General features: G+C 45.2%; 1 protein-coding gene across 2 annotated transcripts; it reads left to right on the top strand.

Annotated features, from left to right (window-relative positions):
- The first annotated feature begins 15,606 nt into the window (after positions 1–15,606).
- LOC115472626 (carboxypeptidase inhibitor SmCI-like) lies at positions 15,607–91,799 on the top strand. Of its 2 annotated transcripts, XM_030206944.1 has the most exons (6): positions 15,607–15,750; positions 18,980–19,007; positions 45,655–45,822; positions 50,938–51,105; positions 73,348–73,520; positions 91,590–91,799. In XM_030206944.1, the coding sequence occupies exons 1-5, from the start codon at positions 15,688–15,690 to the stop codon at positions 73,512–73,514; spliced, it is 594 nt and encodes a 197-aa protein (XP_030062804.1). In that variant the 5' UTR covers positions 15,607–15,687; the 3' UTR covers positions 73,515–73,520; positions 91,590–91,799. The 2 variants fall into 2 exon arrangements, with proteins under 2 accessions (XP_030062804.1, XP_030062805.1); XM_030206945.1 differs by lacking the exon at positions 73,348–73,520.
- The last annotated feature ends 52,380 nt before the right edge of the window (positions 91,800–144,179 follow it).

The following is a 144,179-nucleotide window of genomic DNA, read 5'->3' on the forward strand; positions in this document are numbered from 1 at the left end:
TACTCTAACCTCCATGCATGTGTATGTGTTAATTCTGCTATGTCTTCCACTATATAATTTACTAGAGGTACCAGACAGGGTTGCCCCCTGTCTCCCTTATTGTTTATACTTGCTCTGGAACCCCTCTTAATCTCTATCAGACAATCACAGAAAATTGAAGATATGGAGATTGCAGGTCAATCTGTTAGCTTTTAGTTTACACAGATGACGTGCTTCTGTATATTACGTCACCTGAATCTTCTGTCCCCAAACTCTTTCAGTTAATAGAAATTTTTTTTTATCCTATTAGGATACGCTATTAACTGGATGAAAACCGAAGTTTTACCTTTGAATGTGTTCTGTCCAAACTGATTTTCCGTCCCTACCTTTACGCTGGTGTAGAACAGATCTTAAATATTTGGATTTAATATTTACTGCTTCTGTGTCTGAAACTATGGATATTAATATTTCTAATATTACTGAGACATGACAAACCTCTTGTTCTAACTGGACCCGCTCCAGTTATCTTGGTGGGGTCACCTGGAAAGTATTAAAATGGTACTTGCTCCACAAAGTATTGTATATTCTCTCTATGCTTCCATATCAATTCCCAGCTGGCCTCTTTTGTAAACTTGATAAAATTTGACTAATTTTTATGGCGCAGACAGTATGGTGGGGTTAATTTTCCTATTTTTTTTTAAATTTTACAATTATGCTTTTCTTGCATGGGATGTAGCATGGTGGGCGATTGGATCCTCCTTTGACTCCCCTCCTATGTGGATTCCTATAGAAATTGCATTATCTGACCCAATAACTCTGAAAATGAGATTTAGCTCTATGATAGTGTCACAGCCTAATTCTGGCTATGACATCTGTCATAGTGTTCTACTTACTGTGAAGAAATTGGACAGTATAATGAAGGTTCAAATTAATAATTCTTTTGATATTCCCTTATAGAATAACCCTTTATACCATATAAATAATCAACCTATGGTCTGAATTGATAAACAGAATTATTTTTGTTTTGCATGATGTAATTAAGGGTTGTAAACTTGCTTCATTTCAGCATTTACAAAGTAAGTTTAATTTAGAATCATCCCAATTTTTTAAAAATATTTGCAGCTCCATTCCTGTATAATGTGAGCTAAACTGTCATTTCCATACTTGTATGATGTCCCTGACATTTTTCAGAAGCTGGCTGAGATGCTGATATTGGAAGGAAAATTTTTACCATGGCGCTAACCCGTCAGTAATTGGGCAGTGGGTGGCAGTAGGTGCTTCCCGCTGCATGGCCACGTGATAAGAGTAATCTTACTGCCTGGCCATTTTTTAGGAGCTTTTTACCCACTGCGGGAAAAAGGGCCCCCACTACTACCGCAGAGCCCTTTTTACCACAGCTTGGTAAAAGGACTCCACAGTGAACACACTCCAGGGAATTACATGGCATGCATAAATAAATATATATAAAAATAATGCACCAACAATTTTTGCAGCATTCAGCATGCCAGCACTTTAACACTTGTCTCCCAGTCACACCGACTCCCCAATCCAGCATCTTCCTCTTGGCCACGTGAATAATGATGTTCAGAAAGGTGGCCATGTGAATAGTGATGTAACAGAAATCCTGTGGTTACTGGCAATTTTCCCATCAGTGTTTTGGTAGGTTACCAAATGGCCACCAGGTTTTTGATCTGCTGCTCTTTGATTTATTGCTGAGTTACCACACTTGTTTGGATTATGTATTAACAGAATTGCACACAGTATTCAAGGTGTCTTCACACCATGGAGCACTACAAAGGCATTATAACGTCCACATTTTCAGTTTGTTTCCTAATAATACTTAACATTCTAATTGCTTTCTTAGCCGCCGCCGCCGCATACTGAGCAAAGGGTTTCAACGTATCATCAATGATGACACCTAGATCCCTTTCCTGGTCAGCAGCTTCTAATGTGGAACCTTGCATCACGCAGCTATAGTTTGAGTTAATCTTTCCCATATGCATCACTTTGCACTTGCTCACATTAAACGTCATCTGCCATTTGGATGCCCAGTCTTGTAAGGTCCTCTTGTAATTTTCGAAGTCCTCTTGCAATTTAACAATTTTGAATAACTTTGTGTCGTCATCTAATTTAATTACTCACTAGTCACTTCCATCTGTAGATCATTTATAAATATGTTAACAAACATCAGTCCCAGCACAGACCCCCTGTGGAACCCCATTATCTACCCTTCTATGGGCGCCTTTCTCCCGTGGGCGCCCAAATTAGTATAATCGAAAGCCGATTTTGAGTGTCTCCAACTGCAATCTGTCGCGGGAATGGACAAAGTTGATGGGGGTGTGTCGCAGGTGTGGTGAAGGCGGGACTGGTGCGTGTTTATCGGCCGAGGAGAGATGAGTGCCCTCGGTTGATAATCGAAAAAAGAAGGGCGCCAGAAGCGAGAATTTGGGTCACTTTTTCTGGACCCTTTTTTCTCACGAACAAGTCCCCAAAATACAAAATCCCTTTTAAACCCATATGATTGCAATAACATCTGTCTCAAACTGTTCAGAAGGAAATTTTCTTGACAAGTTTGTAGTGCTCCTTCCTTTTCTGAAACGTGCACAGATTGCAGCCCATTCTAGTAAGCAGAGACTGAGCACAGCTTTTTATTTTCCCAGAGCAGGAAGGGAAATGCACTGACAGGGAGTCACCCTCCAGACTTGACTACTGTTTTTCATCAGTCACTCCAGCACAGAAACGAAGGCACACCACTGAGAGCTTGTAGCAGAAGTGCAGGACAGCATGCTCTGCTATCCTTTCCCTAAGTATCATGCACTCACATATACACAGTTTCGAGTCACTTCATGGTAACACCCCTATTGTCTCTGCATCAGCGCACATGACTACACGGAATCAAGCTCATGAATATTAATGGTAACTCATGACAGAAATTGTTAGCTGGGAGGAGTATGGGAGCTGCTGTTGATGACAGATAAATATTCACTAATTAAGAAGCAAACACAGTGTCAATACCACTGGCTGAAGGGGGGCACCTAGATGTGGGTACAGTGGGTTTTGGGGGTGGTTTGGAGGGCTCCCATTTACCACCACAAGTGTAACAGGGGGGGATGGACCTGGGTCCACCTGGCTGAAGTCCACTGCACCCACTAACAACTGCTCCAGGGACCTACATACTGCTGTGATGGAACTGGGTATGACATTTGAGGCTGGCATACAGGCTAGCAAAAAAAGTTTTTAAAGTTCTTTTTTTTGGTGGGAGGGGGTTAGTGACCACTGGGGGAGTCAGGGGAGGTCATCCCTGATTCCCTCCGGTGGTCATCTGGGCAGTTGGGGCACTTTTGGGGGACTTGTTAGTGAGAAAAAAGGGTCCAGAAAAAGTGACCCAAATTCTCGCTTCTGGCTCCCTTCTTTTTTCCATTATCGGCCGAGCGCGCCCATCTCTCGTCGATAAACACGCCCAATTCCCTCCTTCACCCCGCCCCCGTCAACTTTGTCTGTTCCCGCGACAGACTGCAGTTGGAGGCGCCCAAAATCGGCTTTCGATTATACTGATTTGGGCGCCCATGAAAGGCGCCCATCTCCCGATTTGGGTCGAAATATGAGCATCTTTCTCTTTCGAAAATAAGCCTGTTAGTCTTCTAGAATGTATTTATTTATTTGCTGCATTTGTATCCCACATTTTCCCACCTCTTTGTAGGCTCAATGTGGCTTACATTATGCCGCCATGACAATCGTCATAAGCGGAATAAGAAGAAGCTCCTCCTCCTTACCTACAAATGCACTCAGTCTGCGGCTCCTCACTACCTCTCCACCCTCATCTCCCCCTATGTTCCCGCCCGTAACCTCCGCTCACAGGACAAAGCCCTTCTCTCAGTACCCTTCTCCACCACTGCCAACTCCAGGCTCCGCTCATTCTGCCTTGCCTCACCCTATGCCTGGAACAATCTTCCTTTACCCATATGCCATGCCCCCTCCCTACCCATCTTCAAATCTCTGCTTAAAACTCACCTCTTCAATGCTGCCTTCGGCGCCTAACCGCTTGAGAAATATAAAATGCCCCAATCTATCCACCCTATCAGATTAACTGTTCACTCGTCCTTTAGATTGTACACTTGTCTTTAGATTGTTCTCTTGTCTTTTAGATTGTAAGCTCTTTGAGCAGGGACTGTCCTTCTATGTTTAAATTGTACAACGCTGCGTAACCCTAGTAGCGCTTTAGAAATGTTAGTTAGTAGTAGTAGTAAAAGTATTATTTCAATTAAGGTACATAAGGTTTCATGAAAGTTAGAAATAAAGAGATACTTAATACATTACAGATATACAAAGAGAAAAATAACAATATGATTAAAGTAACCAATTTAAGGAATTCAGTGTTGATTGGTTCTAATACAGATGTGAGCTGAGTCTTTTATGAAGAATTCTTATTATAGGTCTTGTTGAATAAGTTTGTTTTCAGGGATCTCCGGAAAGTTGTTAGATCGTGTGTTGTTTTCAAGGTATTTGGCAGTGCATTCCAACGTTGCACGCAGATGTATGAGAAGCTGGATGCATATAATGATTTGTATTTGAGTCCCTTACAGTTTGGGTAATGGAGGTTTAAGAAAGTACGTGAGGAACTTTTAGTATTTCTTGCTGGTAGGTCTATAAGGTCTGACATATAAGTCGAGGCCTCTCCATGGATGATTTTATGAGCTAAGGTGCAAATTTTGAATGTAATACGATCTGTTAATGGAAGCCAATGTAATTTTTTCCTAAAGGGTCTAGCACTTTCGTATTTCCCCTTACCAAATATAAGTCTGGCTGTGGTATTTTGGGCTGTTTGAAGTCTCTTAATAATTTGGACTTTACATCCGGCATAGATGGAGTTACAATAGTCCAAATGACTGAGTAATTGCACTAAGTTGCGGAATACCTCCCTTGGGAAGAAAGGCTTCACTCTTTTTAATTTCCACATTGCATGGAACATGTTCTTTGTTACATTTTTTGCATGACTATCTTATGCTATAATCACCTTTCCTCCCCTTTACCTCTCTAGAACCTTTCCATCCTCTTTACATCATTATCTGGGTTGTTTCACATTCTTCCGTTCTCCCCCTTTTCTCTGGCCTCATCTTCACTCTCCACCACCAACCATAATTCCACCTGCTGCTGCTGCCTTTTCCTCCTTCTGTGATATCAGAACTGCAGGGGGCCCCACAGCTGCATGATATCCGTTAGTCCTGTACTTTCTGATTTCATATGGAAACCAGCAGAGGAGGCAAGCACTGATCGCTGAGACCTCCAGCTGGCCAGAAATTGTAGAAGGACTGGGAAGATGATTTACAGAGGGGCCCTTTTACATAGCAGCGGTAAGCCGGAACTACTGCCCGCCCAACGCAGGCGCCGGTGGTAGTTGCACCCCAGCGCGCAGCATTTCCAGTGCTAGGGGGTTACCCGGCGGTAATCGGGCAGCGCTGTGTGCTGCCTGGTTTCCACTGGGTTAGCACAGGAGCCCTTACCGCACTTCTATGGGTGGCAGTATGTGCTCCCACTGCATGGTCACGTGGTAAGTGCAATATTACCACATGGCTAATTTTTTCAGCCTTTTTACCCGCTGTGGCAAAAATGGCCACCGCCACTAGCACAGGACCCCTTTAACCATACTGTGTAGCACAGAGAACTCTGGGGCCCTTTTACTAAGCTGTGGTAAGTCTTTTTGGTTGTTGGTAATTGATGAAACTATTAGTAATTCTGCTGGAGTCCGGTGACTCTGTTGATGGATTAATGAGGCAAAGCCAACATGGATTAAGTCAGGGGAAATGTTTCCTCACCAAGCTACTACATTTCTTTGAATAGGTGACTAAACATGTGGATAAAGGTGAGCCAGTTGGTACTATGTATCTGGATTTTCAAAAGGCATTTGACAAAGTACCTCATGAAAGACTCCTGATGAAATTAGAAAGTCATGGGATGGGAGGTAATGTCCTATTGTGGATTAAAAACTGGTTAAAAGATATAAATCAGAAAGTAGGGTTAAATGGTCAGTATTCTCAATGGAGAAGGGTAGATAGTGGGGTTCTCTAGGTGTCTGATGATATGTTGAAACCCACTGCTCAGTATAAAGCAGCAGCTAAGAAAGCAAATAGAATGTGAGGCATTATTAGGGAATTAATGGAAAACAAAAATGAGAATGTTATTGTATCACTCTATGATGCGACCGCACCTCAAGTACTATGTGCAATTCTAGTCACCGCATCTCAAAAATAGTGATATTAGAAAAGATACAGAGAAGGGCGAGGAAAATGATAAAGGGAATAGAAAGACTTCCCTGTGAGGAAAGGCTAAAGCAACTAGGGCTGTTCAGCTTGGAGAAGAGATAGCTAATGGGAGATATGATAGAGATTTATAAAATACTGAGTGGAGTGGGATGGATAGATGTGAATCACTTGTTTACTCTTTCCAAAAATACTAGGACTAGGGGCACACATTGAAGCTACTAAGTAGTAAATTTAAAACAAATCTGAGAAAATATTTATTCACTCTACTGGAATTAACTGCCAGAAAATGTGATAAACGCAGTTAGCTTAGCAGCGTTTTAAAGAGGTTAGGATAATTTCCTAAAAGAAAAGTCCATAAGCCATTTTTAAGATGGACTTGGGAAAATCCACTGCTTATTTCTAGGATAAGTAGCATAAAATCTGTTTTATTTTTCTGGAATCTTGCAAGGTATTTGTGACCTGAACTGGCCACTGTTGGAAACAGGATACTGGACTTGATGGACCTTCGGTCTTTCCTAGTATATCAACATTTATGTTCATATAAGGTGTGGGAAAAATATGAGATCAAGAACATTGATGAACTTTGCAAACCAATGGGCCAGCAAACCAGCTAGAGATTTAATAGAGTTCTTTTTTTTTTTTTGTATAATATGCTTTTCTTGCCATTGCAGAAAATCGGCTCTACCACCGGGTTCACCTAGAAGCCTAGCGGTAGTTCCGGTTTTCTCACATGCCATTTCTGGCACTAGAAAATACCTTTGTATTTTCTAGCACTGGGGGTGTGCCTGGCGGTAATCAGGCAGTGCTGCACCAGGCACACCCCTAAATAGGATTTGGTAAGGCTCCGGCAGTAAATGGCTGTGCAGCAATTTTTTAATTACCACATGGCCATTTACTGGCTCTTAAAAAAAGACCTCTTTAACCAGTGGCAGTAAAAGGTGACCTCAGCGTGTGGCAATCCTATGCGCTGACGTCTTCACAGGCCACTTTTTACCGTTGTGCCAGCATTAATGTATTTGCAACAAAACTACATTTCAGCAAAATTGTGTGCTTCATTTGAAGGTCACTCAGGTCCCTGAATCATTTGAGTTCTGTTTGCAGTATTAAAAATATTTCTTATTGTTTTCAGAGAGAGAGAGGGATATACACATACTTGTATCTATATATATTGTTTAATAAGATTGACCAGTATGGCTTGTGGGGACGGGGACAGACTTTGTCCCTGCGTCATTCTCTACATGGCACCTTTTGTTACTATGCCAAATGAGCTGTTTCTTTCCTGAATTGCAAGATTTACTATAGACTTTTCTGTAAGTTACAGAATTAATGAATGGATTAAGTAGGAGGTGACTGAAGTAATGAGTGACCCATATTATATAATATATTTTCGTCACTTCAATTACACATTGAGGAACAATATAGCACTCATTACCGCTATAAGGAAATGAAACATGCTTTTATAGGCACCCTCCCATTATGAAATAGTACTCCTAAAAAACATTGCTTATATTTTTAAAACAAATATTTAATTGCATCTATTTAGCAACCACTGTTCTAATTAAAATAATATATCTTTATCCCTAGCTGAATAGATCGTTATATCTTTTGGTTGCCCTGCCCATAAGCCACTGGGTGACTGTTAACAATAATATTAGCTGGGGTACAGGGAGGGATCTTCTCCTGTTCCTGCTCAAGCTAAGGGCACTGACCTGGGTCTTTACTGCTCTGTGTTTGAAAGCTTCAGTCTGGTCTAGTTTATATAATATATATGAGGATTATCTACATTTCATCCACAAGCAAGCTTTAAACCCGTATGTTTTGGTTACACTGAAACTAAATCAGTTGTTGTCCTCAAGGATGGGAGGAGAAAATTGTACATCATCAATTGCTTAAGGGTTTCAAATTATGGATTGAGATACAAACCCAGTGTTGATCACAGTAAAGATGGATATCACAGAAATCCTATCTCACAACTTCAAGCACTCTGGTTACTGTAAATCATAAGACTCATCCACTTTCACCTATTCTTCCTATCTGTTGTACAAGCACCAACCCTTATGAACTTCAACTTGACTATTGTGGCCTTGAAAACTCAAATCTGTCAACATATTTATATAATTCTTATTAGTCCACTAACAGATGGCATTATTTCCAAAGAGTCAAGCTAATAAAAATCTAACTCCAAAACAACAAATTACAAATAAATGACATGTGATAGAAAACTGCTGTGACAGATGGAAACAGCGCTGTCTCTCTGTCACGTTCCTCACCTGTTCGGCGCTCCCCCCGACTGGGACCAGCCACGGGCTCCTCAGAAAGGGAGGAGGATCAGGCTTAGGAAGGTTTGGTTCGGTTTCCTAAGCCTGGCAGCCATCATCTAGCTTGGAGCAAGACCACGGCCATCTTGGTTAACTCAGAGGAATTGTAGGGGGGGAATCAGCCATGTTTCGGTTTTCCTAGTCCAGCAGCCTTCATCCGACTTGGAGCAAGGGCAGCAGCCATCTTGGCTAGCTCAGGAGAGGGCAGCCATCTTGTAGTAACGAGAACAGGAAGCAACTCCATATTTGGTCTTGGGAGGATCTCCTATGGGGGCAGCCATGTTGGATACAGCTGAGTATGGCTGACTCAGATCACTTCCCTATTTAAAGCCCTGCCTTCAGTCCTTCTGTGCTTCGGCTACTACTCTGTTCCAGGGTAGTTGCAGTGCGCGTGGATCTGTTGTCTGTATTCCTGGTTCTGGACTTTACTGCTTGTTCCTGATTATCCTTGTTTGCTGCCAGTCCTGACTACTGCTTGTTCCTGATTTTCCTTGTTTGCTGCCAGCCCTGACTACTGCTTGTTCCTGACTATCCTAGTTTGCTGCCAGCCTTGACTACTGCTTGTTTCTGATCATCTCTGCTTGCTCCTGCCTCTCTCGTCAGGCCAGTCCGCCGACCCCTGTGGTTCCTGAAGTCCCGTTGGCTGCCTGCAGCTGGGGGTTCAACTCCCAGTGGTCGCCGCGGGTGAAGTTAGGGGTTGTCCGGCTGTCCTTTGGAGGCCAGTGGTTTTTCCACCTCCAGCAGGACCCAAGGGCTCACAGTATTCGAAATGAGACACTCTCTCTTATTCTCTGTCTAAAACAGCAAAGTTGCATTAACATATGCCTCCAAAGGCTTGCACATAATGCCTCCAAAGGCTTGCACATAAAGGACTAAGGGGCCCTTTCAGTGGCGTTCCTAGGGTGGCTGACACGCAGGGCGGATCGCCGATGCGCCCCCCCCCCCCCGGCGAAAGGGTGCAGCGCGACCCCCCACCCCAGACAAAAGGACACCTCCCCCCCCCCCCGGCGAACGGACACCCACCCCCGGGGGCATTTTTACCTGCTGGGGGGGGTGCCGCGCACCTGTCTGCTTTGCTCGTTCCATGTTCCCTCTGCCCCGGAACAGGAAGTAACCTGTTCCGGGGCAGAGGGAGCACGGAATGAGGGGAGCAAACAGGCGTGTGGCACCCCCCCCCCAGCGGCGTGCACCTGGGGCGGACCGTCCCCACCGCCTCCCCCCTTGGTACGCCACTGGGCCCTTTTACTAAAGGGTTGGCACGGGCAATAGGCTTGCTGTGCACCAATCTGGAACTACTGCCGGGTTACTGCAGGAGCCCAGTGGTAGTTCCCACTCCCACTCCCACTCCCAGCACGTGCCATTTCTGGCACTACAAAAATATTAGCACTACAAAAATATTAGGGGAGGGAGGGAAGGAGAGCTGGAACTGGGGACGGGAGAAAGAAAGAAAGATATTGGGCCTTTAATCAGTGGCATAGCTGGGGGTGGGGGTGGCCTTGAGGACCTCAGCCCCCCCTTTGGGCTCAGGTCCCCTCCAAAGCTGCAGTGCCTGTTCAATGGCTGGTGGGGTAGCCGAAGCCTCGCCAGCCGAAAAAATCCACTGCCTGGGTTGCCATTTTCCCTTTCATACTGCCTCAGGAATGAGGAAGTCAGTGATGTGCCTCCAGCCACTGACTCTTGCACTCCCCGAGCATGTAATATTAATGAGTGACTTCAATTATCCGGATATAGACTGGGTGAATGAAACATCGGTACACGCAAGGGAGGTGAAATTTCTTGATGAAATCAAGGACGGCTTCATGAAACAGCTGGTTCAGGAGCCGACGAGAGAAGGGAAAATACTAGACTTAATCATTAGTGGGGCTCATGATCTGGTTTGGGGGATAACGGTGCGAGGGCTGCTTGATAACAGTGATCATAATATGATCGGTTTTGATATTGGCTACAAAGTAAGTGAACTCAGGAAATCAAATACACTAGCGTTTAACTTTAAAAAAGGAGACTACGATAAAATGAGGAGAACGGTGAAAGAAAGACTGAGGGGAGCGGCTGAAAGGGTAAAAAACTTGAATCAGGCGTGGATGCTGTTCAAAAACACCATACTTAGAAGTACAGGACAAATATATTCCACGTATTAGAAAAAGAGGAAAAAAGACCAAACGTCAGCCGGCGTGGCTAAACAGTAAGGTAAAGGAAGCTATTAGAGCCAAAAAACAATCCTTCAGAAAATGGAGATGGGAACCGATTGAAGACAATAAGATAAAGCATAAGGAATGTCAAGCCAAATGCAAAATGGAGATAAGGAGGGCTAAGGAGGACTTTGAAAAAAAGTTAGCAATTGAAAAAAAGTTAGCGATAGAAGCGAAAACACATAGCAAAATTTTTTTTAGGTATATTAAAAGCGGAACTTTCCTTGCAAGTGTGTTTTAAAACTTAATGCTGTTAAATATGTTTTCTATGAATCAAACCAATTAAATTCTTTTCTGGAAGCTAAACTGGCTGCTTTGCCAGTGACACAGCCAAGTACGGTAATAACATCGACTCCGCAATAGTATGTAAAATCCGGTCACTCTCCTCAGATGTCTTTTCATTTTTTCTTTAAGTGATAGATGTTGTTAATCTACCTTAAATATTTGATTTCCTGAGAATTGTGAAATGCCTCCAATTGTTGGACTAAAGATGAGTAATAGATCATTCCTTAAGAGAAAACAAAGTTTAACTATTATTTTGATGTATCTATTTTTGACTTAAAATCATCTTTTCGACTTTCAAATGATATGTTGAAATATATTTGAAAAATTCAATAAACAAATTTAAAAATAAATAAAAGCGGAAAGCTGGCTAAAGAATCGGTAGGGCTGCTGGACGACGGTGGTGTTAAAGGGGCAATCAGGGAAGACAAAGCTGTAGCGGAGAAATTAAATGAATTCTTTGCTTCGGTCTTCACCGACGAGGATTTGGGAGGGATACCGGTGCCGGAAAAGGTATTTGAAGCGGAAGAGTCGGAAAGACTAAATGATTTCTCTGTAAACTTGGAGGATGTAATGTGGCAGTTCTGCAAACTAAAAAGTAGTAAATCGCCGGGTCCGGATGGTATTCATCCCAGAGTATTAATAGAGCTGAAAAATGAACTTGTGGAGCTGCTGTTAGTAATATGCAATTTATCCCTAAAATCAGGTGTGGTACCGGAAGATTGGAGGGTGGCCAATGTAACGCCAATTTTTAAAAAGGGTTCCAGAGGAGATCCGGGAGATTATAGACCGGTGAGTCTGACGTCGATGCCGGGAAAAATGGTGGAGGCTATTATTAAGAATAAAATTACGGAGCACGTACAAAAGCATGGGCTGCTGAGACAAAGTCAGCACGGATTTAGTGAAGGGAAGTCTTGCCTCACAAATCTACTGCATTTTTTCGAGGGGGTTGAACAAGCATGTGGGAGGGAATCCAAGATGGCGCTGTGAATGGAAGCACCTGTGCTAGCTCCTGGAAGTTGCTCTGTTTGTAGGTCCTCTTCGGTGCCTCCGTCGCCTCATCAAACATGGGGAAATGGAGGGGAAAAGTGAAGGAACATCCCTCAGCTCCTGTAATTTCTTCGGCAACGAGGCAGACAACTTTGCAATTTTTCAGACAGCAACCGGGTCCTCAGGGTTTTTCGACCCCCTCTGCAACTCTCGGTGCTTCGGCATCGATTGAGAATGGAAACGGGGCTTCCCTGAGCCCTGTGGAACGAGTTGCTCCACCCCAGCCTGGAGGGGAGTTGCTGGCAGCTCTAACAGAGAAGGAAGCCGAAGGGGCTCAGCTCGACCTGTTTGAGGGAGTGTCTGCAGTAACGGAGGCTGAATCTCAACGCCGAGAACTACTGTTACAATCAGCTTCAAAGGTATTGCCCCAGGACATAGTTTCTAAACTTGCTCGAGTTGAGGATCAACCTCATTCTTCTCCAGTTATTAGTGGTGTGAATAGACCAGCAACTGTGATATTAGAGTCACTATGGGACATGGGTTTACAGCATTCACACTTCTATGCAAACTACTTTAAAAATGAATACTTCTGATATAAAGACTCTTTCTGAGGCTGCCCTGCTTCAGGCGCAAAAGACTGCACAGTAAACCTTAGATTTGGAGACTGTGAATACTAAAATTCAAGAAATGGGATCTGTAGAAACGGCTTTGGTTAAGGATAATAATTTCCTACACAAAAGATTGGAGTACCTGGAAAACCAGGCTAGAAGACTTAACCTCAGGTTTCTTAATTTTCCCAAATCGCCTTTAATTTCCCCTTTGGATATGGTTAAAAATTATATGATTGATATTCTTGGAATGGATAAGGATTCACTGCCTCCCCTTACTCGGGCTTATTACATCAGGAGTGGTGGAAGAAAATCCCCCGAGAGCAGGGGAAGGAATGGATCTTACTTCTTTCCTTGAAAGTTCATTGGAGATAATTACTCAGAGGTTGACTCTGCTTGTTACTTTTGTGCTGGAGCCTGATAGGAATGCCGTATTAAGGCTTTCCTTGAGACACTTAGAAAATCTGTTTTTGGGCTCAAAAATTCGTATTTTTCCTGATCTCTCAAGGCCTACACAGATGAGACGGAGGGCCTTTTTGGAACTCCGCCCTAGGGTGGTGGCACTGGGAGGAACTTTTATATTACGTTTTCCTTGTTATTGTAATGTAATGCTTGAGGGTAAACAGTTTCAATTTGTAGACCCAAAACAGTTAAAAGAATTCCTAGATGCTAGAGTGGAATTGAATGTTGTGTGCCCTCCCTAAATGCAAGCGGGGTCTGAACCAGAGGTTGCAACCATTAGTTCGTAATTGTTGCTGTATGTTTTATTTTTAAATTCTAAATTCTTGGATTCCAAATTTCCTAAACTTGTGGACAGAGAAAGGCTGTTAATGATATTTCCTTTTATTTCTTTTTTTGCCTCTTGTATAAATGCCGATTGTATACTCACGTATTGTGATGATATATTGAAATATATGAATAAAGAAATAATTAAAAAAAAAACAAGCATGTGGACAAAGGGGAGCCGGTGGATATTGTATATCTAGATTTTCAGAAGGCGTTTGACAAAGTGCCTCATGAAAGACTCCAAAGGAAACTGAAGAGTCATGGGATCGCAGGCAGTGTATTATTATGGATTAAGAGCTGGTTAAACGACAGGAAGCAGAGAGTAGGGTTGAATGGTCAGTATTCTCGATGGAGAAGGGTAGTTAGTGGGGTCCCTCAGGGGTCTGTGCTGGGACTGCTGCTTTTTAACATATTTATAAATGACCTTGAGATGGGAGTAACTAGTGAGGTAATTAAATTCGCAGATGGCACAAAGTTATCCAGGGTCATCTCGTCACGGGAGGAGTGTGAAAGATTACAAGAGGACCTCGTGAGACTGGGGGATTGGGCGTCCAAATGGCAGATGAAGTTCAACGTTGACAAGTGCAAAGTGATGCACGTGGGAAGGAGGAACCCGAATTACGGCTATGTCATGCAAGGTTCCGCTTTAGGAGTTACGGACCGAGAAAGGGATCTGGGAGTCATCGTGGCTAGAACGTTGAAATCTTCCGCTCAATGTGCTGCGGCGGCTAAGAAGGCGAACAGAATGTTGGGTATTATTAGAAAAGGGATGGAAAACAAGCATAAGGATGTTATAATGCCGTTATATCGTTCCATGGTGCGACCGCACCTGGAGTATTGTGTTCAGTTCTGGTTGCCTCATCTCAAAAAAAGATATAAAGGAATTGGAGAAGGTGCAGAGAAGGGCGACGAAAATGATAAAAGGGATGGGACGACTACCTTATGAAGAGAAATTAAGACGGCTAGGACTCTTTAGCCTGGAGAAAAGGCGACTGAGGGGTGATATGATAGAGGTCTACAAAATAATGAGTGGGGTAGAGCGGACAGATGTGAAGCGTTTGTTTACGCTTTCTAACAATAATAGAACTAGGGGACACAAGATGAAATTAGAATGTGGTAGGTTTAAAACAAATTGGAGAAAGTTTTTCTTTACTCAGCGTGTGGTTAGACTCTGGAACTCATTTCCGGAGAAGGTAGTGACGGCAGCTGGCCTTGCTGAGTTTACAGGGGGTCTGGACAGATTCCTGAAGGAAAAGTCCATTGATCGTTATTAAATTTTGGGTTTTTGCCAGGTTCTTGGGGCCTGGATTGGCCGCTGTCGGAGACAGAGTGCTGGGCTTGATGGACCTTTGATCTTTTCCCAGCGCGGCAGTGCTTATGTACATGCTAAATTCGTGCATGAACTGAGAATGTTCAGGGAGTGCCACACCACTGACTTTGTCGCACCTGAGGCAATATGAGGAGGAAGGAGGTGGCTTTGTCAGCTGATTTCTTTGGCGGGGCTTTGGCATCCCCAACAGCAAAAGTATGATACCTAATGTGGGGGGTGAGGGGAGGGGGAGGAAATTTGTGGCCCTCCCCCAGTCCACCCCTGTGCCCCCTGCCAAAGGACTGCTGGCTACACCCCTGCCTATAATTACATGATTAATCATGGTTAAAAATTGTAATCAAAATGCAGTTCTATTTCCTTCTTGTTACTACTCTTCCATCTAGCTGTGCAACTCTAGAGCCTCTGGAAGTCTGCAAAGACCTCCCTCTATGCTAGGGATGATTTCCAGTACTCTGGTACATCTCACAGAGAAAGAAGGTTGGGATGAACAGAAGATTTAAAAATTATTTTCTGTAGCTGGTATGGAAATTAGTTCCATTCTTCTCTTTACCCCTCCTGAGCTTCCTTCCTTACTTTTTGAGCTGTGTTCTATTATTTGTCTTTGGATTATTATTACTACTTAACCTGCTCTACTCTGATATCTTCTCATTCTCTAGCAATGTTAACTTTTGTGCCAGTCTTCAAAAGGAATCTTTTTTTTTTTGTTGTTGTTACAGAGTAGAGAATGGGGAACTGAGTGATGAAATGTTAACCAATATTTATTCTTGGTAAGAGTAATTATCTCTTCCATTATGCAATTTATAAATGGTTGGGTGTGAGCACTTCCCTTTTCCCTCCCTACAGTCAATGGTATAAATACAGAGCTCCATGTGGGGACAAGGCTACTCTCATTGAGCAGTCAGCATCTCAGTTGGTGTGGAACAGTGAGAGGGGAGATCTGGGACCATGAAACTAATGTTGGTGCTAAGTGTCGGGCTTCTCTTGACATTGCTTCAGGCTCATGCACTGGTAGGTAACTTCCTGTTGTACCTTCCATCTACACATACCATTCTCCACTTCTCACTAAAGATAGCTTAGAAGGGTGAAGGTTAGGTGAATGCAGGATGACACATTCTCCATTTCTTCACTTTTCTAGTATCGATGGTGACAGCTGTACTGTGTGCAAACAAGACAGCCCTCCTCCCATAGGGCAGAATTGAGAAACCAGTATTACCATAAGCCAAACTGGATTTCCAGGTTTTCAGAGCTGCTTTTGTCAGCACAAAATGCAAGACTGTAATTTCCAAATATGTAAAGTCTTGGATTGCTTACTGAAGTTTTGTCAGACTGTTCCTGGTAAATCATGATTCATTTGTTATCTGGGACAAAGTAGTGTGTTTGCCATGTTAGTCCACTTTAAATGTTAATAATCTATATATATAAAAGGCACCACTGAAGCCTCCAGCCGGAAGTGTGAAGCGCCAGAGATATCCGGTTTCCCCATGAGTGAAGGAAAACACAGAGGGGGAGGGGAGAGAGATGCCCTCACTCTCTCTGTAACACAAACACAGAACAGCAGGAAACAACACTGAAGGACTGGACTCGGAGGGGGGAGGGGGAGGCAGAGAGGGCAGAGGGCAGGGACACACACACTCCCACATGCACACTCTGAAGAAAACCTTGCTAGCCCTCCGTTTCATTTGCATCAGAAACGGGTTTTTTTTACTAGTTAGAAATAAAACAAAACAGAAAGGAGAAAAAGATGATGGACTAACAATAAATTTTATGACTAGATTTCAAGGGCCAGAACTTTCTTCCTCAGTTCAGAACAGTATGAGCAAAAGGACAATATCTGAATTTAAATATAAAATAATTCAATGATAGTCTGAAGGGGAAAGGTAGAGTAAACACAGGGAGAGATAGAGGGTGATCAGAAAGTGAAAAACAGTATAACTTTATGGTTTAAATCCAGATCTTTGTTAAATCCTTTCTTGTAGGTGTCTAAGTATTTTAACTTCAAAAACATTCCTGGATTGTTTCAAAATTTCCTTTCAGTGTTCTGACCATTCCTTCATTATCTGGAAACATGGCTTGATGGAGTTCTACACTGTGCTTTTCTGTTTTCTTTGGATAATTACATGCAAAGTTTCAGGGTTTGTGACAATATGAGACCCAAACAGAAATGTGGGAAAGGGCTCCCAAGGTCAACCTGCAGGTTGTGCCTCCTTCAGTTTCAGATAAGCGTGGGGCTCCCCATGGGCTTGAGGGCTGAAGGTAGTTGTCCTGCTTCTCTCTGGTCCTACAAAGGTTGGTTTGGAATAGGGAATGAAGTGAGCTCAGTGGACAGCTGTGGGATTTAGTTACATTTTTTTCAAAGCTAAACTGGAGAAAAGTTACAAATTCAGTCACAGGAGGTAGTTTCCTGTCCCTAGAGAACCTACGATCCACGAGCTTGATTTACTAACCTGCACTATTGCATTTCTGTACACTACTATGTATTATCATTATTTACTGTGGATCTCATTTGATTCAATAGGACCTATTTACTAAATAACACATATTCAAGGTATTAGTAGATGCTAATATGATGAGTGAGTCACCCAAGATCAAAGTCCCTGGTGCTCAGCAGACCACTCTGTCTCCTTCAAGCAAACCAATTACAACACCCTTAGGGCCTGAAGAAACAAGCCAGTAATTATGTAGTGCTATAATAAATCCCAAAAAAATAAATAATTGGGAGTGGGCAAGAGGGACAGCTGTCTAGGGCTGAAGATCTTTTGGCAAATAAAAAGCCAGAAAGAATACAGCTTTCTAACTGCCATCCAATTTGGGGGAGAGGGATGAGATGACAGATCAAATAAGGATTGTGGGACAGATAGGAGTGTTAGGGGACTGGGCTCTAAAAAGCCTAACAGCAGCTCAGTAGACCATCTGGTAGAGACAGAGGCAGGAGAGGGAGACATAAAAGAGGAACAAAGAACTTTTAAAGAGTGTCCCATACTGGGAGAGTGGTAAGATGGCGACCTGAAGTTCGTATGCCCAACGGCCCAGCTGCCCTCTGAAGTTATGTCTTCTTCACGTTACCTTAACTGAGAGGAAGGGGACAATCGGCGGTCAGCTGCCGATGGCCAGTGTTTTGTCCCCTGAGCAACAAGTGCGGGATCGCTGTGTGATGAATTGTCCACAGATGAAAGGGTTGGCGAGTCCTTTGATTAGCGCCGGCGAAGGAGCGTCGATGCTCTTGGACCTGGAAAAAAACAACTCCATCGCTCCCGAATTATTCAACCACCATGTCCAAAGGAGTCGAGGAGTGAGTTAGAGGCATATGCTGAAACGGAGGACGTTTACAGCAGAACCCGAATCGGCGGAACCACTCCTAAACACGTAAGAGAAATCAACTTGGAGTTTTTGGCTCCCGTGGAGGTTACATTGAATACCATCTGGAAGGCGCTTCGGGACCTAACGGTGTCAGTAAATAATTTTGTTTCAGATATAATTTTATTAGAGAGTTACATGGACAATTTAACTGAACCCTTTGAGAGTGAAAATTTGGTATAAGAAATGATTCTACATGAGCAAGAAGTGGTTACGATTTTGAAAATGATAATAGACCAGAAACTTTGAATAACAAAATGAATATTATTATAGATGATTAATATTGAGGTTATTGTTTTTCCCAGAATTCCGAGTATGACTCCTAAAGTTTTCCTCAGAAATATTTCCTCAATTATTACTTTAAAAGGAGTGAAGCCTGTGAAAACTGGGATTACTTTAATCAGTGGGGGATTTGAATTAGAGACTTAAGTTATATGTATTGTTAAATAACTTCTGGTTTTTACAAGAGAGAGAATGTAATCAGATGTATTATTTCTAATTAATATTGGACAATAAGTATGTTTTCAATGAAATGATTTGACTATGCACCGTATTGGCCTTGAAGAAGCCAACCAGATGATCAATGTGGAATAATGAATTAGACGAGTAATATCTGGGGATAATCAGGTTAATACCATGTTTTGTTTTGTTTTTTTACTGTTTAATTGATCTTGTCTTGTTTCGCTCTCCCTATTTAGTGGTCTAATGAACAGAATAGAATTACCTGACTGAAATAATTCCTATATATTACTTTCTCTGTATTTCCAGCAAGTTGTTTTATCACTTGTAAAAATGTAAATGGTTATAAATAAAAAAAAATTTAAAAAAAAGAGGAACAAAGAAAACTACCAAAAATCAGGTAATACCTTTGTTTCTATTGTAGGAGGAGTCTCTGCCAGAAGGACATAGAGGTATGTAGTAAATACACACTGCTGTATTGTACTTTTTTTTTAGTTAACAGAGCTCTGAAAGAACATTCTGCATCTTTCCTGTGATTTGTGTTTATATTCCAGTGCATAGTGGGCATTGTATTTCTTCCATTTCAATTACATACTTGCTTTTTAATTTCATTTATTTTATATATAATTCACCCATCACAAAACTATTGAGCAGCTTACAACACAATTTAAATAATATAAATAAATTGAAATACATTAATTAAAACACACAAGACATCACAGCATATAAATCTAATATAATAATTCGCACCGCCAGCGTTCTGAAGCTGACTCTGTGGCATTGTGGCAGTGAAGCTGTGTAATGTTCGTAGGGTTCGTAATCGCCCCATCCTCGAGGGAACTCTGTATAGCTGCCAGGGAAAGAAATGCGACGTCAGAAGGAGAAGGGACCAACCACAGGCCTCGCACTCGCTCTCAGTGCCCTGTCCTCGGAGGGAAGGGAAGGCTGCATATAATATTCACCCACTGGAAGTTTGTTCCCTTCGAGTTCCAGGGTCGTCATCCGTCCCCCCTCCCTCCCAGTTCCAGCGTCCCCCCTTTGTCCCAATTCCAGGGTCCCCCCTCCCTCCCTCCCAGTTCCAGGGTCGTCATCCCTCCCTCCCTCTCTCCCTTTCTTCCAGGCCCCCTCCCTCCAAATTTTAAAAGTCATCCTGACTTACCTCGCGCGGTAAAAAGCGTGCAGGCTCGGCACTTCAGTTTTCCCTTCTCTGTCTCTCAGCTCTGGTCCTGCCCTTGCAGAAACAGGAAATGAGGGCAGGACCAGAGCTGAGAGACAGAGAAGGGAAAACTGAAGTAAGTGCCGAGCCTGCATGCTTTTTACCGCTGCTGCCGGCCGCCATAACCCCGACGAGGTAAGTCAGGATAACTTTTAAAATTCAGAGGGAGGAGGCCTGGAACTGGAAGGGAGGGACGACGACCCTGGAACTGGGAAGAAGGGAGAGGGGACCCTGGAACTGGGAGGGAAGGAGAGAGGGAGGGGAACGCTGGAACTTCCTTTAAAAACATTAATGGCAGAAGGTGATTACCTTGCTAGCGCCCGTTTCATTTCAATGAGAAACGGGCTTTTTTTTTTACTAGTATTAAATAGTCAATTATAATTAGATTCTAGAAAGCAGAACTAAATAAGTTGGCATTTAAACCTTTATGAAATGTTAAAAACTTGTATTTAATACATATATGAATAGGTAGATTGTTCCACAACAAAGGCCCCCTCAAGAAAAAAAAAAAGACTTGGAGCCTGTGCATTCTTTATAGGCTATAGCAGTGGTCGGCAAACCGCGGCTCACGAGCCACATGCGGCTCTTTGGCCCCTTGAGTGTGGCTCTTCCCGCGAGTCCGCTTCCCGCCACTGTCCGGTGCTCACAGTCAGTCCATAGGCGCCTGCCCTCAGCTCCCCGACAGCCCTCCGTCCTTTTTCCATTCATGCTGGTGGCCGCCCAGCGTTTAAACTTCTTTATTTTAAGTTGCAGCGACGGGACGACGGCTCACCTCCTCCAGCCTTTCACTTCCCGCTCAATGCCCCGCCTTCCTGATGAGGTATTTCCTGTTTCTGCAAGGGCGGGCGGGAGTTACTGAGCGGGAAAGGAAAAGCTGAAGCCTGGAAGTGAGCCGTCGGTCGCTGCAACTTAAAATAAAAAGGTAAGGTTTAAACCCTGGGTGGCCACGGCTGGCAGGAATGGAGAGAGGAGGGCTGTTGGGGAGCTGAGGGTGGTGGGCAGGTGGGGGCGGGGCTGGGTAGCAGTGCACCTCAAACTCATGCTGCGTGGGGTGGGGGTGGAGTTATACAGTTTCCTTGAATGGTTGGTTTTAATGCTGTAATTCTATTAAAAGTAGTGAATAGTAGATACTGTTTGCACAAGTTCCTTTCACTTTGAAATAGCCAAGACAACTGAGTGAGTTCAGTCCTACTGCACAATGCTGGCCAGGACTGAGTTTTTAGCAAAGGCCAGCTTAGGAGTACCCTAATTAAGTTAATAACAATGTACCTACCTATATAGTTTAAGTTTAAAAAATTTGGCTCTCAAAAGAAATTTCAATCGTTGTACTGTTGATATTTGGCTCTGTTGACTAATGAGTTTGCCGACCACTGGGCTATAGAAACAGTGGACAAAAGTAATAGTGCCAGAGAACTAGAACACAAGAATCAGTCAGGATTATAATTATGCAACGTCAAAGCAAATTCATTTGTTATTACAGAATGAATAGGCTTAAAAAACAAACATAAGTACTTAAAGCAAGCTCCCAATCTAACAGGTAACCAATCCAACTCTTTTGGAGCTGGAGTAATAAGTTAATTTTGTGTCAGACCAGTGATTTTTCATATAATGGTTCATGAACTCCCTTCTGTTTCTCCTTTATTCAGTATTTCACTCCTCCTGCTTCCTTTTCCTTCCCTCTTTTATTAACATTTTTTAAATGTTTTTATTAAGTAGAAAAACACCTCATACAAAGTACAGAAAATGAAGAATAGAGTACAAAAAAATCACCAATGCTATGCAACACAATTACAGTTCATAGTGCCAGTACACCCCACTTTGAGACACCAGGAGTCCTGTGCCTTATTCATTGCAACACTATATTGCATATGTCTCATCTCCTTTGCTCCTTTTGAGTTCCCCTAGACCAAAGCTGTACAAAAACAGGTGTTTCTCATTTTTCCTTTATGTGACCCCTAACCCTGATAGTATTTCCCCTCCCTACCCATCCCCCCCTCCCCAACCCTAACCCTTCTTACTGGTACCTATTCCTCTTTGTGCTATACCTTAGTGGTGTGAGTCCCCTATAGTTTGTGATAGTGTGTTATGTGTGTCCCACCTATTTGGTCATTGTCTTCCATCGCTTCCAAATGCCTGAGTAAAGTCGGCTCCCCCACCCTCCCATTCTGCCATCTGTGCCATGCTGGCTTGCCATTTAACCAGGGGAGGTGGGGAGTTATCTATTCAATGTTGCAGTATAACTCTTTTTGCGAGCACCAGTGCCAAGAGGACAAATTTACATTGATGGGCAAGTAGCCCCTGTTTCATTAGATCAGCATCAGATCCTACTACTACTACTACTATTAAACATTTCTATAGCGCTACTAGACTTACGCAGCGCTGTACAAATTAACATGAAAAGACAGTCCCTGCTCAACAGAGCTTACAATCTAAATTGGACAGACGAACAGACAGCTAGGGGTGGGGAAATTGCAGTGGTAGGGGTGATAAGTGAGGGTGTTGAGTAAGAGAGTCATGGTTAGGAGTCGAAAGCAGTAGCAAAGAGGTGGGCTTTAAGCCTAGACTTGAAGACAGCCAGAGACTGAGCCTGACGTACTGGCTGAGGGAGTCTATTCCAGGCATAGGGAGCAGTGAGATAGAAGGAACAGAGCCGGGAGTTAGCAGTGGGGGAGAAGGGGGACGACAGGAGACATTTACCCAGTGAACGGAGTTCATGGGGAGGAGTGTAGGGAGAGATGAGAGCGGAAAGGTACTGAGAAGCTGCGGAGTGGATGCACTTGTAGGTCAAAAGGAGAAGTTTGAACCGTATGCGGAAGCGGATAGGGAGCCAGTGAAGCGACTTGAGGAGAGGGCTAATGTGAGTATAGCGACTCTGGTGGAATATAAGACGCGTAGCGGAGTTTTGGACAGATTGAAGAGGAGATAGATGGCTGAGCGGGAGACCAGCGAGAAACAAATTGCAGTAGTCTAGGCGAGAGGTGATAAGGGTGTGGGTAAGGGTTTTGGTAGCGTCCTCGGAGAGGAAAGGCGAATTTTGTTAATATTATAGAGAAACAAATGACAGGTTTTGGCAATCTGCTGAATATGAGCAGAGAAGGAGAGAGCGGAGTCGAAGATGACTCCAAGGTTGCGCGCAGACGGGACAGGGAGGATGAGAGTGTTATCTACCAAATTAGAGAACAGGGGAAAGAGGAGAAGCTCGGTTTTGGTCATGTTTAGTTTCAGGTGGCGGCGAGACATCCAGGCAGCGATGTCAGACAGGCAGGCCGATACTTTGGTCTGGATTTCAGCTGAGATATCCGGTGCGGATATCAGCGTAAAGGTCGTATTGAAAGCCATGGGATGAGATCAGAGCACCAAGGGAAGAGGTATAGATGGAGAAGAGGAGAGGTCCTAGGACAGATCCTTGGGGTACACTGACTGTTAGCGGGATAGATGTGGAGGAGGAAACACCAGAGTATTCGCTAAGAGTATGTCGGGAGAGATAGGAAGAGAACCAGGAAAGAACAGGGCCCCGGAATCCAAGAGAGGATAATGTATCAAGGAGTAAGGTGTGATCAACAGTATCAAAAGCAGCAGATAGGTCGAGGAGGATGAGAATAGAGTACAGACCTTTAGATTTGGCCAGTAACAGGTCATTGGAGACTTTGGCAAGTGCCGTTTCAGTCGAGTGAAGAGAGCGAAAGCCAGATTGGAGCGGGTCAAGAATAGCTCGAGATGAAAGGAAGTCGAGGCAGCGGCAGTGAACAGCACGTTCAAGTATTTTGGATAAGAAAGGGAGGAGGGAGATGGGCCGATAGGTAGAGGGGCAGGTAGGGTCCAGTGAAGGTTTTTTAAGGAGCGGTGTGACTACAGCATGTTTGAAGGCATCAGGAACAATCGCAGTGGAAAGCGAAAGATTGAGGATATGACTGATAAAAGGGATGACAGTGGGGGAGATAGTGTTAAGTAGGTGAGTGGGAATGGGATCAGAGGGGCAGGTGGTACGTTTGGACGAGGAAAGAAGATGTGCAGTTTCCTCATCAGTGACATCAGAGAAGGTGGAAAAGGAGGGAAGGGTTGGAGGGTTGGGGGAATGGACTAAGGGAGGGGAGAGCGGAGGTGGTTTGATCGAGAATTCAAGGTTAATCTTTTGAACCTTGTCATGAAAGTACTCTGCTAGAGTCTGAGGAGAAAGCGAAGGGGGAGTAGGGGGCGAAGGCACTTTAAGGAGGGATTTCAGCGTGGCAAAGAGAAGGCGAGGGTTAGAGCCAAGAGAGTTGGTCAACTGGATGTAGTAGTCCTGTTTGGCAAGTGAAAGGGCAGATCGGAAGGAGGTCAGCATGAATTTGAAATGAACGAAGTCGGCAAGGGTACGGGATTTCAGCCAGAGGCGTTTGGCAGCACGGGTACAGGAACATAAATAGCGGATGTCAGCAATATAGCAGATCCCAGCAATAGTATACTGTATGACCATTCCATCTGAATTTGAATTTGGAGGGCCCCTTCCAATTTACCAAGAACTATATTCAAGTAATCCCGGAGTGTCCAACACTCTAAGAAATGATGCATTATAGTGCCTTTACCCCAGTGACATTTGTCACATTCATCTGAGTCCCATAAGCCCAACATCTTGCCCTTGCATCTAGTGACATATGCCACATGTAATATCTTAAATTGAATTTCATGGAGCCCCACATTAGGCGTGATCTTAAAAGCCGAGAAGAAACATCTGGAAATATCCTTCTCTGAAATTTCCGCCCCTATTAGTGAACTCCACTGCTTTGCTAGCTGAGCAAAAAATGGGAGCGGTCGCCAAGCTAGTCCCAGCTTGTACCAATGAGATAGCCGGTTGTTCACCGGTGGCACCTGCATGAATGTATTGTCTAATTTGGTAAAGGTTGGGTAAGTTGTACCTAGTCATCTCAGTGACTGTATGTAATGCCCAATCTGTAAATGGGAAAAAAACAATTTCTTCGGCAGTTGCCACTTAATTTGACATGCTGAAAAAGAAGGAAGGTTACCGCATCCTACCTCAATCAGCTGTCCTATATATCGGTACCCCCTTTGAGCCCACATTTGAAAAATTGACCTCCCGTGCCCCGCTGAAAACCTAAGATTATTCCACAATTCCAAAAATGGGGACAGTCCTCCCGCTCCCCCCACCCTACCCCACCACCATTGCCACACTAGTCTGAGCGGGCGCAGTAACGGAGACATCTTGACCGGTGGTCCAGTGTTATGTAGAACCGAGAAGAATGAAAACGGTGCAGCCTCATTTTCCCAGACTCCCACAGGGGAAAACACCCATTCCTCCGTATGAATTTCATGGATCCATCTTAATGCAGCTGCTACATTATATAGCCTGAGGTCTGGTAACCTGACTCCCCCCTCATTCCTGTCCCTTACCAGTTTATTGTACCCAATATGTGCCGTCCGATTGCCCCATATAAAGGAAGAAATCACTCCCCGAAATGCTCTCTCGTCTTTGCCTTTTATTCATAAGGGCATTATTTGAAGGGGGTATAAGACCTTAGGGAAGATCACCATCTTCACCAGAGCCACTCTGCCCAAAAAAGAGATGGGGTAATCCCTCCATTTACCACATAATCCCCGAATTACTTCCAGTTTATCACTAACATTCTTTTTATGCATTATAACAAAGTCCAAATGCAAGTATACCCCCAAGTATTTTAATGGTCCTATCGACCATGCCAGGGGAAAGTTTGGGAGTTGCCTACAGGCACAGTTAGACGACAATGCCATCGCCTCAGACTTGTCAAAATTGATCTTAAGGCCTGAAAAAGACCCACACTTCTGAATTAAGTCAATAAGTAGGGGAAGTCCCTGAGACGCATGCCCCAGATAGATCAACCTGTCGTCTGCAAAAAGGTTAATTCTATATTCTTGCTCTCCCACCTGGATCCCCTAGAAATCTGTCAGTTGTCAGAGTTTGCAAGCCAGTGGTTCGCGGGCTAGAACAAAGAGCATAGGAGACAGCGGGAATCCCTGCCTTGTTCCCCTTTCTAATGTGAATGGCTTGGACAATTCTCCATTTACCAGTATCTGGGCTGTAGGTTTACTGTATAGTGCTCTCACCCCCGCCAAGAATTCCCCAAATATGCCAAATTGTGGTAGTATCCAACACAAATGATCCCAGAGTATTTTGTCAAAAAGGCTTTTTCCGCGTCCAGGCTAGCGATTATTGCATCTCCAGATTTCCCCCCCCCCCCCCCCCTTAGCCTATAACGCACTCAAAGCCCTCAGAATATTTGTAGTGGCATATCTACCTGGTACAAAACCCATCTGATCTCCGTGGATCAAGGAGGGAAGGACCCGCCCCAATCTAGAAACCAGAATGCTAGCAAACATTTTAATGTCCTGGTTTAGTAGGGAGATCGGCCTGTACGAGCCCAGCTGTTCCTTATCTCTTCCTGGTTTTGGCAACACTACTATGGTCGCATGAGTCAAATCGCCCACATTTCGACCCGGGGCCAGTAAGTCCTGTCCCATAGCACCAAAAGGGCCCATCATATGTATCCCTAGAAGTTTATAAAACTCAGGACCCAGCCCATCTGGCCCAGGTGACTTCGCCAGTTTAAGCCTCTTGAGAGTAGCCTGTATTTCCTCCCCCTGTATGGGTGCATTTAAAGCATCTGGGGCTAATATTGGAATGTTAAGTCCCCTGAAGAAATCTGTACGCTTCACTGAGTCGCAGTAGCCCGAGTCATACAATGTCTGATGATATTCCACAAATGCTGCCTGTATTTCAGATTCCTTTTCACACATCGACCCTGACTGTGATTTAATACAAGAAATTATCTGCTTCGCAGATCTGTTGCAGACTAAACTCGCTAGCAACCTCCCCACGTTATTTCCCCATCTATGGAGCTTATATTTGTATAGTTGGATATCTCTCAGGGCCCTTTGATTCAGAAGTTCATTAATGCTAGTTTTCAGAGCCTTATATCTATCCATCGCCGCCTGGACCACCCTTAAGGCCACAGCGCGGATGTCCTGCAATTGTTTTAACATAGAAAGGAGGCCCCCATCTCTCTTTTTCCTCATACGCGTTGTATATTCTATGATTTTACCCCTCATTACCGCAGTCCCTGCTTCCCAGAACACCACTGAGTCAGTATCATGCGGATTGTTATCCACCAGATAGTGTTGGCATTCCTCAATTAAGAAAGGCTTAAACTCTGGATCCAAGTATAATGTGGGATTCATGCGCCAACCTGTCACCCTCATACCCTTCAGGCTTCCTACCTCTGCCCAAACCATGCTGTGATCTGATACTGCGCTCACTGCAATGTCTGCCCTACGTGTCTGTGAGAAAAGAGAAGGGGATATCAATATATAATCCAATCTAGCCTGGACTTTGTGCACATGCGAATAAAAAGTGTAATCTTTGTCGTCTGGGTGCAAGGCTCGCCAGACGTCCACTAACCACAACTCATGTTGTAAGAACCCTACCCCCTTATCTTCCAATCTCTGAGGCCTCTTCTTCGAGGGGGGGGGGGGGTTGCAGTCAACAAGAGGGTCAGCTGTAATATTGAAATCCCTCCACCACCACTAATTGATATTCACTAACAGTGACCAAGGTTGCCAGCAGGGAGGAAAAGAATTTGTGTGAATAAACATTGGGCGCGTATATTGGGCACATACACTGAGCACAAGGCTACTTTGCTTCCCTGTAGGGCACCTACCCAGACAACATACCGCCCCTCAGGTTCTTGTATAAGTTTATGGCGAATAGCATCCAGGCCCTTATTGATCATTATAGCCACACCCCCCCCCCCCCCCCCCCCCGTTTTCTATTGTTGAAAGAGGCAACGGCCAATTCCTCAACCCATCTCTGCTTCAGTTTGGAGTGCTCCAGAAGCGAGAGATGGGTTTCCTGGATGAACAAGACATCCACCTTCATTTGTTTGCTGTATTGGAGAATTTTAGATCTCTTAATAGGTGAGTGAATGCCATCCACATTCAAAGTGGCCACTCGTAAACTAGTCATTCATCCTCTCCATTTTGCCTCTGACAGAATGCATCTCCCGCTATTCCCCAAGGCGGTCCCCAGCCTGACCTCATCCTTGGGATAAGAAACATAAGCCTTTGTCTGAAAGATGGCTCCCCCACAAATCTCACACCTAGTTGTTCAACACGGTTTCCATCCCGTACAAGTACCCCCCTTCTTCTTCTTTACCCCCCCTTCCCCCGTCCCCCTCCTCCCCTCTCCCCTCGCGATTCTCCTCTTCTCCTTATCCCCCTTCCATCCACGCTCTCAGCCTCCGCTTCTTGCACATCCACTCAGACTTACACCCCTCCACTCACACTCTCCCGATATCCCCTCACCCCACCTAAGTATACCCAGAACATAGTGCTCCTGCTCCCCTTCCCCCTCTCTATGCCACATTTTCCACATCTTCTTCCACCATCCACCATTCCTTCTAAGCAAGTTACTAATACAATAAATTAACATATTAACATGCACATCAGGAGCAATAGAACCTCAGCTTGCCCGGTTGCCCTTCATGATAAACACCCAACACTCAGATCGCTTCCTTATGTCCACTAGAACGATGTCTCTCTGGAACCGATCTGGCCCGTCATCTCCATGTAGCTTGGGCGCTTGTCTTGACTATGGAAAAGTCTTAGAAGGGCGTTCTACCAATATGTCGCGCTCCTCTGCCGAAGTGCCTCGCCAACTTTCTTTGCTTCTCCGTGTGCCCCCAAATTTCTCAATCTGTAACTTAAACTGAAAACTGTAGCATCTCCACTGCGCAGCCAGCATCACTGCATTATTCTTGTAACACGTTCAGAACTCGCCAACTGTGTTACCCAGATGCTTGTGCTATCCTCCTCAAACCCCATTACTCAGCTGGAAGCTTGTCCAGAAACGCCTTGAGCTCTTCTGCTTTGGTATAAGTGACCGTGCGATTATCATGCGTAATCCAAACCCGAGCTGGGTATTGAAAGGCAAATTTAATACCCTTTGTATACAGCTGGGAGCAAAATGGCACCAAAATCTTCCTCTGCTCCGTTACCCGTATCGAAAAGTCATGGAAGAGTAACAACCGGGCGCCTTTATACTCCAACACACGTTGTTTTTTAAATAGCTCTAAAATCTTGGCTTTTATCGCATAGTTAAGATATCTGGCTATAGCCGGTCTCACCCTTCCAGAATCCTCCCTGCGCACTCCGATTATGTGCACCCTCTCCACATGCACACGACCTGCCTCCGGAGGTAACCTCAAGGCTTTCGGTATCCAGTTCTCCGTCACCTCTCGGAGCTCATTGTCGGGTACATTTTCAGGGACCTCTATGATACGTAAGTTGTTTCTTCGGCCCCTGTTATCCTGATCCTCCACTCTTTCGAGTAGTGTTTGAACCTGGGTTTCCAGAGTTCCAATTCGGGCTTCAGCTGCTGTGAACAAGTCTTCTTGCACCGAGATGCAATCCTCCACTTGTTCGATCCGCACCGCATGCCCCGCAACGCTGTCCTTAATTTCGTCCACTCCCGCATGTAGTTTAGCCAATTTGTCATCCAGTAGCTGAGATAGGTTTCGCATTGATACGTGCACTGTATCTTCCTGCATCCCCCTCGGTGCCATAGAGATCTGCGGCGAAAGAGCTGGTGAGGAAGAGGAGGCCGGTGACGCCATCTTTTTTACAGCAGCGTTCGTTTTGTCTCGACCTTGTCTCAACGATTTCACCGGCATCCCCTCGCCTCCACTGTCCCAATCGTTGCTTCCCAACCTCACCGCTCTCTTCACACACCACTTGGACACTTTTCAGCGTAGAAGATCATCAAAAAGACTGATTTTTGAGAAGAGGGGAGAGGAGCCGAGCCAACAGACGTCCGCTCAGGCTATTACCATCACATGACCCCCAAATGTTTTCTTCTATTTTATGACCTCCATATTCCTAGTCCAGCGACTGCAATGACAGTCCTGGAGGTGAGGCTACAGAGCTTCTCCTAGAACCCTGCAATAATGAGCCTAAAATCCATTCCCCATAGTAACTGGACAAGGTGTTTAATTTTTTTTCCACAAAACAGTAACAAATGTCATGCTTGGGGGCACCCTGACATCTGTTCCCAGGTTCACTCCACTCCCTGGGCAACGATTTCCTGTATTGGATCCAGTATTAGGTAGGCATTGTCCTGAAGAGGGAGCTTTATATACATTTGTCCTCTCTCCCCCCACGCCACATCCCTCTAGAGGCAGGATTTTCCTCTTTTCATCCTAGGCTGCTATCCCTCTAGAAGCTTCCTTTGCACTCAATAAAAGACCATGCTCTTAAATTCAAAGTGAAAGCGAGGAGCAGCCACAGGAGGTGGAGGAACCCTCAATTCCTACGTCAAAGTAGTGCAGCAAAAAAAAAAAAAAGGAGTAGGATGATCTGGCCTTTACAATAACCCAGGGAGACGTATAAAGGTTAAGTCTTTATTAAGGAGCATCAAATGACTCGACATAGCAGCTGTGTTTCGGCGCCAATGCGCCTGCCTCAGGAGTCTAAAAAACACATACACAAATGATATACAAAACTGTATAAAAAGATGAATCACAACAAACATATATACATGAGTGAAAAACATAACTTTAAATTAAAGTAAAAATTCACATAATATCTTAAACCAATTGTGGAACAAAACTCCTAAAACATCGAAACAATTAAATTTTATAGCGAGGAAGTCCTTTAGGTATAACTAAAGGACTTCCTCGCTATAAAATTTAATTGTTTCGATGTGGCACTTTTTTTGGTTTTTGTGTCTAGATTTGTCATCTTTTTATTGAGAAATATTACCGTTAAGTTTGCTTTTACTTTCTATACGTTTTAAAGTTTTTCTTTTCTTATTTTTATATTAGCACTACGGCTCTTTATATGTGATTATAATACCACTCCGGTTTTATATTGGCACTTCAGTTTCATATTAGCACTCTGTTTTATACTGACACTCCCTTTTATAATAGTATTCCTTATTTTACATCATTTTTATCTTTAATTACTACTACTACTACTATTTAGCATTTCTATAACGCTACAAGGCGTACGCAGCGCTGCACAAACATAGAAGAAAGACAGTCCCTGCTCAAAGAGCTTACAATCTAATAGACAAAAAAATAAATAAAGTAAGCAAATCAAATCAATTAATGCGAACAGGAAGGAAGAGAGGAGGGTAGGTGGAGGCGAGTGGTTACAAGGGTTACGAGTCAAAAGCAATGTTAAAGAGGTGGGCTTTCAGTCTAGATTTAAAGGTGGCCAAGGATGGGGCAAGACGTAGGGGCTCAGGAAGTTTATTCCAGGCGTAGGGTGCAGCGAGACAGAAGGCGCGAAGTCTGGAGTTGGCAGTAGTGGAGAAGGGAACAGATAAGAAGGATTTATCCATGGAGCGGAGTGCATGGGAAGGGGTGTAGGGAAGGACGAGTGTGGAGAGATACTGGGGAGCAGCAGAGTGAGTACATTTATAGGTTAGTAGAAGAAGTTTGAACAAGATGCGAAAACGGATAGGGAGCCAGTGAAGGGTCTTGAGGAGAGGGGTAGTATGAGTAAAGCGACCCTGGCGGAAGACGAGACGGGCAGCAGAGTTTTGAACCGACTGGAGAGGGGAGAGGTGACTAAGTGGGAGGCCAGCAAGAAGCAGATTGCAGTAGTCTAAACAAGAGGTGATAAGGGTGTGGATGAGGGTTTTGGTAGAGTGCTCGGAAAGAAAGGGGCGGATTTTACGGATGTTGTAAAGAAAGAAACGACAGGTCTTGGCAATCTGCTGGATATGAGCAGAGAAGGAGAGAGGAGTCAAAGATGACCCCAAGGTTTCGAGCTGAGGAGACAGGGAGAATGAGAGAGCCATCAACAGAAATAGAAAACGGGGGGAATATTTGACTTTTTAGACCTTTTATCTCATTTGCAATATTGGATATTTTACATATGCAAGATTTTTGCGTAACCTTCATGGTATCATACTCTCTCCCGCTTTTTATTATTTTTTTTATTATATTTACATAATTTTTTATATTTTTCATAGGATTGTGACATCCAATAACCTGATCACATAAGAAAATTTGTTTTCATTTTTTAAACCTTTGGAACATCCTAAGGTCAGTTGCCTAAAGCACTCACATATACAATCTTAAATGTTATGGCACATGGAATAAGTGTATGACCATATGTAATGGGTTATTTCCAATGTTTTAGAAGTTTTGCTCCACAATTGGTTTAAAATATTATGTGCATTTTTACTTTAATTTTAAGTTATGTTTTTCACTCATGTATATATGTTTGTTGTGATTCATATTTTTATACAGTTTTGTATATCCTTGGACTCCAGAGGCAGGCGCATAGGCGCCGAAACATAGCTGCTGTGTCGAGTCAAGAGATGCTCCTTAATAAAGACTTAACCTTTATGTCTCCCTGGGTTATTGTAATGGCCAGTTCATCCTACTCCTTTTTTTTTTTTTTTTTTTTGCTTAAATTCAAAGTGTCACTTCTTCATTCAGCTTAATTCAAAAGTATAAACTTCCCTCTTTTCACTCAAAAGGATAAACAAAATTCCTCTTAGAAAATCTCTTGGTTCCTCCTAAACAATTAAGAGCATTTAAACAACATAGCCAAATATTTCTTAGGTGAGCTTCCGACACTGGATGGTTAATCTTAGAACTCTCTATATTCGTTAGTTTGAACACATGTACACAATAAGCACCAAACATTAGCTTACTTCTTCAATATGAATGTGCTAACCAAGGTGGCTCAATCTGTCCTCATTTTTCTGGAGCCATATGGTAACCCTAGATTCAAGACCCCTCTCCCCAGTAACCTTCCCTCTGGGTTTACACTTGTAACAGAGGTTAAACTCTTCTTTTCCAGAACCTCATTTCAAAATCACATCGTCTTTCCCTGCTCAGGTACTTCCCTAGTCCATGGTTTCTTGATGATTCTCTGGTCCTTTCCAGGGCTAAACCCCACCCTTCAGGGACTACGTGTAAGCCAGTGATGTAGCCAAACAGCCAATTTTGAGTGGGCACAACATTTTCTCTGCCCTTACCCTACTTCGGCATCACACAACTCAATATAAATACAGACATGCCAAATTGCACACATTCAGTGTGTGAGACACGCATTCAGGCCCCTTCTCCAGCTCATACACTTAAAGGGCTCAAACTCATGCATTGACTCCCTCCAGGGCCGGCATAAGCCTTGCTTATCTGTTGTGCCTGACCCCAGCTACTCTCCCGTCCCATCCTGTCCTTGGCCCTTCCCTCTGTGTTGGCATCTCTCCCCACCGTCCTGTCTCTTGCCCCTCCCTCGAGTATACCCCCACATAGCCACCAAGAGGGGGGGGGCAGGGGCAAAATTCCCTGGGCCTCCAGAGGGGTCTTTCTCTCTCTCTCTCCTGCTCCTGATGGGACCCGGTGATCGCGTCCCGACAGGAGCAGGAGAGAGAATACTCCGGTGCTGGGCCCCCTTGCATTGCCTGCCTAGCTGCTGCAGCCCCTTAGCACAGTTTTGAGACTGAGTATGTGCAACCTGAGGAAAGCCCAGGGGCAACCAATGCTGGGCAGAGGAAGAAGCTGGCAATGACGATTCTGCCCCAGGCCTGGTTCAGCCTCTCGGTGGCCTTGCACCCCTACAATCTGATACCTCTCTTTCCTTTCTGCTTTCTTGGCAGTGCCAGTAGTGTCAGCAATAGCAGTCTGCTTCAACCGATCCTGGGAGCCTTCCTTCAGCTAAATCCCACCCTCGAGAAAACAGGAAGTTGCTTCAGAAGGGGCAGGATGCGGCTGAAGGAAGGACCCGGGATTGGTTGAAGCAACCTGCTATTACTGACACTGCCGGCAGCCGTGGAAAGGAAAGAAGAGAAAGGAAAGAGAGGTACCAGATTGTGGGAGGGTGAGAGGAGGCCAAAGAGGGAGAAAGGTGCTGCATTGGGGGGGGGGGGCAAGGAGGGAGAGAGGTGCTGCATCAGGGGGGGCAAGGAGGGAGAGAGATGCTGCATCGGGGGGAAGGCAAGGAGGAAGAGCAGTGGTGCATTGGGGGGGGCAGGGAGGGAGAGAGGTTCTGCATGGGGGGGCAAGGAGGGAAAGTGATGCTGAATCAAGGGGCAAGGAGGGAGAGAGGTGCTAAACAGGAGATCAGTTAGGGAAGAAAGAGAGAGATCCACTGAGGGAGGTGAGGAAGAGAGAGGAGTGAAGGAGTGGCCTAATCGTTAGTGCAGCGGGCTGCAGGCCTGGGGAACTGGGTCTGATTCCCGGTGCTGCTTGATGGTTGGCAGTAGGTTGAGATCCTGGGGAACAAGGTTCAATTCTCTCTACAGCTCCGTGTGACCCTGGGCAAGTCACTTAACCCTTCCTCCATTGCCCTAGGTACAGCAGTAGTACAATGTACTATTTAGATTGTGAGCCCACTAGGGACAGACCCAGTACCTGTAAAATGAAACTGTAAGTGCTTAGGTATATAAATACTTGAATGAATGAATGAATGAATGAAGGAAGGAAGGAGAGGGAAATATGTGCTGGACTGGGGGGGGGGGGGGGGCAAGGAAAGAGAGAGGTGCCAGGACCCGTGGGAAAAGAAGGAAGAGAGAGAGAGGTGCTGGTCTTGCAAAGGGGAGACAGAAGTGAGGGAAGAGAGAGGGAATACTTGCTGGATCCCTGGGTTGGGGGCAGAGGGAAGAGATAGGGAGTCAGGAGAGAAGAAAGAGAAAGGGAGAGACACTGGTTGGGAGAGGGAGATAAGGAAGAGAGAAGAAGAGATGTTGGTCGGGAGAAGGAGACAGGAGGGAAGGAAGAGAGAGGGAGAGATGCTGGTACGGTGTGTGTGTGGGGGGGGGGGGGAGGAATAGGGACTTAGAACAGTTATGTTGGACAGGGCAAGAATAGGGATACAGAGATGGGAGATGCTGAACATGGCAGGAAGACAGGGGTGATGCTGGGTCAGATAGGTAGCCAAAATTCCCTTTTACCAAGTTTGGCAGGCAGCAGCAATGTCCCTGAGCCACTGATGCTGGCACCCCATGCATGCTTAGTTGTTGGTGACTCAAGGATGCTGCCACCGACTGCAGACCTTGGTAGAAGGGAGTTCTGACCACCTTTGGAGAAAGTCCTTGACTGATGGTGCTTGGAGATCACCACCAGCTACAGCAAGGGTAAAGGCAGGGGTTAGATGTGCTAGGGCCTCTCTCAGTCCCCTCTCCTCCCTGCCTGTCCTCTGATCTCCTCATCTATTTAAGACTATTGAAAACTCACCTTTTCAATGTAAGATTTGGTACCATACCTCAAGAATAATTGCCTCTTGTGTCACAGACGCAGAGAATGCACTGCATTGTTTCCACTGATTTCTTACTCCTTTTTCTGAATATTCTTTCTTGTGGATGAGTACTTTCCTGTCAAAGTTATGGAGTTCCTTTCTCTGTTTTTATTGTTGTGCTGTACACTGCTTTGATCTGCACAGCCAGTAAGGGAAGTATTTCAAATCGGAATAAACATATGCCATTTACTATCACACCGACAGATCCTCACGAAATACAGAACAAGGGATCACAAAAATTGAACTGGGTGGCATTAGGGTTACCATATTTATGGAGACAAAAAAGAGGACACAAAAAACAATAAAATGCTGCCTTGCCACCGCCGCAGCACCTCACCCTGCCGCACAATCACAGTGACACCCCCAAGAAAGCCAGATTCTGTAAGCATACTGGTAAAAGTAACAGAAATGCATTATTTTCTGTACTCTGCTAAATACAAAATTAGAAAACATTTCCAGAAAAGCAAACATCCATGAGCAGCATGTTCCCCTTTTTCCTTTCCCTCCCATCCATAAGCAGTATGTCTCTCTGTCTCTCCTCTCCATCCACTTCTATCCATGTGCTGCATTTCCCCCTTTTCCCTTCTTTCCCTTCATGTACAACATGTCCTCCTCTCCTCTCCCTTCCCTTCCCTTCCATCCATGTGCAGCTTGTATCCTTCTCTCCTTCCCATCTATGAGCAGCTTGTCCCCTTCTCTCTTTCCCATCCATGTGCAGCTTGCCCCCTTTTCTCCCTCCCATCTGTGGGGACAAACCACGTCTACTAGACCTTGTGAAAGGCTGGTAAATAGTGATAAATAGTGGTAAATTTTGTAAATGATGAACAAACATATGTTGCAATCCAATCTATAACTTAAGAATCTATTTGCAATACCTTAATGTATTCCTCTATCATGTATGTACGCACTTGAATGAAATACCATTTGTAATTCTACTGACCAGAAATGGCAATCGCCACTACGGCAAATGTAAGCCACATTGAGCCTGCAAATTGGTGGGAAAATGTGGGATACAAATGCTACAAATAAAAAAAAAAAAGCATGAACACACAAATATTGGAAAAAAATTAACACTCTGGTTACAAAACACACGCACACTTCTCACTGGCAATCCTAATCCAGAATAGTCCTAAAATTGAAATACTAAGTCAATACTGAGAGTAATGGAGACAAGGCTCAGATATTATTATAAAAATAGGAAAAGCTGTTTGTTAGACACAATTGGCTGTAATGGCAGATATATTTAGAGAAAGGTTATGCAAAATCACCCAAAATGATGATACAGGATGTCAGTACCTGTCAAGGGAAGTAAAATAGCACACACTAGTCTAATCCTGAAATTAATAGGATACTAACACCCCAAGCACTGCCAGGCACAAGGGAGACAGCAGTTCAACCTGACAGATGATAACTCACGAACACTGGACCCCCAGTAGTTAGGAACTGATTATGGCACACAATTAGGAACTCAGGCAGCAGGTAGCTCTTCCCATTCAGGCAAGAGTAGGCAGGGAAGAGATGCCACAGATTAATGAGAGTTCATTATGTAGCAGGCTGGGAGCCAGCTGAGGGCAGTTATCTGGGTCCCATCAGATAACAGTTGCTGATAACAGCTTCAAGGAAGGGGTTCTATCTCCTTAGGTCTTAGTGCCAGGTTGACAGGAATACGATGTCAGGATGTTCCCCAGTGTTGTCCTGTATGTTCTTGTTCTATCCCAAATACAGTAAACAAAAGTAGTTGTTGCAAACAATTGTTTTGCTTTTTCAGACTGGATGTCTCAGCATTGTCCCAGAGGCTTTTCACAGAGCCTCTGCATGAGAGCTGACAATGGCCAAATCTGTAAAAGTCAGGTTCACAATGTAGAATAGTGCTTTATGCAGAATTCTGGCCCTACACATCCATGTGCAGCTTGCCTTTTACTTAAGTACATAAGTATTGCCATACTGGGACAGACTGAAGATCCACCAAGCCCAGCATCCTGTTTCCAACAGTGGCCAATCCAAGTCACAAGTACCTGGCAAGATCCCAAGAAAGTACAATACATTTTATGCTGCTTATCCTAGAAATAAGCAGTGGATATTCCCCAAGTCCATTTTAATAATGGTCTATGGACTTTTCCTTTAGGAAGCCAGCCAAACCTTTTTTAAAGCCCGCTAAGCTAACTTCTTTTACAACATTCTCTGGCAATGAACTCCAGAGTTTAATTACACATTGAGTGAAGAAACATTTTCTCTGATTCATTTTAAATTTACTACTTTGTAGCTTCGTTGCGTGCCCCCTAGTGTTTTTGGAAAGAGTAAACAAGCGATTCACGTCTACCTGTTCAACTCCACTTGAAATTTTTATCTGTTTCCGAAACGCTCTATAATTAATCATGGAAGATAATATGCTTTGGGTACATTTGCCTAAACAAGTTGCCTGATAGGAAAAGAGAGTATCTAAAAGTTTAGTCATTTTCTTTAAATATTGTATTGATGGATAAGCAAATAAAGCTAATGATCTAGTCATCCTAGATTTCTGTAACAAAACAAAATGATGCATAAGATATAAAAAGGCAAGACTGTATAAAATCTTGTACAGTAAACAGTAACATTTAAATCTCAATCTGGCCTGTATAGGGAGCCAATGCAGTTTTCTATAGTATTGAGAAACCAAGTCATATTTTGATAGTGAATAAATGAGTCGCAATGCCACATTTTGAACAGTCTGTAATTTCTTCAAAATGTGTTTAGATGCTCCTAAATAAATGATGTTACAATAATCTAAGGAGCTCAAAATCAATGTACTATAAGCTGAAAGTGTTTTTGATCAAAATATTTTCTTACACGTCGTAAATTTCGCATCAACAAAAATGATCTTTGTATTAGTTTAGAAATCTGCTAATCTAATGACAACCTATTGTCCAGCTGAATTCCCAGAATAAGTATAGAAGAAAAATTGTATAAATTCTGATTGATCATCACAGTTTCTTCTCTAAAGCGACTAACAGAAATTTAGTTTTATTTGAATTCAATTTTAACTTGTGTTCTTTCATCCAAGAGTTCAAAGTATTTGAAATATTATGAAGTAAGTCTGATAGAGATGAAACTGAAGAGAGTATAGGAACCATAATCATTATGTCATCTGCCTAGCTATTCATGTAGACACCCATCTTATCCAGGACAAAACACAGGGAATACATGTAGATATTAAAAAGAATGGGGGAGAGTGAGGAACATCACTGGTATTCTTCCATTTGTTTGAAAGTTTTTCTTCCAACTTAACTCTATAGAAACGGTCTTTTAAGAATACAGAGAACCAGTTGTATACATTTCAAGCGATTCCTATACTGTCAAATATCTGCAAAAGTATGTCGTGGTTGATCGCCTGAGTTGATTGTTTTCAGACTGAGACTTTGTGGCATTGGCAAACATGAGGTGCTTCTATTCTTGAGATGAAAACGTTGCATTCTGAAGATATACTACTACTTATCATTTCTATAGCGCTACTAGACGTACGCAGCGCTGTACACTTGAACATGAAGAGACAGTCCCTGCTAGACACAGCTTACAATCTAATTAGGACAGACAAACAGGACAAACAAGAGATAAGGGAATATTAAAGTGAGGATGATAAAATAAGGGTTCTGAACAACTGAATAAGGGTTAGGAGTTAAAAGCAGCATCAAAAAGGTGGGCTTTTAGCTTAGATTTTAAGATGGCCAGAGATGGAGCTTGATGTACCGGCTCAGGAAGTCTATTCCAGGCATATGGTGCAGCAAGATAAAAGGAATGGAGTCTGGAGTTAGCGGTGGTGGAGAAGGGTGCAGCTAAGAGAGATTTACCCAGTGAATGGAGTTCCCGGGGAGTAGTGCAGGGAGAGATGAGAGTGGAGAGGTACTGAGGAGCTGCAGAGTGAATGCACTTATAAGTCAATAAGAGAAGTTTGAACTGTATGCAGAAACAGATAGGGAGCCAGTGAAGTGACTTGAGGAGAGGGCTAATATGAGCATAACGACACTGGTGGAATGTTACTCGTGCAGCAGAATTTTGAACAGATCAAAGAGGAGAGAAATGGCTAAGTGGGAGACCTGTGAGAAGCAAGTTGCAATAGTCTAAGCGAGAGGTGATAGGAGTGTGGATGAGGGTTCTGGTAGTGTGCTTAGAAAGGAAAGGGTGAATTTTGGTGATATTATAGAGAAAGAAACGACAGGTTTTAGCAGTCTGCTGAATATGTGCAGAGAAGGAGAGGGAGGAGTCTAAGATGACCCCAAGGTTACGAGCTGATGAGACAGGAAGGATATGAGTGTTATCCACAGAAATAGAAAATGGGGGAAGAGGAGAGGTTGGTTTAGGGAGAAAGATAAGAAGCTCAGTCTTGGTCATGTTTAGTTTCAGATGGCGCCGAGACATCCAGGCAGCAATGTCAGGCAGGCTGGCTGATACTTTGGCCTAGATTTCGGCTGAGATTTCTGGTATGGAGAGGTAGATCTGGGAGTCATCAGCGTAAAGATGATACTGAAAACCATGGGATAAGATCAGAGTACTAAGGGAAGAAGTATAGATGGAGAAAAGAAGAGGTCCCAGGACAGATCCCTGAGGTACACCAACTGACAGTGGGATAGAAGTAGAGGAGGATTCACTAGAGTATACACTAAAGGTACACTGGGAGAGATAAGAAGAAAACCAGGAAATAACAGAGCCCTGAAATCCAAGTGAGGACAGCGTATCAAGGAGTAGGCTGTGATCAACAGTGTCAAAAGCAGCCAATAGATCGAGAAGGATGAGGATAGAATTAGAGACCTTTGGATCTGGCCAGGACAGATCATTGGAGACTTTAGCAAGCGCTGTTTCAGTTGAATGAAGGGGGCAAAAGCCAGATTGAAGTGGATCAAGAATAGCTTGAGATGAAAGAAAGTCAAGGCAACGGCGGTGAACAGCACGTTCAAGTATCTTGGATAAGAAAAGGAGAAGGGAGATTGGGCAATAGTTGGAAGGACAGGTAGGGTCCAATGAAGGTTTTTTAAGGAGTGGTGTGACTGTGGCATGTTTGAAGGCATCAGGCACAGTCGCAGTGGAAAGTGAAAGATTGAGGATATGACAGATAAAAGGGATGACAGTAGGAGAGATAGAGTTAAGTAGATGGGTGGGAATAGGATCAGAGGAACAGGTAGTTAGTTTTGAGAAGGAAAGATGTGTAGTTTCCTCTTCAGTGATTTTAGAAAAGGAAGAAAAGGAGGCAGGGGTTGGAGATATGCCGGCTAATCCAAGTCACAAGTACTTGTCAAGATCCCAAAAGAGTAAAACAGGCATCTCTGGCATTGCATAAACAAGATGCACCTCTGCACTCCCAGCCTTCAAGGTCACCATTGCAATAGCTGCAGAATCAGAAGGACACTTACAATCTTTGTGGTTAACAGTGACTTTCACAACCAACAGAAACACTGGCCCTCCCATCCATGTGCAGTATGTTTTCCTTTCCTCTCCTATTCTCTCCCTCCCATCCAGGGGCGTAGCCACGGGTGGGCCTTGGCCCACCCAGTTTGGGTTCAGGCCCACCCAGCAGTGGAGCAGCGCTTCACAAATTAATTTGAATGGCAGTGGAGGGAGCAGGCTGAGCTCCGATCCTGCATCTGCCACCCTCTCTCTCACGGCAGCACTTCCCAGACGCTGCCTACCTACCGCCGCCACGATCCTGCATTTGCCCTCTGTCTCAGCAGAAGCAGACTAGCGGTAGCGATTCATGCTGCTTCCTGCTTCGTTCTAACCCGGAAGCGTCTCCTCTGCCGCGTCCCGCCCCCATTATTACAACTTCCTGCTTCTGCTGGGGCAGGACGCAGGCGTGCAGCAGAGGAGACGCTTCTGGGTTAGAACAAAGCAGGAGGCAGCATGAATCGCTACCGCTGGTCCGCTGCTGCTGAGACAGAGGGAGGTAGATGCAGGATCGTGTTGGCGGTAGGTAGGCAGCGTCTGGGAAGCGCTGCCATGAGAGAGAGGGAGGTAAATGCAGGATCGGAGCTCAGCTGGCTTCCTCCAATACCGGGGCTTTCAAGGGTGGTGCCTCATTGAAGAGAGGGAGAGTTGGGGCCCGGGGGGGGGGGGAGGTCTCCTTTCAAAAGATAGATGCTGCATGGTGGGGGGCATGAGGTGGAGAGGGGCAAGAGAGAGAGAATTGTGGGACATAGGGTAGAGAGGGGTAAGAAAGGAAAAAAATCTTGCATGGGGAGAAGAGATGGAGAAATGTTGGACATAGGGGTAGTGGGGAGGGAGAGATGGTAAATGTTGGACAGGGGGTGGTGAGGAGGGGAAGATAGATGGTGACAAATTGGACATGATGGTGGAGGGCAGGAAGAGATGTTGTAGGGGGAACCAAGAGATGTTGGATGGGGCACAAGGGAGGGGGAGAGGCAGAAATGTTGGACATGGCAGTGGAAGGGAAGAAGAGAGAAAATGCTGCATGGGGGAAGAGAAGTGTTGGACCCATGGCACAAGAGAGGGAGAAATGGTAGAAAGTGGGAGAGAGGGAGATATATTGGACCTGGGGGTGAATGAGAGGGAGAGAGAAACACAGGAGGTGGAGAGGGGAGAAAGGAGGAGATGTTGGATTCAGGAGCAGAAGGGTGATGGAGAGATGCCGGACAGTGGGAGTGAGGGAAGAGAGAGGGAGAAATGTTGGAACATGGGGGAGAGGGCAGGAGAGAAGGGGCAGAGAGATGTAAGGCTACAAGAGTGGGGTGGGGAGAAAGAGGGAGCAGATGCTGGGCTAGAAGGGTAGAGGGAAGGAAGATGGTGGAACTATGTGGGAGAGGCCAGGAGGGAGAGGAAGAGGGTTGCAAGGAAATAAATAAATAAATAGTGATTACAGAGGATAGAAATATGGTAATGAAAGGGAATGGAGGGCTGAGAAAGGAGTGAGATGGGGAAATGGAAAAGCTAGTGGGTGAGAGAAAAAGATGAAAATCCGACAGGTAGCTGTAAACTAAAAAGGAGGAGAACAGTGAGAGGATGAAATTTGAGTTGACAGCAAGGCAGAAAGAAGAAAAAAGAGAGGAAAGAGTTAAAAATAAGAACAGTCAATATGTCAGAAGCAGGTGTAGTGAAGGTAAAAGAAGACAAATGGACAGCAGCTGCTTGAAAGAGAATTAGAAGACGACAGACAGGAAAGCAGAAAAGAAACTGCAACCAACATGATGGAAAAATACAATGTCGAGACCACAAAGGTAGAAAAAAGCAATGTATTTTGAATGTTTTAAATGGAATATGTTGGCTTTTGGAAATCTACATAGCAGATGTGTTTGTATCGTGTTCAGGAGAAAGGAAATGCATTTCTGTTTTTATTTCTCCAGTGTTGAAGTACATGCTAAGTTTAACTTTTGGGGGTTCCGAGTTCAATTTTTGTCTAAATATTTTTATTTCTGATACGTGATCCCTTGTTCTGTATTTGGTGAGGGTCTGTTGGTGTGACAGTAATGGCAGGTTGGGAAAATGGAGGGAAGGCAGGGAGGAGAGGGGATCAGGGAGGGGGCCCTAGCATGTCTAACACCAGTTCTGACCCTTGCTGTATAGCTGGTAGGGATCCCAAGCCTCCCCACCTGAGGACTTCCTCCAAAGACGGCCAGAACTTCCTTCTACCAAGCTCTGCAGTCGGTGACAGCATGCTTGAGTCACCGACAGCTAAGCACGCATAGGGTGCTGGCATCAGTGGCTTACGGATGTTGCTGCTGCCTGCTAAGTTTGGTAAAAGGGAGTTCTGGCCACCTTCAGAGAAAGTCTTCAGCTGACAGAGCTTTTGAGGATCCTTATTAGCTAATGTATTTATATTTTGTGGTAGGGCAGGGCAGAGAAAACATTGTGCCCACCCACTTTGGGCTCAGGCCCATCCAAAATTGGCTGTCTGGCTACGCCACTGCTCCCATCCATGTGCAGCATATCAACCCCCCTCCCCTCCCTGGGCCTACCTTACAGCACACAGGAAAGAGAGAGAGAAGACAGACTGAAGCAGCCAGGATCCAGAATCATTCAGGAATTGTCAGTGGAGGCTGGGCTGAGTGCGCACAGTGTTAGGAGCCAAGCCCAAGGCAACTCCAAAGCTTCAGCTCACAGACAGCATGACATTTCCTTTAGGGCAACAGCAGAGCAGAGGCAGCTGCCAGTGCCATCATCGAGTTTGCAGGCTAGTAGGTAGCTTTTTTCTATCTTTATCTGGGCATTTTAATTTTCCATCACGTTGGTTCCAGTTTCTCTTTTCTGCTTTCCTGCCTGTCTTCTGCTAATTCTTCTTCAAGCAGCTGCCGTCCCATTTGTCTTTTCTCCTTTCGCCTGCTCTCACTACTCCTGCTTTTGACATGTTGATCTTTCCTTTTTACTTCTTTCTTCTCTTTTTTCTTGACTGCCTCTGTTCACTCAAGTTTCACCCTCTTTCTCACCATTCACTCATTTTTACTTTTCAGCCACCTATCAAATTCCATCTTCTCTTCCTCTCCCACTAGCTCTCCCATTCTCCATCTCACTCCTTCCCTGCCTTCCATTCTCTTTCGTCTTTAATCTACGCTCCATTACCATATTTCTACCCCTTTAATCACTATCCTCTTCTCATTTATTTCCTTGCCACCTCCCCCCTTGGCCTCTCTCACATGGTTCCACCCTTTCAGCCCCCCTTCTTTCTCCCCTTCTCACCCTCATAGCCTAACATTTCCTTGTCCCTTCCACTCCCCCTCCCCAGCATCTACCCACCCCTTCTCTCTTCCCTTCTGCCCCCTCCGCTGTGATCAAGCATTTCCCCTCTTTCTCTTCCCACTTTCTCATTGTCCAGCATCTCTCCTACATTCCCTTCTATACCTGGATCCAGCATCTCCCTCTTTCTCCCTTCTCCCTCCTATGCATCCCTCCCTCTCCTCCACCCCCATGTCCAATATCTCTTCCCTCCTCCTTCTCTCCCATTGTCCGCCATCTCTCTTTCTTCTTTGTGTCCTAGGTCTAACATCTCTCTTTCTTACCTCTCCCCATGCAGCACCTCTCCCATCCTCCACTCCACCCCTATGTCCAACATTTCTCCCTCTTTTGCCCCTCTCCCCCTGCATCTCTCCCTCCCAACTCTTCACCCCATGTCCAACATTCCTCCCTCTCCCCCTTTCAGTATCTCTCCTGCCCACCCCTCTATCCCCATGTCCAACATTTCTCCCGCCCCCTGCAGCATCTCTCCCTCCCACCCCTATGTCCATTATACTCTCTTCCCCCTGCAGCATCTTTTCCTCCCACCCCTCTCCTCCCATAGCCAACATTTCTCCCTCTCCCCCTGCAGCATGTCCTCCTCTCCCCCCTGCAGCATCTCTCTCTCCCACCCCTCCACCCCCAATGTCCAACATTTCTCCTTCTCCCCCTGCATCATCTCTTTTTCCCACCCCTTTCCAACATTTCTCCCTATCCCTCCTGTAGTATCTCTCCCTCCTGCCCCTTGTCCATTTCTCCCTCTCCCTCTGCAGCATCTCTTCCTCCCACTCCTCCACCCCATGTGCAAAATTTCTCCCTCTCTCTCCTGCAGCATCTTTTCCTCCCACCCTTCCCTAACATTTCTCCCTCTTCCTCCTGCAGCATCTCTCCCTCCCCACCCCTCCACCCCATGTCCATTTCTTCCTCTCCCCGTGCAGCAACTCTTCCTCCCACCCCTCCTTCCCCATGTGCAAAATTTCTCCCTCTCTCTCCTGCAGCATCTTTCCCTCCCACCCCTCCCTAACATTTCTCCCTCTCTCTCCTGCAGCATCTTTTCCTCCCACACCTCCCTAACATTTCTCCCTCTCTCTCCCGCAGCATCTTTTCCTCCCACCCCTCCCTAACATTTCTCCCTCTCCCTCCTACAGCATATCTCCCTCCCTACCCCTCAACCCCTATGTTTAACATTCCTCCCTCTCGCCTTGCAGCATTTTTGCCATGTACATTTTCTTCAGCAGTTAATAAGGACCAAAGTCCTGGTGCAGTGGTGGTGAAACATAGCCCATATTGACTGGGGTCTTTATAGCAGCTTATAATGTCATAAGATAAGTGATTTTTTTTAAAGATGTTTCATGATATAAGAATAAACAAGTTTATTTAAATTTATAAAAAAAATTTTGGACCGATGATGATTTCAGTAAATCATAGAGCTGCTGAGGTCCATGAGAAAGATATTTTTTTGAATTTGTGCTTGGTACCTTAGGTTATAATTTAAGCATTGGGTTTCAAATTGTTTTTCTGTTTTGTCCCTGCTTCTCAGTGCATTTGGACTTTAAGTGGACTAATCCACTTTCTTGATATCCTCCTTAGCTGCTTCTACTAAGCTTTCAATGATAAGAAAATCGCCTTCAGCAGTGTGACAACTGCTCTTTGGAATAACTAGCTGTTGAACTATATCAGGAATGTAATTAATTGACGTTTCAAAAACAACTGAAGACCCAACTTTTCATCTAGGTGTTCCTGGGCTATTGCTAGAGGTTGCCTCTGGTTTGTTTGTTTGTTTGTATTTTATTTTCTGTTTTTAATATGTTTGTTCTATTGGCTTATATTGACATTTTATTTTATAACACTATTGTATTTTATTGGTTTTATATTATTGTAAACCACTATTATCATAAATCTTTTGCCTTTAGATTTTTGCTTACTTGAGCCAGACCCTGGTTTATGTCAGGCATTAATGCCTAAATACTTCTACAATTCCACATCCCAAGCCTGTGAACGCTTTAATTACGGTGGTTGTGGAGGCAATAAGAACAACTTTGTTTCAAAGGATCAATGTGTGGAATCCTGCATCAACAAAAGTAAGTGGTATTTTTAGAATGAGATTTTACCAGCCTCACCTAAACAGTTTTTATGTCCTGAATGAGGTTGAGTGGCAGTGCATTACTCTGCAATTGTACTAATTTTCAAACTCAAACAAAAGACCAAGAAGGGACTACTGTCAACTCATGGTTTATACTTGATCTTTTATTAAAAAGGGACTGAGGAGCAATGGAAGCATGTGGGGGGGGGGGGGGGACCTTGGGATAATGAGGGCACACAGGTTTCTCTACAAATGTACAAAATAGTGATGGGCACCAGATCTGGAGGTAGTCAAACATGCAGCTTGGTACCTGCTACTTCTCCCCACCCCTTTTGCCTGTTTAAACAATCTTGCATTATGTTTCAATCTTTTTTATTATAAGCCATTAACAATCAAGAAATAAGTGAACAGTGTACAACCAATATGTCATGGCAACATAGAACTAAGGACATCCATAACCCTCCCATACTATCCCACTCCCCCTCCACCCTTGGAAACACCACAATAAATCAGCCAGTTAACTGTAAATAATTAAAAATTCAAGAGGCGACTACGTTCACAAGAATATAGGATTAGCCAAACGTTCTCCCAAGAATTTATACCCATTCTAAACCTTTCACATCTAGAGGAGGAAGCATTGTCTTCTGCTGCTTATAAAGACTGAAAGCACTCGGGGAAACAGTTGAGCTATCTCATCACATTGGGTAGTTATGCGGACATTAGGATCCTTGAGTAAGAGAACTGCCCGTTACCCACCCCATGTCTTAACTAAATGAGGTAACAGTTGACCTGACTTGTTTCTATACTTGTAAAGTTTATATTTCCTGTATAAAATACTCTGGGTTGTTTGTTCATGAATTAAAAGAGTTGAGAGCAGTCTATGTGGACAAGAGGTTGTCTCAAGTTAGCTGGGAAGAGGATTTTAGATGTGCCCACTTATCTCATTTCAATTGGGCTTCCAATCGGGCTTACTTGTATAGGCGATGATATTGCCCCACAGCACCACCATAGCGGTAAACAATCTTACATTATTTTCTATCTAAGTTTTTGAGCATAAGACAATCTGAGAGAATTATTGGTATGAATAACTCATGTAAAACTTCAGCTGAATTAAAAACTGCCAAAGGTGGAATGAAAGAATCAAGACTCCAGATGGGCTCTTTCTTGTCTGGGACTGAAAGGCAATGAATAGAGTGGAGAATTTATACCCATTCTAAATTCTGAGACTGGGCATATAGCCACATCTCAGCTCAATCCACCTTCTGTGTAAATCTTCCCACTGTTCTTCCAACAGAAAAAACAAACATTTATATGAAGGCCATTGTATGTTCTCTATAGTTCTTGGGATGGTTTCATACAGGGCTTAAAAATTCCCTTCCTGGAAACACTTTATGAATATCAGTACCAGGGCAAGAGGGCAACTAAACAAGCAGGTCCTGGAATGAGAACCAAAACCTATGAGAGAAAATAGTATTTAGATATGTCTTTCCCTTTGGAAGGATGGATAACGCTCTGTTTTCTCTGAGTGCCATTTTTGGATCACATCACTGAGTTGCTCTTATCACAAATATCTTCTACAGGTAAGCAGCATTGCTATCTTGCTGTACACAAATGATACCAGAGCTAAAATGCTATTTTTAACTTCACTTCTTGCCCTTCTTGAGATACAGTACAGAACAGTGGCGTAGCCAGACAGCCAATTTTGGGTGGGCCTGAGCCCAAAGTGGGTGGGCACAAAATTTTCTCTCTGTCCCGCCTCCTTCCTCCCCCTATTCTCCACCTCTCCCCCAGCACCTTCCAACTCAAAATAGAAACAGAAACACTTTAACTCATGAGGATCCCCGAGCACTATCAGCTGATTTTCTCTGAAGAACTCCATTTTACCAAGCTTGGCAGGCTGCTTGAGCTACTGATGTTGGCACCCCAGGCATGCTTAGTTATTGGTGACTCGAGGATGTGAAACGTTGCGTACGACTGGTAACGCTATAGAAATAATTTATAGTAGTAGTAGTTACCGCCACCTGCTAAGCTTAGTAGAAGGAAGTTTTGGCTGCCGTCAGAGGAGCACCTCAGCTTATGGGGATTAGGGATCCCCTCCAGCCACAGCAAAGGTCAGGACTGGTGTTTGACATGCTAGGGCCCAGGGCAGAAAATAAACAAGGTCCCCCCCCCCCCCCCCCAATTCCCACTTCTCCCTTTCTCCCCTCCAATCTCCCCACCTGCCATTGCAATCACACCAACAGACCCTCACCAAATACAGAACAAGTGATCACAAATTAGAAATAAAAATATGTAGACAAAAATTGAACTGGGAACCTTGGCATATACTGCAGGTTCTAGGTCAGTTCGCACCTAGGACAATTACTACCTAAACAATTCCCACTGCTCCAGGGAGTACAATTCCCACCCTTAACAATCATGAAACATCACAGTCTTAAATTTATTTCTTTCCCTTTCCTCTTCCAGATAGTGGGTTTTTTTTTTGGGGGGGGGGGTATGCCCTCCCCCCCTCCACACACACTCAAATATTACCTTTAACACGCCACACCACACCAAAAAAATTAAAATAAGCCAAAATCCAAATTAATACAGAGCATAAAATATTATATATAAAAACTTACACAAAATATTTCCAACACATCCACGACACGCAATGACACTCCTCATAAAAAAAATACGATGCATAAGAAACCCCCCCAGCAAAACATCAACACAAAAAGACAAAACTACATGCCAGTAAGAACTAGCCAGGAGGAAACAGACCTAGAAGGGAATTTTCCACCTTGGGGAAACGTCCTAGGAGGGAACTGTCCAAGCAGGAATTGGTGGCTGGCAACTAGCCGGATACCATACTGCAACAGTGGAGAAATAAAAATAGAAATATATGTCTTTTTCTACTGAACACAATAAAGTGACATCCACTATGCACATTTCTCAAGCTATCATATTTCAGTTAAGATTCAAAATAAAATGCCTTTTCTACCTTTGTTATCTGGTCATTTTCTTTTTCCATCATGTTGATCCAGTTTCTCCTTTGAACTTTCCTATCTTTCTGCTATTTCTCCTTCAAGCAGCTTCTGTCCATTTGTCTTTTTCTCCTCTCTTGTTCCATTCCCTCACTTCACTTGCCTCTGACATATTGACCTTTCCATTTTAGCTCTTTCCTCTCTTTTTTTTTCTTTTCTGCTCTCTGTCCACCCAAATTTTATCCTAACCCCTTTTCCTTTGTTTTACTTTGCAGATACCTGTCGGATTTCCATTTCCTTTTCACCCACTAGTTCTCCTAGTCCCCATCTCTCTACTTCCCCAGCCATCCATTCCCTTCCATCTTCAATCTATTCCCCATTATTATTATTATTAACATTTGTATTTCTTTCCCCTGTAATCACCATCCTCCTCACGTTCATTTCCTTGCCACCCCCTTGGCCTCCCCCACATGGTTCCACCTTTCCCAGTGTCTCTTTCCCTCCACCCTTCTAGCCCAGCATCTGCTCCCTCTCTTCTCCCCTCCCTTCACCCCCTCCCAGCATCTTCCTGTCACTTCTCTCTTTCCTCTTGCCCCCTCTCCCGTGATCCAGTGTTGCCAGGATCTCCCCCATTCCTTCCCTCATGCCCAGTACCCCCTCTCTATGACCCATCCCTCCCCATGGCAAGGATCTCATCCATTCCTTCCCTCATACAGCTTCAGCAGCGAACGAAGCAGCTCAGCAGAGAACGAAGTTGCAGCATTGGAAGATCCATGGCAGAGGAAATCAGCTGGGGATTCATTCTACTGCAGCGCGGGACCAGCCTCATATCCGCTAACAGCTTTGCAGCGTCCCGACTCCAAGTCCCGCCCCTTAAGACACAAACGGCCTGTTTCCGATACAGAGAAACAGGAAGTTTGTGTCTTAAGGGGCGGGACTTGGAGTCAGGACGCTGCAAAGCTGTTAGCGGATATGAGGCTGGTCCCGTGCTGCAGTAGAATGAATCCCCAGCTGATTTCCTCTGCCATGGATCTTCCGATGCTGCAACTTCGTTCTCTGCTGAGCTGCTTCGTTCGCTGCTGAAGCTGCAACAACCAACGGAGGAGGGATAGTGGCTGCCTGGCTGGTTTTCTGCTGGGAGGGCCTGGGATGAAAATGGGTGGGCCCAGGCCCGCCCAGGCCCACCCGTGGCTACGCCCCTGGTACAGAAGAAGTCCTTAAGCCACTGATTTTTTAAGGCAGGGTGGGGAAAGGGGGCTTTAACAAAATAACTCAAGTGAGAGGCAAGACTGATATCAAAAACTTTAGTCACTACTAGACAGCATTTTGGGCAATGGGTGTACTGTCCCCAGTCTGTGGGGAAGGGAGAAAAACCCCTACACTCTTATGATGCAATCTGTCCAGCTACTTAAGCTCACTCAGAAGATTCATGCAACTAAAACAAAGTTTTCTACCTCATATACACTCTTCCTAAACTCTACCACACACATTCTCTTTCTTCAGCCTGCAATTCCAACCTACTTTTCCCCCAGCTCCTCTCCCCAGCCCTCTCACTCTGTCCATAGTTATACTCCCCCACACATCAAACACTTTTTTCATCCCAGCTCCCTTCCCCATACCCTCTCTTTCCCCAATATACAGGGTCTCCCAACCCCATCTGTCTCTCCCACCAGACAGCCTCCATTATCTGGCCTCCCCTCCAGTCCTCTCTGATTCTTTAGTTAGTTAATCCTCCCCTTCATGTTCTCTAGAGGCTTACTATAGCTTTTCTGTTGTTTAATGACTCTCAGTGTACCACAACATGTAAAGATTTTTTTTCAAACAAGTCGTATGATGTTCAAATTCCCATGCTGACCTCACAGTTTTGGAAGAGAAGTGCAGGAATTCAGGCAACACATGGCTGAAACTCAGTGAGAGACAGATGGTATAGATAGAGAACCCAACATCTGCTGTAGCACAAGTATCACCACCAGCAGCAGCAAGCTGCTGGAGGAGATGCAAGGGAGAGCACTTATTGGGGGAAGACCGTCTGAGCCTCATATTGGGTTAAAGGGAGCTGCCACATATTTCTAGGTCTTACAGTGAAGAACACTGCCTTAGAGCCTTTAGGTTTATCTCTTCTCTCTCTCTCTCTTCCTTGGCTTTAGATTACTGTGGACAGGATAAAGTTGTTGGGCCTTGTAAAGCAAAGAATAATAGATACTTCTACAACTCCACTTCTAAGGCTTGTGAACTATTTGTCTATGGTGGCTGCTTTGGTAATGGAAACAACTTCTTTTTGGAGGAAGAATGCAAACAGATTTGTAGGACTAAAGGTAAGTAGTTGATTGCTTGAAAAGGCTGGTGCTTATGAAGGGGTCCCTGGGACATGAATGGATGCAACAGACAATGTATTGGAGTCTTATCCATGCAGCGTGCAGCATTATATCCATGCAGCGTGCAGCATTATACAGTGGTGGAAATAAGTATTTGATCCCTTGCTGATTTTGTAAGTTTGCCCACTGACAAAGACATGAGCAGCCCATAATTGAAGGGTAGGTTATTGGTAACAGTGAGAGATAGCACATCACAAATTAAATCCGGAAAATCACATTGTGGAAAGTATATGAATTTATTTGCATTCTGCAGAGGGAAATAAGTATTTGATCCCCCACCAACCAGTAAGAGATCTGGCCCCTACAGACCAGGTAGATGCTCCAAATCAACTCGTTACCTGCATGACAGACAGCTGTCGGCAATGGTCACCTGTATGAAAGACACCTGTCCACAGACTCAGTGAATCAGTCAGACTCTAACCTCTACAAAATGGCCAAGAGCAAGGAGCTGTCTAAGGATGTCAGGGACAAGATCATACACCTGCACAAGGCTGGAATGGGCTACAAAACCATCAGTAAGACGCTGGGCGAGAAGGAGACAACTGTTGGTACCATAGTAAGAAAATGGAAGAAGTACAAAATGACTGTCAATCGACAAAGATCTGGGGCTCCACGCAAAATCTCACCTCGTGGGGTATCCTTGATCATGAGGAAGGTTAGAAATCAGCCTACAACTACAAGGGGGGAACTTGTCAATGATCTCAAGGCAGCTGGGACCACTGTCACCACGAAAACCATTGGTAACACATTACGACATAACGGATTGCAATCCTGCAGTGCCCGCAAGGTCCCCCTGCTCCGGAAGGCACATGTGACGGCCCGTCTGAAGTTTGCCAGTGAACACCTGGATGATGCCGAGAGTGATTGGGAGAAGGTGCTGTGGTCAGATGAGACAAAAATTGAGCTCTTTGGCATGAACTCAACTCGCCGTGTTTGGAGGAAGAGAAATGCTGCCTATGACCCAAAGAACACCGTCCCCACTGTCAAGCATGGAGGTGGAAATGTTATGTTTTGGGGGTGTTTCTCTGCTAAGGGCACAGGACTACTTCACCGCATCAATGGGAGAATGGATGGGGCCATGTACCGTACAATTCTGAGTGACAACCTCCTTCCCTCCGCCAGGGCCTTAAAAATGGGTCGTGGCTGGGTCTTCCAGCACGACAATGACCCAAAACATACAGCCAAGGCAACAAAGGAGTGGCTCAGGAAGAAGCACATTAGGGTCATGGAGTGGCCTAGCCAGTCACCAGACCTTAATCCCATTGAAAACTTATGGAGGGAGCTGAAGCTGCGAGTTGCCAAGCGACAGCCCAGAACTCTTAATGATTTAGAGATGATCTGCAAAGAGGAGTGGACCAAAATTCCTCCTGACATGTGTGCAAACCTCATCATCAACTACAGAAGACGTCTGACCGCTGTGCTTGCCAACAAGGGTTTTGCCACCAAGTATTAGGTCTTGTTTGCCAGAGGGATTAAATACTTATTTCCCTCTGCAGAATGCAAATAAATTCATATACTTTCCACAATGTGATTTTCCGGATTTAATTTGTGATGTGCTATCTCTCACTGTTACCAATAACCTACCCTTCAATTATGGGCTGCTCATGTCTTTGTCAGTGGGCAAACTTACAAAATCAGCAAGGGATCAAATACTTATTTCCACCACTGTAGCTTGACCTTCTTAGTGGCACTAACATTCCCATGTTTTTATTCATAAAATACCCTAAGTGTTTTATTAATCTAATGAAAGAAAGAAATCTGGTTCAGCGGCACTACTATTTTGATCTCATGTCAACCAGAGCTGGGGATGTTGTAGAGTGTTGGAGGAGGAAGTCGTGGTCACCATTCAAGGATGACACCAAGTAGCCAGATTCAGGGTCTGTGATTACAAGGTTCTAGAAAGAGTCCTGGTGAATGAGCTCTGCTCACACACTATTACTGCAATAACGAGACATTAGGGGGAGGGAAGACAGGGGAATATAAAATAAAAGGGAGAAATCCCTGGCTATTGCAAATAAAGGTTCACAGTGTCAGGATCCCAGCCTGGTTCTGACTGAGCTGAATGCCAAATAGAGGAAACTGCTGGATCACAATCTGCTGTAACTGAAAGAGTCAATTGTTTGTTTAACAGGCGATTTAATCTTCTTAGTCTGGTCAGAATCCACTAAGTTTTGTGTATGGGGTAGGGTCACATAGCATGGCTCCTCCTTACCCCACCCCTCACAATATTGCACAGGTTCTCACCCTGAACCAAATGGCCAAAAAGTGACCATCTTCATAACTCATATCCTTGTGAAAAATGACCAAAATATGTTATATCCCAGGAACAGATGTAACTTATTATGGTGTGCCAATGTATCATGGCCTACCCAGGCAGTGTATACACATACAGAGAGAGAGATAAATAAATATATGTGGAGGGGCATAATCGAACAGGGTGCCCATGCCCGCGAAGGGGCAGGGAAACCCATATTATTGAAACAAGAGGGCAGCCATCTTTTGTTTCGATAATACAGTCGGGGACGCCCAAATCTCAACATTTAGGTTAACCTTAGAGAACGTCGTCCCTAGAGATGGTCGTCCCTGATTTTTGGCGATAATGGAAACCGAGGACGTCCGTCTCAGAAACGACCAAATCCAAGCCATTTGGTTGTGGGAGGAGTCAGCATTCGTAGTGCACTGTCCCCCTCGCATGCCAGGACACCAACCGGGCACCCTAGGGGGCACTGCAGTGAACTTCAGAAAAAAGCTCCCTGGTACATAGTTCCCTTACCTTGTGTGCTGAGACCCCCAATCCCCCCCAAAAACCCACTCCCCACAACTGTACACCACTATCATAGCCCTTAGGGATGAAGAGGAGCACTTAGATGTGGGTACAGTGGGTCTGTGGTGGGTTTTGGAGGGCTCACATTTACCACCACAAGTATATGGGGGGATGGGCCTGGGTCCGCCTGCCTGAAGTGCACTGCAGTACCCACTAAAACTGCTACAGGGACCTGCATACTGCTGTCACGGAGCTGGGTATGATATTTGAGGCTGGCATAGAGGCTGGAATTTTTTTTTTTAGGGTGGGAGGGGGTTAGTGACCACTGGGGGAGTAAGGGGAGGTCATCCCCAATTCCCTCTGGTGGTCATCTGGTCATTTAGAGACCAGTTTTGTGGCTTGGTCATAAAAAAAAAAGGACCAAGTAAAATCGGCCAAGTGTTCGTCAGGGACTCCCTTCTTTTTTCCATTATCGGCCGAGGACGCCCATGTGTTAAGCACGCCCCAGTCCCACCTTCGCTGTGCTTCCGACATGCCCCTGTGAACTTTGGTTGTCCTTGTGACGGAAAGCAGTTGAGGACGCCCAAAATCGGCTTTCGATTATGCCGATTTGTGCGACCCTGGGAGAAGGACGCCCATCTCCCGATTTGTGTGGAAAGATGGGCGACCTTCACTTTCGAAAATAAGCCTGATTGTGTTCCTATTTTAGGTTTTAACTATTAATACACCCTGATGCAATATATACATGACTAGATTAAATAAAATAAATTCAATGAAGAAATAAAATAACATAAATAAAATAGGTGTTAATGGGATATACACCGGAAAAACACCACTTCCTCCTTTAACTCCCTCATGGCTTATCTTGTATCCTGCACTCAGTTTTTGTGTCTTTTCTGTGCTGATGAATCCTAAGTGACAAAAACATACATGTTTGATTCCATTGGTAAAGGTAGCCAGTGTGAAAACACTGATAAACACTCTCAGAGAACCCCTAGTTAGTTGTAAAATGAACACCTAAATTGGCAATTTTTAAATATTCCAGTCAGTAATCATGTGAAGGCAGTCAGAATTTTTAAAAATTAGCCTCAAATGTTCAATTCAGGGAGGGGAGGGGATCAGAATATGTTCGCAGGGGCAGAAGGGAGAGGCATCGGGCTATGCTTGGTGGGGGGGAGGTAGGAAGCAGGAGGGAGGGTGTTGCAGCTTCAGGTCACATGCTGGTGGTTATGTAGGTGTTAACCGATATTCAGTGCTGGCACCTGCATAGCTATCAAGACAAAGACAAAGTTAGGACTGCTTTTTATGTGGTCCTACATGCCTGGCTAGCTATGCGGTTGCTGGCACTGTATATTACTGACACCCGCTTAACTCCCATCACCTCCGTGGCTCTGCCTCCTGTACCTCCCCTCTCTGTCCTCTTTTGACATGGCTGGTGAGTGCCGATATTCATCGGGACTGTTTAGTTAAGTACTGCTGAATATTGGTGCTAGGCAGGCACAAATGATTTAAATGGCCAGGAGCCTGTTTAAATTGCTTTGAATATTGACCCTATTGTGTTTGTTTGGCTGCTGGAATTTATAAATAACCAAGAATTAAATTCCAGATGCAAAGCTTATATAATGATAACCCCAAAACAACTATAGATACTTTGATCTGCATGCATTGCTTCCTTTGTATGCAAATCTATCTGAAACCTCATTGGCTAGGCTTACTTTGAGGACTGCGTTGAGAACCAGTGGTCTAAGTATTAATTTGGCACAGAGGCTGATTATTGCCTGGTGGAATGCAATAAACTAACAGGGAGAGCTAACAGCAAGGAGGTCACATGGAGTGAGCAAGACAGGTGTGTACTCTGGGATCTAGATAGCAAGGATTCACTGCCTAGAAGCTCATGAACCAAGAAGAGAAGTGGGGGCTGCTGAAGAGAGGATGGGACAGAGGCTCAGAGGAAACATGACGAAATAATTCTTAAGGATAGAATAGCAATGGATACCTGGAAATAACGGCTAGTGGAAGTGATAGAGTCCCATCAGATGATTATTTCATGTTCAATCAAGCTTCTTTAATAGACCAACCTTTAATGGAAGAAGTAACTAACTTGTTAGTCTCTCTCTCTCTCTCTCTCTCTCACACACACACACACACACACACGGAGTGACACGGAATGTATATACTGCAGCAGGGCATGCTTATCTGCTCCTACTCTAGCTGAGATAATATTTAACCATCTCTCTGACCTCATGTCCACCTTTCTTTAAATTAGTCACCTTATTTTCTAACTCCTCTTACTCTGTTACCTATCTATATGTTCCATCTTTGCTTATACCCTATACTGTCAATTAAAATGTTCTATTACATATTGTGTTGACATTATAAGTAGTACTTTGTATTGTTGTTTGAATATTTTTACTGATGTAATTGTCTATTCTTACTGTACACCACCTTGAATGTATTCCTTCAAAAAGGCAGTAAATAAATCCTAATAAATAAAGCCTAATAAATAAATTCTCAAGGGAAAATTTAAATATTTTTGGGACAAATGAAGAAGATGGGGTAAAAAAAAGTATCTGTGTTGTGAGGGGAGAAGCAGAAGATAAAGGGAATGAGGTTTAGGTATGAAAACATATATTCATTTGCCTATAATAGCAGAGGGTCCAAAATGGCCTACACATCCCACACTATACACACACTCATTTGAGATCTTATCCCTCTGGACCACTTTCTCATATTCTTGCAGTCACTATGCATATGATGCATTGATTTTGGAAATAATGTGCCAGTTTTTTACAAGTCTCCCTTCTTTATATTTTTCTTTTTGTGCGTGAAACTGACTCCAGTAGCCCTGTGATATTAGGGATCATGCTTCAGTATGCCCTTTAAGAGTGAATTTCTACAAGTGGCCATATATTGATGTCATTAAAGGAGAGGTATTTCTATATAAAGGACTGCAGCAATATCCCCGCAGGAAGGCAACTCTTTATAAGGAATTGCGGTGATGTCACTAAATTTCAAGTTCCCTCTAGTGCAATACTGCAGTCTGTGTTTATGTTTGGTCACACTATATGGCACATTCTATAAACCATATTTGTACTGGCTCATTGGGAGGTTAAATGGTTGACTCCATGTCCTGAAAGTCTGCTCTTGAGATCTCACCAAAGATTTTTCCTTGTGAAGTTTAACTGAACATGAAATACAATTAAAAGAATCTTCTGATAGAACACACACAGATGGCAATTTTGTATTAATTTCATGTAAGTGAGCATGTGTTTACATGTGCATAACACTTCAGAATGTTGCCTAGTTTGGTGTGGGTAAAAGTATCTATGCTATGTACTACCATGCACACCTTCGGTCACTGAGAAAAGGGGCCTTCCTGGGGCAGAGTAGAGGTTGGGGGGGACGTACATTATATTATGATACTTATATTCCTTGTCTACCCTAATGAGTTCTGTGCAGATTACGTTTGAAGCAAATTTTGGTCAATAAATACTTTTGAAACATTAATGTTTTAACAACCTTCCTATATGACAGATTGTAGAGGTAAAGATTTCCATATTTTTGCATTTGATATGAAAAGAATACAGTAAAAAATCGTTTAGATCAAATTCCACTAGGATTTGGAAAGTTTAAATCAAGTTTTTTCGGCATCAATTGATAAATGCTTAATTTCTCCCACTGTTTTTTAAGGGCACTTGGGCCCCTTATGGTAGTAATGTATTATTAAGTTGGACTCTATAACAGATACTGAGTTGAATTCCCACTTCAGGCACAGGCAGCTCCTTGTGACTCTGGGCAAGTCACTTAACCCTCCATTGCCCCATGTAAGCCGCATTGAGCCTGCCATGAGTGGGAAAGCGCGGGATACAAATGTAACAAAAATTTTAAAAAAAATACTGTTGTCAAAGTCACAGCCCCTAATAGTATATGATTATAGAGAATGCTTAGAAAATCACAGGTAGAGTGGAACAGGTAAATGGGTAATAACCCATTAGTTATTGATGCCTTCAAAATGTATCAGAACTAGGGAGCATTCTATTAAAATGAAATTGGAGAAAGTATTTTTTTCACTCATTGAACAATCAAACTGGAATTTGTTGCCAGAGGATGTGGTGAAGGCATCTAACATAACTGTTTTTTTAAAGGGGGTTGGACAGATTCCTAGAGGAGATGTCCATAAAGAATTATTAGCCAATTAGAGCTCAGAAAGCTATTGCTCATCTCTGGGAGGGAGTCTTTCCTGTCTGGTTAATTTGTTTACAATATGTACCCCAAAGTTATGTACCCAGGAGCAAGATTTGGGGTGTTCTTGGAGCAGCACCATTTAAAAGTATTAGTTGCATGTCTAAACTTACCTATTCACCAACCCCCCTCTAAATGTAGTGCCTAAATGTAAGTGCCATTTAACATAGTAACATAGTAAATGACGGCAGATAAAAACCTGTACAGTCCATCCAGTCTGCCCAACAAGATAAACTCATTTTTTCATGGTATGCGATACTTTATATGTGTACCCGAGTTTGATTTGTCCTTGCCGTTCTCAGGGCACAGACTGTAGAAGTCTGCCCAGCAATGTTCTTGTATTAAAAGTTCTGAAGCTAATGTCAGAGCCCCTTAAAATTTACACTTCAGCCTATCCATATCTATTCAGTCACGACCAGGGCATAGACAGTAGAAGTCTGCCCAGCACTGTTTTTTCTTCCCAATTACCGGTGTTGTCACCCAATCTCTGCTAAGATTCCGTGGATCCATTACTTCTAAATAGAATTTCTTTGTGTTTATCACACGCATATTTGAATTCCATTACCGTTTTCATCTCCACCACCTCCCACAGGAGGACATTCCATGTATCCACCACCGTTTCCTTGAAAAAATACTTTCTGACGTTACTCCTGAGTCTGCCACCCTTCAACCTCAATTCATGTCCTCTAGTTCTACTGCCTTCCCATCTCCGGAAAAGGTTTGTTTGCGGATTATTACCTTTCAAATATTTGAACATTTGTATCATGTCACCCCTGTTTCTCCTTTCCTCCAAGGTATACATGTTCAGGTCAGCAAATCTCTCCTTGTATGGTTTTGCAATGCAAATCCCATACCATTTTTTGCACCTCTTCCAGTCTTTTTACATTTTTAGCAAGATACGGCCTCCAAAACTGAACACAGTATTCCAAGTGGGGCCTCACCAATGACTTGTAGAGGGGCATCAACACCCCCTTTCTTCTGCTGGTTATACCCCTCTCTATGCAGCCTAGGATCCTTCTGGCCACGGCCGTCGCCTTGTCACATTGTTTCTTCACCTTCAGATCCTCAGACACCAACACCCCATGGACCCTCTCCTGATTTGCGCTTACTAGTCTCTCCCCTCCTATTTGGTATCTTTCTTTTGGGTTTCTGCACTCCAAGTGCATCACTTTGCACTTCTTGGCATTAAATTTTAACTGTAATACTCTTGCTGGGGTACAATTGTTAGTTCGTTTTTTTTTGTTTATATTATAAAATGCTGCATGAAAAACCTCTATATTATTTATATTGTTCCACCTAAAAAACCTTCAAGTGACCAATGAGTGCAATTTTTTCTTTTTTATATTTGCTATTGTGCTCAGTGATAGGGAAAACCAGCTGAACCTTCTCATACTGTTGTTAATCCCATTATGACATCATTGCACCCCTACCGCCTTCTTATCTTTGTTGCTTTCTGATGTTTGATGCTTAACTACTCACAAATCGCTAATGTTGACTTGATATAGCACTTATCTCTTAGAGGAGTGATCGTGGTGATAACGATTCACAGGAATGGTTTGCTCGGAGTCCCGTCTCCAACTGTGCTGACTAGACTGCGGTTTTGAAGTCTCTGGTTCCGATAGACAGCCTCACTTCGCTATCCAATTCCCTACATGCAAGCATGTTTCGCATATAGCGTCCTCAGGGGAATGGAGTGCTTGGATGGGAGCTGTGCAGTCTCAAACTTCAACCGACCAAAACGCCGGCGCATGCGGTTTTCCCTATCACTGAGCACAATAGCAAATATTTTATTTTCAAATTTGTTTATTAAGTTTCCAAATTGAAGTAACATTAAACATGTTAAGTACATAATCTCAGCTTAATATCTTCTCTAACATACATTGAAATATAGGTCTAGCTCTACCGCTAGCCCTGTTACACTTCTACTATGACTTCTTGAATGACCTATATCAATATCTCCAAGCTTAACAAGTTGTCTTCTACTACTAACAAATTTAACTTCTACGTTCACTGTAGCTCTTTTCCTTCCCCTCCCTCCCCCTTCCCACCCCAGAGTGATGTCCACTATTCTCATATGACCAAGTGACCATTTCTCACATGTTTAAGATACATCCTCTACCCCCTAAAGGTATTGTCTGCCAAAATGGGGTCCATATTCGAAAGAAATCTTTATCCGTAAATCTTCGATCCTCTTTATAATCTGCCAGCTTCTTTTCAAACCTCATACAGTCCATGAGTAATCCTCGCCACTGCTGTAAAGTGGGCACTTTGTTTGTAATCCACTCTGTGAGGATAAGCTTTTTCGCTGTCATTATAGCTTGAATGGTGAAGCCTTGAAAACCTGCCAAGGTCGGCCGGACTATTGTTGGCCGGCCAAACAACAGCAGCGGTCCTTTCTTCCAGGTGGCGCCCCACATTGTTGAAGTTGCTTTAATAACTTTGTTCCAAAATTGTTGAACTCTTGAGCACGTCCAGAACATGTGCCCCAATGTTGCTCCCTGAGCTCCACATTTGGGGCACGCACCATCTGGGGAGACTCCCATATGGAAGGCCCTCCTCGGTGATATGTAAGTTCTTAGTGCGAATTTGTATTCCATTTCACTATACAGGGCCATCTTAGACAATTTGTGTATTGAGTAGATATATTCCTGCAGTATCTGTGGACTTAAGTTCGTTAACAGTTCCTCATTCCATGACTTGATCAGTTCTGAGTAGTCCGGTTCTTCTGTCGTGTCCCTTAAATGCCTATGGTGCATTGTCAGAGACACTCTGCCTTGTGATTGCAGCGAATAGGCCGAGGAGATCTCTTCCTGCACATCCTCTGTGAGGCATTCCCAAGGTAAGCTGTTTATGAACTGCTTTAATTGCCAGTAATGGAACCAGTCGCCTTGTTCAAGTGAAAATTGGGATTGAAGCTCATCAAATGGTCTGATCCGCCCCTCTACCGTCAAGACTTGATGTACATACACCAATCCGTTCTGTTGCCACCGTCTAAATCCACTATGCAGAGTTCCAGGCGGAAATTTCGGATTGTCACAAATGGCTTGAAATGGAGTAACCCTTCCAGAGAAGTGATGATGTCGACAAACCCACCTCCAGACCACCCTTGCCGTGGGAATTATATTTGATTTTTGCAAAACTGGCGGTATTTGACCTCCTCCCACATGCAAAAAGCAGCTGAAATGTACTCCTTGAGTTAGGTTTGTTTCTAGTTTAGTCTCCGAAAATTCGGAGGTGGACCGAAACCAATCTGAGATATGCCGCATTTCACTTGCTACTGTGAGATATCTTATACTGAGCAACCCCATACCTCCGAATTCCCGTGGTATATGCAGGGTTTATATCGAGAGCCGCGCTCTCCGTCATTTCCACAAAAATCTTTGTATATGACGGTTTAAACGATTTTTGTCTTCTCTTTTAAGGAAGAGAGGCAGAGTCTGAAATTTGTAAATCCACTTTGGTGCTATCATCATGTTGTACAAGGCAATTCGCCCCATGAGGGACAGCGGGTAGTTCTCCCAAAGTCTAAGCTTTAAGCGAGTTGTCTCAAGCAGAGGTTCAACATTTTCCCGATAGAGCCTGGGAATTTGGGTTCCCAGATATTTGATTTTCCCTTCTACTCTGGTTATAGGGCATCCGCCCCTTTCTTGATGGGCTCCACTTCTATATATATCCATCATTTGAGATTTTTTTGTATTTATAGTGAAGCCTGATACCTGCCCAAATTCTCTGGCCAGTCTTAGTAACTGATTTAAAGAGTCCAGCGGCTGGCCAGAAATTATCAACAGATCATCTGCGAAGGCTAGGGCCTTGACAATATCTCCTCCAACCTTCACCCCCGGGATCCCTTCATCTTGTTTAATGAGTCTCAAGAATGGTTCTAATGACAGGATAAACAGTGCCGGAGAGAGGGGGCAACCCTGCCTTGTGCCCCTGAAAATTCCAAATGGTTGTGCTCTGACCCCATTGACTATCACTGATGCCGTCGGGCCTGCATACAAGGCGTGTATGGCTTTGTAGTACCAACCCCCCAAACCCCATGTATCTTAGAATTTTAAACAAATAAGTCCATCCCACTTTGTCGAAAGCTTTCTCCACATCAAGTGAGTACAAAGATGTTGGGGTTTCCATTAACTGCCCGGTTGCCATAGCCAAAAGCAGTCTGCGGACATTTTTGGCTGCTTGTCGTGTCTTGACAAATCCCACTTGCTCTTCATCTACTATTCTGGGTAATATTTTTGCTAGACGGTTAGCGAGCAGCTTAGCCAGGATTTTGAGGTCCACATTTATTAAAGATATGGGCCTATAGGAATCTGTCTCATGTTCTGACCGCCCTGGCTTCAAAATCAGGGAGATCAAGGCTGAGTTTGCATGTGCTGGAAATTGCCCTTCCTTAACCACTTGTTCGTAAAAATCGCATATCACCGGATAGAAGGAATGAGGCATTATCTTATAAAATTCCCCGGAGTACCCATCCGGTCCTGGTGCGGATTCGAGTGGTAGGGTCTTTATAATATCTTGGATCTCCTTTGCCTCTAAGGGGAGTTCTAAATCCGCCCGCTCCTTGACTGTTAATCTTGGGAGCCCTGCCTTTTCTAATAGATTATGTATCTCTACCTGTTCAGGATCTTCTGGGGAACTATATAGCCTAGAGAAAAAGTTTGTCAGAATTTCTGCTATCTCCTCGCTCTTATTGTGAATATTCCCAGCTTCATATCAGAGCATCACTATTGGCTTACGCGGTCCCCAAGCAGAGACTAAATTTGCCAGCATTGCTCCGGGCTTGTTTCCAAACCTATGAAACTTAAAGCACTGATGTGCAAAGAATCTCTTTCCCCGTTCATGTAGTAATGCATTAAGTGTCACTTGCAGTGCTCGAAGTTGCTCCCTGTTCCCTTGTGTTGGTTGCCTAATATATCGGGCCTTGGCTTTCCTTAGGCTTTTTTCTAGTCTCACTATTGCTATTGATTGCTTTTTATTTTTGGCATGAACAAAGGCAATAAGCTCACCTCTGAGAACTGCTTTGGCAGCACTCCAGAACAGGATTGGTCGTTCCATATACTCCCTATTATTGCGAACATAATCTTCCCATTTCTGACTAATGAATTCATGCAGCTCACTATTTCTATAAAGATAACTAGAGAACCTCCATCTTCCACCCGGTTGATAAAATTGTGGCACCTCCACATCTATCCAGATCATAGAGTGGTCCAATATCTCCTCCGGACCTATCTCTGATGAGAGCACCCAAGGGAATGTGGACTGTGCTATTAGTAGCTATTAGAAGGAACAGACAACTAATAAAAATAAACACGTCAAACCCTCCCTTGGAACCATATCGCTCAATTCATCTAGGATACATCAATGCAAGATCAGCAGTAAGGAACTCAGTAGACATACTAGACTGGATCATCGCAGATAAACTAGACCTCCTATTTATCACAGAAACCTGGCTCCATAGTCCTACAGATCCAGCCATCCTAGAAATATGCCCACCAGAATACAAAATCACCCACTGGACAAGGAATGGAATAAAAAGAGGAGGCGGAATAGCTATAATTTACAAACCCGAATTCACCATCACAATCACGGGTGAATCTACCTCCCCACAACTTGAAATTGCATCGACAAGAATCAACCATCCAAATCTAACAGGCCACCTCAACACAATCCTATTCTACAGACCTCCAGGGAAATGGCAAGACTCCCAAACACAACTCATGGATTTCATCTCGAATTCCTGCGTATCTTCCTCAAACATCCTCATACTAGGAGACATCAACTTACACCTAGAAGATGACACCTCACCAAACACACGAGAGTTCAAAGAATTCCTAAAACTTTGGGATCTGCAAGCACCTTACATGCAACCGACTCACGAAAAAGGCCACACACTAGATATTATAACGAACAAATTCGAATCGGATTCAACTATCATGATCACGGACACAAGTTGGACACCTACACTATGGTCAGACCACCATAAAGCAAATGTCACTCTCTGCTGGCGAAAAACACACTTAAACACGACCAATAAACCCGAGCGAACAACATACACAACGAGAGGAAAAATAGACTCCACAACATTCTGGCAACAGATCTACCAGTACGAATGGACAACAAACGCTGACACCATCCAATTCCTCCAAGAATGGGATGAGCTATGTACAACAACATTAGACAAAATCGCCCCAACCCAAACCAGAACATCACACAGGAAAAAAGCAAATCCATGGTTCACCGAAGAGCTGAAAAAACTTAAAACACAAGTCAGGAAACTAGAACGAGCTTGGAACAAAAAGAAAGACGAACAAACACTAAACGACTGGAAACTACTTCGGAGAAAATACAAATACACCATAAAACAGACAAAACGACAACACTACAAAACAATAATAGGACCAAATTACAAAGACACACATAAACTCTTCAGCCTCGTGAACAAACTGCTAGATACCACACCAGTTACAAATAACGGTAAAAACATACCAGACCTCGACAGCCTTGCGAAGTACTTCAAGGAGAAAATCATACTATTACGACACAAAATACCCGCCAGTCCCATAGAATACGCCACTCTTCTAGACTGTCTGGACCCAGAAGAAGGAGCACACCCAGCAGACAGAACCTGGACCGAGTTCGAACCACTACCAGAAGACCTCATCTCTAAAACTCTCAAAAAATATGCCAAATCCAACTGCAAACTAGACGCATGCCCAAACAGCCTCATGAAATCAGCTCCTCAACAATTCACAATTGACCTAACGAATCATGTAAATTACATGCTACAAAATGGACTCTTCACAAAAGAAAAAGGAAAAATCTTACTCACCCCAATTCCTAAAGATACAAAGAAAAACTTGAGCGAAATTACCAACTACAGACCAGTAGCATCCATACCACTAATAACCAAGTTAACCGAAGGGATGGTAACCAAACAACTCACAAACTATCTAAACAAACACTCAATACTGCATGATGCCCAATCCGGATTCCGGTCGAACCATAGCACAGAAACAGTACTAGTCACCCTTATGACCAAATTTAAACAAATAATAGCAACCGGGAACAATATACTCCTCCTACAATTTGACATGTCAAGCGCCTTCGACATGGTCGACCACGAAATCCTACTACACATACTTGAATACTTCGGCATTGGAGGAAATGTCCTAAGCTGGTTCAAGGGGTTCCTAACCCTGCGCTCGTATCAAGTCACATCACACTCAACCACGTCCAAGGCATGGATACCTGAATGTGGAGTTCCACAAGGATTACCCCTTTCACCAACTATTTTCAACCTAATGATGATCCCTCTAGCAAAACTCCTATCAAACCATAACCTCAATCCACATATATACGCTGATGATGTGACAATATATATCCCTTTCAAACAAGACAGCAAAGAAATCTCCAACGAAATCAATCAAAGCCTACACATCATGAACACATGGGCAGACACATTCCGTCTGAAATTAAATGCAGAAAAAACTCAATGCCTGGTACTCACCTCCCAATACAACACCAACGAATTCAACGCGATAAATACACCAAACCTAAACCTTCCAATCTCAGAAACGCTAAAAATCCTTGGAGTCACTATCGACCGCCACATAACACTTGAAACCCACGCAAACAACACAACTAAGAAGATGTTCTACTGCATGTGGAAACTGAAAAGGATAAGACCACTCTTCCCAAGATTCGTCTTTCGTAACCTAGTGCAATCCCTCGTCCTCAGCCATCTGGATTACTGCAACTCATTATACGCAGGCTGCAAAGAGCAAACACTGAGGAAACTTCAAACAGCCCAGAACACAGCAGCCAGACTCATCTTCGGAAAACCAAAATATGAAAGGGCAACACCACTACGAGAGAAACTACACTGGCTTCCACAAGATCATTCATGGCGAAGCCCCAGCCTACATGTCCGAGTTGATTGACCTACCACCCAGAAATGCTAGGAGATCTTCCCGAACATACCTCAACCTCCATTTCCCTACTTTCAAGGGCGTGAAATACAAGATGCTACACGCGTCAACCTTTTCTCACACGAGCACGCAGCTTTGGAACTCACTGCCATGCAACTTAAGAGTGATCCACGAACAAGCATCCTTCCGCAGATTACTGAAGACCCATCTGTTTGAGACAATTTACGGAAAAAAACAAAACTCATAGAGTCCACACTCACTTACATCAATGCATCATACATCCACTTATGATCTCTCATCCCCCCTAATTCCACATTACTCATACATATACTTACAGGAATATGTACACCATGTGCCTATGTGTCTTAACACTGCCCTTAAGCTTCCCATTGTCTCCTCCCAAAGTCTCCCTGTTGATGTCCCATTGTGATATTCCTAATGATAATTCGATTATCTCGCATAACTTGTACAATGTAACCTATAACCAATGTGTAACAACTGTATTCTCATTATTCATATCTTATTGTAAGCCACACTGAGCCCGCAAAGAGGTGGGAAAATGTGGGATACAAATGCAAACAATAAATAAATAAATAAATCTATTCTGGAGAGCGTTCCATGTGCTCTCGAGATGTGGGTAAAATCGCGCTCTCCAGGGTGTAAACTGCGCCATGTGTCTATCAAATTGAGGGAGCGCTGAAAAGAGGAGAGCGCGTGCGCCCGGGGCCCTCCCCTTGAGGCGACTCTCGGGTTCGAACAATCAGCTCTAGGATCCACTACCAAGTTGAAATCTCCCAATACTAAGAGCTGCTCAGATTTATAGGGGAGGCAGAGCTGGGCAAGACTTGAGAGAAATTTTGAATATTATGTATTGGGCCCATACACTCCCAGCAGTAAAAATTTTCTTTGTTGAATCCATAGCCTTACTAGGACATAACGCCCTTTCGGGTCTGCACGCAATAGCTCTGATTTTGTACTTATCCCTTTCCTTATCAGCACTGCTACCCCTCCTCTGCGATCTCCGGAGGATGCTGCAAACACCTCCCCCACCCACTGTCTCTTCAATTTGTTATGTTCTTCCTCTGTGAGTTTTGTCTCTTGAAGACAGCCTATGTCTGCTTTATGTCTTTTGAGGCTTGATAGAATTTTTGCCCGTTTTATCGGGGTCGCTATGCCCCCCACGTTCCAAGAGGCAAATCGGATAGCTTTAATGTGTTTTAATCTGTGTACCACTACATTGCGACTGACACTGGTGTATCTGCCTCAGGTGCCCAGCCTCACCCAAGGTTCTATTTGATGGTTCTCTTGCCCGATTCTCCCTTAACTTGCTTGAGGACTCCCTAGATGGATCGTGAGATATGGCCTTTACTTGTTCCTTGCTCACCCTAATTCCCGCCTGTTTCAATCCCTGCCCCCATTGTACCTCCCTTCCCTCCCCTACCCCTGTACCCATCCCTTGTGCTCTTAGTCTAATCCACCCACCCAAATAGTGAAACCTAGAGTGATCAATGATGCGGGACTTACCCCCCCCCCCCCCCCCCCCCAATTTTGCGGTATTCATGGCTTCATACCCTGTACCTCCAAATAATAGCTGCGGGCCTCAGCTGTTATTCCTGTTGGTTGCTGTAGGCCTCAAGTTTCTGTGGTTCGCTGCTGGTTGTCCTTGCTCTGATTTATACAAAGTGCTTCTGCCATCCACTCGTGCGCTTCCTTTGGGGTCAGAAATACATTCCTCTTGCCCTGATGGTGGACTCGCAGCGTGGCTGGGTTTACTACCATAAATCTCTTTCCTGCCTCCACCAGCGCTGTGCAAATCGGGCCATAGGCTCATCTCCTTTCTTGTAATGATGAAGAGTAATCCTGGTAAATTCTGACTGGCGAACCTTCATAGGATAAAGTATCTCGCTTCAGGCGTGCGCCCCTTAGAATTTCCACCTTATGCACAAAATTGTGGACTTTAAGCAGCACCATTCTGGGCTTCTGATTGTTGTCTGCTTTTCTTCCCACGCAGTGCGTGCGCTCCAGGCAGATGGGGCCTCTGCTATCCGACAGTGCAAACTCCGTCTGCAGCCACTTTTCCAGCACTGAGGGCAACATGCGTTCCGATACTGTCTCTGGTATGCCTATTATTCTCAAATTATCTCTTCGCGATCGATTTTCATCTATTTGCTGCGCTTGTTTATGTACCAGGCTCCTCAGGTCTTTGAGCTGCGTTGCTGTTCCGGCCCTTCGTCTTCTATAGTGGATACTCGCTGCTCTACTTCACCCGTGCGTCTTATAGTGTCTGCAAGTCGATAGTCCACTGCGGTCAATTTGCCTGCTAGCTGCTGCAACTGAGGTTCCAGGGCTAATTTCACCGCCTCTGTCAGTTGTTGTAATTGCGAAGCGGTAAACATCTGCGTCGGCGACTCCGTTGGCGAACTCGCAGCCATTTTGGTTTCAGCGATGCAGGGCCTGTCCGCTTCTTTTTTAGCGCTTTTTGGCGGCATCTTCGACTCTGGACATGTAACAAAGTTGTCCGTACAATCTTGTTTACCTTTCTCCTAAAACTTTTTATTTTGGAGCGGGTCTTCAGTTAATTATGTCAGAAGGGGGGGGGGGGTCGTCCGAAGAGGAGAGCTATTCCACCTCCGCTCTCTTCAACACATCACGTGATCTCCTTCGCACAATAGCAAATATGAAAAAGAAAAAATTGCACTCATTGGTCACTTGAAGGTTTTTTAGGTGGAACAATATAAATAATATAGAGGTTTTTCATGCAGCATTTTATGTTTCAATAATTTTTATTGGAGAAATCACAACAAAACATCCACATATGAAACGTATATGTTTGTTTATCTAACAGTGATAGTCTAACCTTATATTCATGAGAACACAATGCAAATCCCACAGTCACTAGGCTCTCAATGCTTTCATCCTTCCAGATTGATTCTCCAGTAATTTTACATTCCCCCCCCCCCTTCTCTTCCCTCCCTTTTCCTCCCTTCCCTCCCTCCTCCCTTTCTCTGTCATGGTCGCGGTGCGCAGCCCTCTATCTCCATTTGCGTAAGAGCAGTGTCTAGCTCATGCATTCATTATATGTCCCCTAGCATGAGGCATTAAAGTCAACCAGAACGGGGTCCAGCAGTTCTAAAAAGCCCTGGCGTGTAGTGGCCGTCGGGTTCTCAAGCTCGTTCTCTCCGTACGTAACAAATGGATCATCTGGCCTCTCCACTGGGATACCGTGGGGCCCTCCATAGACAGCCAAGCCGTCAATATTGTTTTCTTCGCCACCATTACTGTGCGCAGAACAAATGCCCGGCAACCTCTCGGCAGGGGCTTGGACAGGCGCAGACAGCCAAAGAGGAGCCTGGCATCCACTTGCCAGGCTATAGTCCAGACAGCCGCTATCAGTTTAGCTAAATCTTTCCAAAATCTCCCGATCCTTGGGCAGCCCCAAAACATGTGGCCCAACATGGCTCCCTCTGCCTTACATTTAGGGCATGCTTCATCTGGCGATACCCCCATGTGAAACGCCTGCCTGGGAGGTATGTAAGCTCTCAAAGTGAACTTAAATTGTAATTCCCAGAAGGTTACTTGGTCCGTATTCTTGTGGTGTCCAATCAGGTGTTCCCTCAACAGTGCAGCTGATATTTCCGTCTACAACTCCTCACTCCACAATTTCGATAGTCTTTCAAAGTCTGGTTCTTTTGCCATGTCTTTAAAATGTCGGTGATAGTACGTTAGTGGCACCTTGTTCTGCGCCCCCAACAAAAGCGCCGAGCCCAGTTCCTCCTGCACATCTTCTGTCAGCGTTTCTTGTGGAAGGCTCGCTATATAGTGCTGTAGTTGGCAGTAATGAAGCCAATCTGATGTCTTCAAGGAGAACTGGGCTTGGAGGGTCGCCCAGGGCTTGATCTGTCCGTCTTCATCTATAGCCTGTAGGATATACTCCAGCCCTTTATCCCTCCAACGTGCATATGCTTCATGGATCTCACCCGGTTGGAACCCCGGGTTGCTACAAAGCGGGAGGTATGGAGTCACATGCGCTGAAAATCGGTGGTGTCGGCAAAGCCAGCGCCAGGCCACCCTCGCTGCCGGCAGTAGCCATGCCCTGTCCAACAAATTTGTCTCTTCCTTGCTGTTCATATGCAGTAAGTAACTTATGTGTCTTTGCTCAGTCTCTCGTAGTTCTAGTTGGGACGGGGTGAAATATTGTGTGTGCCTGAGCCAATCATTCAAGTGTCTCAGTTCACTAGCTATCGTCATATAATGCAAGTTCAGTAATCCTAGGCTGCCAAACTCCGCCGGCAGGTGCAAGTTGGTCAGTGCTGTTCTGGGTTTTTTCTTAGCCCACAGGAAGGTCTGTAGCATCTTGTTAAGCCATTTTTCGTCAGCTTTGGCTAGGTATAATGGCAAGGTTTGGAACACATATAGCCACTTGGGCACTACCACCATATTGTACAAAGCTATTCTATCCATTAGAAATAAGGGAAGTCCCTGCCACATTTGCAAGCTCGTTCTCGTCTCACTCAGCAGCCTCCTCACATTCCACTTATACACTTGGGAGAGTTCTCGAGGTATTTTGACTCCTAGGTACTTAATTGTCTCTTCCTCCCATTCTATGGGCAACGTGAGTCTGTGTTTTATATTATCCCCCGGCAATATCTCCAAGGCCCTGGATTTTGGACGTTCAATGTGTACCCTGAGTGTGTCCTATATTCCTGAATCACTCCCAAAATCCTTGGCACAGATTGCTCGGGTTCTTGAGTCACCACGAGTAAGTCGTCCGCAAATGCCAGGGCCTTAACCATGCCTCCCTCCAAGGTCACCCCTCTCACCCCCCCATCCGCTCGCAGGGCACGGAGTAATGGTTCCATCGCTAAAACAAATAGGAGGGGCGAGAGCGGGCATCCCTGTCTTGTCCCCTGATGGGTTTGAAAGAACTCTCCCTTGACCCCATTCACCAATACAGCTGCCTTGGGATCGCTGTACAACGCCTGTAAGGCGTCCCCAAACCAACCCTGCACACTCATGTAGCTCAGCAGGCCAAACAGATAGCCCCAATCCACCTTGTCAAACGCCTTTTCAGCGTCTAAGCTGAGGATCAGTGCTGAACTTTGCTCTTTTTGACATTGTGCCATTGCTAACAGAAGGCGTCTGACATTGCTACCTGCTTGTCTATTTCGGACAAAGCCTACCTGCTCCTCACCTACAATCTCCGGCAGTAAACACCCCAGGCGTGTAGCCAGTATCCGTGCTAGGATTTTTACATCCACGTTAATCAGTGAAATGGGGCGATAGGAGCCCGGACATGCCTCATCTTTACCTGGCTTAGGTATCAATGTAATCAGGGCCTCATTCGAATGTGGGGGAAATCTTTTATCTTCAATTATTTGCTCCAGGTATTTTCCCACCGCCTCTAACCCCTCCTTAGGTAGTGATTTATAATATTCTCCCATGAAGCCATCTGGCCCCGGAGCCGAGTACAAGGTCAGAGTTTTGATCGTTTCTTGCAGTTCTTTCCCTGTCAAAGGGCGATTTAGCATGGCTATATGATGCTGTTGGAGTTCAGGAAAGCCTACCTGGTCTAAATAAGGTGCCAGTTTGCCCCATCCTTTGTTAACCTCCCCCCATAGAGTGCCTTAAAATAGTTGTGGAAGATCTGCCCTACATCCTCACTTTTGGTTTTTATCCTACCTTGGAGGTCTCGTAGCGCTGTGATCACTCTACTGGGGCCGTCCGTTTTGATCAGTCTCGCTAGGAGGGTACCCGCCTTGTAACCAAACCTCTGCATCTTACATCTGTAACATGTTAAGGATTTCTTGGTTTTACTATGGATTAGCGTGTTAAGCGTTACTTGGGCTGCTAAGTACTGCTCTTTATTTGCGGTAGTCGGGGCTTTTGTGAATTGTCTTTTAGCCTTCCGCAATTGGGTCTCCTCATGCAGATTTTATTACATTTTAACTGCCAGACCCTCGACCATTCTTCTAACATTTGGAGATCCTTTCTCATTATTTCTATTCCCTTCATGGTATTCACTCTATTGGCTATCTTCATGTCATCCACAAAAAGGCAAATCTTTCCTTCCAACACGTCAGCAGTATCTCCCACAAATATATTAAAGAGAAACAGCCCCAGCACAGACCCCTGAGGAACTCCCCTGCTCACCTTCCTTTCCTCCAAGCAGATTCTATTTACCACCACCCTCTGCCACCTGTCAGTCAACCAGTTTCCTATCTTGTTCACCACTTTTCCTAAGTTCAGCCCTCTCAGCTTATTCATGAGTCTTCTGAGGGGAATCATATGAAAGGCTTTGCTGAAATCCAAGTAGATTACATCTAGCGCACATCCTTCATCCAGTTCTTTGGCCACCCAGTCAAAGAAGTCAATAAAATTGGTTTGGCAGGATTTTCTTTTGGTAAACCCATGTTGCCTCGGGTCCTGTAATCCATTGGCGTTTAGAAAGTTAACTATCCTTTTCTTAAATTCAGCAGTGACTCCATTATTTTTCCTACCACTGACGTGAGACTTACCGGTCTATAGTTTCCCACTTCTTCCCTGTCTCCACTTTTATGAAGAGGGACCACATCCACTCATCTTCAATCGTGGAACCTCTCTTCTGCAGTGATTCAATTATTACTGCCTTTGCCGGCCCTTCAGGCTTCCATCGGCCGGGTCCCGCCAGACAGGAAATGATGAAAGCAAGGGCGGGACCCAGCCGATGGAAGCCTGCAGGTCTGGAGCAGGTAGCAATAATGGAATCACTGTAGGTGCCATGGACACCTGTAAGGTACACCAGAGAGGGACGGGGTTCAGCAATGGGTGGGCAGATGCCAGGATGCCATGGAGGAAGAGAGATGTTGATATGGGGTGCCACCGCTGGGTGGGCCTATCCATAACTATGCCACTGATAGGGAGAATAGATGGCATGGATGGGCAGACTGGATAGGCTATGTGGTCTTTATCTGCCTACATTTTTCTGTTTCTATTCAGTTCCTCAGGTGGTCCACAAAATAGTAGGTATAATTTCAAACATTTAAGTCAAATGACTCAAGTTTTATGAGTTTATTCAGCAGCGCCATCTAAACAGATAGTACCACTAAACATAGGTATAAATGGAAAACATGTAAGGCTTTTCAAATTATACATTCATCACATGACTGAATATTGTCTTCATGAAGTATAAAGAAGTATCCTGGGTTTCCACAGCAGTGACAATGGACTGAATATTTACCCCCTTCCCCCTTGGTTTTCTCTCTGCAGAGCACTGCTCTTTGCCCTTAGATTCTGGGCCCTGTATGGCGTATTTCCCAGTATGGGGCTATGACCCAAAGAAAGATGATTGCATTCGTTTCATCCATGGAGGTTGCAAAGGAAACATGAACAGGTTCTCCACTGAGGATGAATGTGAAAATGTCTGTGAAGACTAGTAAAAGGTAGGTGTTATATTAAAAATAAACCCAAAAAACAAACAAACCTTTTGCTCAGAGTACAAAATTACCAAGTGGCTTCCTAGATAGCCTGAACAGATTCAGGCTCTGAAACCCATGTTCTTTCTTTAGGGTACAGAAAAAGACTGGGTATATATAATCTCAACTAGCATCCTAGTCCTCCCATGGAGAGAATTCAAAATCAGCTACTGCTCCAGATATGGACATGCTGATTCCAGGGCACAGACTTTCCTGCAAAACTCAAATTGTCCAGAGATGGAAGCTACACCAGACTTTAAGTATAAAATAGGCACTGTTCTGGATTTTCTACATACCCCCTCATTCTATAATCTTGTGCACACATTTTGCACATTAAGCTAAGTTACTTACCTGTAGCAGGTGTTCTCTAAGGACAGCAGGCATATATTCTCATATGTAGGTAACATCATCCGTGGTCAAGTGCACTGTCACATTAAAACTTTGAGGCAGTGCCCCTACTGCACCTGCATGCACTAAAGTGCAGGGTCAGCAGTACAGTACTGAAGCTAAGAAGACGAAGAGGAGTGTATAGTCCCGTTCCTTGCCCCTGGGGAGGGGAAAACACTTCAGCCCTAGTGGCTGGAATAAGAGAGAGAATCAGACTTAGGTTTGGAGCAACCAGTAAAAATCTTTATTGGTATTTCACTAAGCCAATACAAAATAATTGTTCTCTCTGGAACAGGTTGTCACCCAGAAAAGCCAGACACAAAGACTGAATAACAAAATCTGCTCAGGAAAACTTTCTCAGTTTTCATTTATATACTGTTATAAGTTTTATTTCTCCTAATCTAACTTATGTTCATTTATGGATTTTCCTGTTTTCTTCCATTACACAATATGGTAATATTCTGTTATTTTTTATATGTATACAAATATGGCAATTTATTCTATCATCCTCTTCTGCTTGTGTTCACATGCACACTTTGTGGCCATTGGCTAATCCCTTATCAGTAACGCGTGCTCCCAGCGTGCAAAAACCATGTAGCAAACACCTGGTGTCCTTCTTCTCTGAACATATATTTCCGTTGGAACATCTTGGACTCTGCGAGGTCCTCAGTCTCTCATCACCATCAAGGTTATATCCATGTGTTTCTGCCATATGTGGGCCACATAGCTTCAGTTCCTCCTAAGTGTCACCTTGACATGTGGCCAATACTTTCCATGTACTGATCAAGCACTCTGCTTACATGCAACTGCAGGGAGAAAGTAAAATTATGCTGATGACAGCAATACTAGGAAATTTGAGGGCTAGCAGGGCCATCATACAGGCCTAGTATAGGAAGGAATATACAGGAGGCAGGAGGGATGTGAGAATATATGCCTACTGTCCTCAGAGAACACCTGCAACAGGTAAGTCCTTACTCCGAGGACAAGCAGGCATAATATTCTCACATGTGGGACTCACTAGCTACCAGGCTCATGTTATAAATCAGCTCCTGCAAATAAACAAATAGTGAGTCTGGTGGAGAAAAAAGGGCCAGAGGGCAGAATTTACTTTTAAGTTGTAAAAAGATTCTGCAGAACTGCCTATCCAAATTGGCTATCCTGCCTGGAGTGCTGCTCAAGACAGTAGTGTGCAGTGTGGATAGAAGACCACGTAGCCACTTTGCACATGCCTTCAATGGGGATAGAGTGGAAATGGGCTACTGAAGTCACCATACTAGCTCTTATATTGTGAGTGATGACTCAGCCATGAAGGGTCAGCCCAGCCTGAGTATACGCACAGGAGGAGGTACAGTCAGCCAGCCAAGTTGAGATTGTATGTTTGATGATGGCTATCCCTAGTTTGTTAGGGTCAAAAGACGCAAAAAGCTGGGAGGATTTCCGGTGACGTTTTGTACGCTCTAGATAGTATGCTAGAGCACACTTGCAGTCCAGAGTATGCAGTGCTGCTTCTCTAGGATGAGAGTGTGGTTTAGGGAAGAAGACAAGTACTACAATGGATTGATTGAGATAGAACTCTGATACCACTTTAGGAAGGAATTTTGGGTGGGTTCGGAGTACAACTCTGTCATGGAAGAACCTGGTAAAAGGAGGGTCTGCCAGAAGGGCTTGAAGCTCACTTACTCTTCTGGAAGAAGTAAGAGCTATTAAGAACACTACCGTGTATATGAGGAATTTCAGAGAAAAGGGAATGGAGCAGTTCAAAAGGAGGTTTCATCAGAGCTGTTAGGATAACATTCAGATCCTATGCTACCGGCGGTGGTTTGAGAGGAGGTTTGGTATGAAACAAAACTTTCATGAATATAACTATTAAGGGAAGAATTTAAATTGGTTTATTATCAACTTTAGAATGGAAAGCACTGATAGCACTCAGATATACTCTGAGTTAGTTGTGAGGCCAGAATCTGAAAGGTGGCGGAGGTATTCTATAAAGGTAGATAGAGGGCATGTAGTAGGCTTAAGTGTTCTGGGTGTACACCAGAGAGAAAATCTTTTTCACTTTAAGTGGTAACATGTTTGTGTAGAATGTGTCCTAAAGGCTAGGAGTATCCTAGAGACTGCATCACAAAGATTTAAGGAATGTAAATCTATGTTGTCAGGAACCAAGTCATCAGGGCTAGAGAGCGAGGATCTGTGTTAGTACAGTTGGAAAAGGATCCAACTTGAATGGTTCCTTGGATGATAATTCTAGGAGTAGAGGAAACCAGATTTGTTGAGGCCAGTATGAAGCTATTAGAATCATTGTCCCTTGGTTTTGACGTAGTTTGAGAAGAGTTTTCCCTATCAGAAGTAGTAGGGGAAAAGCTTAGAGAAGATCTGTTCCCTAGTGAAGTAAGAAGGCATCTGGAGCTGTATGGTTGGGTGCATTCCGACGGGAGCGAAAGCAGGGAAGCTTGTTGTTCTGAGGAGAAGCAAAGATGTCTATTGCTGGGGTCCTCCACTGATAGAATATTTGATGAACTAGAGAGGTATTGAGAGACCATTCATGAGGTTAAAGGACCCTGTTCAGTTTGCCTGCTACAGCATTCTGTTTGCTGGCTAGGTTACCTGCTCTTATAAAGATGTTTCAAGAAGCTGCCCAAGTCCATGTTTGTATTACTTGGTGGCAGAGATGGTAAGAACCTGTTCCGCCCTGTTTGTTCAGGTAATACATCACTACCTGGTTGCATGAACGAGTATTACCTGATCAAGAATTCGATTCTGGAAAGTCTTGAGAGTGTTCCAAACAGCTCACAGTTCCAGAAAATTGATATGTCTTTTCTCCCATGGGGATCATGAACCTTGCATATGAAGTCCATCTAGGTATGCCCCCAACTTGTCATGGAGGCATCTGAGTGAGGACTTTGTGATGCAGAAGGGGCTGGACTGGAAGGCCCCAGGTAAGATTTTGAGACACCATCTACCACTGTAGAGAATGGCGTAACAACGGAGTGATCCATATGTGAGCTGATAGTAAATGCGTGCCTTGAGACCATTGAGAGGAGAGCATCTACTGAGGAATTCAGAAGTGAAGATGAGTAAATGGTGTTATATGGACTGTCGAAGCCATGTGACTGAGTAGGCAGAGCATCTGTCGAACAGATACTTGGGTGGAGTTGAACACCTGAGTGGTGAGACTCAGTATGTTTGTTTATTCTCGGTTGAGGAAGGAAGGAAGACCCTGTCCTGAGTAGTATCGAGAAGAACTCTTATGAATTCCAAATTTTGAACTGGTTGAAGATGTGATTGGGGTAATGACCACAAATCCGATGAGTTCTAGGAGCTGTATGGTGGAGCGAATGGAGGTGCTTGTCAGTTCTCATGAGGATGCCTTGATTAACCAGTTGTCCAGGTAGGGGAACAGCTGCATGCCTCATTTGTGAAGTGTTGCAGTTACTACCATCAGACACTTTGTGAAGACTGGAGAAACTGAGGCCAAGCCAAATGGTAAGATTTTGTATTGATAGTAGTGAATTCCACATCGCAAATGGAAGAATTCTCTGTGCGCAGGGAGAATTGGTATATGTGTATATGCCTCCTTTAGATCTGGATAGCAAAGCCAATCATTGAGTTGTATCATGGAAAGTAATGACCACAGGGATACTATGCAAAATGTTTCTTTGAGTAAAAACTTGTTTAAGTCTCACAGATTGAGAGTTGGATGTACTCCCCCTGTCTTTTTTTATTATGAGGAAATATCTAGAATAGAACCCTCAACCCCTGTCCTGCAGAGGAACTGCTTCTGTTGCATTCTGCTGGAGGAGGTCCACAAGGTTCTCTTGAAGTAGTTTCATTTGGAGGGATTGAAATGAGACTCTCTTGGAAGATGGTCGGGAGGTTTTTTTTTTGCCAACGCAGAACATAGCCATGCTGAATGGTGTGTAGCACAATGATAGGAAGTTATCAGAGGCCACCTCTGCTGGAAGAGAGTGAACCTTTTGGTTGTCATGGACAGCTATAATGGTGGCAATGCTTTCTAGGAAGGTGGTTGTTTAGACTGAGATGGTGTCTGGGTTTTTAGACCCCACTGTTGTCTTGGATGTGAGCACTGTGGCATAGTCCTTTGAGGAGGAGGAGGAGGAGTGTAACAACGCTTAGGCATGTAGTAATTTGAGCGCTGATATCCTCCTGCAAATCTTCTAGAAGAAGGAGAAGTAGCAGAAATGTGTGGCCTGGAAGGAGTCTTAATAGTATCTGTATGTTTTTTAATTAGGTCAGACACTTCCTTGACTTTGTCACCAAACAAATTTTCTCCACAACAAGGGACATCTGTTAGACACTCCTGGAAAGCAGATTCGAGCTTGGAGACTTTGAGCCAGGAGAGACGCTGCATTGCTACTGCTAAGGCAGAAATACATGAAGAGACATCAATGGCATCGAAAGCCTGTCTGGCTAGATATTTATGGCAAGAAGTTTTCTGTGAAGTTTGTGGATTCAGCTGAAAGGAATTCTGCAAAAGAGTTCTCTGTATTAGAGATTTTAAATAAACTGTGGAAGAGTTGATAATCCAAAATTTGATTGGTTAACATTGCTGCCTGAAAAGGTTTTCTTCCAAAAGAGTCTAGTGTTCTAGCTTCTCTTCCTGGAGGAGCAGAAGCATGTGAACTTGCACTATGAGTACGTTTTAAAGCAGATTCCACCAAAAGTGAATGGCAGGGTAGTTGGGTTATCTCAAATCCAATAGATTTCTGTATCCTATATCAATTTTCTATGGGGCTACTTGAGCTATCAGTGTAGTCTCCCAGTTTTTGAATAGAGTATTCCTCCTGGAGAAAGAATAACTGTTCTTCTCCAGGAGGAGAATCATAATCCAGAACCTCAAACAGTTCTGATTGAGGTTCTTCTTCTGTTTCTAGTTTAAAGGGTATGGTTTGAGCTGTATCCTGGACAAAGCCAGGAAAAGAGATGCTCTCTGGAGAAGGTTTGTGTCTCTCAGGTGGCAGAGATCAGAGGTCCTGTGGGTCATGATCCTCTCCCAGGAGAGGTCTGAGTCAGATTCTTCAAAGTACTGTTCATGGGAAGTAACAGGAAGAGAATGATGACTAGGGCTTCAGTTTTGCATCGAGGTGCATCAACGCAGATGAGCCTCCGATGTTGGAGAAAGTTCTGGCAATGTTGGTGCACATGTCGGTTGGGTTTATGCCACATTGGATGGTCAATGCCGAGCCAGCTTGCAGGACCTCTCCTGTAACTGTTTCTCTGATTCATCAACGGGCTGGGATGAGGCTGGAATAAGCACCCTATAAGCCTGTATAGCCTGTGATTGCAGTAGCCCTGAAAGCTCCTGTTTGAGCATAGCCCAGATTTATTCATGAAGAGTAGGTGTTGGTACCAGCTGAGAAAGTGTTGTGGACGCAGCTTGAGATATGGTTTGAAGACCTTGATTGCTCTCAATGAAAGATAAGCTGGAATGAAGGAGAGCAGTTGCTGTGTCATGCATGCATACCATGCATTCAGTGGCATAGCTAGGGTAGTTGACACCCGGGGCCGGTCATTTTTTAACACCCCCCCCTCCAAAATCCAGTACTAGGTATGCCGAGAATACAAAACACTCAGGACCTATAAAAAAATTCTACCATAAGCAGTCATTTATACGAATCACACAAGGAAAAGGAAAGCATCTTAAACACTACATTGAGCACTAGAACATCAATTCACCTATTGTAAAACGAAACCAGACAGAATAATACAGATCGTTGATCCTGCACAGTCAATGCCAACTGAAAGCCATGTCTTTTTCACAAACACAGATACACCCTAATCCACTATAGAATAAATAATCATAACATTTCTATTTAGACAAAAATTAAACTGAACCCCCAAGATGCAACACCACAGAAACAGAAAATGTCCCTTAGTATTGTGCAAAATATAAAGACAGCAGATGTAAATTTGAAAAAACTAACAAGTACCAATCACCACTTTACAAATTAACAAATAGAAATAAAACAAATATAGAAAATAAAATAATACCATTTTATTGGACTAATATATTTAGCTTTCAGAGGCCAAAACATCCTTCCTCAGTTCAATACAGTATAGTACTGTTACAGTATCCTATCCTGACCTGAAGAAGGGGGTTTTGTTCTACGAAAGTTAGCCAAAATGTATTAAAATTAGTCCAATAAAAAGATTACCTTGTTTACATGTTCTATTATAAACATTTATTAACACAGCTACAATACTACTTTATCCTAAAGCAAAAAAATAAAAACATTTTATTTACAGTTTGTTGTCTCTGGTTTCTGCTTTCCTCATCTTCTTTTCACTGTCTTCCTTCCATCCAGCATCTGTCTTCGTTCTCTCTGCCATCCAGTGTCTGCCCTCTCTGCTGTTTCTTCCATCCACATCTGCCCTCTATCTCTGCCCGTCTGCCCTCTCTCCTCCCCCTTCCATTCACTGTCTGCCCTTTCTATCCCTTCCATTCACTGTCTGCCCTTTCTCTCTCTGCCCCTTCAATCCACCATTTGCCCTCCCTCTCCCATCCATCCAGGGTCTGCCCTCCCTCCCTCTCACTCCCCCTTCCATCCAGGATCTGTCCCCTCTCTCTGCCCCTTTTTTTTCAGCCCCCAGTTCCAGCCCCATTATCCCACCAGTTCCCAGTTTCAGCCCCAGCCCCATTCTCCCACCAGTCTCGAGCTTCAGCCCCCCCAGCCACTTCTCCATGTCCCCTTTTCAGCCCCCAGTTTCAACCCCAGCCCTTTTCTCCCACCAGTCCTGAGCTTCAGCCCCCAGCCACTTCTCCCTGTCCCCTTTTCAGCCCCATTTCAACCCCAGCCCCAAGCTTCAGCCCCAACCACTTCTCCGTGTCTCCTTTTCAGCCCCCAGTCCCCACAGTTTCAGCCCCCCGTTCCAGCCCCCTTCATCCACATGCCTTGTATTAGGGCCCCCCTTTTCAGCCCCAGACCCATTCTCCGACCTGACCCACGCATGGCCCCTTCTCAGACCCCAGTTCTAGCCCCCTTCTCCCATCTGAGAACCCTCACCCTAGTCCCCTTCTCCCATCCGAGAACCCCCTCTCCACCCCACCCCGGTCCCCTTCTCCCATCCGAGAACCCCCACCCCCTTCTTGATGGGGAGAAATAAAAAAAAAAATTGACCTTTACTTCAGCAGATTTAGCCCATACGCAGCAGAGCTTTAGAAGTGTTAACTCCCATTCTTTTTTTTTGTTCTCTCTCTCTCACACAGACTCTTGAATAAAAGATTCAATTACTCTCTCTTCTTTAACTTCCAAACAAAAATGATGTTTACTTACAGTTGCTTCAGGTAACTATTTACATCATACTTGCAGTAGACATGGTAAAACTACTGAATACAAAAATCTGTCAGTTGGTTATCATACAGCTTGAAGAGAGATTGCTAACACCATTTTAGGCTGACACAGACTGACTCACTCTCAGAGCAACTAGAGTGACTCAGACACACCCACAAGACATTACACTATATCCAATGACATCATAGCTCATAGAATTGTTGACAGTTAATGCATGCAGCACTTGTCTTTCACATATTCCTACATACCCCTTCACATGCATTATTGTCCAACAATTTAATTCTTATATATTTATTTATATACATACAGTCCTAGCTTTTCTCGTAGATTTTCAAAATTTCTTACAGCTAGCGGTTTTGTCAAGATATCAGCAATCATTTGGTCAGTTTGTTTATATTGCAAACTTATTACTCCTTGCCTTGACAATTCTCTGACATTATGGAATTTTGTTGCAATATGTTTTGTTCTAGACTGTACCCTGTCATTTATTGACAACCTTATACAGCTTTGATTGTCTTCAAAAATCTGTATCGGTCTCTGCTGTTCTATACCAAAATCTGTACACAGTTTTTCTATCCACATTAGTTCACGACATGCTTCAGACACAGCAACATATTCTGCTTCTGTGGATGATAAACTTACAATGGTTTGTTTATGACTTGCCCATGAAATAGATGTTTTTCCATACATAAACACATACCCACTTGTGGATTTGTAATCTGAATGATCTCCAGCCCAATCAGAATCACAGTAACAAATCAATTTCTGATTATTATTTACCGGAATCACCAATTTACAGTCAATTGTACCTTTCAAATATCTTACCACTCTTTTTACAGCAGTCCAGTCAGTCTTAGTAGGCTTGTTCACTCTTCTACTTAAAATTCCTACAGCATTAGCTATATCAACTCTGTAAGTGGTAGTTAGATACAAAAGTTTTCCTATTGCAGATCTGTATAGAATGTTATCTGGTAATGGTTCCCTTTCAGTTTCATCCCTCTGAAAATCTGTGGTCATAGGTGAACCTACTGAGTGTGCTTCCTGCATACCCATACTTTCAATAAGATCATTAATCTTTTGTTTCTGACTTATTAAATAAGAACCATCTTTCTGTTTTTCAATATTCATACCTAAATAGTATGACACATTTCCAAGTTCAGTTATTTCAACATTCTGATTTAAACACTTTATACTCTTTATACTCTTTTTCACTTTCACTTGCTATAAGCAAATCATCTACAAATGCTAAAATGTACACACAATGACCTTCCTTTTGTCTAGTATACAAGCATTTATCTGCTTCTCCTTGCTTAAAATCTAAATCAGTTAACATTTCATGCATTTTCTCATTCCAGCATTTTGCACTTTGCTTTAAACCATATAAACCTTTGTTCAGTTTACACACTAAATGACTGTTATTTGTATCTATGAAACCTTCTGGTTGTTTCATATACAAGTCTTCAGATATATCTCCATGAAGAAATGCTGTTTTAACATCTATGTGTTTCACTTGCATTTTCTTTGATGCAGCTATGCTTAGGAGAGTTCTGATTGTTGTGTGTTTCACTACTGGTGCAAATACTTCATCATAATCTTCACCATATTTTTGAAGATAACCTTTTGCTACCAGTCTGGCTTTATATCTTTCTACTTGTCCTTGTGCATTTCTTTTCAACTTAAATACCCACTTGCATCCTATGGCCTTTTTGCCATGGGGTAATTCAGTTAAGTTCCATGTTTTGTTTTTATGCAACGCGTCGATTTCATCTTGTGCAGCTTTTTTCCATTCTTCTGCTTCTTTTTCAGACATTTGATCAATTTCATCCCAAGTTAAAGGTTCTTGTGCATCATCAGAAGTTGTTAAATAAGATAGTCTTTGGGGTGGATTACCTCGATTTTCTCTGGATGAGCGTCTGACATTTTGTTGGTCTGACCTCTCCATGTCATCTGAGATCGAGATTCTATCTCCAATCATTTCCCCTTCATCAGTGGTACTGTCTTCAGTATAAACACTTTCTGTATCTATTTCATTTTCCTGTTCCTCATTAGAATCAGAAAAATTATTATCAAACAATTCTGGTATGTTAGTGTTTATAATCACCGGGATATTGATTATTGGTTTCTTTTCATATTCTGGATGATAAGGTTCATTTGGAATTTTCCAGTCTTTATCATTTTTTTTATTTTCATCAAAATATGTGATGTGTTTTACACCAACAAATCCAGTGTTTAGATTCAGAATTCTATAACCTTTGTGACCTGAATCATAGCCCACTAGAATTCCTTTTTCTGTTGTGGAATCCAGCTTATGTCTCTTCTGTTTCGGCACATGAGCATATGCTGTACTTCCAAATATTCTTATATGTGACAGATTTGGTTTTTTACTATGCCACATTTCATGTGGGGTGCGATCAGTCCCTTTTGTAGGTAGTCTGTTCTGTAGGTATACTGCTGTGAGAATTGCTTCTCCCCATAATCTCTTTGGAAGATTACTATCAGATAGCATACATCTTGTCATTTCTACAAGCGATCTGAACTTTCTTTCAGCTACAGAATTTTGTTCTGGTGTATATGCAACTGTCTTTATGTGCTGAATACCTTCTTGTTCTAGAAATGTTTGTATGGTATGTGAAGTAAACTCACCACCGTTATCAGTCTGTAGAATCTTTGGTTTTTTATCAAATTTATTGCTTACCAAGGCTACAAACTTCTTTAACACATCAGCAACTTGATTCTTTTCTTTTAATAGATAGGCCATACAGTATCTAGAGAAATCATCCACAAATATTAATTCATATTTGTTATTCCCTAGTGATGGAATATTAAATGGTCCACATAAGTCACTATGTATCAAGTCCAGTATTTTACTACTTCTTTTTCCTTTATATGATGGAAATGAGGGTCTTACCCCCTTTTGAGTAATACAATCTATGCATTTTTCCATCTTACCATTACTGGCACTTATTTTTATGCCTGTTGCAAGTTGCTTACTTTGCAGCTCCAAGATCACCTTTGGATCTCTGTGTCCCATTCGACGATGCCAGGTCTCAAGATTACATTCTGTATTCTTCTTTGTTTTTATAAGATGTGATGATTCACCTGTAATGTTTAACTTATAGACATTGTTATTCATATAACCTTCAGCATAAATTTCATTACCATCAGAAATTGTACATTTACTATTTTCAAAATGAATTGAAAAACCTTTCTTGTCTAATGCTGATACACTGAGCATATTACAAACTGCTCGTGGAACATATAAGACATCTTTTACAAGAGTTTTTTTGACTCCATCTGATACTATGCATTTTAAATGTCCATTTCCTTTTGCTTTGATCATTGTTGAGCCAGCATTTGCTGTGTGAAGACTACCATCTTCTGGTCTCATATCTGTGAAAAATTCTTTATTATTGGTTATATGTTTTGTGCTGCCAGAATCTAATATCCAACTATTTTTATCTGAAGTGTTCTTCATTATATTAAAAGATTTTTCTGTCATTATACAGCTCTTATTCTTACTGTTGTCATGGTCATAATTTCTTCTTTGACCATGCTTATTCTCCATTGGCTTAAATGAGCTAGAAGGGGTGTGGTTTTTCTTGTTACAGTATTTTGATACATGTCCCTCTTTACCACATGAATAGCAAATCAGCTTGTTTCTGGGCAGGCTTTTTTCATTATAGCTCCGCCTCCTACTATGCATCACTGAGAAAAATGTTTCATTCTGGTTAATCTCTCTTGGTGAACAGATCTCCTCTGTTATAATACATTCTTGTCTAAGCTTAGAGACAGCCTGTTCAAAAGATTGTCCTTCAATTGCTTCATTCACTGTCCTGAATACTTCAAAACTTTTAGACAGAGATGTAAACATAAAAGCTCTCTTTAAAGCATCGCAGATAGGTATACCCGATAATTCTAGCTTCTTAAATAATGACATTAAATGTGTTATATGATCATTACATTTTTTCTTGTCATTCAACTTCAATTGAATTATTTCTGATAACCATATAGGCTGTTGTTTTGTATATAAAGTACCATACATGGTTTTCAATTTTTGCAATATTTCTTTTGAGGTGTCTGTTCCATCAATCAATATTGCCTGTTTCTCTGTCAGAGCTTCATATAGCATACTTTTGACATAACAGTCTGCAGTATTCCATTCTTCAAAATTGTCAGCATTTCTTACTTGATCCAAACATATATTTAGCTTCTTTGCTTCAATAATACATTTAAATCTCATCTCCCACTGAATATAGTTATATTCATTCAGTTGGGGCACTTTGAGAGAACATAGTAATGGTGCAGCTGCCATCTTGTCTTTTGTGTGGAGAGAGAAAAAAAATTTCTTAATGTTTTCTTTTTTTTTTTTTATTTTAGTGGCCTGGGCCCATAACCCAATATGATGGGGAGAAATGAAAAAAAAAATAGACCTTTACTTCAGCAGATTTAGCCCATACGCAGCAGAGCTTTAGAAGTGTTAACTCCCATTCTTTTTTTTTGTTCTCTCTCTCTCTCTCACACAGACTCTTGAATAAAAGATTCAATTACTCTCTCTTCTTTAACTTCCAAACAAAAATGATGTTTACTTACAGTTTCTTCAGATAACTATTTACATCATACTTGCAGTAGACATGGTAAAACTACTGAATACAAAAATCTGTCAGTTGGTTATCATACAGCTTGAAGAGAGATTGCTAACACCATCTTATGCTGACACAGACTGACTCACTCTCAGAGCAACTAGAGTGACTCAGACACACCCACAAGACATTACACTATATCCAATGACATCATAGCTCATAGAATTCTTGACAGTTAATGCATACAGCACTTGTCTTTCACATGTTCCTACACTTCTCCCATCTGAGAATTCCCTCCCCACCCTAGTCCCCTTCTCCCATCCGATCACCCCCTCTCCTCCCCACCCCAGTCCCCTTCTCCCATCCGAGAACCCCCTCCCCAGTTCCCTTCTCCCCCCACCCCACCTTAGTCCCCTTCTCCCATCCGAGAACCCCACTCCCTTCTCCCATCTGAGAAACCCCACCCCTTCTCCCATCGGATCACCACCCCACCCCTTCTCCCATCGGAACCCAACCCCACCCCTTCTCCCATCGGATCACCACCCTACCCCTCCCATCGGAACCCAACCCCCCCCCCCCGACCCGACCACCAACTCCATGGAGAGACCGCCCTTTTCTCCTTCCACCACCCTGCTTTAAAAAAAAATTGTGACCTGCTGACACCCGGGGCGGACCGCCCCCACTGCCCTGCCCTTGCTACGCCACTGCATGCATCGAGGATATTGATGCACGGGAGGTATAGGCAGAGTGCCTGGAGGGCGAGCGATGACGATGCTTCTTAGCTTTTTTACGCTGCAGGTCCCTCGATGCGCACAGCACTGATGACAAGCGTACAGTCCTTACACGCATGCAGTACTTGATGCTAAGTCAAAAGGCAGTATGGCCTGGGAAGCTTGAGTAGTTGTGTACCCATGCATACCCGAAAATAGTCAATGCTTTCTGGGGAAGAGGAGGGTTGAGAGGCCCCAGAAGGCCAAAAACTGAAAATAATTGAAAACAATATATAAATTGAATAAATTGGCAATGAAAATAACAAAATCTGAAGAAAAAATGGCCCAAAAAAGGGAAGGCACCAAAAGGCAAAAGGTTGACACACTGAGAGATCAAAAAGTCAACCTCTCTGCTCCGTGGACAATGATAGACTGCTGGTCCCACGCTTGAGCATCGGGCAGGAAGGCATCTGTGCATGCGTGGTGGGGGCGCTGCCTCATTGATTTAAAGTGACAATGCACTTGACAGTGTCCACACTGGGCTCCATGGATAACATCACCCATATCTGAGAATATTATGCCTGCTTGTCCTCTGAGATTGTGCATCCAGGTTATAGAATACTGCCAGTTACATGCCTAACTTAATTGGCTAATTAGGTGTGAATGATTGGAGTTATTGGCACCAATTTACACATGTAACTGCACTTAGGCACTATTAATGCTGTGTCTGTGATGGGGAGAGACCATTTTTTTTCAAGCTTGGTGCTTGCCGTTGTTTCACACCAGTTTGGTTATTATAGCCCCTGAGGCAGCCCAATAAGGGTGAAACTTGGCTAAGCTGGGTGAATTTACACCCCTCTTATTCTGTTGCTGTATCAATAAATTCATCTTGGATCATCTCAGTCTGCATTCTAGGTTTTTTTTTTTTTTTTACACTGCTAGGTGGGCCTGAGCCCAAAGTGGATGGGCCCACTCATGACTACACCGCTGCCCTTGCAACTCGCCACAGAATCTATAAAAAAGCAGAATTGTTGTTCAGATCCTGAACTTTATCATTAATACTAAGGAACCATTGGTCAATTTTAGCAGGCAGTGGAAAAGGTGCTGGTACTCAGTACCTCCAAATATCCCCTGAAAAAAAAGCCCTGGACATAGGCAAGTCTTCACTTATGTATGTAACCTACAGAATACTGTAAATTGTATGCATCCCTGCCAAATGAAGGCATGCACACTTACACTACCTCTATGGCTATGGTTATCACACGTCCGAATTTCCCCAGACATGCTCTCCTTTTCAGGGTACTGTTGGGAATCTAGGCAGTTTTTTCCAGCCTGCTCGTTTGTCCGAGTTTCTGGGCTGGCTGGCTGGCTGACTGACTGGCATGTGGGCAGGCTGGCTGGTGGGCTGGTCTCCCCCACCCCCCCCCCCCCAAACCTAGCATAATGCGCCCTAGTGGTCTAGTGACCTTTCAAGGCAGAAAAGAATCCCACTCTTTCCTGCCCACTGCCACTGACCTGCCCTCTGCCACTGTTTCTTGAGAATAACTGTTGAGACTTCAAGCAGCAGCCTTGAGAGACTTCTGCGGAAGACTTGTGAGGCCACTGCTTGAAATCTAAGCAGTCATTTTCAAGAAGTGGCAGCAGCGGTCAGGAAAGAGTGGGGTTCTTTCCTGCCATGAAGAAGCCACTAGACCACCAGAGACATTACGGTAGGTTCAGGGAGTATGGTTGGAGTTGTGTCTGTGTGGCTGGGTGGGTGGAGGGAGGAAGAGAGGGGGTTGTAAAAAAGTTGGATGGAGTGTGGGTGCATGGAGGGGGGCTGGAAAAAAGATTTGTGATGGAGACATAAATGGGGGGAAGGGAAAAGGGGGAAATATAGTATATGGATAGAAGGAGATTGAGAGGTGAGGGGGACATGCTGCTCATGGATGGGAGGGAAAAGAAAGGGGGACATGCTGCTCTTGGATGTTTGCTTTTTTGGAAATGTACATGCTTTTATTTTGTATTTAGCAGAGTACAAAAGAAAATGCATTTCTGTTACTTTTACCAGTATTTTCACTACTTATTGAATCTGGCTTTTTTGGGGGGGGTTAAGGTGACTGTATGGCAGGGTGCGGCGTGGCAGGGCGGCCTTTTATATTTTGTGTTCTCTTTTTTGTCCCCACAAATATGGTAACCCTATTTTTGGCTGTTGTAAGTACAGGCACCTAAATGCTAGGCATGTCAGTATTGGGTTGGGGTAGTACTCGATAATATAACCCAGTTTTCTTTATTCCGTTCTAGAATATAGTTAAACTGCATAGCCTTGTGGTTCCTAAATGGAGATGTCCAGTTATAGAATTGCACCCCTAAATGGTACAATTATGGTTTTCACAACTAAAAGCAAACTCAGACTTTGCACTTCTCCATAATAAGGATGGGTGTAATTTAGGGGGGGGGGTGTGGGTGCCTCCCTCCTCTTCCCCTTTACCACATGCCCCAGCATAAATCTTTCTTTCTCTTCCCATCAGCACTATCCCTTCTGGCTCCCCCACCTTCTGCAGCCTGCCCCTCTCTCCCCCTTCCCCCACTTCAAACCCGTGACTCCTTCCCGCAGAGGTTCTGAGCTCTAAAAAGAAAAAGAGCTGCTGGAACAGAGCCATGTGCTGCAACACTCTCAGCCAGGCTCTGCTGCAACCTTTCCCTGCTGCCATAAGGGAGGTTCAGGCATAGCTTGGCTGTGAGTATTGCAGCACGCAGCTCTGTACCGGCAGCTCTTTTTAGAGCTCAGAACTGGTGTGCGAAGGATCCGTGGGTTTGAAGTGGGGGGGGGGGGAGGTAAGAGGGAGATGGACCACAGGAGGAGGAGGATCCAGAAGGGATAGTGCTGATAGGAAGAGAGAGGAGAAAAGGGGATTTATGCTTGGGTACTTGGGGAAGGGGAGAGACACTGGACCAATGGAGGTAAGGAGAGAGATGCCGGATCACAGGGGTCAGGGGTTGGAGGTGAAGGAGGAAGGGGGGGGGAGAGATGCAGTGCCTTGAGGGAGGGAAGAGAGAGCCAGAGACCTGGAGCAAAGGGGAGGGGAAGAAGGGAGAGATCCTGGACCTGGGGTGGTGATTGCAGAGGGAAGAGAGACAGAAGAGACCTGGAGCAAAGGGGAAGGAGTTAAGCAGAGAGAGAGAAATGCTATACTATCGGGAGGGGAGAGAGATGGAGAGATGCTGGCCCCAGGGTGGGGGTGCAAGAGAAAGGGAAGTGAGGGGGAGGAACAAGGACACAGAGGCGAGGTGCTGGACAGGACAGATAGGAACATGGAATGACAGTGCACATGGAGAGAGAAGAAATATCAAATGGACATAAGACCCTGGGAAGAGCAGAAGATGAGTGGGAAAGGGAAAGAGAGGAACATAGCAGAAGGTGGATGGTACTAGGGAGAGAAGAGAAACTACGCCAATGAAACTCCCTCTAAGATAGCCTAAAGGTTACCTTGATTCAGTGCATTTCTACAAATGGTTGAAACACCCCCATCTAATTTCCTCAATCCCTCCTCTTTATGATAGTATTATGTGTCAAATCCAGAGATGCCAAGTTACCCAGTTCCAGGCTGGAGATTTTGGGAAAGTCCTGGATTTCTGGCCACTGTATTCTGGTGCATTATGGGACTTACAGCACTCATTTCAATGGGCAGTGTCAAGTACTATGAATCCCACACTGCTTTGAGATGTAAGTTCAAAATCAGGACTGGCCAAAAACTGTCCAGTCTGGATTTGAGTTAACTTGGCATCTCTGTAAATCTGTTTTTACTGATTTGGAAAGAACACTGCACTACTTTTCAATCACCTTCAGTATCTCACAGCATTAGAATAGCCGTCGTCATCTAGCCAGGCCCAATTCTGTTTAGTTCCCAAAATCTGACAGACTTGGGCTCACTCGGGGTGAAGTCACTGAGGGGAATATGACCCCTAAGAGTGTTTTGAGGTTGGCCTGAATAGATAACTAACTGGTGTTTATACAGATGCTTGCAATTCATCCTGCCTTATCTAATATAATAATTTGCTCCTCCAACATTCCAATGTGGCTCATTGGGATTGTAACCATCTCCTGACATCACTTGGAATGTTGGACGTGTCACTTGGAACTTTGGAGGAGCAACTGTGCAGAAGCAGGCTTTTCAAGTCATTTAATAAGCACCAAACTCATCTTACTCTCTTTGATCTGTGTGGTGGTGGCTCTGAAAAGAGCCTTTGAGTTTATAACAGAATCAAGAAAACACAGCTTCACGACCCCCCCCCCCCTCCCTCCCTCCCTCCCTTCCTTCCAGTTCCAGGCACCCTCCCTCCGATTTTTAAAACTCACCTTCACTTACCACGTCGAGGTTACGGCGGCCGGCAACAGCGGAACACAGCGTGCAGCCTTGGCCCTTCTCTCTCTGTCAGCTCTGGTCCCGCCCTCATTTCCTGTTTCTGCAAGGGAGGAACCAGAGCTGAGAGAGAGAGAGAAGGGCCGAGGCTGCACGCTTTGTACCGCTGCTGGCGCCCGCCGTAACCCCGATGTGGTAAGTGAAGATGAGTTTTAAAGATCGGAAGGAGGGTGCGTGGAACTGGGAGGGAGGGAGGGACGATGACCCTGGAACTGGGAGGGAGGGTGGAACCCTGGAAATAGGGAGGGAGGGGAACCCCCTGGAAATGGGAGGGGGGGACACTGGAACTCGGAGGGAGGTGGAGGGGGGAGGTGTGATGATAGAGGGGCCAGGGGACAGATGCTGCACATGGATGCAAGGAGGGGGCAGGGCACAGAGGACGTTGCCTGCATATGGATGAATACAGGGAAGAGAGCATAATTGGTGCACACGGGACACACACTACACTCACACAGACAGACACACACACATTCGGTCTCTCTCTCTCAAACACACTCTTTCTCTCTCACACATACTCTCTCCTAACAGTTCCCTTTAAAACATAATTGCCATTAGAGGACAACCTTGCTAGCTCCCGTTTCATTTCGTTCAGAAACGGGCCTGTTTTACTAGTTTGTAATAAAATACTGGTTTTATCTTTTCCTAGGCTCTGCAGATTTCTGGCTCTGATTAGCCTGCGCTGTTGTCTTGATACCTGATTGCCATTATTTTCATCCCCTAAGCAGAACTGAAAGAGGACATTTTTTGGGAAGCAACACAAATTGATTTGAATGTTTTAAATGCAGGAGTTATTGGAATGATCTGAATGAGCCCAAGAAAAGTAGAAATAAAACACACAGAATATGCTGAGTTATTATTTTGCTAGTTTGTCTCCATTTTTTGTGCCTTGCAATTGAGTGTATGGATACGCAATCACTAGGAATATGCTTTCATCAGAAACTTCAACTAAATTCTTATTACATTATGGTCCCTTCTCCAGCAGTCACTGAAAATAATGTGTCCTTGACCTACCTTTGTTTCTTACTCCATCTACAAAGACTTCAGGGACAAGAGAAAGTGGAGGAGTAGCCTAATGCAGCGGTTCACAAACTGTGTGCCGCAACATCCCAGGACGCTGCAGCAACCTTGCAGGGGTGCTGCGGCATATTTTCCCCACCTCCCTTCCACTGCCACTGAAGCCGCTGCTTCTTTAGACGAGCAGCAGCGGCAAAACAAGCTGCAGTCACAATGGGACCAGACTTTCCATACGCGCAGCTGACAATCCTGCCCCTTGGACATCACTTCCTGTTCTAGGTCACCGCTGGCAGCTGCACAAATGAAAAATCTTGCTTGCTTTGCTGTTGCTATGGCAGGGGTGGGTGGGTATATGTATGTATGGGGGGGGGACAGAGGAGATAGATGCTGGATTGTGGGGGGGGGGAGGGGACAGGGCTTAGGGTGGATGGAAGAGGGGAGAGAAAGAGGGCAGGAGTTGGGTGGAAGGGGGAGAGGGGGCAGAGGCTAGATGGGAGAGAGAAGGTGGGCAGAGGCTGGATGGAACGGGACAGAAGGTGAGCAGAAGCTGGATGGAACAGGGGACAGAAGGTGAGCAGAAGCAGGATGGAAGGGGAGAGAAGGTGGATAGAAGATGGAGAGAGAAGGTGAGCAGAAGCTAGATGGAGGGGGGAGGGAAGGTGGGCAGAAGCTGTATGGAGGGAGAAGAAAAGGTGGGCAGAAGCTGAATGGAGGGAGAGAGAAGGTGGGCAGAAGCCGTATGGAAGGGGGGGAGAGAAGGTGAGCAGAAGCTGTATGGGAAAGAAGGTAGGCAGAAGCTGGATGGAAGGGGAGAGAAGGTGAGCAGAAGCTGGATGGAAGGGGAGAGAAGGTGAGCAGAAGCTGGATGGAGGCGGGAGAGAAGATGGGCAGAGGCTGGATAGAGGGGGAGAAAAGGTGAGCAGACGCTTGATGGAGGGGGGAGAAAAGCTGAGCAGAAGCTTGATGGAGGGGGGGAGATAAGGCGGGCAGAAGCTAGATGGAAGGGGAGAGAAGGCAGGCAGATGCTGGATGGAAGAGGGAGAGAAGGTGGGCAGAAGCTGAATGGAGGGGGGGAGAGAAGGTGGGCTGAAGCTGGATGGAAGGGGGAGTGAAAGTGGGCAGAAGCTGGATGGAGGGAGAAGAAAAGGTGGGCAGAAGCTGAATGGAGGAGGAGAGAAGGTGGGCAGAAGCCGTATGGAAGGGGGGTGAGAAGGTGGGCAGATGCTGAATGGGAAAGAAGGTAGGCAGAAGCTGGATGGAAGGGAGAGAAAAGGTGGGCAGAAGTTTAGATGGAGGAGGGAGATAAGGTGAGCAGAAGCTGGATGGAAGGGGAAAAGAAGGAGGGCAGATACTGGATGAAAAGGAGGAAGAGAAGGAGGGCATGTGTGGGAATGCCGGTATCAATGGCTGAAGCATGCCACCGATTTAGTCTGGAGCTTGGGCCTCGGTCAGTGGACCTCTTCAGCTGGCTGGGCTTTGGCATCCCTGCCAGCAAAGGTAGGACTCAATAGCATCAGTGGAGAGAAAGTTTGGAAGAGACTTGAAAGGAAATGTGTAGTCTAGGGGTGCCATGGCCTAATGATTCAAGCAGCAGGCTGAGAACCAGGCAAACCTGGTTCAAATCCCACTGTGGCTCCTTGTGATTTTGGACAAATCACAATAAGGTGGACTTTGGTCCTGAGGAACCGAGTTCGATTCCCACTTCAGACACAGGCAGCTCCTTGTGACTATAGGCAAGTCACTTAACCCTCTATTGCCCCATGTAAGCCGCATTGAGCCTGCCATGAGTGGGAAAGCACGGGGTACAAATGTAACAAAAAATAAAAAACCCTCCATTGTCTCAAGATTTTGGCTCTCCAAGGACAGAAAGATACCTACTTTACCTGAATGTACACCACTTTGATGGCTTGCAGGTGGTATAAAAGAAATTAAATAATAATAATAAATCTCCAGTTACTCCTGTTTAAAAAAAAAAAGAGCACTTAAGGGAAAATGACAGCAGTCTCAAGTCAGCTGTGCCATTTTGAAAGACAAGACTGGAGTGACTGAGCATCACTCCTGCCCTCAAGTACTCTGTAGATAGGGCAAAATATTGGGGACGCATGATGGGTGATGGAGAGACATATTGTAATATCCAGGAAATTCCTCTCCTGCTGGATTTCAGGATGGTGAATTTCTTGTGTGCCATGAGCTTCTGGAGAGGATAGAGGACCTCCAGTGACTATGATTGCTGGGGGAGAGGGTGACAGAGGGTGGAACATGGGAGTGAGTTTCAGCCCAGCCTGGCTATAAGGGATGGAGGTGAGTGGGAGATAAAAGGGAGAGGGAAAATTTTAGGTCTTTGGTTATAGGACCTCCCACCATGTCCCAAGAGAGCCAGGGAAGGTCACAGACCTCAGGAACTTGATCAACAGGGAAGAAGTGGTAAGAGGCTTCAGCATCAAAGCAGAGGTAAAAATTGGTAACCTGCTCCCAAAAAGGAGGAGAGGAGGAACTATGGTATAACCCAGGAGGAAAAAAAACACCCCAGGAGGGAGAGTAGGAGATTGGTGAGCCCTGCTCTCAGAGAAGTAGAGTGTGATGCATAGAGGGGTTATAAGGGATCCCCTCTGAGAGGACCTGGTGTGAAGATTATAAATGGAGGATCCTGCTCTGAGATTGAGAGTCTTTGAGCAGGGTCTCTGAGGTCTGGGATGGGACAATGGTGAAAATCAGGGAGGACTTTGAGTGAAAAAATATTTCCTCCTATTTGTTTTAAGAGTATTAGGAAGAAATATTTTTTTGCTCAAAGAATAGTTAAGCTCTGGAACTCGCTTTTGGAGGAAGTGGTAACAGCGGTTAGCGTATCTGGATTTAAAAAAAAGCTTTGGCTAAGTTTCTGGAGGGAAAAGTCCATGGTTTGTTATTGAGAGGGACATGGGGGAAGCCACTGCTTGCCTTGGAATTGGTAAAATGGAATGTTGCTACTAATTGGGTTTCTGCCAGGTACTTGTGACCTAGATTGACTACTGTTGGAAGCAGGATACTGGGCTACATGGACCACTGATCTGACCCAGTATGGCTATTCTTATGTTCTTATAGCGACAGTGTGAATTATAGCAGGAAATAACACCATTGCTGCAAATAAAACTGTAAATAATGTACAAAATTATCCCCTTTGTGAGCATTCCTGGGAATTTTGAACTACATTGAACTGTTCAGTAAAAGTTCATTTAATTGATACCTGCGAGTGTGGAGTGGATTATTTATGCTTAGCCACTCTGCCCAATATTCAGCACTATTTAACCGACCAGGAATAGCTACACTTCCCAAATTGCAAAAAAGTGATCTACAAAACCGTCCACTCTGCAGACTTCACTTACCTAGGAACCAAATGGTGGAACTCCTTACCACCCAAAATAAGAAATATACAGGAATATACTAGATTCCACAAAATCCTCAAATGTATTTATTTTATTTATTTATTAGGATTTATTTACCGCCTTTTTGAACATTATAATTGATAGTGAAGGGTAAAGCAGCATATAGATAGGTAAGAAAATAAAGCAGCATATAGATAGGTAAGAAAATGGGAAGAGTTAGAAAGTAAGGTGATTGATTTAAAGAAAGTTGCACATGAGGTCAGAGAAATGGTTGAATATTATCTCAGCTAGGGTAGGAGTGGATAAACATGTCCTGCTGCAGTATATGCAGCCTGAGTCACTCCTTGTGTGTGTGAGTGAGACTAATGAGTTAGCTACTTCTTACCATTAAAAGCCTGGTTGAAGAGCCAAGCTTTCACCTGCTTCCTGAAGTAGAGATAGTCTTGTGTTAAGCTGAGCCTTTCATTGAGTGCATTCCAGAGTGTGGGGGCTACTATGGAGAAGGCTCGCTTGCGGGTATTGCATCGTGTAATGTCTTTTGGAGAGGGTGTGGTTAGTGAAAGTCCTTGGGAGGACCTTAGTATCCTTGGTGGTTTTGTGGCGGATCATCCAATTTTTCAGGTACTCAGGGCCAATAGCGTAGCTAGGTGGGGCGCAGGGGGAGCGGTCGCTCTCCCAAACAGGTTTCTTGCAAAAATGGCGCCTATGCGCCTCTTGCCCAATAGTTTGTTCTGCCCCCTCCCAAACGAGTCTCCAATCTCTTCCTCTGCCCGTTCTCCCCGTCTGCGTGGTCAGTCACTTTTACTCCCCTGAAGCGGCGTTCTCTCTCCGGCACCGGCAAATCACAGTCAGCCTTCTGCCAGCGTTGGGGCCTCTCCTCAGGTGCGTCCCGCCTACTCAAATGCAACTTCCTGCTTTCCACAGAGGTGGGACACGCCTGAAGAGAGGCCCCGACACTGGCAGAAGGCTGACTGTGATTCGCCGGTGCCAGATGGAGAACGCCGCTTCAGGGCAGTAAAGTGACCACGCGGACGAGGAAGAGAGGGAGAATGATGCAAAACTCGGGGGGAGAATGGAGAAAACGCTGCCGACAGCCAAAGACCAGAGTGGAAGTGAGCCCATCTACTCCACTGTAAGCAAGGAATCCAATTGTTTCCACTTTCCACCCCCCTCCTCCTCTCCCGCGCAGCCATCATGTCAGTTCACTCAAAAAGCGAGCAAACTTATGAGATGCTGCACCCACCTTGTCATTCTTTATTGTTGCTCCATCTTAAAAGGTGGAGGAGAAAAGAAATAACAATTGAATATCACAAAAACAGCTTTAAAATGATTGTAGCTAGTAGAAACTGCAATTATAAAGTCTATAGTTTGTGCTAATTTTTCTTCACTTCTTATATATAGATGTCCAGATTTCAGTGAGGCTATCCTGTTTCCTGATGGGTTCATCTTAACTGTAGTTGTAATCTGCCTCATGGAAGTAGAATTAAACTCTCGTTTCATTGGGGCACATGGAATCACATCGTCATCTGTTTTGTAGATGTTTACCTTTTAGATACACAAAGGGATTATTCTGTTTTTTGAACATGTTTCAGGGGCAAGTAGTTTTATAAGTCAAAATAAAAATAACTATTTTGTTTCATGCAGATCTCTTTTGTTTAAACATAAATGTACTATAAGCCCCTAATTCAGTCCACTGGCTTTCTTATATTTTGTTCTTGTGATGATGACTTATATTGTGCCAAAACTGAAAACTCTTATCTCTATCTGGTCGATAATAAAAGGAACACTATCTGCCCTAAAAAGTTCTTTTGTGGTTGTACATGAGGAATTGTGATATTGAATAAATACGTGTATGATTGTGCCCCTAGTCATGCATCCTATGTTTATATAATCCTTTCAAAAAATCCAGTTAATTGTTTAACATTAGTGGAACATAGCCACATAGGCATGCTATGGTTGCATTTTTAATATGGTAATACCAGGGCCCAGCTAAGAAACAGGCTATTTTGAGTTAGTCTTCACTGGACCAAACTTGCTTTCCTTGTGCCATCACTATCCAGTAGGATAGGCAGTGTCTTTAAAGGTGGAGGATAAAGGATTTTTTTTTTTAACAATAAAGAGTGACAACGTGGATGCAGCAGCTCATAGGTTTGCTTGCTTTGTTTTGAGAGTACAGCAATGACAGCTGTGTGGGGAAAGGGAACGTGAGATTGGCCTACTTGGTTTCACATTTTGATGTCACTTAGTCTCCTGTCTATTAAACCTCCTTGGAGCTGCCAGAGGATGGACCGTGGGAACAGGCCAGGGCATAGGCGGTCGGTGGACCAACTGTTTAGGGAGGCTAAAGGGGGCGGGTTAGGGGTGGGGCCAGGGGTGGGGCTTACATCCATAATTGTCTAACGTACAGAAAAAAAATAAGTAAAAATAAAATAGTCACAATACCATTTATTAAATTTAGATATTAGATATGTATCATATGACAAAGAATAAAGTGGTTGCTCAAAGCATATACTAACCACAATCTCTCAACTGCAAAACACTATGCACAAATTTGTGCAAAAACACACTCAGAACCTTACTGTACCATAAATATTACACTGGGCAGACCCTAATACACCAATATACCACCCATACGGAAAATGTAGACCGTCAACAATTTGAAACAAGGGATCATAATATCACAATTCTCATGTAGAGCCACAAAACACCCTTTTAGGGTGGATAGTGTTCACAATGAGTTCCTTTTATTAACGACCATATGTAGCACAATTTAGTGAATAACAGAAGCTGGGAAATTTACAGGTTGCACCTCCAGTCCCACCACGCTTGTACTGCTACACCCTCCCTCTTAATTTTTGGAGTTACCTCATCGATGTCGGGTTGCAGCGGCAGGCGGGTGGCGGCAGCGTTGGGGGGCGTGCGAGCTGCTCGGCACTGTGGGGGTCTTCCTTTCCCTCTCTCAGCTCTGGTCCCGCCCTGAGAGAGGGAGGGGGGCTCCCGCAGCGCCGAGCGGCTCGTGCGCTTTTCGCTGCTGCTGCTGCCTGCTGGCCGCTGTGGCCCGACATCGACGAGGTAACTTTTGGAATTCAGAGGGACTCGGGAGGGGGGACTGGAGCTCGGGCAGTTGGGGCGGGGCAACGGGCTCCCTTGAGCGCGAGGCCCTATGCGGTCGCTTCGGCCTAAGACCGGCCCTGTTCACCATTCTCTCCATGAAAAAATACTTCCTGACATTTTTCTTTAGTCTGTCCCCCTTCAACCTCATTTCATGTCCTCTAGTTCTACCGCCTTCCCATCTCCGGAAAAGGTTCGTTTGCGGATGACCATATGCTACAACTAACGTAACCTTCATGCAATACCTTAACGTATTCTTCTTTACTAACTATATATGCACATGTTATATATATATACCATGATCAGCTCCATATATGCTATGTACCATGTATGTTATCATGTATGTATGCACCTTAACGTTACACTACTTGTAATTCTGTTACCCGGAAATGGCAACCGCCATTATGGCAAATGTAAGCCACATTGAGCCTGCAAATTGGTGGGAAAATTTGGGATACAAATGCTACTACTAATAGATCCTTCAAGAGGTAGTGTGTCATGATTTAGGCTCTACACCCTTTCTGATGTTTTGGTGCCACCTCAGTAAGGCCAACACACAATCTCTCCACTGCAAAACACTATACAAAAACTTGTGCAAAAAAACACTCATAACCTTACCAAACCATAACAGCACTAACTCCAAGGACAGGACGAGCTACAACCTTATGCGTGGAAAGGCAGCATTGTAATTGCACTGGGCTCTAAAACACCAGTACACAACCTAGTGAAAAAAACACCAAAACAAAAAGGGCTGCAAATACTACACGCTAGCAGAATACTGCACCTTGATCACACATGAAAAACACAAGATGCAACAGATATGAAGGCAAAATACTGAACTGGAAAGTTACCTCAAGAAGTCAGACTCAGCATGCAGCAATACTAGAAAAGTTAAAATTTACATGCAAAATATCACAGATGCACATTTCCAAAAGCTGACGTATTCCAATTAATAAATTCTGAATAAAATACTTTTTTCTACCTTTGTTGTCTGATCATTTAGTTTTTCTATTTGCTTTGGTCCCAGTGTCTTTTGTTTTATGCAGTGTCTTCTTTCCATTTCATATTTTTTCTCTCACCATGTCCACCATCCTCCTGTGTCCTTATGCGTCCTACCATCTGTAGCCCTGTCCCTATCCTTTCTCCAGCTTCAGCATCTGCCCTCAAAGTGTTCCAATCCAGCCCTTAAATTCATCAATTTCCCCTCCATCCATATCCAGCATTTCTTCTCACTCCCCTCTATCCATGTGCATCTACTTCCCTCCCCTCCATCCATGTCCAGCATTTCTCCTCTCTCCTTTCCCCTCCATGTGCATCTCCTTCCTTTGTCTTTCCTTCCCCCCATTCCTGTCCAACATTTCTCCTCTCTTCCCTGCCCTCCACTCCATCTATGTCCAGATTTCTCCTCTCTTCCCTCCCCTCCATCCATATGCATCTCCTTACAGTCTTCCCTCTCCTCTATCCACCCATGTCCAGCCTCTCTCCCCTGCCCTCCCCTCCATCCATCCATGTCCAGCAACTCTCCTATCTCCCCTGCCCTCTCCTCCATCCATGTCTAGCAAATCTCCTCTCCCCTGCCCCCTCCAGCCATCCAAATCCAGGAATTCTCCTCTCCCCTGCCCTCTCCTCCATGTCCAGTGATTTCTCCTCTGCCCCTGTCCTCCCCTCCATATCCAGTGATTTTTCCTCTCTTCCCTCCCCTTCCCTTCCATCCATGCCTGATTCTCCTTTGCCTCCTATTCTCCTCCCCTTCCATCCATTGTGCAGTGACTTGCCCCAGCCCCACCTGCCCGCCCTCAGCTCCCCAACAGCCCTCCTCTCCGTTCCTGCCGTGGCCACCTGGTGTTTAAACCTTTTTAAGTCGCAGCGGCGGCTCACCTCCGCTCCAGCCTTTCCCTTCTCGCTCAGTGTGCCGCCTTCCTCTGATGAGGTATTTCCTGTTTCCGTGAGGGTGGAACACTGAGCGAGAAGTGAGAAGAGAAAGGCTGGAGCAGAGGTGAGTCGTCGCTGCGACTTAAAAAGGTTTAAATGCCGGGCGGCTATGGCAGAAATGGAAAGGTCGGGGAGCTGAGGGTGGGCTCAGCGGGGGGATGGGCGGCGGCGGCTTTTGTTTTGGCATTGGGGCTACATGTGGAGGAGGAGGCAGGCGAGGAAAGGTCACAGCTTGGCTGGGGAGGCTTAGCCTCCCCAAGCCTCTTATACAGGGCGCCTATGGGCCAGGGAGATATGTGGCCCCAAGGAGGATGGGGAGCGCTGAAAGAGACTGGGAAGAAGGTTAACATGGATAGAGGGAAGGGTAAATTCTGGACAAGGAGGGAGAAGGACACAGAGTCAATACTGGACAGGGAGAGGAGAGGGACATTGGAACGCAAAGAGGCAGTGCTGGAAAATGAAGAAATGGGGACACAGGGCACTACTGAAAATAGGGGGGGGGGAGATAGGGGCTCTACTGAAAAGGAGGGGGATAGGGACACAGAGGGGCACTACTGAAAAGGGGAGGAGGAGATAGGGACACAGAGGGGCACCACTGGAAGGGGGAATGGAGATATGGGGACAATGGTGAAAAGGGGGTGAGATTGTGACAAAAAGGTAATGCTGAAAAAGGGAGAAGATGGTAATACAGGGGTAGTGCTGGAAAAAGGGGGAAGATGGGGACACAGGGCAATGCTAGATAAAGGGAGAGATGGGGACACCCGGATGGCAGATGCTAGAAAAGGGGGAGATGAGGAGACCAGGTAGGCTTGTGCTAAAAAAGGGGAAGGGGGTGGGGACACAGAAATGGCAGATGCTGAACTTGGGGGTAGGATAGGGACAAGGGACACAGAAAGGAGATGCTGGACAGGACAAATAGTGGTGCAGAGGAAAGAAGGATGGTGCACTTGGAGACAGAAGAAATGTCAGATGGGCAAAAGACCCTGTAAAAGCAGAAGAAACAGAGAAAAACAGAAAAGAGACATCGGGACCAAAGCAAATGAGAAAATAAATTGTTAAAACAACAGTAGAGGGGTCCGAGTGCATTTTCTTAAGTCATTTTGAATGTACTGCAGCACAGATTTTGATGGGTAGAATCAGGGACTGCAAATCCCATATGAATTTGGGATGCAAGTTTACACTAGGACTGGTTGAAAAATCTCCCTTCTGGAACTGGATCACATGGCAGCTCTATACACAGCTATTTGATAGTGGGGACGTAAAATGCAAGATCTGTGCCAAACAGATTTAGAGAAGGAAAGGAAGAAGACAAGAAGAAATGGAAAGGCCAACCTGGAAAAGAATTTGTAAGAGTGACTCATGGAACATGTAAAAAAAAAAAAAGGGCTGGGACCAACCAAATTCCCAGACAACAAAGGTAGAAATTTTTATTTAATACTTTTTAAGGACTGAGATGTACCTGCTTTGTAAAATGTACAGGAGGAAATGCATTTCTGTCTCTTTTTTTTACCAGTATTGCACTGTTTATAGAGTCTGGCTTCCTTGGACAGAGTGGTGGGGGGGTCTCTATTTTGTGGCTCCCTATTCTGTATTAGATTGGTAGAGTGGAATTTTGTCACAATTTCGGTTTCTGCCAGGTGCTTGTGACCTGGGTTGGCCACTGTTGGAAACAGGATACTGGGCTAGATGGACCATTGGTCTGACCCAGTATGGCTAATCTTATGTTTATATAGATGAGGGTCTGTCCATGTTCTGCATGTGTGACTGAGGTGAGGGATTCTGCTAGCATGGAGTGTCTGTGTAGGAATGTGTAACAGTGTAGTTTGTACCAGTTTCCCAATAGTAGGTATATTGGTGCTCCACAGTCCAGTGTAATATATATAGCACTGTCTTCTGATAGGTGGGTTAGGGCTGTTATGGTGTGGTAAGTTTTGTGTTCTAGGGCAGTCCTGGAGTACCCCCTTGCCAGTCACCACACAAACAAAAGCCCATCTGATTTAAACAAGGTGTCTAGCAGTGGAAGGAATGTGTGTGCTATTCCTGAATATTTTTACTTTGTAGTTAAGAAGACAGATTGCCTGCTCTGGCCAGTCCAGGGACCTCTTCTGCGTCCTGCCTCCTGATGTAACTTACTGTTTCCTTGTAGGCAGGACGCAACAGAGACAGCCTGTATTAATCATTGCCCGCCATAGCACCTGAGCAACAACACAGACACTGCTGTCTAGCTGACATCAACCGGCACCTATTTTATAAAAGTCTGCTCCCCCTGAGATCAGAACCTGGCTATGCCTTTGCTCAGGGCCATTTCCTTTCAGGGCCTTGAAGATCAGACATAGAATTTTGAATTTAGCCCTGTATTGTACTGGTAGCCAATTAGGTTTTTGCAAAAATGGTGTGATGTGGTCACGTCGCTTGCAATCTTCTATGAGTCTTGCTGCTGCATTCTGAATCAACTGGAGCCTGGTGCAGGCCCTTTGTAGTCAGACCATTGTAGAGTGCATGCAGTTGTGATGTTATCATGGCATGTACAACTGGGAGAGTAATCCAGTCTTGATGTTATCATGGCATGTACAACTGGGAGATGTAAGGAGAGAGGCAGCATAGCTGTCGCAAATAGTAGAAGCTGCTCTTGAAGGTTGCTTGGATTTGGTGAATCAGAGTAAGTGTTGAATCTAACTGTATCCCAAGATTCCTGTCTTGTGATTTGAGGGGGAGTTCATACTTCCCAAAAGGGATTTTGATGTCAGGTATGTATCCACTTGTGTTAGGGACCCAGAAAAGCTCAGTTTTACTTAGGTTCAGGCAAAGTTTGTTGTGTTTAGCCCATTCTTGAATTGATGTTAGACAGATAATCAGTTTATTCAAGGCTGTAGGTAAGTCAGGTTCAATGGGTATGAGTAGCTGCACATCATCCGCATAGATGTATTGACCGAATCAGCTCAACTAGTGGTTTGAGGTAGATATTGAACAGAATAGGTGATGGTATCGATCCTTGTGGTACCCCGCAGGTCAGTGACTATGGTGGTGATGAGCTGCTGCCAAACATTATGGATTGTTGCCTGTCTGAAACATAGGATCTGAACCAAGCAAGTACTGTTCTATTGATATCTGTTTCTGTCAGTCATGCTAGCATGATATCATGATCCACAGTGTCAAAAGTTGCTGAGAAGTCAAGCAGTACTAATATTGAGGCGAATCCCTTGTCCCGGTTTCTGTGAAGATCATCTAGTAGGGATACAAGGACCGATTCTGTACCATAACCAGGTCTGAATCCAGATTGACATGGATCTAGCCAGTTTCTCTTTCTAACCAATCATTAAGTTGAACCCTGACTGTTTGTTCTATGAGTTTCCCTAGAAAAGGGATGTTGGATACTGGCCTGTAACTTTCAAGTTTGTCCTGTCTAGGTTGTTTTTCTTCAGCAGAGGGTGGACCACTGCCCTTTTGTAATGCTGTTGGTAGCTGCCCAATAGAAAGAGAGAGGTGTTCACAATTTTTGTGGTGCCTTCTATGAGGCCCATACTTGCCTGCTGCACTATCTTTAATAGGCAGGGATTCAGGGAGCAGGTAGTTGGTCGAAGGTCTCTTAGGATTTTTGTCAAGGCTCTCCTCTGTCATTGGGTTAAAAGTGTCCCATCTGACTCTGTCAGGAGGGGGCGAGTTTGTGCACCCCTAGTTGACTGGTTGGGGACTGAGTGGGATTGCCTGTGAATCCTGGTGTAGACTCTTAATTTTGTTGGCAAAGTATGCAGCAAAATCATTGCAGTTCAGTTTAGACTGGGCAGGCTGGTTCTGTTGTGGGGGCTGCAGTAGGCTGTTTACTATACTGAACAGCTGCTTGGTTGAATTGGCAGCCTGTGCAATGCATTGAGAGAAATACTGTTTTTTGGTTGCTGTTAAGGCTTGGCGGTACTTTGCCATGTATTTCCTAGTCTGTTTTCATCCAGGCGAGATTTGTGCCATCTCCTTTCCAGTTTTCGTCCTTTGCGTTTAAGGATCCGAAGTTCATTCCTATTCAAACAAACCCTCACAAAGAACAACCATATCTCAAACTACTAATTATTACCTGAATTGGTTATTATTCTATTTACCCTCAAACTTATTTTTGTTTCGTGTACAATTTCTCATTCATAATAGATTTTCTAAATGTTAGACATCCATAGCTATCCCAGTATATTTATGATAGTGTATTGTAAAATTGCATTCTTACAACAAATTACTTTCTTATGCATTATTCTTTGTTATGTATCCTATACTGTTTATTGTAAACCACATTGAACTCAAACTTGTTTGGGATAATGTAGGATATAATTGCACAAATAAATAAATTTGCTGATGACACAAAGTTATTAAAAGTTGTTAAATCACAAGAGGATTGTTAAATATTACAAGAGGACCTTACAAGGCTGGGAGAGTGGGCATCCAAATGGCAGATGACGTTTAATGTAAGCAAGTGCAAAGTGATGCATGTGGGAAAGAAGTACCCGAACTATAGGTATGTGATAACAAAGAATAATGCATAAGAAAGTAATTTGTTGTAAGAATCTAATTTTACAATACAATATCATAAACATACTGGGATAGTTATGGATGTTTGACATTTAGAAAATCTATTGTGAATGAAAAATTGTACATGAAGCAAAGAGAAAGTTAATGGTAAATAGAGTAGTACAGGTAATAATTAATTGTTTGAGATATGGTTGTTCTTTGTGAGGGTTAGTTTGAAGATTTTACAGATTCTAGCATATTCCTATATATTTCTTATTTTGGGTGGTAAGGATTTCCACCATTTGGTTCCTAAGTAAGTAAAGTCTGCAGAGTGGACAGTTTTGTAGATCACTTTTTTTGCAATTTGGGAGGTATAGTCTGAGCTAGTTTCTTGCCTCATATTTAGTGTTTCTTTGAGACTAGTAAAAAAGGCCCGTTTCTGACACAAATGAAATGGCGCTAGCAAGGTTTTCCTCGGAGTGTGTATGTTTGAGAGAGTGTATGTGAGAGTGACTGTATGTGTGAGAGAGTGAATGTGCGAGTGTGTGTGTGTGTGAGAGAGTGAGTCTGGGTGCGAGTGTGTGTGTGTGAGAATGAGAGTGTGTGCAAGTGCGTATGTGAGACACTATGAGAGAGAGAGTGTGTTTCACACAGATACAGTGTGTGCGAGAGAGTGTGTGTGAGACACAGACTCTCTGTGAGACTGAGTGTATGAGACCAAGAGAGTGTGTGAGTGACTGTGTGACACATAGAGAGTGAATGTGATACAGTGTGAGACATAGAGTATGTGAGAGACAGTGTGTGAAAGTGAGAGAGAGAAAGACATTGACTGTGTGAGTGTGTGTGTGACAGATACCTCCCAGAGGTGTAGCCAGGTTTTGGCCTCAGGGGGAGCAGACTTTTCTAAAATAGGCGCCAGTCAGTGTCAGCCAGGCAGCGGGCTGATGTTTTTGCTCAGGTGCGGTGGCTGTGGCCATCAATGATTAACACAGGTTGCCTCTGCTGCATCCTGCCTATGAGGAAACAGGAAGTTACATCAGGAGGCGGAATCCAGCAGAGGTCTTGTGACTGGCTGGAGCAGGCAGCCTGTCTTCTTAACTACAATTAAAAATATTCACATTGTGACCATCACTTCAGAAACAGTATATATACTGATAGACACTTTAAATCAGATGGGCTTTTGTTTGTGTGGTGACTCAACATGACGTGGAGACCACTAGTCCTGAGCATTTTTAATTTAGGTGAAAAGGGCTGCCAAAGGTAGTCCTTCCCCAGAGCCTATTTTCAAATAGAGCCAGACACTGTGAAATTACACAAAATCTTGCAAAAAGACACTTAAAGCATTTACAGAAAACTTACCACACTGCAACAGCCCTAGCCCACCTATGAAAAAACAGTGCTATACAGTGGAGTACCAAGGGGGGGGGGCGGTGGGGGTGGTCCGCCCCGGGTGTCAGTGGGTGGGGGGGTCCTCCGTTCCCGCTACTCTTCTCCTGTTACCGCACCACCCTGCCTTTAAAGAAAAATTGGCGAAGCAGCGTCGCAGGCAGCGCCTCGTGTCTGCCGGCCCTGCTTGTAAAAAAAAGCAAATCTCCTTCTCCTCGTCTTGACGTCTTCATCGGGCCTTCCCTTACTATGTCCCGCCCTCGCGGAAATAGGAAGTTACCTCAGAGGAAGGCGGGACATAGTAAGAGAAGGCCCGACGAAGACATCAAGACGAGGAGAAGGAGATTTGCTTTTTTTTACAAGCAGGGCCGGCAGACACGAGGCGCTGCCTGCGACGCTGCTCTTCTGTATTCACATATGGTGAGGCAGTGCTGCTCGCATAGCCCTAGGTAAAGTACTGACGGCTAAAATAGTCAAATGACAACGTCTACACAACACTATCAAATCCCCAAAGCTTCAAATGTTGTGTTTCTGAACAACTTTCAGTGAAACACTCACAGGAGCAGGACTGACTCCCAGATTCCTATGACTTTACAGCCACTAAGGAATTAGGTGGAGCCACGAAAACCTTGGACAGCATGTGACTGCATGTGTGTCTTTTACTGCCTGCCTTGGATTGCATGAGTGTGACATGTGGATTGGACCGGTGTGGATTTATTAATTTAATATACAATCTCAAAGTAGTTTACAGTGTAATTCACTGTATGCTTTTTGGATTGCATGTACGTGACAAGTACCTTTTACTGCCTGCCTTGGACTGCATGTTGTGATGTGTGTCTTTTACTGCAAACCTTGGACAGCATCTATGTGGGGGCTGAAACTGTGGGGACTGGGGGCTGAAAAGGGGACAGGGAGAAGTGGCTGGGGCTGAAGCTCGGGACTGGTGAGAGAAAAGGGCTGGGACAGAAACTGCGGACTGGTGGGATAGAGGGGCTGAAAAGGGGGGCAGGTGGGAGATGTGGGCTGGGGCTAGAACTACGGGCTGGTGGGATAAGGGGGCTGGAACTGGGGGCTGAAAAAAAGGGGCAGACAGAGAGAGGGGACAGATCCTGGATGGATGGGGGAGTGAGAGGGAGGGCAGACCCTGGATGGATGGGAGAGGGAGGGCAAATGGTGGCTTGAAGGGGCAGAGAGAAAGGGCAGACAGTGGAGTGGATGGAAGGGATAGAAAGGGCAGACAGTGAATGAAGGGGAGAGAGAGGGCAGACGGGCAGATGGTGGATGGAAGGGGCAGAGATAGAAGGCAGATGTGGATGAAAGAAGCATAAAGGGCAGATGTGGATGGAAGGGGCAGGGAGAGAGGGCAGTCATTGGATGGAGGGAACAGCAGAGAGAGCAGACACTGGATGGCAGAGAGAGAACGAAGACATGCTGGATGGAAGGAAGACAGTGAAAAGAAGATGAGGAAAGCAGAAACCAGAGACAACAAACTGTAAATAAAATATATATATATATTTTTTTTGCTTTAGGATAAAGTAGTATTGTAGCTGGGTTAATAAATGTTTATAGTAGAACATGTAAACAAGGTAATCTTTTATTGGACTAATTTTAATACATTTTGACTAACTTTCGGAGAACAAAAACCCTTCCTCGGGTCAGGATAGGATACTGTAACAGCACTATACTGTATTGACCTGAGGACGGAGGTTTTGGCCTCTGAAAGCTAAATATGTTAGTCCAATAAAATGGTATTATTTCTATATTTGTTTTATTTCTATTTGTTAATTTGTAAAGTGGTGATTGGTACTTGCTAGTTTTTTCAAACTTACATCTGCTGTCTTTATATTTTGCACAGTACCAGGGGACATTTTCTGTTTCTGTGGTGTTGCATTTTATGCAGAGTCTGGCATCTTGGGGGTTCAGTTTAATTTTTGTCTAAATAGAAAATTTATTATTACTTAATCTATAGTGGATTAGGGTGTATCTGTGTTTGTGAAAAAGACATGGCTTTCAGTTGGCAGTGACTGTGCAGGATCTACGATCTGTACTATTCTGTCTGGTTTTGTTTTACAATAGGTGAATTGATGTTCTAGTGCTCACTGTAGTGTTTAAGATGCTTTCCTTTTCCTTGTGTGACTTGTAGAAATATGACTGCTTATGGTATGGTAGAATTGCTCTATAGGTCCTGAGCGTTTTGTATTCTCGGCATGCCTAGTACTGGATTTTGGAGGGGGGTGTTAAAAAATGACCGGCCCCGGGTGTCAACTACCCTAGGTACGCCACTGGTGCTATACAAATATTACACTGAGTCCTAGAGCACCAAACTTACCAGACCATAACAGCCCTAACCCATCTATGAAAAGACAGTGCTGTAAATATTACACATGGCCCTAGAACACCAATATACCTGCAACTGGAACAAGCTGGAATAGATTCCTAGACAGACACTACATGCTAATAGAATCCTTCACCTGAGTTGAGGACATGGACAGACGCTCATCTGATACAGAATAGGGAACATTTAAAAAAAAACCCAAAACATGCAGACAAAAGCTGAAATGGAGACATCCCCCTTCACACCTGGACCAAGAAAGCCAGACACTATAAGCAGTACAATTCTAGTAAAAGAGAAACAGAAATGTATTTTCTCTTATACTTTGCAAAATAAAAAAATAGAAAAAATATATTCATTTCACAAAGCAGGCACATCTCAGTCCTTAAAAAGTATTAAATAAATATAATTGTTTTCTTTTCTACATTTGTTGTCTGGGCATTTTATTTCTACAATTAGGTTGGTCTCTTTCCTCTTTTCATGTGACAGTTTTCTAAATTCTTTTCTGGGTTGGCTTTTCCATTTCTTCTCTCTCCTCTTGTCTTCCTTTCTTTCTCTACATCTGTTTGGCACTGATCTTTCATTTTATGTTTTTTCCCCCTGCTTTTCTATTCTCTGCATTTGTCCACCCATTTGATTTTACTCTCATTATCCCTTTCTCTCACCTTCAACCTTAGTCTCCTTTTCACTTTTCATCTACCTACTGGCTTTCCCCATCTCCCTCCCATTGCCCCCTCTATCCCTGTCCTTTTCCAGTCTCCTATCTCCCTCTTCATCTTTCATCCACTTCCTTACTCTCCCATTCCCATCCTCTGTACTCATTCTCTTTAGCCCTCATCTACCCTCCACTGCCTCTTATTCCCTCATCAGCCCCAGCTCCATCCCTGTCTCTCCCGCCTTCCCTTGCCTCCAGGCCATTCTTATCTTTTACCCTATACCCCATGTCCTACTGCCTCTTCCACCATCTTTTTAACACCATTTCCACCCTCACACAATCCCTTCAGAGACCCATCCCCTTCCTGCAATACCCCTCTCCAGTTCCCCATCCCTTTTCAGTGCCTCTCATCCTCTCCAGTCTTCCAGGTCAGTAGGCTGAAGCCATGAGCTCACCAGACGGTTCCAAGCTTCCTAAGCTGGCTCAAGCGGTACAGGAGCAGCAAGCACAGATAGCACGATTGTCCAATGTGCTGCAGAACATCTGCAATCAACTTTCAGCAGCCCAGCAGCAGGCCGCTGCGGGTCCGCCAGGATCTAGAGCAGAGGCTTCCACCGCATGTCTGCGTCTCCCGGAGCCACCGCGTTTTGATGGGACCCCGGCAGCCTGCAGGGGGTTCCTTAATCAATGTCAGATCTTGTTTGATTTACAGCTGGAGGCTTTTCCACCTGACAGAATTAAAGTGACATATTATTTCCCTGTTGTCCGGGGCCGCCTTGGCTTGGGCGTCTCCGTTGTGGGAACAGCGGAGTCTGATACTGATTAACCTGGAGGAGTTCTTGCGGCAGTTCAGGATGGTGTTCGACGTACCTGGCTGACCATATTCTGCCTTGGGAGAACTGCTGCGGATTCAGCAGGGCTCTGGGTCGGTTGGGGCATACGCCATCCGGTTCCGCACGCTGGCCGCGGAGCTCCGGTGGAACCAGGAGGCATTGACGGCCATCTTCTGGCAAGGACTGGACGGGCGAATCAAGGATGAGCTGGCTGGCTGAGAGATTCCGGCCACGTTGGATGGCCTTATTGCTCTCTGCACAAGGATTGACATCCGGTACCAGGAGTGAGCCCTGGAAGGGGGCATGTCGCTGTCAGGGCAGAGATCCAGAGGTCAGTCTCGTCATCCAGAAGAGCGTGAGTTCCACGAGGAGGGTTCGGAAGGAATCCAGGAGGAACCCATGGTAATGGGCCGACATCGCCAGTCCAGGGGAGAAAGAAATCATCGACTCTGAAATCATCTGTGCTTTTATTGTGGGGAGGCCGGCCATTTCTCAGGCAGTTACCCAAGCAAGCCTAAGAGGTCGGGAAACGCTCCGGCCCGAGCCTCATGAAGGGAGTGGCTCTGGGCCGGTTGGCCTCCCTTCTGAACAATCTGCTCTCAGTCCCGGTCCTGCTCTAAGATGGAGAACGTCGAGTTCAGACTAGAGCCTTGTTGGACTCCGGGGCTGGAGGGAACTTCATTGACACGGAGTTCCTGTCCCAGCTGGGAAGTCCCACGTTACCCTGTCAGCCGCTGCTCCGGGTAACCTCCATCCAGGGGGACAGTCTTCCCCGGGCTATTTCGCAGGTTACCACAGCTATCCATCTTCAGGTGGGGGCGCTGCATCAGGAGAAGATCCAGTTTCTGGTGCTCGCCCGAGCCATCCATCCGGTGATTCTGGGACTACCCTGGCTCCGGCGGCACGCTCCTGTGATTGACTGGACCACCGGTGAGACTGGACAGTGGGGTTCCCGATGCTTTGAACACTGCCTCCCGCACGTCAAGGCCCCTATTCCACTCTGCTCTGTGTCACTGCAGACCCCGCAGAAGGGGTTGTCTGGTTTACCCCATGACTATCAGGACTTCCAGGATGTGTTCAGCGCCCGGGCAGCGGATACATTACCCCCGCACCGCTTGTTTGACTGTGCTATTGATCTCCTGCCAGCTTCAAAGCCACCTCGGGGGCGTCTGTACACGTTATCTCGGGAAGAGTCCCGTGCTATGAGAGAGTACATTCGGGAAAATCTCATCAAAGGGTTTATCCGGCGCTCTACTTCTCCTGCAGGGACCGGGTTCTTCTTTGTGTCCAAGAATGATGGGTCCCTTCGCCCCTGCATGGACTATCGGGGCCTGAACAAGATCAACATTAAGAACCGGTACCCGCTTCCACTCATTCCAGAGTTGTTTTGCTGCCTTCAAGCAGCCCGGATTTTCACCAAACTGGATTTGCGCGGGGCCTACAATCTGGTGCGGATCCGTGAGGGGGATGAGTGGAAGACGGCTTTTAACACTCATGAGGGGCACTTTGAATACTGGGTCATGCCATTTGGACTCTGCAATGCCCCTGCGGTGTTCCAGAACTTTGTGAACTTCATTTTTCAGTATCTATTGTACACATCTGTCATAGTGTATTTGGATGACATCTTGATCTTCTCTGCCTCACTGCCCTGTAGGATCGTTATCACAGCTAATAAATTATCTGCGTCCAAGATTCCCCAAACAAAACTATCTGCACATAGACTGCTCAGTACTCGGTCTAGGGGGCGGGAACCTTGGATTAGAGCCTATACAGTTCCTCCGAGAGAAAGGAATGCGACTAGAAAAGCAAGCTGGAATATATATATATTAGCTTTTATTATATAGATATCATAGATAAGAAAATATGGCTAAGGTATACAAAATAGAACTCTGGCAAAGCTTTGGCTGAATACAAAATTACTGGCTGATAAAAATTACACTCATACGTCACACTACTAAACACTAATTCTTACTGGTTACCAGATAAAATTACACCACTGATAAGTCACACTATGTTACAAGGTAGTACAGTTATTAGCCGCTCCTCCTGATCACAAGTATGATGGCACCAGCCTTCTGCTCAGGTAAATACCACTAACTAGCCCCCGACTAACAGGAAATAAGTCACCGTGTTTCTCACCAGGCTGAGACCTCAGGGTCGTCTCTCGGGAGCTGGCACGGGATACCCCTCAGACTCAAGCTGGATTCACAGTGAGTCTCAGTCAGAGCTGGAAGGGAACTCTGCAGCAGACAAGGAGGGCACAGGTCACTCAGTGCAGGTACAGCTGAACCACGATACTTTCCTCCAGATACACAGTTCATCAGTTGGTGGACCTTATTAGGTCTCACTGGTCTTCTTTTCACCTCCACCTTCTTCCAAGGCTTCCGATTAACTCTTTCTTGTTCCCGCTCTTCCCAGTACCTCTTGGTCCGGTGGCTGCAGGAACCAATCTGGACCTTCTTTGGCTCACTGCATGGCAAGAACAGACCATTGTTCTTGACCTTCAAGTTGTTACATTTTGGTATGCATTTTCTATTTCTCACCCGCCTTGCTGGATAAGGGGGGCCTGGTTTGCCTACAGCATGTCCTTGGAGTTGAGCTTCTGCTGTAATTTTCCACAAGCTGCAAAGCTGTTTCTTGCTGACACAGAGATGTGCAGGTCAGGGGTGGATGCAGCCATCTTGTTGAAACAGGATGTCATAGGCTTGTATAGGCCAAGACCAGCAAGGTGAGACACACAGGGAAATACTCCTACAGCCCCAGCATGTGTCCAATGTCCGCATTGTGCTTCAGCGACTCCAGGAGCATCGCTTATATGCTAATTTGGAGAAATATGCTTTCCACCAGCAGAGTCTTCCGTTACTGGGATATGTGGTATCCTCCACCGGTTTGCAGATGGATCCTGGGAAGTTGACCGCGATCCAGGACTGGCCGGTACCCCAGGGTCTTCCAGCCTTGTAGAGGTTCCTGGGGTTCGCCAATTACTACCGGCAGTTTATCCAGGATTATTCCCTCATCACGGCTCCTCTTATGGCCCTCACTAGGAAGGGAGTGGATGTCAAGAACTGGCCGCTGGAGGTGGTGGCTGCTTTTTCTACTCTGAAGAAGGCATTCCTCTCAGCACCGGTCCTCCACAGCCTGGATCCTACTCAGCTCTTCCTAGTAGAAGTTGATGTTTCAGCCTTGGGGGTAGGGGCTGTGCTCTCCCAGACGTCTGCTGCCAGTAAGAAGCATCCCTGTTTCTTCTTCTCCCGCAGGTTTGCCCCCATGGAGCGGAATTATACAGTGGGGGATCGGGAGCTGCTGGCACTCAAGTTGGCTTTCGAAGAATGGCGCTACTTGTTGGAGGGGGCCGCACATCCGGTCACAGTAATCACTGACCACAAGAACTTACTGTATCTCCAGAATGCTACCAGACTAAACCCTCGCCAGGCCCGGTGGTCTCTGTTTTTCGCGAGGTTCGACTTCCGTCTGATATTCAGGCCGGGAAAGAATAACGTCTAGGCTGATGCCCTGTCTCGCAGCTTTGAGACTCCCGGGGACCAGGAGGAGCCTTACCCCATGTTAAATCCAGCCTACATTCCTTCCATACCCGGGGCCAGTGCCGGGTGCCGAACAGCAGTACCCATGGGGCTCCGCAGGAAGGTGTTGCATTAGGGGCATGCTTCCGGATTTGCGGGACACTTTGGGTTCCATAAGACCCTCCATCTGATCACCTGGTCGTACTGGTGGCCTCGGATGGCACAGGATGTGTTACAGTATGTGTCTACCTGTCCGGTGTGCGCCTGGACGAAGAGTTCGCATCAGAAACCATGGGGTTTGATGCAGCCCATGCCAGTACCGCAGCAGCCCTGGGAGGACCTGTCCATGGATTTCATCACTGATCTACCAGTCTCCCAGGGCAACACCGTCATTTGGGTGGTAATTGACCGATTCTCCAGAATGGCTCACTTCGTTCCCATGAAGTCCTTGCCCACAGCAGCCAGCCTCACCTCCAGTTTCATCACCCATATTTTCAGGCTCCATGGACTACCTAAAAGGATAATAAGTGACCGGGGTTCCCAATTCACCTCTCGGTTTTGGAAGGCCTTGTGTTCGGCTTTTGGAGTAACCACCCTTTTCTCATCAGCATACTACCCGCAAATTAATGGTATGGTGGAGGGGGTCAACCAGACGGTGAAGGCGTTCCTCCGGGCCTACTCTAATCAGCGCCAGGATGACTGGTCCATGCTGCTACCCTGGGCGGAATTCGCATATAACAACAGCCTACACTTTGCCTCTCGCACTATACCCTTCCATCTCATCTTTGGGCATCATTCACGACTACCTCCACCACTTTCTCCTGCTGAGGTCTCACCTCTGGTACAGTCCACGGTTCGCATGCTTCAGGAGGCTTGGGACAAGGTCCAGGCACAACTGCGTCGGGGGGCCGTCAAGGCCAAGGAAACGTACGACCGCAGAAGACAGGCTGCTCCCACGTTCCAGCCAGGAGAGAAGGTGTGGCTAAGAACTCGGTATCTGAGGCTGCGGCTTCCATCTCTCAAGTTTGCCCCTCGGTTCATCGGTCCTTTTGCGGTATGCTCCAGGATCGGAGCGGTGACGTACCGGTTGCATCTGCCAGGGCAGCTGAGGGTGCATAATGCTTTCCACGTATCTCTCCTGAAGCCTTTCCGCAGGTCCAAATAGCACCTGGAGCCCAAGAAGGTGGTGGTGCCAGAGAGCGATCCTGACCCTGAGTACGAAGTGGACCGGATCCTGGAATCGAAGCTGCGTGGTGGGAAGTTGTTCTACTTGCTGTCCTGGAAGCACTTCGGACCAGAGGACAACTCCTGGGAACCAGCAACCAATGTCCATGCTCCAGACCTGGTCCTTGAGTACCATTCTCTTCACCCTACTCGGCCCGGGCCAGGGAGAAGGGGGAGGCTCTCGGGGGGGGGGGGGGAATACTGTTACATTCCTCACCTGATGCCAGGCCTGCGCGGCCGATTCGCCGGCGAGTCGTGGTCCGGCGAAGATAGCCGGCCATCTTGGTGTTGGTTTAGCTTCAGGAAGGAAGGAGGGTCTGTTTCTGTTTCCTATTTCTGGCAGCCATCATCTGGGTTGGATCGATGGCTGCAGCCATCTTGGATAGATCAGGTCCCGGGAAGCCATCTTGGAGTAATGAGGTCAGGAAGGAAGCCCAGATTTGGACGTAGGCATCTCTGCTGATGGGGGCAGCCATCTTGTTTCAGCTGCACATGTTTAGGATTGATTCCTGCTCTATTTAAAGCCCTGCCTCCAGTCCTTTGTTGCTTTGGCCTCAATTGTTCTGAGGAGTTGCTGTCGGAGTGCTGTTCACCGACTACTTCTGTTTCCTGTTTTCCTGCGTACCGGACCTGGGCTTGTTTTTTTCAGATTATGCTTGTTTGCTGCCTGCCTTGACCCTGGACTGATTTTGACTATTCTTTGCCTGTTGGAGTACTAGTTCTGGACTGTGTCTGTTTCCTGCCAGCCTGGTCAGCGGCTGTGCAACTCCGCCGGTTCCAGAAGTCCTGGTGGCCACCTGCAGCTGGGGGCTCAACTCCCAGTGAACGGTGGACGCTTCCCAGGTAAAGCTAGGGGTTGTCTGGCTGCCTGACTAAGTGCGGTGTCACTCCATCTCTGCCGTGCTCAGTCGGGGCACAGGGGCTCACTACTACCGGGTCATAACACTAACTTAGGAGCATAAATGTAGGTGCTCAAAATTTTCTGAATATTGGGCACTTATATTTTAAGATGAGTTGGAGGAGGGAGGAAGTGAAGTCACCAGACAGCATGGTCGCTTGCTGAAAGAGCTCCCGCTCCCCCACAGAAACAAATCGTAATAAAAGCAAGTCCAGCGCGATAAAATGAGCAAGAACTGCGAACAGATGTCGGCAGGCTCAACTCGGACCATAGCGGAGAAGAGCAGAAAGACAGTGACCGTAGATTTCTCTCGCTTTGCCTTTCCCGGAGGAGCACTGCACAGAGAAAACAAAATGGCGGAGGCTCACAAGACCAAAGAAATGGCAGAGACGGAACTTCAGGCGGCGCCACAAACATTAGAAGGACCTGGAGAGGAGCTCCCCGCAAGCCTACAAACGTGGCTACAACAGATCAGCTCCGATCTCAAAGCGCTCCGAACTGAGGTGGCAACATTAGGTTCGGATCTACGGGGAGAAATCTGCGAACTGGGCAATAAACTAGAAGAGATGGAATCGCATGTGGAAGAGCACAGTGAAACACTGGAGACACTGCACCAGCAAGTCGAGGAATTGCGCGACGACCACCAAGGCCTCCTTGATAAGATAGAGGACCTGGAAAACTGAGGCTGCCACAATAACCTGCGATTTCGGTGTCTCCCAGAAACTTCAACATACCAAGATAGCGAGCAGGTGATCCAAAAACTGGTCAGTGAACTATTATCAATAAAGGGCACACAGAGCGCTGGCACGAAATAATAAAGCTAAGGACATAATAGCTTGCTTCACCAGCTTTAAATTCAAAGAGTGGATTTGGAGAACAGCACGCCAAAATCCTGGCTTTACTTGGGATTCATACACAATCGAAATCTACCAGGATTTGGCCGCAGTGACCTTAAAATGGAGAGGAGAACTAAGAACTTTTACAAGACATCTGAGAGAGCTCAAAATCCAATACCGCTGGCAGCACCCTTTCACTCTAGCTTTCTATAAAGAGGGGAAAATGTACCAAGTGAAATCATTAGCAGAAGCGAGAGAGGTCTGCCCAGAAACCAATCTAGGACAAGAACAAGTGGAGGCCAGACCGGGGAAGAAAAATGCACCGCGAGCCCCTCCACCAAAATGGCAAAGAATGGGAAAGGGCCCACGCAGGCTCCAAAGGCAACAATCAGGAGTTCAGATCACCTGAGAATTATTAAAAGCGACAATAAGAGCAAGAGCGCCTTAAGAGATAGAAGCCTGGCAAGAAGTTAATTTGTGGACTTGGTTTTCCACGTTAGAGAAGTTGTTCAGAAGCGTTGGAAATAAGATGCTTCTGTGGGGTGAGTTGTAAGCGGGATACATGCTCCTTCCTCCATCATTAGGCACTCAATGGTTAAACAAGGGGTGCCACAAATAGAAGGGGAGGGAGAGGGAAGAAGGTCAGGGGTGAAGGGTAGGCAAGGGGTGAGAAGCACTACATTAAGTACATACATAATGGGCGGGGGACCCAAGGTCAGGACTGGGAAAAGAAGATACTAACGAGTAAAGAGAAGCAGGGTACACAAACTATCTCAAGATGACAGATATAAACTGGTTAATTTTGAATGTAAGAGGACTTAACATTCCCAGAAAGAGGCAGCTGCTGTTTTGGGAGCTACTTAGGCTCCACATAGATATTACATTAATACAAGAAACCCACCTACAACCAAAATATGAGAGATTATGTCAGCATAGAGGTTATCCTATTATCTATTTTGCATCCAATACTGACAACACCAAAAGCAAGGGGGTTTTAATAGCACTTAATGGCTCTAAGCCATTGGACATTAAGAAAGTTATAAGGGACAAAAGAGGCAGATACTTATCATTGTAGCATTGGCGGGGAAAATCTATACTGTTATGAACATATATGGACCAAACACTAACCAGGGAGATTTCTTTTTGGAAATAGATCAATTACTCACCAGAAATATTGAAGGATGCCTGCTGATAGGAGGGGATTTTAACCTTACCATACACCCACAGTTATTTAACTCAACCGCTACTTAAAGCTATTCGAGACAAGATAGGCGCAAGTTGCATGACTTTATAACCTGCTGGCAATTGATAGATCTCTGGTGAAGAGAAAATCCCACCGCACGCAGTTATACGTACTACTCCTCAGTACATCAGACATCCTCTAGAATAGATCTATGGTTGGGAGACCCTACATTCCTGGGCTGGGTAAAATCCCACCAGATTCTTCCCCGCATTTGGTCGGACCACTCTCCGGTAATGTTACAGCTAAGAGGTCAATACACTAATGAGAGGGCCCGCGCGTAGCGACTGGATGACGCGTTACTAGCTGACCTAGTGTCACGTCTGTGGCCGTGACCCCTCTCAGACTCACCTTATTTCCTGTGGTCAGCTTCTGAGCTGGCTTCTGTCTGTTCTTTGTGAGTTAGTTCTGTCTCTGTCTCTGTGTGCTGGCTGTATTAGATTGTTGATGTGCTGTCTCCCGTTCCAGATTTCAGATAAGTCCAGTCCGGATCTTCCAGGCTGCCCGACCCTTAGTTGCCTGGTGATTGTTGCACCTGAGTCTCAGCTGCCTGCTGGGCTTATTAGCCATTTGGAACCTCTCTGCCTTTGCCTTTGCATTACGTCTAAGGCCCTGGTATGTTAGTGCTTGTTGCTCTGCTGCCTAGTTTTGAATCCTTGCCTTGATTCTTGTCTGTTCTAGCCAGTCAGTGTGTAGTTAGATTAGGTTGTTGTTAGTTTGCTAGTCTTGTCTCTGGGCTTTAGTTTTGTGTTTAGTCCTTGTCTGTTTGTATCCTGCTGGCTGCTTTGCAGCTTTTAGTTCTGTGTCTTGTTAGTCAGTGTTTTGTTCCCTGTTTCAGTGGCTGCTTGCAGCTTCCAGTTTCTGTCCCCTAGCTTGTCCTGTCCCTGCCTTGTGTTGAATTGTCTAGCCCAGTTTTCTGCCTTGCTGCCCATGTTCCTTCCTTTCCCCTCTGACACTCAGTCCCTGTGCTGCCTAGCTGTTATCCAGCTCCTGCCCTGTCCTGCAAAGTCCTGTCGGCCACCTGAAGCTGGGAGCTCAACTCCTGGTGGAAAGTGGCCAGGTACAGGTGAAGCCTAACTGTTGTCAGAGTTCTGCCTTGCCCCTGGTGTGGGGTGGTTTTGCCTGCCACTTCTCGGCAGTGGCCCTAGGGCTCACAACCCAGTTCCTGCGTTGAGAACTTGACACCTAGTCAACTTAGTTAGCATGGAGCAGCATATTAAAGAGTACATTCATTTCAATGACAATGGAGAAGTCTCCCCGATCACTTTATGGGAGGGTCTTAAGGCTGTGATAAGAGGACACTTTATCGCCCTTCGATCACAAGTCTGGCGGCGGCGCTCTGCTGAAGAAAAAGAGCTGCGCAAGCAATTGGCAGAAATTGAACACAAACAGCATCAGAAAGGTAATCTAGCAGAGTCCGACCTGCAGGTTCAGTCCCAGAAACTGCGAGCTAAAATACAAGAGCTTGAACTGGCGGACCTCTCAGAAAAATTGGAAAAAGTGAACCAGACCAATTTTGAGTTTGGCAATAAGGCCAGTAGGTTGCTAGCATATAAGCTTAAACAGCAGACGGCAAGAAATGGGATAGGGGGAATACGAGATGATAAGGGGGAATTACGTTCAGACCCTCAGTATATTGAAACAGCTTTTAGGGAATACTATGCACAATTATATACTCCGGAATCAGTTCCTGGTCAGGAGGATATAATATCATACTTAGAAGACATTGAGCTTCCAAACTATCTAGGGAAGCTGAGCAGACACTATTGGGCCCTACAGAGCTAGAAGAGATAGAACAATCCATTAAAAGCTTAGCCCCTAATAAAGCCCCAGGCCCTGACGAATACACAAATAAATTCTATAAAATCTTTGGAAAATTGTTGGCACCAATCCCGTTAAGAGTTTTCAACTCCTTAGAGACAAGAACAGGGCTTCCACCAACATGGAACTTAGCAACTATAACAGTTATACCCAAACAGGGAAAAGATCCACAACTATGTAGTTCGTATCGACCCATTTCATTATTAGGAGTCGATTATAAAATATTTACGAAAATATTAGCAACCAGGCTACAGGATCGCCTCCATGCACTAGTTCATGAGGACCAAGCTGGCTTTGTGAAAGATCGTCAGACCTTTAATAATATAAGGAGAGCATTACAAATAATTCAGTGTGCACAGTTAACCAAATTCCCACTCTGTGTTTTATCTGTAGACGCTGAGAAAGCATTTGATCGAGTTAGATGGCCATTTCTCTTCGTAGTGCTGGAGAGGGTGGGCATCAGAGGTAGATATGCGGAGTGGTTGAGTTTAATTTACAAAAGTCCAGCGGCCTCAGTGCAGGTTAATGGATCATTGTCAAAATCATTCTTACTACATAGAGGCACTAGGCAGGGGTGTGCTCTGTCACCACTGCTATTTGCACTGGTGATGGAGCCCCTAGCAATAAAGATCAGAACAGTACCTGAGATTAGAGGTCCCAGATGGGGGGGATTGGAGACGAAAATTCTCCTATTCGCGGACGACATCCTATTAACGCTTAAGGATCCTCCAAAAGCCTTCCCCAAACTGGAAGAAATAATAAGAGCATATGGTGCTGTATCTGGTTTTCAAATTAACTTTGACAAATCAGAGGCACTAGATATAAATATGCCCGAGGAACAGCTTAACCAGTTGAAGTCTAGGTTTCCATATAGATGGGCAACTAAATATATTTGTTATCTGGGGGTCAACATTCCACGCAGACTAGAAGACTTATTCCAAAGCAATTTTCCAAATAAAGTGCAGAAACTATTTCAGGAACTAGAGAGGTGGGAAGGCCTGATGATGTCATGGATGGGACGAATAAGCGCTATAAAAATGACAATCCTTCCAAAAATACTAGCATTACCAATTTCTTTGCCAGACTCATTCCTAAAAGGCCTACAAAGGAAAGTGTTTTCCTTTATCTGGAAAAAAAAAAAGCCGCCCCGAGTAAGAGCAGAAGTGATGTGTCAACCAAAAGATAGGGGGGGCATGGGGGTCCCCTCCTTTCGAGCCTATTATCAAGCAGCACACCTAAGACTATTAGCAACATGGATGCAGGATACAAGAAAACTTGGGTCCAGCTGGAACAGGGATGGGTGGCACCCATCCCACTTAGAGCTATCCCTTGGCTTCCAAAGCACAAACTGATAGAAATTGCCAAAGACAGCCCAACTTTGCTCTAATGGCCCTTAATAGTTTGGACTGGGATTAGAGAAAGATTCTTCCCTGAGCGTACATATTTCAAGCACATGTTTCTGCGGTTCACTCCTCAATTTGGGCCTGGACTCCTGGACTCTGCGTACCAGGAGTGGGAGGCCATGGGTTTAAGTGAGCTTGGTCAGATGTGTGAGGAGGGAGAAGCTGCCTCTTTTACGGAGCTGAGTAGGGAACACGGGTTATCCCCAATGCAAGCCCTTCAATATTTTCAAGTCAGAGATTTTATCCGACGGCGAGCAGGGGAGGAGCTGAAATTGACAGAGACACTACTAGAAAAAGGGATCCATAGCAGAGGAGGTAAAGGGAGTATAACTAGAATATATAAAGCATTACTATCATCACACAACCCAATAGAATACTACTTAAAGAAATGGGAGGTAGCATTAGGGGCTCAACCTGAACCATCTCAGTGGACACGGGCAATTAAGTCTCTGTTTAAGGTGTCAGTCTCAAGTGCAATGATGGAGAGTAGATACAAGATTTTATATAGCTGGTACTACACCCCAAGCCGCTTAGCAAAGATGTATAAAAAGGGTTCGGCCCTTTGTTGGCGACAATGTGGTGAAGTGGGGGATATGACCCATATATGGTGGACATGCAAACAAGCACAAGACTATTGGACTGAAATCTTGGGATTTCTACAGACTGTGACAGGATTTGAGTATCCTAGGAGTATGGACTGTTGTCTCTTACATTTTAAACCGCCACGAGTTCAGTGGACTATCCATCAGTTTGCTACATAAGTGTTTGTGGCAGGTAAAATACTTTTAGCGGCAGAATGGAAAAAGCCATCGCTACCGGGACTGCAAACTGTCTTAATAAAGCTTAAAACAATTCAACTTATGTCAAAACTCACAGCTATAAGGAAAGGACAAATTGCCCAACATCAGAAAATATGGGACTTGTATGATAAATGGTCTTCTACCCAAACCCTATAGCTCCTTGTAAGAGGAAGAAGGGAGAGGGGAAGGGGATTCAGAATGTTCAAGACAAACAAGAGAAATACTGTTAGAATCATATAGACATGGTGTTAGGTTTATTGTTGTTAGAGGCTTATCCGATGTTATAATGCACAATAATGATATATGAAGAATATACTGTATTTTACTGACAAAATATAAATAAATAATTGAAAAAAAAAGATGAGTTGGAGGGGGGCAGAAACTATTTTTCTTGAAGGCCCACCCAAAATTTGCTTTCTGGATATGCAACTGGTACAGATTTAAAGATCTAAATATGTATAGTTTGAAAGACAGGTAAGAGAGATCAGATATGATGAGGAAAGGCTAAAGCAGCTAGGGCACTTCAGGCTGCAAAAGGGATGGCTGAGGGGAGATATGATAGAGGTCTATAACATGCTGAGTGGAGTGGAATAGATAGATGTGAATCACTTGTTTATTCTTTCCAAAAATACTAGGACTAGGGGGCACACAGTGAAGTTACTAAGTAGTACATTTAAAACAAACAAACCAGAGAAAATATTTCTTCACTCAATGTGTAATTAAACTCAAATTCGTTGCCAGAGAATGTGGTAAAAGCAGTAAGCTTAACAGGGTGTGTGTGGATAGTCAATAAGCCATTATTAAGATGGGCTTGGGAAATTCCACTGCTTATTTCTAGGATAAGCAGCAAAAAACCTGTTTTATTGTTCTAGGATCTTGCAGTTACTTGTGACCTGGATTGACTGCTGTTGGAAACAGAATACTGGGCTTGGTGGAGCTTTGGTCTGTCCTAGTATGGCTATGCTTATGTTCTTCTCCCAAGCAATTAATACATAGTAACATAGTAGATGACGGCAGAAAAAGACCTGCACAGTCCATCCAGTCTGCCCAAGAAGATAAATTCATATGTGCTACTTTTTTATTTGTACTGTCCTCTTCAGGGCACAGACCGTATAAGTCTGGCCAACCCTATCCCTGCCTCCCAACCACCAACCCCGCCTCCCACCACCAGCTCTGGCACAGACTGTATAAGTCTGCCCAGCACTATCCTCGCCTCCCAACTACCAGTCCCGCCTCCCACCACCAGCTCTGGCACAGACCGTATAAGTCTGCCCAGCACTATCCCCACCTCCCAACTACCAGTACCGCCTCCCACCACCAGCTCTGGCACAGACCGTATAAGTCTGCCGAGCACTATCCCCGCCGCCCTGGCACAGACCGTATGTCTGCTCAGCACTAGTCCCGCCTCCCAACCACCAGCTCTGCCACCCATTCTAGGCTAAGCTCCTGAGGATCCCTTCCTTCTGCACAGGATTCCTTTATGTTTATCCCATGCATGTTTGAATTCCGTTACTGTTTTCATCTCCACCACCTCCCGCGGGAGGGCATTCCAAGCATCCACCACCCTCTCCATGAAAAAATACTTCCTGATATTCTTCTTGAGTCTACCCCCCTTCAATCTTATTTCATGCCCTCTCGTTCTACCGCCTTCCCCTCTCCAGAAAAGGTTCGTTTGCGGATTAATACCTTTCAAATATTTGAACGTCTGTATCATATCACCCCTGTTTCTCCTTTCCTCCAGGGTATACATGTTCAGGTCAGCAAATCTCTCCTCATACGTCTTGTAACTGTCTACTCACTTAGTACCTGGACTAGCTTGCTGCACACCCTGTAATTTAGACAAATTCCTCATTCTTACTCTTCTGTAGATTTGCCTTCAGTTTAGCCACCCACCTATTTATCCCAATTGACTTTGTACTACCCATCGTATCTCTGTATATCTATCTCAACTGCACTTGCTTCTTCTGCTATATAGTACGATGTTTATGTTTATTTAGAAACTTAATATACCTCTGTAATCCCCCACTGTAATAGGGATTACTAATGTTGGTATGTGGAACTCTCCAGGGTCACTGGGGGAGGGTTTGAAGTATACGAGGTGTGGTAATTCAGCCCAAGGGGGTGGGTTCTGGAATAAATTGCAGGGGAAAAGAGTTTCTGGGGAATGATTGATAGTTGGGGAGGAGTTAGAGTTAATAAAAAGGATTTCAGTGGGGAACACAGGATCTTTGGTGGCCTGTACCCTCTTGGAGGAGAGAGGGGTCCTGGAAAGGCTGAATAAACCTGAGCTGTACTTAAAGAATAGTTGTTACCTTTAACAGTGGGAACTGATAAGGAAAAAGAAGCTATGGGTGGGTAAGGGGAACCCAGCCCGAGAGCAGGTTCAAAGCCAGGTTCAAAGTGCAGTGTTTTGCTGGAAGTAGGACAGCCAAGAGGGTCTGTAACCGAAGGAGAATTGGACTGTGATCAAGAGCAACCTTGAATTATTGAGAGCCCAAAGGATGGGTAAAGGATAGGTGGTGCTGTAAATGTGTAAATACTGGCAGCTTGCTAAGCAAATCAAGTTTGGAAAACGGTTGAGGTTGTAATACACCATCTTGAATGAACTGGAGGATTGCTAAGACAAGTTGAGGACTGTACAGATGGAGTTATAAACAGCTGAACTGCCTGTTGCAGAAAGTTAGTAAAGTTGAGCTTGCATAAAATAAAATCCTTGTAGATTGTGTGCTTCTTTGGAACAGGAGTGAGGACACTTGCTCCCCTGGACTGGCAGTGTACCCTCAAGAAGTCCCAACTTTGCTCCCCATTGCTTTTGGATCTTGAGTCTATTCCAGCCTTTGGCCCACTCCCAAGCTCGAATATTGATACTAGTGACTGTGTGAGTCGGAGAGACTGAGTGGAGAGACCAATAGACATTTCTGTTTGTGCCCCAGGTCTAAGGGGGGGGGGGGGGTCCAAACCCCTGGGAACTGAGCTAATGGTGGGACTGAGACCTGGGTTACACCTCCTTTTCTCAATAGAGGTCAAAGTGGTTTCATTGTATTGTATGAACAGCATCAGCAGCATACCTTTGTTATTTTAATGTAATGTGTGCTTAGTAAGTGTTTTCACCTAAACACAGGCCTGAAGGTGGGAGAAGGGGTTCATAAGTTATTTATTTGGTGGGACGAAGGCCTGAGCCAATCTTGAGGCTGGAGGGCTGAGCAAACAAGGCATCAGACTTCCATCCACACAAAAATTCAAACCACACCATGAAGTAACTTAAAAACTGGAACTTTACTGCACTTTCAATTGATGAAGCACAGTTGAAAACCACAAGTCATGTCAAAATCCAACTTATATACATTGGATATCTGTTTTTACTGCTCACAAGTCTTAAATGTTAATGCTACTCAGGATAGGCTGATGACATTCAGATAGTTAATAGCACAGTTCAGTTGTATTTTACATATACATATAACTCGAGACTACCTCTACTTCAGGAAGCAGGTGAAAGCCTGGCTCTTCTCCCAAGTCTTTAATACATAGGGTGACTGACTATACACTCATTCTGCATCTGAACTAGCTTGCTACACATACTGTAACTTAGATCAGTTCCTTATCTCTTGCTTAACTATACAAAAAATTGCCTTGATTTTAGCTAACCATCAAATTATCCTAACACTGTACCACACATCTTTTTCTCATAATATATCTGCTCCTGGTCCCTCAGCTATATGGTAAAGCCATACTGTAGAAAATCTTTAGCATTATATCTATGTTAGTTGAATGTTCTAATGCATGCTTAATAGGTGTATCATTAGTATTATGCTAAAATTGTGTTATATCTCTGGTAATTGAATTCCAGTGCTGTTAAATGTGTATATTTTTTATATTGTTTCACAGTACTTCTATTATTAGGTTTCAATTTACTGTTTTCAATTTTACCTTATTTATTGTATTTATGTTTATTCTTGGTTATTTTACTATTGTTATGCTGTTAACAAAATTGTACGCTTTATGTTAAACTGTAACTGCTGTACACTGCCTGGGGTGAATCTCTTCATAAAGGTGGTTAATAAATCCCAATAAATAAATAAAATAAATACACTTGATCAAATTGATGGTCACCCACAGTAAACAGATACCTTTGCTGCTGTAGCCCGGTAGAGTAAAAGATGTTTCTTATTCTTAGATTTTCCTCCACTCTGACAAAGATGTATTGTCCCATAGGAGTAGTGTATGGGCTGCCTGGGTGGTAGTTCCAAGATTCCCCTTACTCCTTACAAAGAGACTATATGGGGTGAGAAGGGTCCCCACACTTTCTCACTATAGCAAGCCAGCACTGGGTTTCGGTCTTGTTACTTGCCCCAGCCACTGGGTTTCGGACTTGTTACTTGCCCCAGCCTCTGAATCCTTGCTCTTGCAAGTGCCATGAATGTCTAACTGGTTGGGTATAGACAGGCTGATTCTCTCTCTCTCTCTCAGTGGAGCAGGCATTGGCAGGAATGGGGCTCTCTCCTGACAGGTATGGTTAGTGGTGGAAGAGGTTTCAAAGACAAGTCTTGGTGGCAAAGTCAGAGTGTAAATCATCTTCGAGGGAGTATACTATTGCCATTAGCAACACCCCTTCCTTCAGAAGGTCCTACTCCTCCCTGCTTCTTAGCTTCCTTCCAGAAACTGTTCTAATCCTCTAGCAGGATCTGGTACCAGAAGGTCTGACTACTTGGTACATTAGAACAGGTGCAGGAAGCCCATGGGAAAAAATAGCAGGTCAAAAGTGCAGCCCAGAGACCCTAGGTCTGCAGATAGCCTGAAACAAAATGCTGGGACAGGAGATTGCTAGAGAAATCCAACAACTCTCTCCTATTGGCTGACAGAAAAGAAGGCTGCCAGCAACCAGTTAGATACAGGCACTGATGCACTATTAGGAAAAGCAAGGAGAAAAATACATACAGCCATATACTGGGGGGCCGATATTCAGACTGCGGGAGTTAGATGGGCTGCCTCCTGCAGCTGGCAGTGAACCCAGAAATCAGAGCTGCCAAGGGGTCCCAATTTTTGAGAGGGAGATTTTAGTACACGCCCCAGCCATGCCTACTCTGCCTTGGCTCCACTCACTCTGGCTTGACTCCGCCCACTCTACCTTATCTCATCTTGAATTTCTTTTGATGTAGGCATAGGAAAAAAAAAAGATTTTAAATGCTCCCAGGTTTCAACCCAATTCATGTTTAATATGGGATAGAAATTATATAAATAAGTAAATAAATAGAAACTCTGAATGTTGAACACCTGATCCTCATAACATGATGTCTGTTTTAGAGGCCGTTTACCTTGAGCAAAAAAAAAATCTCTGCACAAATATAACAGTGCTAGGGTGTCCCTATAACCAGCCCCTCCAGATGATACACTGATTACATTTTCTAACAAATTACTAGTCTACCTATGAAAAGTTATTCCCTTATTGTACTTCCTCTGCCAGCAATGTTTGAAAATATGTGAGATAAATAAAAAAAAAATGCTACCAACAATATAAGGATGACAACGTGGATGCAGCAGCTCAGAGGTTACCATTTGCTTACTTTGTTGAAGGAGAAACGGAGACCAACTATTGGCTTCAACTTTTCATCCAGACGGTCTCCCTCCACGATGCAGCCTTTGCTCTGTACAGCAACTGCGAAAAAAAAGCAAACGCGGAGCCGCAGCAGCCTTCAGGCATTCGCTGTCAGCTCTACTGGCCCTCTGCCCCCGCTGACGTCAACTTCGAGTTCCAGGGGCAGAGGACAGGCAGTGCTGCAGCTCGGCATTTGCTTTATTTTTTTTTCCGTTGCTGCTGCATTGGGAGAAGCAGCGGCAGCAGTGGTAAGAAAAAAAAATTACATCTCAACGGGAGACTTTCTCGCTTTGGCGGGAGGGCGGGAGATGACCCGCCAAAGCGGGAGTCTCCCGCTGAATGCGGGAGACTCGGCAGGTCTGAGAAATTCAAAGCTGGGCTGTGTCCAGCAACCAGCGTTGAATTTCTGTGTTTTTTTGGGTGCTTCGCACATAGCTGGTTAAGTCGATATTCATCAGCTGATCATCTAAGTTATAGCGGCCAAAGATACACCAGCTATTTATGCGGTCTATCTGGCCGCTAAACGTAGCTGGTCAATCAATGAATATTGATGTTAATTGGCTGTGTCATGTGATATACATAGCCAGTGACTAGCCTAGCTGCTAAGTATTAATATTCAGCAGAGATAGCAAACTATCTCATGCTGAATATTAGCGCTTAGCTGGGCTTAGGCTATTTAACTGGGGAGGAGCCAGTCTGGCCAGTTAAATAGTGCTGAGTATTGGGTGGTGTATATTTTCCCTTACTGTTACAACTGGTATAATGCTGTCATCACATATCTCTTATTTTAATGTTCTTCCATGCTATTATGGTATCATTTGTATGTTACTGACATTTCTGTTATATGATTGCTTTAAAGTGTTGTTAAACATATATATTTCTGTTACTATGTCACACTATTCCTATTACTGAATTTCATTTTGCCATTTCCAAGTTTACCTCATTGACTGCATTTATGTTTATATTTGGTCATTTTACCATGGTTATGTAGTTGACAAAATTGTAAGTTTTATGTTAAATTGTACTTGTTGTACACCATCTTGGATGAATCTCTTCATAAAGGCAGTTTAAAAAAGGGGGAGGAGGGAGCTTTGAAGTCCATGGGAGAATAGAATTCACTAAAGATGAGTAGATTCACCAGTCACATAATTGGGCCACATGATCACACACAGCACTGATTAGATAAATATCTTCCTGAACTTTCTAGCAAGAACAATTCCTATACTCCTATGGTTCTACAGCTTCCCTTGGTTTCTTCTTGTCTACTAATATATTTAGTTATACCTGACTATAATCTATTCAGGAAGGACAGGGTAGGAAAAAAGGGTGGAGGAGTGGCATTATATGTTAACAGTAATATTAAAGTGACAGAATTGCAGAATATATGGGGTAAAGAAGAAGCGCTGTGGGTTAAACTGCTAAGAAGGAAAGGAAAATGTATTTACATTGGTGTAATATAGAGGTCACCTTCACAGTCAGAAGAAATGGACAGAGACTTAATTGAAGTCATCCACAAGATAGCTAGGAAGGGGAAAGTACTACTGATAGGTAATAATATGCCGGACGTCAATTTGGGTGTCCTTGCTGTGGGGTTGTAGGAGTGGCGGCCGGATCAGGACTGACGGGACTACCTCAAGACCTGTGCATAATTAATCAAGGACTTTGGCTTCTTTATACCACATTCCAAACCAGAACTTTTACAGAACTTTTATATTCTCTTGTACTGTGCCTTAACTACAAACTGTCAGCTCCTGCTTGCAAGATACCAAAGTTGCTGGAATAACTGTTTGAGACAGGATGCAGGTGCAGTAGATAACCGCTTGTAACATTTAGTAGCCAAGGCTTGCACACAAAACCAGCCTGCACGTAGACGCTACATGAATAAAAGATAGTCTGGGAGTGTCGCCACCCCCACCCTGCATCTCTGAGCCTTAAGCTCCATTGAGCCTTATCAACTCTGTGAAAGAAGCATTGTGTGATTATGTGTGTGTGTGTGCTAAAACAGGGCGATAAGTTTTGTTTTCTTTGCCAGTATCATTTCAGTGTTATAACGTGTGTATGTACTGTAAGAACTACAAGAACTACAAATGTTTACTGCGCATGCCAACTGTGATGTATAAGGGGCCTAATGCGCAGGCCCACAGGGGAGGTATAAATGTAAGTGTCAGCTGATTTCTGACACACAGTATCCTGAGATTGAACTCAGTGCTGTACATTGCTAGCAATAAAAGCTGTCTTGCCTTTGGAACCAGTTGCCTCTTGTCTCCTGATTTACTAGCTGAGAATCCTGTTACATCTTTGGCGAGCCAGCCAGAAGTACATAGAGGGAAACGGATTATATTCTTTCCCCTCCCCCACCGCACGGTCGGGCTGGGTGATCACCCCCCCCCCCCCGAGCGGGTGGTGAGTGGCCACCACTGAGTTCAGTGTCCACCCCCGAAGGAGGGCTGATAGACACTGGCTGGCTGGCAGTGGGGCTGTGTGGCTCCGGCAAGACACCTTTCCTGAATTCCGGAGAAGAGCGCGCCGGCAGGCCACGTCCGAAGACAGCGGACAGGCGAGTATACTCTGGGTAGTTGACCGACCCGGTAAAGGGTCGAAGAGAGGCTTGATCTCCCTCTTAGCCAGTGCCGAGTACGGACTAGGTCCCGAAACCCACTAGGCTCCGGGAAGAAACCGAACGGGAGGGTTTCTTGTGGCGTGTGAAAGTTGAGTGAGGGGGCCTGCAGTTCCGGATCAGGCGACCACACTCCGGTCAGGCCGACTGTTGACCCTTTTGTGTCCGGTGGAACGAGACCCCTTACTCCTCCACCATCCTTTTCCCCCTCTGTCTGTCTGCTATCCTTTGGCACTCAGGTTAGGATGGGCGGGGGTGGGTCTACTCCGTTAGATTTAATGACTGAACACTTTAGCAAAGTGTTCGACCAGGAACAATGCAGTAGAGCTGGGATGATACAGCGATGTCAATTCATGTGGCCCGGTCTAGGGAGATTTGTCGATTGGCCACCGGAAGGTTCATTCGAATATGAGAAAGTAGCTGCAGTCATGAACGTTGTCATAGTCGAGGGAAACCCAGGCTGTCCCGAGGATATTCCATATGTGGAAGGGTGGCTTAACGTGGTCCGGAACCCGCCGCCATGGGCCCAGCATAAGGTGGAAAAGGCCGCGCTTATGGAAATAAGCCAGAGGAAGGGTCACAAGACCAAGTTGAAGGCCCAACCCACGCCCAAGACCTTTAAATCCCCGGCGACGCTTGCCGTCACGAAGGCCGTAGAAAACACGCCCAACACTGAAACCACACCCAGTAGTACCCGCCCAAGACCCCCGAAGGATATCCGGAATAAGGCCCAGAGCCCCCAGAACCCTGAAAAGGATCAGAAGGCCCCTATACTAAGTACGGCAGAGGCCTATGAGGAGGACCCAGCACCACCCCCTTACAGTCCGCTATACCCCAACCTTGCAGACTTGACCGAGGGCCAGCGTACCATCGAGGCCTCTGCCCCAGGGTCGGACGCTGAAGAACCTTCCGAAACTGAACCCGCAGCCCATGGAACTCTCAGGAAAAGTCAGAAAGTCACTAAACCAATAACTCGATTTCCCCAGTCAAGCCCGATAAGTGCTCTTCCTCCAAGCCGACGAGCGGATGCCGCCGACCTGTTTCCGATCCGTCAGTCAACGACTTACACTCCGACCCCAGAAGGCCAGCCCATCGAGTCAACAGTCTATACTCACGTCCCTTTCTCTAGCTCTGACCTGTAGAACTGGAAGGCGCATGGACCTTCCTATGAACAAAAGCCTGAGCAGCTCATAGAACTTGTGGAGGGCATAATATACAGTTACAACCCGACCTGGGGTGACCTCAGACAGTTGAGTGCCCACATCCTGACCACTGAGGAACGCCGCCTGCTACAACAGAACATGGAAGAAGCAGTCAGAAGAGCCCACCCAGACAAGGCGCAGATAGAAGACCGCTTAAGGAGGGAGGTGCCCACCGCACGTCCCGACTGGGATTACCGGACTGAGGACGGCCAGAACCGCAACCGCTAATATCAGCAGGCCTATCTAGCGGCCTTGAAAAAGGGAAAACAGAAAATCACCAATATGGGAAAAATCCACAACGTTGTCCAGCAGAAACATGAAAGCCCAGGGGATTTCCTAGAATGCCTTCTGGAAGCGTATAGGAGACACTGAGGCATATTTTCAAAGCACTTTGGGAGGCTAAGTTCCATAGGTTTCTATGGAACTTTGGGAGGCTAAGTGCTTTGAAAATAAGCCTAATAGCCCCATAAATCCCAAGGATCCAAAAAATGTCCCCACAGTGGTTATGAGTTTTGTCAGCCAGTCGGCGCCGGACATTAGAAAAAAACTCCAGAAGACCGAAGGATTTGAGGGGATGAGCATAAGCCAACTGAAGGCTATAGCTGATCGCGTGTTCGGATACCGCGACCAGGAAGAGAAATCCGAGGCCCGAAGAGAGGCAAGTAGACGGATGCGTGAAAATGCAGATGTACTGGCTGCTGTGCTGGAGGAGCGCCTGGGATCGAGGCAACGCGGCAGGGGAGGAGGCCGAAGAGGCAGAGGGGCGAGGTCCCCTATAGGACGGAACCAGTGCGCCAATTGCCGACAAGAAGGACATTGGAAGGTGGACTGCCCGGAGAAGCCACGAGACCAGAACCAAGAGGTGGTGGACGATGACCGTCCAAGGGGCCCCAGACAAGGGCAACGAGGCCGAGGCCGGGGACGCATCGAACAACAGGAGTGGCAGATGGCGCTCGATGCAGCCCAGGGCTACCCAGCATGAAGTGACCGGGAGGGCAGAGTCCCTACTGACCCTCTGGTGGAAATCCGGGTGGGGACACAACTAATGAGGGCCTTATTAGATACAGGGGCCCAACGATCTGTCATCACCACTGCCATAGCCCCTCCCACGAAGGAAACCATACCGATTGTGGGAGCTTCAGGAAAGTCCCTCACAGCCCCGCTCCTGAAGGAACGCCAAGTCCAAATTGGAGGGACGATGGTGTCTCACCAGTTCATACATATCCCTGAGTGTCCAGTCCCCCTGATTGGCCGGGACCTACTATGCAAGCTCCAAGCCACCTTAAAGTTCAAGGTCATGGGAGAAGTAGAAGCCAAGTTTGAAGACCGACCAGTAACACTCATCTGCCCTGTCCGAGAGGAGTGGAGACTACACGCCCCCCTGATTGCAGGCACCGCCGACTGCCGCTATTCCCAGGATACCGCCTTTGCACAGCAGAGGAGAACCCTCATGGCTAGAGTGCCCGGCGTATGGGCAGAATCAAACCCTGGAGGACTGGCGGTCAATGCCGTCCCCATCTGGATTGAACTAAAACCAAATGCCCAGATCGTCAATCAGGGACAGTACCACATTCCCTATGCTGCCCGCCACAGTATGCAAACGCACCTACAAAAACTCCTTCAACAAGGGGTCCTGAAACCAACCAGATCTGCCTGGAACACCCCACTGTTGCCCGTTAAGAAACCAGGGACATCAGAGTACAGACCTGTCCAAGACCTGAGGAAGGTCAACAACCAGATGGCCAACATAGATGCCCTCCTGCCTAACCCATATTAAATTCTAGCCCAAGTGCCAGCCCAAACCAAGTGGTACAGTCTCATTGATCTGAAGGACGCCTTCTTCTCTATCCCTCTTGCCGCGGATAGTCAACAGTTGTTTGCCTTCACATGGGAAGACTTGCAAACTGGGATCAAGCAGCAATTCACTTGGACCCGACTCCCCCAGGGGTTCAAGAACTCACTCACTCTCTCTTCAGAGAGTAACTTGCCCAAGACCTGAAGTCATACCAGTACGAGTACGGGCCTGTCGTCCATTATGTAGACGACCTGTTGGTGGCCCGGGAAACGTACATGGACTGTGCAAAAGCTACCCTTTACCTCTTGAAAACCCTGGAAGCCCAAGGGTACCGAGGCAGCCGAAAGAAGGCACAGATATACGAGATCGAAGTCGAGTACCTGGGATTTCGCCTCCGAGAAGGAACCCGAAGGTTCGGTACACCCCGTACCCAAGCTATCTGCAACCAACCCACTCCTACAAATAAGAAGGAACTGCGAGCGCTACTGGGAGCAGCCGGATACTGCCGGATCTGGATCATTAATTTTGCTGTTTTGACCCAAGACTTATACACCAAGCTGAAGGGACCTGAGCTCGAGGCCCAAACCCTCCAGTGGGAGAAACATGAACTGAAGGCTCTTGAGGACCTAAAGAAGGCCCTCGTGGCCCCGCCAGCGCTCGGATTGCCAGATGTGACTAAACCGTTCCACTTGTTTGTGGATGAGAAGAAGGGTCTGGCACTTGAGGTCCTCACCCAAACAGTTGGCACCTGGCAACCACCCGTAGCATACCTTTCCAAGGGCATGGACAACGTGGCAAGAGGTTGGCCGGGGTATCTCCGAAGCATTGCGGCTGCATGTCTGCTGATACACGAAGCCAACAAACTCACCTTTGGCCAAACACTCCTTGTGACAACGCCCCACTCTATCCGGGGCCTGCTCGAGAGCCATGGGCCCCGATGGATGACCAACTCCCGACTAGTCAAGTATCAAGCCCTCCTATGTGAAAACCCGGAGGTGCAAATCCAGGACACTACCAACCTGAACCCTGCTACCCTTCTCCCTGCTCCTCAACCACCACTCCATGACTGTGAGGAGGTAATGGACACTGTACATTCTAGCAGACCCGACCTTAAAGACCAACCCTGGCAAGGCGGAGTTTCCTTGTTCACAGACGGAAGCAGCCAAGTGATCGAAGGGACTCGGAGAGCTGGCTATGCCGTCGTATCCGAGGATCAAGTGATCGAGGCAATGGCCCTGCCACCCGGGACATCAGCCCAGAAGGCCGAACTGATCACCCTCACTAGGGCCCTCCTGTGGGCAGAAGGAAAAATTGTGAACATTTACACTGACTCCAAATACGCCTTCCTCACCCTCCAGGTACACGGGGCCTTGTACAAAGAGAGAGGATTTTTGACAGCCGAGGGAAAGGGGCTCGCAAACGCCACTGAGATCTGCCAACTACTCGAGGCTGTATGGAAGCCAAAGAAGGTAGCTGTGTGATGCACTGCAGGGCTCATACAGGCCGGACGGACCCCATTGCCCGGGGAAATCAGCGGGCGGATGATGCAGCCAAAAAGGCGAGTCAACTCCCTCATTCCTCTGACCCCGTGCTTTTCGTCCATCTCCCCACAGAGGCCCCCATCTATGCCCCACAAGAAACCGAATGGGCCCGGCAGGAGGGCCTGGAATCGCGCAATGGGTGGTGGCTACTACAGGATGGCCGAATATGGATACCCGAAGCCCTGGCCTGGACAGTGGTCAGGGAAGCCCACAACTGCACCCACCTGGGCAGAGATGCCTTGGGACGCCTGCTCGAGAAGACCTACTACATCAACAAACTATCCCTCTGGACCAAGAATGCTTCCAGTAGGTGCACAACTTGTGCCCAGAACAACCCACAGACAGGACCAGGACCTGCTCCTGGTAACATCCTCCGAGGCACCAGCCCATTCCAAGTCTGTCAAGTTGACTTCACGCACATGCCCCCGGCCCGGGGCTACAAAGCTGTCCTCGTGGCAGTGTGTACGTACACCGGATGGATTGAAGCCATACCCACCAGGACGGAGATGGCTAAAGAAGTTACTTCCTTACTTATTCACCACATCCTGCCGAGATACGGCCTCCCCAAACAGATCAACTCTGATAACGGGCCTGCATTTGCCAGTGAGGTGACCCAGCAACTCAGTACTAGATTGGGCCTCAATTGGAAGCTGCATTGCACCTGGAGACCCCAGAGCAGTGGGGCAGTGGAGAGAGCCAACCGATCCCTGAAGAACCAGCTAGCTAAGCTATGCCAAGAAGCCAAAGCCAAATGGCCCGACCTGCTCCCACTAGCATTGCTGCACCTTAGGTGCACGCCCAAAGCTACTGGTCTCACCCCTTATGAAATGATGTACGCCAGGCCATCACCTCTGCCTTCCTTTCCCGACTCCTTGCAGATACAGGGTGAGAGTTCCCTAGTAAAACAGCTGAAGGCCTTACGCGATGTAGTGCAGGACATCCAACAGTACACTGAGAGTGTAGGCCCCTTAGTCCTTACTAGCCCTACACACCAGTTTCAGGTGGGAGATGAAGTGTGGGTGAAAGAATGGGACGAGTCTGACTGCTTGAAGCCCAAGTGGAAGGGGCCCTTCCTTGTCCTCCTAACCACCCCGACCGCTGTTAAAATTGCAGGAAGTCCAGCTTGGATACACTGGACCAGGCTGAAGCCAGCTGCAAGAACCGACAGCCCACCCGGAAGGTGGACAGCCCATAGCCACCCAGACGCTCCGCTGCGGCTAACCCTGACGAGGCGGTGAACTACTTCCATGCCTAGCCAAGAGCTCAGCCCCTGGACATTCTGTGCTCTAGGCTCACTGTTTATTGGAGCGGTCATCCTAAGCCTCGTCCTCTTCCTGCTGCAACAACTTGGATACCTCTTCTCCCAACCATGATGCTCGCCCTGCTCTTCGTCCTCAACTCCTGCCCAGTCCCGGTGGAGATGACTACCCTTAGCTCAAACTGTTCCGAGTGTCTGCGACTGGTGCGTCACCGAACGGCTGAAGGATACAACCTTACCACCACACTCATCCACCAGTCCCTTCCCCCGGAGAAGGGCTGCAACCCAATCGCTTCCTGCGTTATCACCACACCGGATGGCCCTATGCAACTTCACCGGTGCCTCCAGAAAAACCTCACTATCTGCCACAGCCCGGTCAAGCCAAGATATTACAATGTCACCCTTAGTGTGGGGCTTCCCCAGTACGTCATGCCTATGGGAGTCCAGGGAGATGGCATCTTGTATTACGTAAACTCTACCCTCGTTCTTGCAGGTGGTGCTCAAACCGTGGCCACCCTCACCTTTGACGTCTGTGTTGCTATGGACAAACACCCCTTGTCCCACAAGTGTGGAAGCCAAGCTTGGCGCAAGGCCTATGCAAATGATCACAAGTATGTTTGCCCCCTTACTCTAGATGGAAGATATGGTTCTCCTTGGTCTTGGCTACCCTGCGCAGCAGACACCCGGACCTCAGGATGGGAAAGGGTATGCGCTTATACGGGGGGAGGATATCCCGGATGTACTGGTCTGGGTGAATTTTGCAGAGGTCCCGGCAACACTGTCCTTCTGGACTGGCCTATCAGAGAACATGGGGCCCCCTGGAGAGAAACCTGGGCCCTCGGCATCGATGAGTCCGGAATGGATCCGCTTACTTACATCACTATACGCCAGAGCTTCGATGCTAAGCCTCCCACACGTTACCAAACCACTATCGTGGGATTCCAGGAGGTGTATGATGAGATCGCCCGCGCTGAGCACGTGGCCACCCAGTTCCCTGTTTCACCCGAAGCCCGGAACATATTCCTGAACCTGGCCGAGAACATAGCCCTCTCCCTCGGAATTACTAACTGTTTTGTCTGCGGCGGCACTGATATGGGAGAGCAGTGGCCGTGGGAAGCCAAGGAGATCACCCAGCACATGTGGAATGCCCTGAATTTCACCAATATCACCTTTCCTCACCGACCCCGCCCATATGAGTGGGCGCTGAGAACGAACATTATAGGTACCCTGTGTGCCAGCCGAGCCCCCGGTAAACGATACTCCGTCCCGGTCGGTGACTCGGCCTGCACGGGAGTTATCCTATACAACGGTAGCTCAACCATCTGGTGGCATACAGACAACCAGTCTATGCCGACACCCTTATGGACTGAACCTACCTTGAACAACACATGGACATGTGGGGGTAACACCTCCATTAGATGGATAGCCCCAGAAGGGTACTATTATATATGCGGTCGCAGGGCCTACGAACAGCTCCCTGCCCGCTGGTTTGGTACCTGCCTCCTGGGCACAGTACGACCCAGCTTCTTCCTCCTACCCCTCCGGGTGGGTGAAACGTTAGGAATCCCCCTCTATGTCGAACAGGGGTATAGGAGTAGAAAGAAGCGGTTTGCCCGATAACCCAAGGTCCAGATAGGCGATTGGAAGGACACCGAATGGCCGCCTGAACGCATTGTCCACTACTACGGGCCAGCCACCTGGGCCGAGGATGGAACATATGGATACCGCACCCCCATCTATATGCTGAACCGTATCATTCGCTTGCAAGCAGTGCTCGAAATGCTCACGAATGACTCTGCTATGGCACTTAACATCTTGGCTAAACAGAACACCAAACTGATTACTGCGGTTTACCAGAACCGCCTAGCCCTTGATTACCTGCTGGCACAGGAAGGGGGTGTATGCGGGAAATTCAACCTCAGTAACTGCTGCCTGCAGATAGACGATCAAAGTCAGGTCATCAAAGAGATCACCGACCGCATGGTAAAGCTGGCCCATGTCCCGGTACAAACCTGGAACAGTGCCTGGGACTGAACGTCTTCCCTCACCGACTGGCTGCCCAGTTCAGGGGGACTAAAGGGCATCCTTGTCATGGTGGGCCTATTCTTCTTGTCCTGTTTACTAATTCCCTTATCTCTTCCCTTCATTTTCAGGTGCCTTCGCTCCACCATGGAGACCATTGCTGACCACTGTGCTGCTGCCCATATCATGGCCCTACAGATGTACTCCCCCATCTCGGTGACCGACTTGGATGAAGCAGACATTTCTTCCTCTGAGGAGACCTAAGGACCAACTCCCTTGTGACAGCAAAAGTCCGGCTACAAAGGGGGGGGCTCCCATAGGGACCCTCCGTCTCAACCCCGGCGAAGCAACCAATGGCTGCGCAAGGGCCTAGGGCCCTCTTATTGCCTCCTCATGCTAACTCTCCTTGTCTCTCTCTCTCTTTTGCAGCACTCTTGAAGGTGATACTTTCCACCGAAGCGGGTTTCAAGTATCAAAAGGGGGGAATTGTAGGAGTGGCGGCCGGATCTGGCCTGCATCGGTGCCGGATCAGGACTGACGGGACTACCTCAAGACCTGTGCATAATTAATCAAGGACTTTGGCTTCTTTATACCACATTCCAAACCAGAACTTTTATATTCTCTTGTACTGTGCCTTAACTACAAACTGTCAGCTCCTGCTTGCAAGATACCAAAGATGCTGGAATAACTGTTTGAGACAGAATGCAGGTGCAGTAGATAACCGCTTGTAACATTTAGTAGCCAAGGCTTGCACACAAAACCAGCCTGCACGTAGACGCTACATGAATAAAAGATAGTCTGGGAGTGTCGCCACCCCCACCCTGCATCTCTGAGCCTTAAGCTCCATTGAGCCTTATCAACTCTGTGAAAGAAGCATTGTGTGATTATGTGTGTGTGTGTGCTAAAACAGGGCGATAAGTTTTGTTTTCTTTGCCAGTATCATTTCAGTGTTATGACGTGTGTATGTACTGTAAGAACTACAAGAACTACAAATGTTTACTGCGCATGCCAACTGTGATGTATAAGGGGCCTAATGCGCAGGCCCACAGGGGAGGTATAAATGTAAGTGTCAGCTGATTTCTGACACACAGTATCCTGAGACTGAACTCAGTGCTGTACATTGCTAGCAATAAAAGCTGTCTTGCCTTTGGAACCAGTTGCCTCTTGTCTCCTGATTTACTAGCTGAGAATCCTGTTACAGGGTCATCTAGAAGCAAAGAGATCTTGGATTCTGTACAGGAAGAATTGTTTCAGCAGTGGGCAATGGAACCAAATGCTGGATGGCGCTTTTCTAGACCTGGTGCTTACAAACGGGGAGAATGTTTCTTATGTTAGAGTGGGAGATCATTTGGCATCTAGTGATCACCGAATGGTATGGTTCAATATTAAAACAAAAGAGAAGAGGGCTTATTCAAAATTGAAGGTACTAGATTTCAAAAGAACTAACTTTGCCAAGATGGGAACAGCTCAAGGAAGTCGAACAGCAGTGGGCAAAACTGAAAGGAGCTATTTTAAAGGCAACAAGCCTTTATGTTACAACCCTAAGTACAAAACAGCAGTCAGCTGGCATTCCTGCCACAGAGCAGTGTAAATGCCAATGTCCAGATTTGATAAAATATGCCTATATTACCACTGTAAAATCAGAAATGCGCATATACTTTTCTGGCTTGCCCAAAACACACCCACTCTTCCAAACTCTTCTGCTGTCTCCTTTTGCACATTAAACAATTGCTTTCTAAATAACTGTGTTTTTTTATTTTTTGTTTTCTGTAAAACCTATGCAGCCTTCTAAACTGACTTCCCTAATCAGTTTATCCCTAATCTGTTTATAGTATCAAGATTTCAAAAAAAACAGAAAACCAGTTGAGTTCCTTCCCAGTAACTCCTAGACTTTCCAGAGACTGAACAATTTTGTGGTCCACTCGGTCAAAAGCACTGGATAGGTCAAACTGCAGCAGCAGAGCTTTCCTACCTTCATTCAATAATTTACGAGCATTATTTATCAATGAACCAATGACTGTCTCGGTGCTGAAGTTTGACCTAAATCCTGAAGGAAAGGATAGTGAATTTCCTGGAAGCCAATAAGTTGCAAGATCCGAGGCAACATGGTTTTACCAAAGGGAAATCGTGCCAAACGAATCTCATTGAATTCTTTGATTGGGTGACAGGAGAATTGAATCAGGGACGAGCTATAGATGTAATCTACTTAGATTTCAGCAAAGCTTTAGACATGGTTCCCCACAGGAGGCTCTTAAATAAACTGGATGGGCTGAAGATAGGACCCGAAGTGGTGAACTGGATTAGGAACTGGTTGACGGACAGAAGCCAGAGGGTGGTGGTGAATGGAATTCGCTCGGAGGAGGGAAAGGTGAGTAGTGGTGTGCCTCAAGGATCGGTGCTTGGACCAATTCTGTTCAATATATTTGTGAGTAACATTGCCGAAGGGTTAGAAGGTAAAGTTTGCCTATTTGCGGATGATACTAAGATCTGTAACAGAGTGGACACCCGGGAGGGGGTGGAAAACATGAAAAAGGATCTAAGGAAGCTAGACGAATGGTCTAAGGTTTGGCAATTAAAATTCAATGCGAAGAAATGCAAAGTGATACACTTAGGGAATAGAAATCCTCAGGAGACGTATGTGTTAGGCGGGGAGAGTCTGATAGGAACGGACAGGGAGAGGGATCTTGGGGTGATAGTATCTGAGGATCTGAAGGCAACGAAACAGTGTGACAAGGCGGTGGCCATAGCTAGAAGGTTGTTAGGCTGTATAGAGAGAGGTGTGACCAGCAGAAGAAAGGGGGTGTTGATGCCCCTGTATAAGTCGTTGGTGAGGCCCCACCTAGAGTATTGTGTTCAGTTTTGGAGGCCGTACCTTGCGAAGGATGTAAAAAGAATTGAAGTGGTGCAAAGAAAAGCTACGAGAATGGTAAGGGATTTGCGTTACCAGACGTATGAGGAGAGACTTGATGACCTGAACATGTATACTCTGAAAGAAAGGAGAAACAGGGGTGATATGATACAGACGTTCAAATATTTGAAAAGTATTAATCCGCAAACGAACCTTTTCCGGAGATGCGAAGGAGGTAGAACGAGAGGACATGAAATGAGATTGAAGGGGAGCAGACTGAAGAAAAATGTCACAAGTATTTTTTCACGGAGAGAGTAGTGGATGCTTGGAATGCCCTCCCGCGGGAGGTGGTGGAAATGAAAACGGTAACAGAATTCAAGCACGCGTGGGATAAACATAAAAGAATCCTGTTCAGAAGGAATGGATCCTAAGGAGCTTAGCCGAGATTGGGTGGCAGAGCCGGTGGCGGGAGGCGGGGATAGTGCTGGGCAGACTTACATGGTCTGTGCCCTGAAAAGGACAGGTACAAATCAAGGTAAGGTATACACAAAAAGTAGCACATTAGAGTTTATCTTGTTGGGCAGACTGGATGGACCATGCAGGTCTTTTTCTGTCGTCATCTACTATGTTACTATGTTAGAAAATTATATAAAAGAGAAAAAGGAGGCTGCTCTGGTTCTCGAGCGTAGTAGCTTAAAAGGTAAGGGAAAGTAAATTAGCCTTCATACATTATAAGACAACTCAGAAAGAGGAAGACAGGCAAAAATAGCTGGAAAAGCTGTCAGGAAAGTGAAGAGGCAAATGGAAGACAAGATAGCCGATATGGTAAAATTGGGGGACAAGACAAGTGACAGGATGAAGTGCCATAGTAGCATCATGAGGCTCAAAGTCGAGGGGGAGGAATATGTAGAAGGATAAAGCTGAACTGCTTAACAATTATTTCTGTTCTGTGTTCATGGATGAAAGGGGGTAGGATTGCAGAAAACAAATGCCAATGGGGATGGATGTGTGGTAGACCAGGACCAATTCTCAAAAGACTGTGTTCGTGAGGAGCTAACTAAATTAAAAGTAGACAAAGCGATGGGGCCTGATGGGATACATCTGAGGGTACTCAAGGAACTCAGAGAAATTCTGGCGGCTCCACTGTCTGACTTTTTCAACGATTCCTTAGAGTCTGGAGTGGCTCTGGAGGACTGGAGAAGGGCGGATGTGGTCCCTCTGCACAAGAACGGAAGGAGGAGGTTAGGAATTACAGACCTGTCAGTCTGACCTCCGTGGTGAGTAAACTCATGAAAACACTTCTAAAGCATAGGGTTGTGAGGTTTCTCAAATCGAATGGGCTGCAGGACCCAAAACAGCATGGCAACACTAGAGGCAGGTCATGTCAGACAAATCTGATTGATTTCTTTGACTGTGTGACCAAGCAGTTGGGTGTTGGAGGGGCACTATTTGTGTTGTACTTGGATTTTAGCAAAGCCTTTGACATGGTTGCGCACAGGTGACTGATAAATAAATTGAGTGCCCTTGGTATGGGACCTAAAGTGACTGACTGGGTTAAGTGGAAGGAGGCAGGAGGTAGTTGTAAATGGAGCTTGCTATGAGGAAAGAGATGTTATCAATGGTGTACTGCAGGGGTCGTTCCTCAGGCTGGCTTTTTTTTTAACATTGTCTGGTAAGTTTTGTCTCTTTGTGGATGATACCAAACTCTGTAATAGGATGGACACCCCAGAGGGTGTGAATGGCATGAGGAAGGCTTTAGTGAAGCAGAATTACGTAGCTGCCTAACTCGCTTGGCATCAATGCATCAGGCACGTCCGGATGATAGGATCATTTTAAGTGAGATGGGAGCCACCCAACAGCGGGATTGGGAGTTGGAGGATTTAAGGTATCACTTACAATTAGTTCAACAAAGCTACTATGAATTTAATAACAAAGCTAGTAGGCTGATAGCATCGTTTAAGAAAGTGGCGTACCAGGAATAATGTCCTTTGTATTCAGAGCCAAATGGGGGTGGTCTTACTTTCAGAAAAAGATATTACGGCTAGGTTATGTGGAATTTTTAAAAGAACTATATACACCAGAGGAAGTGCCTTCGGAGGTGGATTTGGATGCATATTTGGCAGATGTTCAGTTGAATACTTTGCGGGATAGGGAGGTGGAATTATTTGAGCGTTCCTTTACGGGAGTGGAGCTCCGTCACACTATTTGCTCTATGAAGCCTGGTAAGGCACCTGGACTGGATGCATTCACAGTGACCTTTTATAAGCATTTTCAACATTTGTTGGTGGGTCCTCTGGCTCGTCTGTTTAATTCTCTGGGAGAGGGCTCTTGGTTGCCTTATTTTATGCACCTGGTAGGGGTTATGTTGCTCCCTAAAGAGGGTAAAGACCCAGCACAATGTTGTTCCTACTGCCCAATATCTTTAGTGGGGATTGATACTAAGATCTTCACAAGAGTGTTAGCAGATCACCTGGCCCTTTGGGTGCCTGGGTAAGTACATCAGGATAAGGCTGGGTTTGTGAGAGGGTGTATGATGGGAGATAACATTCAGAGGGTCTTGAACATGCTTGATAAGGCCAGGAGGTCTGGTCAGGCTATGTTTCTGCTCTCCCTGCACACAGAGAAGACTTTTGACCAGGTCTCCTGATCCTTCTTATTCCGGGTCCTAGGGAAAGTAGGATTGGGGTCTAGGTTTTTGAGTTGGATTTGTACGATCTATACTAGGCCCTTAGCATGTCTGAAGGTGAACGGGGGGTACTTGGAACCCTTTGAGCTTCAGCGGAGCACTCGTCAGGACTGTCTGCAATTCTATTTGCCTTGGCTATGGAGCCATTGGCGCATAAACTGCATGTTAGTGACTCTATATCTGGTGTTGAGGTGCAGGGGACTAGCATAAATTTAATTTATTTATGGATGATGTTTTACTTACACTGACAGACCCGGAGATTTCCTTGAGGGAAGTTATTACCGAGTTAGAGAGCTATGGAAGGGTGGCTGGGTTTCGAGTTAATATGGACAAATCTGAAATCTTGAACATTATTTTGCCTAGTGAGAAGATACCGACATTGCAGACCCAATTCCCATTTCGCTGGGTGTGAGTTTCTTTGCGATATTTGGTTATCCATTTAGGAAGGGAGGGAAATCAATGATACAATTTAAATTATAAACCTCTAATTCATCAATTGGTGATGGACTTGGGGACTTGGACTATATTGACTGTGTCCTGGCCGAGGCATAGCGAAGTACTGAAAATGATGATTTTGCCTTGCCTCTTGTATTTGTTTACCAATCTGGATTCCACCCCAGGAACTGGAGTCTATACAGTGTATGTTCCACAGATTCCTTGGGGCTGGGAGGTGCCCGAGTTGGCTCACTGCATCTTATGTCTAGGTAAAAAGGATGGGGGATTGGAAGTTCTGGATGTGCTTAAATACTACTATTCTTGTCAGCTTCGCGCACTTCTTGCTTTGCAGACATGTGAGATAAAACAGTGGGTGGAGTTAG

This window comes from Microcaecilia unicolor, chromosome 6 (genome assembly GCF_901765095.1).
Source record: "Microcaecilia unicolor chromosome 6, aMicUni1.1, whole genome shotgun sequence".
Classification (NCBI taxonomy): Eukaryota; Metazoa; Chordata; class Amphibia; order Gymnophiona; family Siphonopidae; genus Microcaecilia; species Microcaecilia unicolor.

Coding starts and splice junctions, on each gene's coding strand:
- LOC115472626 (XM_030206944.1), top strand. CDS start 15,688: ATGAAACTAATGTTGGTGCTAAGTGTCGGGCTTCTCTTGACATTGCTT. Junction 19,008..45,654: donor TCTGCCAGAAGGACATAGAG/GTATGTAGTAAA, acceptor TTTTGCCTTTAG/ATTTTTGCTTACTTGAGCCA. Junction 45,823..50,937: donor GGAATCCTGCATCAACAAAA/GTAAGTGGTATT, acceptor CCTTGGCTTTAG/ATTACTGTGGACAGGATAAA.